At 39.1% G+C, this 122,917-nt stretch overlaps 8 protein-coding genes and 1 long non-coding RNA gene across 16 annotated transcripts; 6 read left to right on the top strand and 3 right to left on the bottom strand.

The window, feature by feature from the left end:
- Nucleotides 1–8,540: 8,540 nt before the first annotated feature.
- On the bottom strand, nucleotides 8,541–35,036 carry tep1 (telomerase-associated protein 1). 2 transcript variants are annotated; one of them, XM_081703325.1, is made up of 57 exons: nucleotides 34,596–35,036; nucleotides 34,197–34,292; nucleotides 33,643–34,076; nucleotides 33,266–33,433; nucleotides 30,383–30,532; nucleotides 29,933–30,097; nucleotides 29,406–29,543; nucleotides 28,846–28,917; nucleotides 28,555–28,676; nucleotides 28,229–28,386; nucleotides 27,765–27,874; nucleotides 27,452–27,530; nucleotides 27,139–27,331; nucleotides 26,563–26,779; nucleotides 26,230–26,382; nucleotides 25,862–25,933; nucleotides 25,632–25,753; nucleotides 24,459–24,533; nucleotides 24,208–24,360; nucleotides 22,824–23,115; nucleotides 22,597–22,718; nucleotides 22,021–22,134; nucleotides 21,712–21,829; nucleotides 21,332–21,520; nucleotides 21,026–21,213; nucleotides 20,716–20,857; nucleotides 20,340–20,519; nucleotides 20,155–20,247; nucleotides 19,635–19,821; nucleotides 19,355–19,514; nucleotides 19,133–19,266; nucleotides 18,945–19,033; nucleotides 18,749–18,863; nucleotides 18,444–18,485; nucleotides 18,043–18,250; nucleotides 17,332–17,476; nucleotides 16,629–16,753; nucleotides 16,154–16,253; nucleotides 15,900–16,055; nucleotides 15,506–15,721; nucleotides 15,250–15,306; nucleotides 15,047–15,167; nucleotides 14,352–14,582; nucleotides 14,030–14,187; nucleotides 13,724–13,831; nucleotides 13,367–13,471; nucleotides 13,049–13,175; nucleotides 12,840–12,925; nucleotides 12,476–12,638; nucleotides 11,666–11,790; nucleotides 11,349–11,470; nucleotides 10,940–11,068; nucleotides 10,720–10,822; nucleotides 10,129–10,294; nucleotides 9,564–9,646; nucleotides 9,114–9,218; nucleotides 8,541–8,997 (listed from the first exon to the last, which is right to left on the bottom strand). In XM_081703325.1, exons 3-57 carry the CDS (start codon nucleotides 33,979–33,981, stop codon nucleotides 8,878–8,880), a joined length of 7,710 nt encoding a protein of 2,569 aa, XP_081559451.1. In that variant the 5' UTR covers nucleotides 33,982–34,076; nucleotides 34,197–34,292; nucleotides 34,596–35,036; the 3' UTR covers nucleotides 8,541–8,877. The 2 variants fall into 2 exon arrangements, with proteins under 2 accessions (XP_081559451.1, XP_026876678.2); XM_027020877.3 differs by having other exon boundaries at nucleotides 19,689–19,821; nucleotides 34,596–35,034.
- Nucleotides 35,037–40,486: 5,450 nt separating this feature from the next.
- Nucleotides 40,487–43,387, top strand: LOC113584151 (mannose-binding protein A-like). Of its 2 annotated transcripts, XM_027020889.3 has the most exons (5): nucleotides 40,487–40,610; nucleotides 41,280–41,513; nucleotides 41,614–41,718; nucleotides 42,511–42,585; nucleotides 42,699–43,387. In XM_027020889.3, the coding sequence occupies exons 1-5, from the start codon at nucleotides 40,595–40,597 to the stop codon at nucleotides 43,085–43,087; spliced, it is 819 nt and encodes a 272-aa protein (XP_026876690.3). In that variant the 5' UTR covers nucleotides 40,487–40,594; the 3' UTR covers nucleotides 43,088–43,387. The 2 variants fall into 2 exon arrangements, with proteins under 2 accessions (XP_026876690.3, XP_081559987.1); XM_081703861.1 differs by lacking the exon at nucleotides 42,511–42,585.
- Nucleotides 43,388–62,247: 18,860 nt separating this feature from the next.
- On the top strand, nucleotides 62,248–67,532 carry zgc:66427 (uncharacterized). 2 transcript variants are annotated; one of them, XM_035536390.2, is made up of 5 exons: nucleotides 62,248–63,139; nucleotides 64,215–64,310; nucleotides 64,392–64,497; nucleotides 64,804–65,054; nucleotides 65,158–67,532. In XM_035536390.2, the coding sequence occupies exons 1-4, from the start codon at nucleotides 62,632–62,634 to the stop codon at nucleotides 65,009–65,011; spliced, it is 918 nt and encodes a 305-aa protein (XP_035392283.1). In that variant the 5' UTR covers nucleotides 62,248–62,631; the 3' UTR covers nucleotides 65,012–65,054; nucleotides 65,158–67,532. The 2 variants fall into 2 exon arrangements, with proteins under 2 accessions (XP_035392283.1, XP_026876698.2); XM_027020897.3 differs by having other exon boundaries at nucleotides 62,258–63,139; nucleotides 64,954–65,054.
- Nucleotides 67,533–68,747: 1,215 nt separating this feature from the next.
- si:ch211-284o19.8 (protein lifeguard 1) lies at nucleotides 68,748–74,817 on the top strand. Its single transcript, XM_027020893.3, has 7 exons — nucleotides 68,748–68,890; nucleotides 70,969–71,246; nucleotides 71,521–71,603; nucleotides 71,698–71,898; nucleotides 73,138–73,266; nucleotides 73,920–74,063; nucleotides 74,251–74,817. Exons 2-7 carry the CDS (start codon nucleotides 70,970–70,972, stop codon nucleotides 74,401–74,403), a joined length of 987 nt encoding a protein of 328 aa, XP_026876694.2. The 5' UTR covers nucleotides 68,748–68,890; nucleotide 70,969; the 3' UTR covers nucleotides 74,404–74,817.
- A 397-nt stretch (nucleotides 74,818–75,214) lies between these two features.
- On the bottom strand, nucleotides 75,215–83,440 carry parp2 (poly (ADP-ribose) polymerase 2). 2 transcript variants are annotated; one of them, XM_027020892.3, is made up of 17 exons: nucleotides 83,368–83,440; nucleotides 83,134–83,261; nucleotides 82,245–82,382; nucleotides 79,907–79,977; nucleotides 79,720–79,770; nucleotides 79,528–79,624; nucleotides 79,180–79,255; nucleotides 78,973–79,075; nucleotides 78,564–78,717; nucleotides 78,172–78,310; nucleotides 77,954–78,017; nucleotides 77,669–77,803; nucleotides 77,013–77,140; nucleotides 76,337–76,436; nucleotides 76,140–76,238; nucleotides 75,935–76,059; nucleotides 75,215–75,829 (listed from the first exon to the last, which is right to left on the bottom strand). In XM_027020892.3, the coding sequence occupies exons 2-17, from the start codon at nucleotides 83,204–83,206 to the stop codon at nucleotides 75,670–75,672; spliced, it is 1,713 nt and encodes a 570-aa protein (XP_026876693.2). In that variant the 5' UTR covers nucleotides 83,207–83,261; nucleotides 83,368–83,440; the 3' UTR covers nucleotides 75,215–75,669. The 2 variants fall into 2 exon arrangements, with proteins under 2 accessions (XP_026876693.2, XP_035392280.1); XM_035536387.2 differs by having other exon boundaries at nucleotides 83,134–83,428.
- Nucleotides 83,441–83,483: 43 nt separating this feature from the next.
- On the top strand, nucleotides 83,484–88,844 carry mettl17 (methyltransferase like 17). 2 transcript variants are annotated; one of them, XM_027020903.2, is made up of 14 exons: nucleotides 83,484–83,664; nucleotides 85,351–85,489; nucleotides 85,810–85,959; nucleotides 86,085–86,172; nucleotides 86,251–86,332; nucleotides 86,423–86,496; nucleotides 86,838–86,932; nucleotides 87,014–87,084; nucleotides 87,283–87,390; nucleotides 87,470–87,538; nucleotides 87,655–87,705; nucleotides 87,831–87,923; nucleotides 88,065–88,255; nucleotides 88,450–88,844. In XM_027020903.2, exons 1-14 carry the CDS (start codon nucleotides 83,587–83,589, stop codon nucleotides 88,571–88,573), a joined length of 1,413 nt encoding a protein of 470 aa, XP_026876704.2. In that variant the 5' UTR covers nucleotides 83,484–83,586; the 3' UTR covers nucleotides 88,574–88,844. The 2 variants fall into 2 exon arrangements, with proteins under 2 accessions (XP_026876704.2, XP_026876702.2); XM_027020901.2 differs by having other exon boundaries at nucleotides 88,062–88,255.
- Nucleotides 88,741–91,742, bottom strand: sdr39u1 (short chain dehydrogenase/reductase family 39U, member 1). Its single transcript, XM_027020905.3, has 6 exons — nucleotides 91,606–91,742; nucleotides 91,166–91,272; nucleotides 90,451–90,533; nucleotides 89,968–90,089; nucleotides 89,691–89,843; nucleotides 88,741–89,406 (listed from the first exon to the last, which is right to left on the bottom strand). Exons 1-6 carry the CDS (start codon nucleotides 91,619–91,621, stop codon nucleotides 88,979–88,981), a joined length of 909 nt encoding a protein of 302 aa, XP_026876706.2. The 5' UTR covers nucleotides 91,622–91,742; the 3' UTR covers nucleotides 88,741–88,978.
- Nucleotides 91,743–92,216: 474 nt separating this feature from the next.
- Nucleotides 92,217–93,237, top strand: LOC113584138 (uncharacterized). The gene is made up of 3 exons (XR_003411385.3): nucleotides 92,217–92,566; nucleotides 92,881–92,900; nucleotides 93,020–93,237. It is a non-coding gene; the product is annotated as an uncharacterized LOC113584138 (long non-coding RNA).
- Nucleotides 93,238–107,619: 14,382 nt separating this feature from the next.
- On the top strand, nucleotides 107,620–116,063 carry nfatc4 (nuclear factor of activated T cells 4). Of its 3 annotated transcripts, XM_027020867.3 has the most exons (14): nucleotides 107,733–108,008; nucleotides 108,351–108,529; nucleotides 109,377–109,543; nucleotides 109,825–110,334; nucleotides 110,858–111,033; nucleotides 111,635–111,797; nucleotides 112,014–112,114; nucleotides 112,290–112,391; nucleotides 112,478–112,665; nucleotides 112,974–113,114; nucleotides 113,297–113,352; nucleotides 113,547–113,673; nucleotides 114,113–114,823; nucleotides 115,730–116,063. In XM_027020867.3, exons 2-14 carry the CDS (start codon nucleotides 108,352–108,354, stop codon nucleotides 115,798–115,800), a joined length of 2,691 nt encoding a protein of 896 aa, XP_026876668.2. In that variant the 5' UTR covers nucleotides 107,733–108,008; nucleotide 108,351; the 3' UTR covers nucleotides 115,801–116,063. The 3 variants fall into 3 exon arrangements, with proteins under 3 accessions (XP_081559873.1, XP_081559872.1, XP_026876668.2); XM_081703746.1 differs by having other exon boundaries at nucleotides 107,732–108,529; XM_081703747.1 differs by lacking the exon at nucleotides 112,974–113,114 and having other exon boundaries at nucleotides 107,620–108,529.
- Nucleotides 116,064–122,917: the final 6,854 nt, after the last annotated feature.

The following is a 122,917-nucleotide window of genomic DNA, read 5'->3' as shown; positions in this document are numbered from 1 at the left end:
AGCCTCATTATTGTTGTCGTTATTACACTAGTAATGTACACTGAACTTGTAGATTTAATCACTAGAGGGTGTATAGGTGTACAGTCGTGGCCAAAAGTTTTGAGACTGACACGAATTTTGGTTTTCACAAAGTTTACCGCTCCAGTTTTTTTAGATCCTTTTGTCAAGAGGCAAGAGTCAAAATCTGTCACGATTTTGACCAGACGCTGATATCCAGCATGCTAAGGCGAATTGCAGAAGCCTTAAAAAAGAAAGGTCAATACTGTAAATATTACGTCTTTGCTTAAACTGGATGTATTTATCATGAAATGCTTATAATTGTACTTCACTATACCATATAAACATCTGACAAAAACAAACAGACAAACAAACAAAAATCCTGAGGCAGTAAACTTTGTGAAAACCAAAATTTGCGTCAGTCTGAAACGTTTGGCCGCGACTGTAGGCTAATGAATGCAAAAAAGAATCACTGTCATAAAAAATCATCATTTTGTCTAGCGTGCTTATTGCCTCACACCTGTTAGAGCTATTATAAAGTATCGTATATATGAACACTTCAACTTGGGTACAAATACATTTTTTGTGTGTGTATATATATATATATACATAAACATACATATATATATATACATACATATATACATATATATATATATAAACCCCAAAGATAGCTGTTACACCAAAAAAGAGCAAAAAATGATAGGCTATTTATTCAAATTTACCTGTATTTTTAAATACTGAAAATAGCATAAAAATAGTTAATTTACACATACAGTGTGTGAAAATATAATATTAACAGTGCTTATACCTACAGTGAATAATATTTAATCATTTTCTGATGCCAAGAACACGTGTCTGTTAGTTGGTTTTACAAAATTAAAGAATAAACAAAGACATTCTTGGTGAAACTATAGCTTTAAATTAACTATTAAATTATGGTGATGTTACGGTGCAGGCAAAAAACACTGCACCCACACCTCATTTGCGAAGTTCAAAGTCTTCTGGACTATGTAAACAGTGTTCCACTATAAATAAGGTGAAGGTGGACTTGAAGTCTCAGTCATTATCTCTAGAATCCAGTGCAGAGAGTATTAACAATGACGGTGACATTGAAGGTGGTTTTGCTGCTCTTCATGTGGAGCACACAGGCAGAGGACATCCTGACACCAAGTGTAGACATTATTGGGGAACTGCGGAAGATAAAAATTATTGAGGACAAGATGAAAAAAATGGAGAGTGAAATCAAAGACCTCAAGTTTTCAAACACAGGTAATGTGAAACAATATGAGCACTGAAATGACTTCCCAAAAGCAAGCTGCTTCCCGAAAGCAAGCTGAAATGTCATTTGTTACTGTGTATGTCATTGCAGTACTTTCCATCAAGCTAAGGGCTATTCAAGAGGATATCAAGACTGAAAATACAGTTATATGATACAAAGGACTGTTTATTTTGTCTTTATAACACTGAACAACATGAATGTTGTACACTTTAAATATTTGCAATGCTTTTCTTCAATGTTGTTTTTCTTCTTTTTTCAGAACAGCCAAAAGTTGCCTTCTCAGCCACCTTGGCAGATACTGATTTTTTTGCAGTCATGGGGCCATACCAAAAAGATACTACGCTGGTTTTTGAAAATGTTTTAACAAATATTGGCAATGCATATGACTCACAAACAGGTAACACGATAATACTGCTACTGTACACCCCAGAAATCAGTGGTGTAGGTTTCATGTCAATTTTGGGGGGATGCTGCTCACACCACCCAACCTAACAGATTATATGAGCAGTGTGAGCAGGAATTATTGGGGGGGATATGACCCCCCCCCCCCAAAAAAAAACAAACAAAACAAAACAAAACAACAACACCAAACAAACAAACAAAAAAAAACTATACCAGAACTATTGGCATCCTCAATTGAAAAAGAGATAAAATTCCATCATCAAAGTCTTATTTCATAAAATAGATGTCACCATTACTGACTTATTGTCATCCTTGAATTTAGCACATGTGTGATATCACATTATACACCAAGAACCTAGAAAGTCATGAAAAAAATTTAACTATTACATATTTTCCATGACAATTTGTTGGGGTCACAACAACATTAATGATAGTTTAAAGATTTATTCAGGATTAAAGGGTAAATTTCTAAATAATAAAATAATGTGACAATAATATAGCTAACATAAATCAATATAATAATGACCTTGTTTGCTCATTGTCAGCATAGATTTGAATCATCAGCACTATATTCTCATAAATAAGACAATAATGTACACATTTTATCTCACACTCTGGATCCTGTAAGAAATTAAATATTATTGCTGCCATCTATAGGTATTTTCACTGCACCGAAGAGAGGAGTCTATTACTTCAGCTATGTGACCTTGTGCCCAAAATCAATGCGACAGGGAACTTCAGTTTCATTGTTAAAAAATGGAGTGCCAGTGGTCTCTGCATCTGCACAATTTGATATTCCTAAATTAGAGATAGATCAATCTTCAGGTAATTCAGCTTCCCTCCTACTGGAAAAGGGAGATCTGGTCTACTTGCAACTTTCATCTGATCGTATAATCTACACAGACGTGCATAAACGAGACAGTTTCAGTGGACATCTACTGTTCACAATGTGAACTTTACTGTGACTCTACCATTGTTTAATGTTTGTGATATTGCATACATGTGTTACTAGTGTACTTTGTAAACTGTAATGTGTGTGCATAAAACTCAAATAAATGTGCATTATATTTTACACAGCTCTGTTTCCAATTTCTGCTGATAAACTGCAATAATACACTGAAAGTACAACACAAATCTTTTTTATATAGATAATCACTTTTTTAATCTGGCAAAGTTCCAGTCAGGGTACTAGGTTGTGATCATTGCACCCAGACCATGCAGTGTCAAAGGTCATGTGGACTATTTATACAGTGTTCCACTATAAATAAGGTGAAGGTGGACTTGCCATCCCAGTCATCATCTCTAGAATCCAGTGCAGAGAGTATTAACAATGACGGTGACTTATCAGAGGTAAGCGTTGAAATGAGAGACTTTTTGTTAGCAAATCACTAACACCACGTGTGTTTTGTCATATCCATGGACATCATTTCATCACTTTAGACTTTAAACAAAAATACATTTTACAATTTTCTTTTATGTATCAATTTTTTTGCTTGTTTGTTTGTTTCCTTTTACCAGATCAGCAAAGAGTGGCATTTTCATCCTCAGTTTCAACACTTGAAAATTGTTTTAAAAATATAGGACCATACCAAGAACTGGTCACTGTGGTGTATGAAAATGAGCTGAGTTTAACAGGGTAGTAAACTATGTTACATTAATTAATACAGGTATGTTCACAGCACTAGTAAGAGTAGTCTATTCAACCCATTCCACCTTTCAACTGGTTTGAATCTGATGAAGAACAAGGAATTTGTAGTCACTGTGAGTGACAACCCACCCAGAGTGGATGCAGAAGATACAGCGAGCAACTTTGCCTCTCTGCTTCTAAAGAAGGGAGACAAAGTCTACCTGCAGTTCGTAGAGAACGACAAGGTATACACAGACGAGTGGAAACGCAACACCTTCAGTGGACATCTGCTCTACACAATGTGTAGTAACTTCTCTCCCAGCTGCATAAGTCTAGTATTTGCCAAATCACTGTAGTTAAAGGATTTCCAAAATTAAAAAAACAGAAAGAATGACAATAAGACATCATTTTGTATTTTCAAGAGGCGATCTGAGATCTAATTTTGAAGCTCTCTGTAACAGGTGCAAGACTGTGTTTGAAAGCATAAAGATGAATAATGTTTCTGGGGTATCCTAAGGTCAGAGACCTTTTTGAGTCTATACATGCAGAACAGGGGCTCTGATGCAGGGGGTTTCAAGGTTTCTCTACAAGTTTAAGGCAGATTCATCTGAATTGTTTCTGTGAGATATAACTTCATTAGTGTTCGAAAAGATCTCTGTTTTTAAAAGACTTGAGTCTCTGAGAATTCTGTGGCTAAGCATGGTTCGTTATGTTACCTGTCACGATACGGCCCCCTCTTCCTAGACGTCTCCCCGCGTGTTCGTGTGTTCGTTTGTGTGGCCATGCCACTCCCCCCCATGTGTCACACCTGTTTGTAGTTATGGTCCTCATCTAAATATGTATTCGTGTCTCAATAAATGTATCATTTTGTTCTACACGACGTGTCCCCGCATCCTGCTTAGCCTAAGCGTTACATTACCACAAGAGCAGCGTGACGCTGACCTGCAACATCATCTTGCAGGTATTTGGTGGTGTGAGTTGAGATCATCTGGTTTTTTAAAAACAAAAAAGGAAAAAAAAGGAATCTTTCAATGGGTTATAATGGTGTCAAGCTTCAATTTGCATAATGATGGATCTCAATTTGAATAATGTATGTACAAAAATGTGATTGATTGTTAGACATGTATGATGGTTAGACATTTTCCAGGCAATGCATCGTTTGTCGCATTGAGCTCAGAATAAAGACAGGACTGGCTATTCTCTTCAATTAATTCCAGAGTCTGCATCTTTATTTTATATTTAAAGTGTACTTAAAACTACTGGAATGTGGGAAAAATCTAGGAACAACAGTTAAAATAAATAAATAATAAATCCTCTGGGATCAGCTTACTGTCTAATGCAAAAACCCCTTGCTATTTCAAATGACATTTTACACCACCATGCAGTTGGCAGGCAAAACATATATTTCTGTGAAGGTGGTTCACAGTGTAAAAAAAAAAAAAAAAAGCTTAAAAAGAATGGTTCCAGCAAAAGAAAATACAAAAAGTAGTCAACTAGCGTTATGCAAATAACATCATGGTCATTGGAGTCTCCTAGTTTTCAATTAGTCTCAGCTTATTCATGTCTGTATGTTCAACCCCTTAATGACCAACACAAACCTGGCTCTCCTTTCTGTCCTTTGGGTCCTGCAGGCCCCCGTTTCCCCGATGTTGCCCCGGAGTGCCTGGCACACCAGCATGGAGTGGGCAGTTTAAAGCCTGAGGGTACTGAGTCTGAGCCTTAGCTATTCTTAGCTGCTCAAAGACCTTTGGCAAAACATCCTGCTTTAGTGATGTCATCTCTCAGTCACTGTTTGGTGTAAAAAAAAGTATGTATGTTATCTGGCATAAACAAATAGAGAGGTTTCTACTGCTTACCATAATTACATGAGCAATGACCTGAGGTCATATTTACTGAATGAACTATAATGAAGTGTTCTCTCAAACCCTAAATACACTCACACTGACAAATTCCAGTTTATCAAGAGAGACGATTTCCAGGCAACATGCAACAGTATTGCACCATCAGCCTGAAATCAATTTTTGATTCAGAACAGACGTACACCTTTTTCCAGAAGTAAAACAAATTAGCACCACACTGTGACAAATCAAGATTAGCTTCTGTTCTTGTGCTGTATAGAGCAAGTTTAACTAATTACTCATTTCAGTTTTTTTTTTCCTCAATTTTGTCAGTCATACCCCTGATTAGGTGCTAGTTTCTAGTGATGTATCTTTTTCTTGACCACAGCCAAAAACATGTTAATGCATTCCTCTAAAGTACATGAAGTTATTACATCATTTGGCAACAAAACAGCATTAGGCAGTTTAAAAGGATTTGTGAAGAAATTCAACACGTGAACAAATTGAAGTTGTAAAAAGTACAGATCTGGCCTTGTTATAAAATTAATACGATTTCTGACATATTTGGTAGTTAATTTAAATAAAGGCAATTTTTAAAATATAAGCGTTATGCACAATCTGATTTAAATTACTTACCTTTTATTTACAGCTTTCAGTAAAGCAGATAACCAAACTTAGGAGATTTGTGGACAGTGCTTCTGTGTTTAAGCAAATATGATTGAATGTAGACAGTCAGATCCACTGATCAGTTACCCAGATTTTTGGTAATTTGTATGCAACCGTGCCCCATTCCTTTTTTGTAAAGGAAAAAAACTTTTCAGATCCCATCATAAAAGTTCCACAAAAACGGGCAGAACAAAACACCCATTTAAATGGGAAATAATATTTACCCTTCAATCTGGTGGAAAGTAGAATCTACTGAGAAACTAATTACCCTCTTTTTTTAATCAAGATTTCTGCCATTTTATAATAGTTCAACTTTAAAATAATACAAACTGATCAAACTTACAAACGTACTGAGCTAACTGGAGTTTATTCCATAAAGCATCTTAAACCTTTTTCTATTTAATGGCTCAAGTTTAAATAAAAGCAACAATACAATTTTAAAAGTCAGATTGGCATTACTCATAGAGTTCAGTATATGAAAGCAGTGTCTAAAGCCTGCACTCTCATGTGTAACAGCAGTAAAAAGTGGGAAATGAACAGGCCTTGTATACAAAGATGTGAACTTTGTCGAGCACTTTGAATACTTCACACCTTCCTGTTTCCCCACTGAACACAGCATAAGCCAAAGTCTTCTGCAAAGGTCAAAGCTCTCCTATTCATCAAACAGAGAGAGACTGTGTACATGTGGTAATCCTAACCCAACAGCAATAATAACTGAAGCTGGTTCTGAGCTAATTTTCGTTGCTTCTGTGGGGCAAACCAGATTCAGATATCATGCTTTCTACAATAGAAATCCTCACGGAACTAGTAAAACCACAGAGGAAAGATTAAAACAAGTGGAGGACAAAATGAGGGAATTCAAGAAAGAGTATAAAAGGTAGAATGACAGATTTAGTATCATGGTCTAAGAATGATATAAAGTCCAATGGCAAGATTTACATTTTATCCAAAGCGACTTAACACAAATTCTGACTGAACACAATTGAGGGTTAATGGCCTTGCTCAATGGCCCAACAATGACAACCAGACATTGGTATGGCTTCAACTGGCAACTTTCTGATTATGAGTCAAGTATATTAACCTCTGAGTTACCACTGCCCTCTATGTTATGGTCCACAGAATGCAAAATTGTCCCTTGACCTGATAACATGGAGTTAATAGTAGTTACTGCTGACACATCAGTACAAATTATTGGACACTGCTATAACTTTGTTGTGAATGTTTAAGATTTAAGATTTTTTATGCCTCTGACACATAGAGTTCTGGATATTTCCAGTTGCGGTTTCTAACTGTCTATCCTTTCAGAGCAGTCAGTGGTGCTGGAAGCCTTATATCATAATATGAGTGACACACTTGTCAGAATGGATTCATTGCTACAAAAGAATCAAGGTAATGTGAGTGTTATGTAATCTTATAGTCAGTCTAACATTTAGTGTCACCATGCATTTTCCTGCAAATACAATGACCATCAAATTAAGATGTCAAATTACACTTTGAAGAGGATTACCACAAACAATCTACCAGACCACTCAGATTATTGCACAAGCCAAAACTATCTGCATCATTGGACATCCACAATTACCCGTATGATGCACTGTATGTCTTAAACGTTGTAAATTAAATAATAAAAACTAAATACAAAAGCTAATAAAACTAAATCAAAAGAAAAATACAAACAAAACTACACTTGAATTATGTCTGATATAGTAAGAACTATATGTTTCAGAATTCCCAAACTGGAAAAGAGGGTTACAGCTATCTTTTTTACCCCCTTTTTAAAAATTTATTTATTTTTTATTTTTTTTTTTTTATTTATTTTTTTTTTTACATAGAGTGTTCCCCATGACTCCCGATATACACAATAAAAAGGCATAAATCTTGCTAGGAATGCCCAATCTGCGCAAAATGGTGCTTTCATTACAGAGTGCTGTATTAAAAAATAAAAAACAAAACATACATGTTTGTTTAATTGCTCATTTCCTGTTTTCATTAAAGGCTGAGGTTAACATTTTGACTAAAGTAAATGTGTTAGTATAATTTTTTTTTTTTTTTTGGCTGAAATGAACTGTAATTACTTCTAGCCAATAAGTGTGTCATTAGCAGTCACTAGCATTCTCTTCATCTCTGCTGCACACTAAAGGAGGCACAAACATTGGGCCCTTCAAAACTGGTATGATGCTAATCTTTAAACAGGTTTTCACAAACATAGGATGAGCCTACAATAAAACTACAGGTATTTATCAGATATAAAGACTTAAAAATTAATTTACAAAGGATTTGTCTGTGTAACCCAAGTGTAGGTCTTTCAGGGTTGGAAATCTTTACAGTTGATTCTCTTTACTTTGGGCAGGCTTTTTCACTTCACCTTTAAAAGGAGTCTATGTGTTAAGGGTCTTTTCCGAAGCCGTGGGATACTCTGCACAATCCCTAACTGCTGGCTTGTTTAAGAATGGTGAACATGCATTTTCCACTCATGCACACCAATCTGGCAGCTTCTACAGCACTTCCAATGGCGTGTCCCTGCAGCTAGAGACGGGAGACACCATATGCATGCACCTCTACCCTGGAACATGGATATTTCACAATGGCCAGTACCATCACAGCTCTTTCTGCAGTCAGTTGCTTTTCTCCTTGTAAAACAGCTAAGATGGACAGGAAAGGTGTTTGGAAGCCAATTTGACACATCACATATGGATATGTAAAGGAATAAGTGACGCTGAGTAAGGGATTGAAGCACAATTGAACATTTATTCAGATGTAATTCAGATTTAAATTCACTGAAAATGAAACATAATTCCCATCATTGTGTAAAAACATAGAGCCAGTTTTGTGGATTTGAATTAAGTGTAGTTTTGGACTAAAGGATGATTCAGCACTGGATATTCTTATATCTGGCCCGTAAAGTTAATTTGCTATTTCACTGCATTAAAATCCAAGTATAGCTCCCCATTTCTACTTCAGAATTACAACTTTTTAAATTGCTACAAAACAAGTACCATACAGAATGTGGTATTACAGACACATCTGTTAAATGAGATTAACACGCACTATCCATATCTAACTCATCACCCAGTCCAGGACAGGAAGTAGATCTTCCCCAGAGTGTCCCCACATACCAGCTGCCTGGGGTCATCCTGGTTCACCTCTAGGACCTGCACTGGAGCCTTGCACACAAACATTCCCACCTGGTGGAAGATAGAGGTGGTCACGGAGGGTCAGCGAGACCACTGAAATACAGGATGGATACAAACACTCAAAAACCAAATGAAAATTCAGCTAGTTGAAAGGAAAATCAAAGCACCTGTTTCTTTGTGTTTCTGTCCCACAGTTTGACAGTCTTGTCGTAAGAGGCCGAGATGATGGTGCTGTCTGTGAGGCGTAACACACTGATTCTGTCACTGTGTGCCTGTAGGGGGCAGCCCATGTTAGCTATATTCTCAAATGCTAGTTTTAATATTTTCATCTTAAAGAAGCAGAACCTACTTCCCATGCAATATCAAATTTTTTACATAGAACACTAATGAATAGAAATGAACAGGAAATGCTTATAAGAAAAAAACAGTTTTTTCTATGTTCAGGATATATACAAGTGGTCATGTTACATGCAAATTACATCCCAGGATGTAATATGAGAGAAGTAATATGAAGTTATATGAGAGAAGTAGTAGCACAGCAAATAATAAGCATAAATATTTTTGAATTTATGCTTCTTAAAATAAATAAATGAATAGCAGGGCAGTACAGAACTCACTTTTCTTTGTTCACTCCAGGCCGCCATCCTGGGTGGCTGGTTGAACCGCATGTAACCTTTGGCATCTCCACACACAATAAACCCTGTTGGCAAAGCTTGGTTTCAGAACCTCTTGGCACAGACAGTATTGGCACAGACAGTCCTACCACACATGGAGGTGCCCGACAGCACAGTTTAGAACTGTTCTTCTTATTAGAGAAAGGACTTATCAGTGGTCTAGTGCGACTTGTGAGATCAGAGAAAACACGGAACTGCAAGGTGCCGGAAAACTCCAGAACATCACAATGTCCACAATCCCATACGCAAAGCTGTTTAAAAGCTAAGTACACTATGCCACAGCCATGGAGGAGTTTTCACACTCATTCAAATGCCAAAGAAAGAGACTTTCTGACTGTGAGGTTGTACATCTGTATAAATGCAGACACAGGGTTTGAACTTCTATTGAAGTTCACACTGTCCTTTAACATTTAAACCACGTGCAGTTTGCTGTTTGTTGGGCAATTCAGCTAACTGCTTTACTGATGAAATAAAGACCATGTTAAAAGTGACCACAGCAAGAGCATACCTTTGTGCATTGCAGCAGCTGTGATGCAAGTTTTCCTTGGCTTATACTGCTCCTCAGGCGGGCTCTCAGACTGCATCTCGCTCTTCTCATTACTGGAACCTTTTCCCACAGGTAACGTAATGATTACGTTAGACGCATACCAGGATGTAACAGGATCTATAAACAGCTGCAGGAACACAGAAATGGAAAACATCACTAACCATAATGGCCAGAATGCAAAGGGGAGGCGGTGATATTCATGTGGATTATAGTGATGCTTTGCATTTGGTCTGTTCTCCCCGAGACCTGTTTATTAGTGGTCTAGTGTGACTCAACGTGATGTGAGTGGCTGATAATGAACATGTAGGAGCTGGATGCAGTGCCATTTTGCATTACGTCATGACAAACATTGAGAGATAGACTTTTTAGCTGATAGGTGCAACTTACAACAAAGATAACATTTTGTCATAAGCATACTTTTTATAAATCTTTTTACTCTTATTTTCTAACTCAGAAGAGTAAGGACCAAACTTGTTTGCTCAGTTCAGCAGAATAAATTTGGCTACTTAATTTGTGTGTTTATAGTATGTATATATGGATGAAGCTACTCACAATGAAGTACAGCTGGAGCTCACAGTCATTTTCTCCCAGAACCCAAACACTCTTCGCATCATTTTTCACAATTCCCAGAGGTTGTGTTGGTTCTAGAAATAAACTGCAACACCACCACCACCAAAACAGTCACCCACAACATATAAAAATATGCAGGAAACCATGCACATTAAGATGTGTGAGTTTATGCAGGTGTATGTGTTGGTGCCTATATACATACTCCAAATTTGTTCTGTCACTGCAGAAGACATCAGTAATTATAGAGTCAATACACAGTCCCAGGAGAAAATTACTGTAGTACATGTAAGCCACTGGAGATTCCACTGTATACGATGACACTTGGAATAGACTATGGATCACAAAATCACATTAATTCATAATTATAATCAATATTAATTCATAATAATATTGAAAACAGTGTCAAACACACACACAGACAAAAAACACTCCAATGTTGACAGCAGACCTTTGGGAGACTTCACAACCTATCCCTCTCAAACGGCACAACATATTGGTTCGCTGCTGTTTGATGTTTCAGGTGTCGGCTTCTGACAGGGAATGGGCTTAGCAGACGGAGCTGCAGGAAGGTAAAGGGAAAGGAGCTGTGGATGAGTAGCACAATGCCATACCTTGCGGTGCAATGTTGAGAGTCCCACTGCAGGTTCCACACTGTCACTGAGCAGTCACTAGATGCCAGAGCAATCTGCTGATTGGGCAGACTGGAGATCGCTCCAATGCGGTTGTTACTGACCTAGAGATCACAAACTCCCAAAATCATACACATATTCGCAGACACATGCAGCGCAGAATTCTGAAACACTGACACATTATATTCTAAGTTACTGTGACTGAATTCATACAATATCTTAGTACTGGGTTTATGAGGGGCATTGATCAGACACCGTGGTTATAATGCAGTAATAGACTGCCAGTAAGCATGTATTACCTTATTTGAGTAAACCAGTGAGTTGTGATGCCATAACTGAAGTCTGCCTGAGTGGTAACCACACGCTACCAGTTCCCCTCTTTCCAGAAAGTAGGCCACAGTAACAGACTCTCTACAGGATGTCTCTATAGACAATTACATTTTAAAGTCAAAGCCAAATTTATATACATAGTGCTTTTTACAACACAGTCACAAAGCAAGTTTACAAATGTTTTGAGTCCAGATCCCTAATGAGCAAGCCAGTGAGCAACAGTGGCAATGAAAATCTCCCTGGTTAGAATTAAGGAAGGAACCTTGAGAGCACCAAGACTCAAGAGGGAACCCACCCTCCTTGGGTGGCCCATCTACACAGTGCAGGCAAACAAAAATCAAGCTTATGAAAAAAAAAAAAAAAAAAAAAAAAAAAAAAGAAGAAGTCAATAAACCATTAATCCTGAAAATACTGGCTACTGCTTCTCTAGAAAATCACTAGATGCGTGTGTATGTATGTATGCACATGATTGGCCACTCTGACTCCTGCATAAAACTGGAAAAGCTGCAGCAACTGCACCTTGAATGCTGTGAATTGAGTGTTGTGATTTGAATATCCATGTTCCATGACAGCAATTAACTACCAGTGAATCCAAAATATATGTGATATAGTGATATATGGTGTATTCATAACAGTAACAGTATTCTGAGAATCTTTTTTCTTTCATTCTTTGAACAATGACAAAAGAAATCCTGTACTTAAACATATTTGTGTATATAAGGGAGTTGAAACATTGTTTAAGACCATTTTGGAGGTGTATAAAAATGTATAAAAAGTACCAATCTCAGCAGCGATGCCTGACTGAGGAACACAGGAACCTATAGTGAAGCTCCATGCTCGAAGCGAGAGGTCCTCAGACACTGAGAAGAACCACTGGCCATGCCCACTCACTACATCCTGAACAGCACCACTGTGATCAGAGTGAGAGTTATGATGCTGCACCTTCAAAGAGAGGGCGAGAGAGAGAGAGAGAGAGAAAAAAAATGGAAAGGAAGGATAGAAAGACAGACTGTTAATCCCCTCTCTAAGATACAGATTATTATTTTTTTTTTATTTCAGTGCATTAGGTTTGTACTTTTCCATGGTTATAGAGCCGGCTACACTGATGGTGGCGGCTGTATTCATGGTTTGAGTAATGGCTACCTGCAAAGGGTGCCAGAGTTTTACAGTTCCATCCTCAGATGCTGTGGCAACCAATAAGTCCTGTGTTTTCAAGTTCCCTTCTGGGGCTGGCCATAAAAAAACAACAACAAAGGCCAGTGGGTTTGTGCCTTTGTGGATGTTTAAAGATCACACAGGTCAAAAATGCATGTGTGTGTATGGCTATGTGTGTGCACTGTATGTAATTCCACCTGCTGTAGAGATGATGGTGGTGTTGTGGATGCATGAATGGTGGGCCTGGATCTCAGTGATCATCCCCACATCTGAATTCCACACTCTCAGAAGCCCATCAGCAGAGCCCAGGATTACATAGTCTTTCTGGATAGTTACAAAGAAAACAATACCACACTCGAAATTCTCTCTCACACACACACACACACACACACACACACACACACACACACACACACACACACACACACACACACACACACACACACACACACACACACACACACACACACACACACACACACAGCAATACCTCTCCTAAAATGTGGTGGGCTTACCCAGCAACATAGTGTGGTGAGAGAGGACATAGTCAACACTTCTCTAATACAGCTTCCTGATTGGATATCCCATAGACAGAGCCGGCAGTCATTGGAGCAGCTCAACTGTAATGGGACAGACACAGAGAGAGTTAGAATATGCACTACAATTCCCAGTGTTCTGTCATTTTCTGCTTTATTACAGATCCTTTAGTTCTGTAATGGTACATTAGTGCCTACATTAGTACTTTAGTATCAATCCTTATACACAGGCTCAAATCTTGAGCTGCTGGGACTTTTTTTTTTTTCTTTTTCTCTCACACAGAGACTTGCACCTCTGCCTCCCTCCATGCACAAATGGAGGTTTCATGTACTCACCATAGCTGACGCAGTCCAAGCACAGGCCATGATCCAGTCTCCATGGCAATCAGGTAAAGACTGGAAGAGAGATGGAGGGGAGGAGCACACCTTCCACACCATCAAAGTCTGAAACAAAGAAACCCTCTTTTCAAAGAAATTCTCTGATAATCATTTGTACATGTTTTGTATTGGATTTGATAAAGATGAGCAGATCTTTATCAAATCCACTACAAAACATGTATAAATGATTAACAGAGAATTTTAAAAACACCTAACAGATGTACATTAAACTCAACCCTGTGGGGTCCCTGTATCTGCCTGTACCTGATCCTTCCCTCCAGACAGAAGATGCTTTTCATCAGGACTGAAGGCCAGGCATGTGACCCCTCCACTATGACCTCTCAGAACCCTTGCCACACTTGGTTCAACCCAGGGTTCAGAGGTTAACTCATTCTTCCACCACAACGCAATAGTAAAGTCATCTGTTAAAAAACAAATTTGAGACCAAAAAAAACAATCATCCTGGTGTCTCTTTGTGAGTCAAACTTTGAAACTTATTTTCCCCAAATTCAACCTTCTAAACATATATCCCCAAATATTAATAGTGTATTTCAAATATAAGGATCCTTATAGGACTGGGAGTGACCAGAGGCCGATGCTACATAGGTGGCGCTTTGGGCCAGGGCAAGGATGGCTCCCTCCTGGACTCCAAAAGCCCCTCTAAGGGTGAGGCTCCCTGCAGCAGCCGCCTGTCTTCTCCAGAGCCGGAGGTGGTGGTCCAAGGAACCAGACAGCAGCAGGTCATCCGCCTCTGCCTCCAGCCACAACATGCATGACACGGATAGCCATGAGTCCTCAGTGGACCATACCCTCTCACCTGCACACAGGAGGCTGCTCTCATTCATACATTCAAGTTTCACTTGGCAAGCAGGAAAGCCACCAGGACACTGGGAAACTGAAGTTATCACTTTAAGAGAATTAGTACGTGAGTAAAATTATATTTTTGAAAAACTAACTGGAGAAAATTAGGTGTATTTGTAGGACTGGCACATAAAGCAGCTCTCAAATTTATGGACCCCTAACCACCCCATCAATTCCCTTGATATTTTGAATAAACATTAAAAATCTTTGATCTCACTCTTTGGTGCATATGTCTTAATTATGAATATACTTTTATTGTAGCTTTTTTTTTATTTATTTATGCCAATATATTTTCAGCAGAATCATATTTTCCTTCAATTTGTAATTTCATCTTCAATAAACAGAACATTTAAAAAACATTTTTTCTTTTTCTATAATAATTATGTTTGGACTTGAAGCTGTGTGTCAAAGTGTCTGCACCTGACTCCAAACTGAAAAGCTTGATGCCATCTCCATGGTAACCCACGGCTGCGTAGCCGTTAGCTACAGCCACAGAGTGCGCAACATCAGCTACTGCAGCAGGTCTGTGTACAACTCGCTTCTGCAGGAACATAGTCTGGGATTATTACTAACAATCAACAACACTGAAAGACCAATAATAAATAAAAAATTGCAGAAACTACCTTTTGCTCTCCCAGGACAGAAACGAAGCATCCAAGACTAGCTGACCACAAATGGACCTGAACCAAGCAAACAGACAGAACAGAAAAAAACATTCTACATACTTCTACACATCAAGCTAAGCGAGACCAGCAAGACTAAACTGCTTCTTAATATGAATGAAACAGCAGGAGCCTTTACAATGCCATCAAATAAAGGGTATTCAAATCTCTGCTCTTTGGCTACCAGGAACCACAGCTGGGGCTTCTGACCCCTCACCTTGCCATCATGTCCCGCGCTGAGGAGTGTGTCTCCATCAGGCAGAAAGCTGAGGGCTTCAGTGCTGCCACAGTGAGCCTGGTAGAAGCCCATGCAGGCAGCAGCAGACGTGGACCACAAGCGCACCTCTCCAGCCAGACAACCTGAACAGAGCAAAGAGGAGGAGGAGGAAGAGAATGCTACACTGCGGACAGAGCACTGGTGACCCAACAGAGTCTAGGAGAGACAGAGACAAAGGGAGAAGGAAGGAGAGACACAGAGAGAGAAAGGGCAGAGAGAAGGTGAGCAAAAGAAAGAGAGAGGGAACTCAGTTACTTTATTTGAACTCTACTGATCAAAATAAGCCCATAATTTTCTGTAACTTCTTTGATCCTGCCTCAATCATCATTCTCACCATGCGCATCTCCTGCCTAAGCCAGTCCCACACATGCACTGCTCCATCCCAGCATCCCACAGCCAGGACCATGCCTTCACGTTCAAAGGTCACACAGTTCAGAGGGGAAGGGTTTGGGAGACACACCATCTCTTTATATTTCTCGGAAGACCATACCTGTGCACAACCATGTTAAGTAGTTCATTTTAAAATGTGAAGTTAGTCTTGAGCACAAACAATTTTCAGATTTCTAAATGTATCCCAACAAATCTGACCTTTAGGTTGAAGTCTAATGAGACAGTAGCAAAGTGCTTCCTGTCTGAGCTGACATCACATCCTGTGATTTGGTTTGAGTGGGCATTCAAATAGGCAGTCCTTAAGAAAACAGGGACTTTGCATAAACATAGGGTAACACACTCAGCTTACTGTATTTAGAATTGATTCCAAGTTTCAAAATGTTTTACCAATTCCTTTAGAGAGTTCTAACATTTTATCAGCCTCATACATTTCAGTGCGTTGTACTGAAAATGTTTCAAATCAGGTTTTAAGATCATAAAGATCTCTTATTACCAAATTGTTATTCACAAAATCTGCAGGGAAACAACTTGATAATTTCATTTTATGTTTTTATTTAAGGGTTTGTGTTATTGCAGAAACTCTATAAAGCAGTATGTGCTGTAGTTTCAAAGGGGTTGAAAATCTTTGAAAAAATGCTCTAATCTTAACTGAAGTTTATACCAAGGTGATTACCTGTATCCAGAGCCAATATCCCACACCTCCACGTGCCCGTCATATGAGGTGGTGCAAACAACACCCTCATCCAGGAACTTACATCCAGACACTCCATCACAGCTGCTCGTCAGTGTTTGCACTTCCTGGTTGAGAAGGACACTGATTTCATTAATGTCAGAACCTGAACCACCCAAAGCATCCACAAAGACCACTGCAACCACTTTGGTAGCATCAACTTAAACACCTGACAACAAAATGGAATATGCAAATTGCCTGTAAAAAAATTATATAACCAATATCCTGGTTATGAATGTTGTCTTTTATAAACCATATTTTATTTTCTACACAAATAGCCCTTTTGTATAATATTTTCCCCATTTTAAATTGGTTATTCAATAAATTCTTTCCAACAATGTTCAATGGGTATCAGTTAGGTAGCCAGTGTATGGCCATATGTCCATGGATTCATAATATATATTCCAAATTCTGATCATGCCAACCCTTTTCCAGAGTAATTTACAGAATTGCTACCACTGGCATGTGACAGTAGACGTGAACATTAGATCATGTTTACATCATTCTTTAGCAAGCATGACAATCTGGGTTTAAGTGAATGTAGCACTCAACTGAGTCAGCTTTCTGCACTTTCCACTGTAGAAAGCACAGCACATATGCATTACCTCAAGCAGGTATTCCACTCAGACAACCTCTGAAAACTAACCTGAAAACTAACAGCAGGCATTACCCGGCTGGTGTCAATGTGGAAACAGTGCAGAGTTCCCCGCTGGGTGCCCACTGCTAGGACCCCTCCTGCAGGACTCAGTGCCACACAGCACGGTCCCCACTTAAAAGTGGACACCAGCTCACTATACAATACAACCAAAGCACACTGAGTTACTAGCACACAGGCAAACACAAAAGGAGAAAATAAGCACATTGCCTATTTCATAAGCACAATGCCTATTTCATATCCTCAGCTGAAAGCAAAAGTAGATTTGTACAATATCAATGATTTTCTGGAGTTATTTGTATTATAGTTCAACAATAGCCATTATAATTATAAGAAAAATTTGCAACCTAATAAAAGCAAGGTTGTGAGAATCTTGTGTTTTCAAAGGAGTTTGAAAGTCAGTTATTGAATGGACTTTGAAAGTTAGTTTTAGGTAAAATGTTTTTTTTTATAAAATAAGCATGTTTATGGATCAGAATATTCATATGCTCATTCACTAAGAAAACAAAAAATATTTATTACTATTTATCCTATTTTAGTTTTAATGACAATGATCTTTATTAAGTATAACTTATTATTATTAAGCATAACTTTATTAAGTATAACTTTTATTAAGAAAAATGCTTTTATGCCCCATTTATTATTTTAAGTTTCTTAAAATAACCCTGGCTAGACCTAACACCAACCTCAAGACAGCCCTACCTAGCTGCTTGCTTTTGGCCTCTGTTCTTGTTCAGCCACCTCACTGCATGCACTCCCCCCTGCTCAGTCATCATGTTTGCCCAGACATGTGCAGAGGACTCGTTTGGTTCATTAAGAGCTTGTTGCACAAACAGAGCTGGCCAATGGGAGAGGAGATGGGCATGGCGCTTTAGGAAACTGTGACAGTGATGAAGCTCATCCAAGTGATCTGTGAGTGAGGAGAGATAATGAGGGGTGTCATTTAAAACAGGCCTCACAGACTTGTTAGCTCTTTAATAATGGGTCTTATAAAATAATGTAAAATAACGTATATCATCGTGGCATAAAATGAAGACATTTCAGGCAATTTGTTTTCACAAAAACTAAGGTAATGTGAAAAATTAAAGATGATACTGGCTTACCTGGTGGCTCTTGGTGCTGTTGGTGAATTTCATTAGTCTTTGCTATTGAAAAGACAGACAGAGTTTAATAAACCTTGAGTGCACTGTGAATCTATTGCAGACAGAACTCTTCAGGACACATCAGGGCCTTTAAGAGAAATTTTAACTCAAAAAAGCTCAATTAGCTAACCTGGTATATGCTAACAAGCCTATTTGTTCTCATTTCATTATTAGAATTTTCAAGGGAAGTATTTCTCTGTGGACTTTACCTCTTGCTAAAAGGCTCACTTAAAATACATGAGAGCTTGTGTCTGTAAATAACTTACACAACAAAACATAATTCTCCAAGAGGGCGTGCAAAAGTCCATGTCGCACATTAGCATACAGGAAGTTGAAACTTGAAAGCAGGAAATACACAGGCTCCCACTGATGGCACTTTATCTGAGCAGTCAGACAGACAAGCAGGCTCAGTGAGTAAGTTACTATTAAACAAGATTAAAGTCAACAGAAGAACACACTAACCAGGTGGACGGGTAGGTGAGTGAGAGAATCTGCGTCACAATGAAGAAATGTATCTTTTCCCAGAGGGTCTGAATGTACCCAAAGGTGAGCTATGAACATAAAACACATACAACATAAATAGAAAGCTAAATAAAGAAATAAATAACACCAGAGTTGAAGTATTTTCATTCTACAAACTACTGCCATGCCTGCCAGTATTAGATGTGCTCTGCTTCTATCCTTCTCAGTAGACAGGTAGAGCTGCTCAAAAGCTGACCTCACGCCTGTGATGGTCAGAGTGAGAGCCTCATCCGGCCCATGTGAAAAAGATGGATGGATCAAACTGCAAAAGAAGTCCGTTACAAACTACAGAGGTTGTAGATGTTACATCATTTCTGCATGGGGGAAAAAAAACAGTTGCAATGCTATACCTTCGTAGATTCTGTGCCAGTTGTGAAAATATCAGCATTGGAACACGGCTCTTTGGCTCCCTGGCTAGCTCAAGTACTTCCTTCCAGGTGAATGGACCCTGAGTGGAGCTCAGGTCATTGCTGAGAGTCAGCAGAGAGTACAGATCTCTCTCCCTCAGAGCTGCGAGACGCAACACAAATATTTACTGACAATGTCACTGATACAATTTAAATTCAAGAGTGTGTGAACAAAGGAAGGAAAAAAACATCAGCTTGGGAGATGACCAAAGACTGAAATGACCTAAGGTTAAGTGCTTTCTGCCATGTCTTTTGGTGGTTTGTAGGGTTGTCATACCAGTGGAGCTGACAGCTAAAGCAGCCAGGGCCCATTCCAACCCTCCTCCCCCATATTGAGCCTGCAGCATACACAGGCTGTGTTGCACCAGCTCACACAGTGAGTGAGGAAGAGCCTGCAGCCTGTCCTTCATCTGCAAAACACATCACCATTCAGAAGAAGAGATGCAATTCTGCTTCTTATCTTTCCAACCAGCTAGTCCTACTAGTCTTTCAAATAGTCCATGTTTTTGCTCCATTCCAGCTCCCAACACACATGATCCAAGCCACAAAAACACCAAATACCTGGAACAAGTCTTCTGGGAGCTGGGACAGAGGAAACTGTGGACTTCAAGGGGGGGATGAGGTTGGAAAAGTCTGCCACATGCATTACTACCATTTCAATTCTATGCAACATCTCTCATATGGAACACAGTCAGACCTTCATCATTGCTAATCATCTCTTCCACCACCACTAGAGGTCTAACCTTTTCAAATGAGGTGTAGTTTCTCAGCTCTTCACATGCTAAATGGAGGTAGAGTGGACTCTCAGCTCCCTTCTTCATTAACAGTGTCTGAAGCTACAAGTAAAAACAGCAATATTCACTGCACTTGGCACTACTACTATAGTCTGATATTCTTTTGAATGGGAACATATGAACAGGGGACAGACCTGACTGTTAAATGCAAAATCGCTCAGTTTTTCCCCATACACACCAAGCTCTTTCTGAACAATTTCCTTCCTCTCTGTTAATGATAGATGTCCCAGTGGAAACAAGATAGAACCTTTCTTCTTACTTAGGGTATTCCAGAGGACGGAATCTGTGGTGACACTTAGGACCAAGCAGACACCCTATTCAGAGGATAAAGTCACCGGTATAGCGATATGTGTTTAATATTACACTTATATTTACATATCTAGTACTAAGCTTTAGTACTGTTTATATCTGTTCAAATACTGCCATGTGTGTGTGTGTGTGTGTGTGTGTGTGTGTGTGTGTGTGTGTGTGTGTGTGTGTGTGTGTGTGTGTGTGTGTGTGTGGCGTGACCTTGGGAAGGCACTCTGGTATCCATTCATAAGCCCCTTTTCCTCCATCATCATGTATAAGGTCTGCCCCATCAACAAACAGGGCCAGTGAATGTCCTTTTCCAAGCTCAGCCAGGCTTTCAAAGAACTCTGACAACAGGGATCTATAGCAATAACAGATCCAACAGGATATATTCTTATGTTTAGGTTGCTTTTCCATTAAACAATAATTATTGTGTTCCCAGATTAGATCACATGCAAAAACATCCCACTCAAATCTGTTTAGAATATATTAGTTAATTATTTTAACTACACACATATTCTTTTCTCACTTGTAAGATATGCTGGAAGCCAATTCTTCCTCCTCTTCTTTTCTCTTCTTCAACCATTGCACCAGGCAGCGTAGGAGGTGCTTGGGCATGCCAGCGGATTTGCTAGCAGCTGTGGAATAGAATATGACATCACAAAAAGGTGCTCTCTTCAACTTTTCTGGAGTCCTGAGAGCATGAGCCAAGGCAGCCTGAAGATTACAGAGAAAGAAATTGAACATAACGTGAACATGATATAATTAAATCAGTATTTTTGCACTATTTGTACCTGTTTTGTGTGTGCAGGTATTTTTGTATAAAACCCGGTACCATGAATACACTTTTGCCCTCTCCGGGAAGCCCCTCCACCAGTAGAATCCCTCCTTTTTGCTGACACTCTTGGACTTTTTCTATTGCCATGGAAACCAACTTTCCTCTGCCATGGAAGCACTGTTGCTGGGCATGCTGATATACTTCCTGTTCTTTTATTTCCGACATCAAATCTGGTTCATCTGCTTCCTGTGCACAAGCAACCAATCAAAGAGAGGAAGAGTTCAAAGAATGAAGGAATTAATTAACTAATAAACAAATTAACAGATGAATGAATAAAGCCATTACTGAAGAGCTTAAGAAAACAAGATCAAGGAGCTCAAAATAAAACAGTATACATACAATTGTGGCAATAAATCAGTTTAAATTTCAGGCCTGACCTCCACAAAGAACTTCTGTATAGTTGCCCAGAGATCATCAATCACAGCCTTCCCAAACTCTTCCAGGCCTTTCACACAGGGACGTCTATCCACGAGCCCACCCCACTCACATGGATAACTACAGAGAATGCACACAAAGGCATAGTGAGGTATTACATACTTGTATTCTACTGAACAGCACACTCACCCACATGCTCCAGAATAGCAATCACACACATGCTCCATAACAACACACATGCTCTGAAAAGCAAACCCCCACATGGTCCAAAACTGCACACACACCCAGACATTCAAGGTACATGTACTTACTTTTCCAGAACTCTATATCCATTGTTCCGGATCAATTTTTTCAGGTTGTCCATTTTGGCTGCAGTTTCCTTAGAATCAACTGCAAAATCTGCTCTCCATGCCACAGGTACCAAGCTGAACCCAGCAACATGCAGCATATCACCCAAGTTACAAGAGATATATACAAGCTATATATGTTACTCTGCTGTCAAGTGCCTTCAAAAGGTTAGTCACAATATGGAAAAAGAGTATAATGTATCTAACAAATTACAGCTAAAGATTAGCAGGGTTGTTGCTCTAATAACAGACAGGCATCATAAAACCCCTTGTGTCCCCATGACTGCAAAGTCAAAGTTCACTGGCAAGTTGTTCCTTTTTTTTTTTTTTTTTTTTTTTTTTTTTTTTAAAAACATTTGTTCCTGTAGCTTTGCTGGTGGAGCAGGCAAAGCCAAGGGGTGCTAACAACACTCAGGTCATGGGTTTGATTTCCAGGGAGCACTCATACTGCTAAAAATGTAAGTCTGTCTGGATAAGATGCTCTAATAAGATACGGCGAAATGCTGTAAATGTAAATGATTATTGTGATTGCATATATACCTGACCAGGTGGGGTGATCTGAAATAGAATAACATGCGGTTTTTAGCAGAATCAGGATACAGGTACTGAAACTGTCGAATCTCCATCTCAGTGATGGACAGCCCAGAGGGTGCAGAGTCCAGCTGGTGGAGTTGGCATGAAAAGTATGTCATGGCCACACTGCAATTATAGACCACCCATCATGTGCAAAAATCAAAACCATAAGGGGTAAGTTCAAGTGGCCCTACCCAACAGTACTGGGGCAGGTTAGGCAGTGAGGGCTGCGGTGGCATCAGCCCATATTTCTCTCCCAGAATTCCAAGCAGCAGTTGGCTGCGGCAGACCTCAGAAAGACATAGTTCCGCAGCTCGGCCCAAATCCTCTTCAGTGACACCCTGACGCAATTCCACCTCCTGCAGGTAGAGGCAGTATGGTGCTGCACGTTGACGCAGCTCTGGAAACACACTACGCACCAGCACATCTCTCTCAGAATGCATGTCCCGAAATGCTGATGAGATGAAAACATGTACCCCTCGCCACCTGAGGACAAGAAAATAAGTAGCCAGAAAAAGTTCCAGATCTTTGGATGGGTATGATGGAACTCATCAGTTCTAAATCTATTTTTAAATCTATCAATGCTCCTGTTAAACAGAATCATTAATATATGCAACATTTCTTCCCATCAGTGTGCAATGGTACATAGCTGCACGTCAATAGCTACAGACTGTCGAAGGTCTATCAGCTCCTGGTTTGATTGTCATTTGAAATTGTCTTGGATATTTCACAATTTTCTGCAGCTAATCAAAGACAAGACCAAATTCCTTGCTATTCCTTGCTAAACCTGGGTTACTTTCAACAGCGACCTTAACTTTAAGAAACATATAAGCAACATTTGAAAAAATGCATTCTGTCACATGAGAAATATATGCAAGGTCTGTGACATTCTCTCAACAGCTGAAACTGAAAAGCATATACATGTGTTCGTGTCAAATTGTTTGGACTATGGTATGGCTCTCTTTGAACTCCATACATTACATCCATCCATGCAGAGCATGCGAAATGCTGTAGTGAGGCAGAAGAATTTCCCCTGTCCTCAGAGTGCTGCACTGGCTAACTGCAGATACTCTGAATGACCTATGGACTCTCCACACAGTACCAGATTGAACTGTTTATTAGGCATTTTCCTGCAAGAGCCGTGAGACCTACCACCAGTAACATGCTAGTCACATCCTCTACCTGAGAAAAGACATGATGCAGTCTTTTCTTATAATAGCCTTAAGCCCTGGAATTCCCTTCCTAGTGACCTGAGGGCTCTTGTTGACTTAGGTGTTTTATGAAGAGAATATACACCGTTTAAATTATCTATTAATTAACCTAATTTTATACATCATGTTTTATTTTATGCTAATGCATTTCATTTTTTGTTTTTCTTTTATTTTATATAAAATATGTATGTATATCTTAGATATTATAAATTATTAAATAAATTATTTTATACCATCTCTGTGATGCACCTTATTTTAATATGCATTATACAAATTAAGCTTATTTATTGCCTGCAACATATGTCATTTTGCAGTTCTGCACTCAAATGAACTTTGAGTTTGCAGTGTTACTCTGATATGGTGGTACCTGAACTTCGGAGTGGTAGGAAGTGGCACAACACTGGTGACTCCTTCAGCCTCAGACTTAGCATCACCAACCACAGGCAGAGAGATGTTGTGCACCTTGTCAATGCACTCCACATGATCCAAGAGCCTGGAGGAACCTCTCTCTGAAACAAACCTGCAAGCATGAAGCAGTTCTGTAAATAAACTGGAGCAACAGAGACCAAACAGCCACCCCCACCCCAAGAGACCTAGAAGAATTAAATATAAACTTACTTCAGGATCTGCTCACTAAAGCCGTACAGGCACAAAATGTTTGGGTTCTGGTCCTCAATGCTAAAGTTGCCACTCCTGGAAGGAAAAATATTGCTTTTTTAAATGGTTTTTAATAAAGATATATACTATTCATCAAATAGATTTTATTAAGAGCTTATTAGAAGATAATCTGGCACTTTTGGAAGCATTAAAGTGAAGAACATGTTTGACTAATGAATGTGACAAACATGCATGTATGTTTCTGCTTTGTTAGTTGCAGATGCCAGTAGCACACGGGCCTAATAATGAAAGACTGGCTCAAGCATTACACCACTTAGCTTGCATAGTTGCAATGATAGGAAAACATTTAGTTTGCTTTTAAACAACTGAAGCAAGGAAATGACATACACTGAATTTCTATAATGGCAATATAATAATAATAATAATAATAATTATTATTATTATTATTATTATTAATTATTGACACAATCAGCACTCAGCATTTAGATCTAATAAACACCCCCCCCACACACACACACACACCCATCAATGATTATATAATCAGGTTACAAAAACAGTAATTGTATTCTGTTACAGTTACTGAAAAAAAGACAGCAATTACATTATTGGTACATTACAATACAATTTAGCAGGATGACTACATCCTTTATCATTACTTGTTTTTTTTCCCTTCTAAATGGTTCTAATCGAGTGAACAGTTCCATCACTTGTCATGGTGAACCCTTATCACCACTGAATACAGCCTGCGTGGCGTCCTCTCTCTGGCAGGATTCATCCCTTTCCGTCATGTCTTTCACACACATGAAACCGTTTCATCACTAATAGCTTTGTTTATCATGAACATGAGATTGTCTTTCCTGGATATTGTATTTTTTTATATGACTTCATATATGTTAAGTAAAAATAATCCTGATGCAATTTTCATTTGTCTTTATTTTAAGATAAAGTTTAAAAAAAATTTTTTTTTTAAATCACACAATGTAATAGCAAGCAATCAGTTACATTTCTTTAATATGGTGATGCTTTGGATCCTAAACATTATTTGCAGGTAATCAGTAATTCTATAAATAGTCTGCACTTCGTGCTGGAAAACATTCCTATTCATTTTGGTGCCAAAGGCAGCTCAAGGCAGTTTCAAAAGTCAAGAGACAAAAAAATGGCAGCAAAACTTACTGAACTTTCATGAGCAAGTTAACCATGACAACATCATTGTTGGAGGTCTTCTGGTACCTATTCATGTTATTTTCAAGGCTTGAATCCATATTATATTCATTCAGTGTGATTATGCTATCCACCTATGAAGCAGAACATTTGACTCAACAGAAAATAAATTAATGTATTCATGTTTCAGCTTTGTTTTCAAAGGAAACAAACATATGAATATGGACATTAAAGGATCAGACCTTGGTTTTCTGTTCAGTCTGCTGGGAGAAAAAGTTACTATAAGATATCCACTTAGAGTCATCGTGAGGTTCCTAAAAATAAAATCATCGTAACAGAAGAAAATAATTCATTATTCAAAATGACCTTGGTGAAACAAACATTGCTGTAAAAATCTGAACACAGCAATTTCTGCAATTTACATTGTTCTATATTAATGCAAGGAACTTTAATTATAATTACATAAAAATGAAGCCGTTTTACTGAATATGGGATTGAACTAGGAGACATTTAAAGATATCAGATACAGGTCGCCTGCAAGGTGTGCTAACTTTTCTCAATAGTTGCAATGTAGTAAAGTCCAGCAAAGTACCAGTAAGAGGAGACTCACCAAGGTCTGCTTCAGCGCATGCCTCACGCTGCCCAGAAAGTCATCAGGCTTGAGCTGGATCTCCTGGACGCCACTGTAGCACATCAAAAACACCTGAGAGTGCTCACAGCAGTAGCTAAGCATCACGGTCAACAGGAAAGCAACCTCCTTCTCCTAGAGCAAGAAAGACATGGTTGCCAGATGGCAGGTTAAGAACCCTACAAAACCAATTTCAAACTTATTAGCAAAACTACAGATACTGAAATGCAGAGCAAATGCTATAGCTGTAAAAAATAATAAATAAAATAATTTAAAAAAAAAAAAAAAAACAACAACCAAACTTTCTAGTCTCACCGAAGGTCGTTGCTTGGACTTTTCCATGCTCTCTGAAGAGTCCGGAGGCAAATATAGCCCCTTTGCTCCTTCCCAATCACTCTCCATGAAGTCCACTTCACAAAAGATCAGGGTGCGGCCAGGGATAAGGGGAACGTTGTACCTGCAGGAGATCTGCACTGCCTTATCCAGGGCCTGCCGGTAGTGATCCAGGAGGTCTTGAGTGTACATTCTCTGGCTGAGGAACCAAGCGGTATTAACCTCCACTTCTGTGCAAAGGTCCCAGGCAATCCACAAAATGTTTGATGCTATTTATCAGAGCCCATAGTATTTGTTCAAAAGCATAGCCTCAAACTCTTCCAAGCCTCCTCTTTCCACTTTGCATGCTTTTTGTTCTTTTCCCATTCCCAGGTTCTCTCACACAGATTCAGTTAACCAAGGGCTCTGCTCTGGCCAATCGCTAAGTGCTCCATCTCCAACTGTGCTTTAATGTGTTGCTACTTATGAATACTAAAAATGTTTGGGGTTTTTTTTGGAAGTTAATCCTTCAAGGGGAAGTGTAGGAACAAAACTTCCATTGCAGTGTATTAGACTCACCTTGTTTTCTGTAGGCGTCTATGTTGAACTCTCAGCAGGTGGTGAACAAACGGTACTGTCCTTGTGGCACGCAGCCTCCTATGGCTGGCTGATGCCCAGCCATCGCCTGGGAAACACCCACCTTGTGGAAATTGCATCAGAATCCTCCGCAGGATTTCCGCAGAACTGTCTGATGGTTTCACAGCACCACCGACTGGATATGCCAGTGTAACACATCAGGTAAGGTGCATATTTAAAACAATTATTGCCTACTTTGTATATTCCATCTGTGCATTGCTTAAGTAGTTCAAAAGCACACAGTAATTTAGCTTACGAGACATGCTGAGATCCATGATCACTTTATAGGCTAATAGGAACCGGAAAGGGAGCAGCCTACTCTGGATCACATCAGACTGTATGAATAAAACACAGTAAACTGTAAGAATAATACACCACAGACTGTAAGAATAATGCAAACCTTTATATGTGCATTTGGGCAAGTAGGTGAGTGGGTGAACGGTCACATTTTCACAACACATTTGCTTAATGCCAGTTCGACTATAAAGAGATAACAGAAAGACAAAGAGCAGAGAGCAAGACAGAGAGAGTAAAGTGAACTAAATTGAGTAATGAGGTGGTGAGGTTACCTTTGATGAGAGTATTTTCAGAATTCTCTCATGGTGCTTGGCACTGATGCCCTGGGTGATCATGTTCCTCAGGTTCCTCAGCATGGCCGTGAAGGGCAAAGAGTTACTGTCTACAATAAAACAGCAAAAGCACAAAGCACAGCTCAGCAACTCAATGCTGCATATTAACTTAGTCCCTAGATATCCTAATGTTGCATATTTAGCAGTTCAAGGTTACTCAAGGAGGACAGTGTGTGTGTGTGTGTCAGACCAAGTGAGAGAAAAATTATATGCCACTAGGTCTTAGTCCCAGTCCTGGAGATACATATATATTTATGTTTTCTGCTCAGATAGACATGGCTTCATTAAGTCATTGGTCTGGGTCTGGATTAAGTCATGATGGTCTGGATCATTTTACAGAAATGTGGCTTTTTGGAATGTGCTTGGATGGGCCTAAGAAATACTGAGGTCTGCATTATTCAGACCTATGAGCTTTTCCCATGTGGCAGCTGTGTTTCCCTCCTGACTCAGTCTGGTCTTCCATGTGTCTGGCTGCCTGAGCTTCATGCGCTGGCCTGCTCTCTCACTTTGCCACACCCCACTCAGACCACTGCGTGCAAAGGTCTTCGGATCAGCTGGGTACCTGCACACAGAAAGACACACACAAAGAGAAACACACAAAGACAACACATGTTAATCAGCTCCAGAACAACACTAATATATGCAAACACATGGTTACACACAGAAGAGCTTTACTGGTGTCCACATAAGAAGTTATAAGAGCACAGGATTATGGGATTGTAGGCCATACCTCTTCCCCAAGACACTCATGACAAACTCAGCAGGCTCTTTGATATGTAAACGCTGTATTAGATTCTTTACATTGAGCTCCCTCCGTTTCTTAGCCACTGCAGGACACTGGCCTTTCAAAAGCTGAACCGCAACATACACATACCACACACAAAAACCCACGCACAGACACACCATCAGTGATCAGTCAGTCATATCTGATACTCAAAGCAGCAAGCAAAAAAAGTGTTATCTCTGAATTTGTGATCAACTGTGAAAATAAGAAGTAGCTCGGGTGGGAGGGAATACTCACATATTTCTGAAGGGTTGAAACATTTACTCTAAGAAGGTTAGACCACCTTTTCCACTGTTCAGGTGAAGCATCCTGTCCAGAGCAGGGGAGAAGTTCACATCAGATATAAAAATTAAAAAAAAAAAAACCAGTCAAAGACCACACTTTAGTTAAAATTTCAATAGTGTTTATATTCACATGAGAAGAACTGAAATATACACGCAAATAACATTTGTTATAACCTTTAAGGGACACCACTACAGAGCTCAGTGCTTCATAAGCTGCATCAGGTGTGCTAGAGCAGAGAAAATTCTATATTGCAATCTGTGTACCCCTCCACCCCACACAGATAAACACATATGATAAGAATTCTCTTTGAAAGAGTAGGTCATTTTGAGTATTATTTAAAGAATGGGCAGCCATATTAGCACAGATCTACACAGGAGTTTTCAGATGCTAATTTTCAGCAAGTGTATTGTCCAGTTTTGCACATTGTTTATCTAGTAACACTGTGCTAATTGCACTTTTAGTTGTCTCTGACTATACCACTATAAGGTTCTGAGACAATCAGTGTACCATACCAGGGTTTTGCCTTTTTTCTGGCTATATTTGCCTTGGTGTTTGTGTGTAGTGTATTTTGCTAGTTGATACTCGCTGAACTGCTTGAATTTGTCCACAAGGGCTTTTTTCAGACAGGTGGGTAGAGACGGGCTGAAACACTGAAAATAAAAAATATGCATTTTAATTACAGTATTTTGTGAGAATGCTATGGACATAGACAAAACACAAAAAGAAAAGATTTATAGAAATTCTGATGCTGGAAACAGAAACTGAAATATTGTCTGAGTTGTTTTATGTGAAGACATCAACTTGACGTAAAGCATATCAACTTTTTATTCAAAGACAGGCTCATTTAGGGGTGTGGGCCATTGATGTTTACTGAAAATATAGGTATGAAATAAAAATTGTCCTTATGTGTAAACAAAAACCTATACAAACTTTCACATCACAGTCTGAGACAATGGCTCAAAGATATGTAATAGGTGGTGATGACAGTTGACAGTGTTTAGGAATGGAATTGCTCAACCAAAAACTTCCCTCAACATACCGTGCTATAGAGCCTTGACACTTCCAGCCAATCAGATGGAAGCTGCACTATTGTGCAGAAGTACCTCCGCAGGTGGGGCTTAGAAGTGCGCAGGTGTGCTGCCAGGGCAAGCAGGAAGTTTGCTTGTGTGCAAATGTTCAGATCCTTCCTGGTATAGAGAGCCACCTGGTGGAGGATATAAAAATGACAAAGAATAAAATCACTGTACAAGAAAAAAAAGAAAAAAAGAAAAAAAGACCTCAGATACAAACTTCAGTTGGATCTGCACAATGTGCAAGCAACTAAATGCGGAGAGCTGTAGAACATGAAACATGAGACAGAACGAAAGAGTAAAATTCTCAACAGGAGCACACTCACAGAGCCCCTTTCACTCATACAGACTGTGTTATAGCAGAGAAAATTAAAAACTGCAAGACTGTGCCCCCCTTCCCCCCACACCCCCAAACACACCTTGAGGATAAACTCTGGATCAATGTTAGTTATATCCGCAGCCAACGTCTTCATCTTGCTCCACTGACTTTTCTTGTTGTCCCAATCTTTCTTTCCAGGAGAAGGCTCTTTAGTCAACAAAGAGCAGGCCACCATACTTAACAATTCATACTGATGAAAGACAAGAGAAGGACAAAGTTAAACATGGGAAAACATTAAATATCAAATTTTTAAATTAAAAAAAAAAAAGGTGGCAGAGAGGTTTCATAAAACCTTTACAAAAGCTGCTAGGAGATTGGATGATAAGTTACCCAGTAGGATAGGAATTATGGAGAGATATTTTTTTGAACAATTATAAGCAACAAGGGTTTGAGGTAGATAGTTTTTCTTTTAAGTATGTGACTGAGAAAGTTGTGTTAGAAAGGCTTATGGACATAAATTGCTCAAAGCTACAGGTATAGATACCAGCTAGATTTTTAGAAGAGGTCATTTCCCCTAGAATTTTCCTACACAGTTTAAAGTTGCTAGTGTGATTCCTCTGTACAAAAAAATGCAGTTTATTAAATTAAAAGAAAACAATTATAGGCCTGTATCTATTTTGAATATTTTATCCAAGATAATTTAAAAAGTTTTTTAAAACTTTTTAAAACAGATTTTTATTTAGTTGGTCAAAATATTATTTATGAATTTCAATCTGGTTTTATGAAAACTCACTACTGATACATGCTTAATTTATTTAACTTATTTTACTAGGAGAGAGGTAGATAAAATGGAATTTGTGTGGTATGATAATGCTAGATCTGCAGAATGTTTTTGATACTGCTGACATGATATTTTATTACTCAAGTTAAAAGCTATGGGTTTTAGTGATTTGCTAGTTAAGTGAGTTCCTTCTTACCTTGCAGAAAGAAAACAACAGGTTGATGAAAGCACATTATCCTTGCCTAGAACTATTAATTGTGGAGTTCCCCAAGGACGTATTGTATCTTTTCTTTTATATATTAAAGATTTGATTATTTAAAATGTGCATGTTCCTTAAAGTTACTTTTGTATGCAGATGAATCTGCATTTCTATTTTCTCATAAAGAGAAGAGTGTTGTAGAACGCACATTAAGTGAAGAGCTTCTAAGCATCTGTAGGTGGGTGTCTGAGAATAGATTATCACTTCATTTAGGGAAAATTTAAACAATTTTGTTTGCAACAAAGAAAGTTAAAAGATTCATTGGGTGTTATTGTGGTAGTTGGAGATATGGTGGAAGCTAAGAATACGGTTAATTAATTAGGATGTAGGTTAGATAATTATATGTCAGGTAAGGGTAGGCAGACAGGGTTTTGTTCATGGTATGATGGTATTCCAAAGTACATTAAAAACAAATTTCAAATCTCTCAGAATAGATTGGTTAAGGTTATTTTAAATCTCCCAATGAGAACACATTTGGAATTGTTTCATTATAAAATTGTGTTTTGGCTAAAAATGCAGGACAGAGTTGTTTTAACAGTTATGTAAGGTATGTAAAATTTTGCAAGGGGTTGTTCCACAGTATCTGAACAATTATTTTGTGCAGGTGCAAGAAGGTAGTTATTTTACTAGAAGAAGAACCACAGATTTGGTTCCACCTACTTTTAAAAGTAGAGTGGGTAGGGACTCCTTTATATATGTAGCTGCGACACTGTGGAATTGGTTGCTAAAGTGTTTTAAAATGATTAATAGTATGCAAGGTTTTAAATACACTGTTAGGAAACAGATAAAAGTGCAGGGTATGGATAATAATTAGATGAACACATTATGCATGTTTTAGGTACAATTGTATTGTGGTAATTTATTTATTATGCCACATTTTCTAGATTTTCATCTGCTGCCTAATATGGGATTTGGTATGAGCGACCACAATGGAAATAAGTCTTTGGACTTTTCTGTGTTATCCCAGACTGCTTCTGTTTTTATTATAGGCACTGCATGATATGTCAGTGTGGATATTGTTTGTGTAAAATATGAAATGGTCTAATAAAATCAACTCAATCAAATCAAAACCAGATCAGAGGAAATGTCACACTCATAGGCTGTTTGCCACTCTTTAAAAAGATTAATGCTTTTTTCATTCATTTTGGGTGACTGAAAAATACTCATTATGACATAGGACATAGTACATGTTAAATGCATTCCCCAGCAGCATAATGAGCTGATCTAACATTGGAACTTGAATCATGTATATCATGTACTGATTAAGTAGCATACCCCTCAAGATCAGAAATTTCCAATGGATAGGATTTTGGGATGGGGGAGTGCAAGGAGGGAGGTGCTAATCTAACCATCAGTGTATCTCATTCGCTGATCTAAATTGTGGGTCAGGGGGTCAGACATTTAGATTTCAGCTTGTATTATTGTAAAAAATCAAAGCAATGAACTCAACTCAATTATATGAGCTATTGTCAGTGATAAACAGCAGAGCTTTTTGTGACGCAAGATTTGATCGGTTGGGCATAAAGCATGAGATCTGTCCCAAATGCATGAGTCTCATAGGCAATGCGTGAGACTTGAGGGGTTTGAAGTATAAACAGCCAAAGCCTTACTTCACTAATGCAAAGTATCACACTACCTAATTGCTAAATAATATAATGCATGTAGATCAAAAAGAATTTGGCAGGCTTCTTCCTCCAAACATGTAATTAGTAATGATAGACAAGAGATCTACATTACTCCAGAGGTGAATAGATCAGGTTCAGAATATTAAAATCCACCCCAGGATTTTGTTCCAACTGCCTGAACTAGCTAAACAGGACATACAAAATAACAGATCATTGTAGCATACAAAAATCATAGTAGCACTTTTACTTTCTGAACATAAACTTTGACGTGTCTGCATTTTAACCAGATGACTTCAAAACAACTCTTTTTTTTTTTACCTTTTTAGCTTTTAATACTTCTGCTTGTTCAGCTGAGCTTGTTTCAAACAACCCATACTCTTCCTTGAGATCCACTTTCTGCCTCCATTCTTCCTCAGCCAGTTTATGTTCCACGACAGGCATCTCTGAGGGCAGCCCCTGCTCCTTGAGGTCCTCATGTTCCATATCCTTTTGATTTATACAAATTTGCAGAACATTTACCAAAAAATACAAATGCAAATGTAGTAAAATTAACTGAAGGCATAACTTTACCATGGGTCATGTCACTGTAGATTTTTTTAGATAAGCCACAAGTAAACACCACCTGGATTTGTGGAAAACATATTTGAAATAAGACATTTCCTAGTCCTGTGAGGAGAGAGGGCACATCCACATACCTGATCTAGCTCTGCACTATATGTGGATGGGATGTCTTCAGCACAGCTTCGAATGACTGGATCAGTGTTTGCCTTTTTATGTGCCACACTTGTTTGCTCTTCTGAAGAACCAGGAACAAAGGCAGAAGAAAGTCCACCAGCAAGGGACGGAGTGCTTCGGAGCACAGGGCCAAGGGAGTGGGGAGAGCAGACAGTGGAGGAGAGGGTGGGGAAAAGGAGATGGTTCTGCTTCAGCTGGGTATTTTCAGTGCTGAGCAGAGAGGACGGGTGCAGCAGGGTGGAGGTTGCGGAGAGAAAAGGAGAGGACATGGCCGTGGAGGATAGGGTAGAGGGCTGCATAGTCAGGCAGGAGGCAACAGACGCAGTCAGAGTTGCCCAGGAAAGAGGCTGTAATGGAGGTGAGAAGGTCTGGAGGAAAGGCTGAAGATGGGCTCCTGCATGAGGGAGAAATAGTCAAGACTAATCAAGACACTAAAAGGACTGGGTGTGTCGTGATTACACAAAGCCCTTTGATAAAGAACAGCAAAATGAAAGTGGGGTGGAGATCTTTGTACCTTGACACTGTGCCTGGCTTAATTATTTGTAAATCAGCATCAGAAATGTTTCAGTACGTTTCTGCCAACAGGTGTGATTCCTTACCCTCATAGTGTCTGGTTATTGCATCAGATAAAACAACCAGATCGATAGTACGAAAGAAAAAGGGAAGAAAGAAAGAAAACTCTAAACAGTGCAATACACTTTCAACATTCCAAAATCTTACCAACTGATTTCACGAACAGACGATATTTGGTTAACTAGGTTATACTATATATGTCTGTCGTGGTGTTCCAGTAATTTGCTTTGTAAATATGCCCGCAGAAACGCCTGAAACAACCCAATGCATACGTTTTTGTGTCTTCGAATTTTAAAAATAAGGATGGGAGAATCAAACTTTGCCTTTTCATCAAACTTACGCTTTTTAGCTTGCTTCTAAGCTTGTACTGGATCCGAAGATTACCAAGCCATTGACAACCTCCTGACACGATTGCGTTGCAACAGTTTTTGTTTTCACCGTGCCTTACCGTAATAAAGGATATATACGCGCCGCCTAATTGAAGCCTAATACTGTAAATTGGGCATGGATGATAATACCAGGCTAATATTGCGATATTTTTATAAGTAATCCAAGAGCTCATAAAAATCGGGAGCTTGAAGGCCCTGCATAGTATCTTAGCTGTTCCCAGGTCTGCACTCTTCTGGACCGAGATCTTGGATGTTGTTCCTGGGATCTGTTGGAGCCATTCTTCCATTTTGGTGGTCACATCCCACTGTTGCCACTGTTGCCCTCACCCCACACATCTTTTCTATCTCTTCCTTCAGCCCTTGGTATTTCTTGGTAAAGTGTCTTGTTTCTTGATGTTGCTATCACTTGGGATTGCCAGATCTATGACTACCGCCCTCTTCTGCTGTTTGTCCACCATTACCATGTCCTTTGGCCAATCATTACCGTCTTGTCTGTCTGTATCTCGAAGTCCCACAGGATCTTAGCATGGTCATTTTCCACCACCTTTGTGGGTATATATAGACCTTGGAACTTCCAGCCCATACTCAGTACAGCTGTTTCTGTACACTATACCAGCCACTTGCCTATGGTGTTCCATGTATGCCTTGCCTCCTAGCATCTTGCATCTCACTGTTATATGCTGGATTGTCTCAGAGGCATTTTAAGGTTTTAGGCAAGCATAGGTTCTCTAAGATATTTATTCACGTAAGTGCTAACGATATATGCCTTCGTTAATCAGAGATTACTAAAAAATAATATCGAAGAGGTGTATCAATTAGGCAATAGCGAAGGCAATGTCTGGTGCTGTAGTATGCTCTATTGCCATCGCAATGCAGCGTGGCGATATAATGCCGGTTATCTTCGCTGAACTGCTGGATGTCCAAGTGGTGCTCACAAAACAATGCTGGGTTTATAGATAACTGGAACACATTCAAGGACAAGCCTGACCTTTTAGGGTGGGATGGTATCCTGCTCTCCTTTCCTGTAACATAAGCCATTGTCTTATGACAGACCTAGTTAATTTATGACAATCCAGAGTGCTGGACAGGCAGCAGGCAAAGAGGCTAAACCAACCGACTGCTGTTCACTATGACATCACCTGAGTTTCATCATACTGATACTGTGTCTGTTCCACAAGCTAAGCAGAAATACAGAAAACAAAGAAAAACATGTCTTAATAATATAATTAGGATTAAAGTAACTGATTCACAGAACACTGCCTGTATAGTTTATCTAAAGCTGGGCTTACTAAATTCGTAACATCTAAAGTGCTCATGATAAATGAAATCAAATGAAATTTGTCTAACAGAAACCTGGATCAAGCCAAATGAGTACATAGCTTTAAACAAAGTGTGTTCTTTTGGCTACAGATATCTATACCGTCCTCATCTAACTGGCCATAGAGGCAGAATTGCAGTTATTTATACTGACACATTACGTATAAACCAGAAAGCTGGTTATGAGTTTGAGTGCTTTGAAATTATTTTTACTAGCATAAATTATGTAGCCAGCAATAAGATGCCCACCCAGCCTCTTCCACTAATTGGCGTCTACAGGCAACCATGACCCTACTCAAAATTTACTAAGGAATTTGCAGATTTCCACACTAATCTAGTCACTGTAGTAGAAGGAGCCATTATTGCTGGTGATTTCAATATTCATTTTTAATAGTGTCCAAGACCCTCAGGGATTGGTATTTAGTTCTATATTAGAATCAATTGGTTTTACCCAATGTATAAGAGAACACACACACACTATGGTGGACATACGCTTGACTTAGTACTGACAGACTGTGTAGACATAGAGAACTTAGTTATACTACTACAGTCAGATGCAATCTCAGACCATTCCCTAATTTCATTTGAACTAAGTATGAGCCACAATATTATAGCCTTGCCTCACTGTCATACCAGATGCACAAGCACGTCAGCACGTCAAAAAAATAGATTTATTGTGAATCTCTCAGACTGATCATTTGCCACTAAGATACCCTCAAACCCCACGGAACTTGATCAAATAACTGAATGCTTAGAATAAGTATTTCACTACACACTCAATAATATTGCTCCACATAAGAATAAAAAATTAGTGACAAAAAAATAGTACTTTGGTATAATGATCACATTCACAATTTAAAACAAAACACTTGAAAAATAGAACGTAAATGGCACCACACTAAGCTTATTGTCTTCCATCTTTTATGGAAGAAGAGCCCTCTCAAGTATACAATAGCACTAATTACCGCTCAAACAACTTATCTCTTGACCCTAATAGAAAATAACAACAATAATCCTAGATTCCTATTTAGTATAATTGCACATCTAACTAGGAATAAAACTGACACCAGTGCTCAGATTACATCACGTATACATCACAGTAATGAGTTCATGCGTTTTTTTAATGAGAAAATTAAACACACTAGAGATAACATTAAGAGTATTAAAATGACATCATAACAATCAGGCCAAAAAAAGACTCTAGAATCCTTTACACCTATACAAGAGCCAGAACTTATGTCTTTGATGTCACTCTCAAAATCCTCCACTTGCTTACTAGATTCACTGCCCACACACTTTCTTAAGGAAATCCTACCTGAAGTAATTGAACATTAACTAAATTTAATAAACTCCTCCTTGAACCTTGGTTAAGTCCCTAAATCATTCAAATTAGCGGTAATCAGACAACTTTTCAAAAATTCTAATCTAGACCCATGTCAGCTGTCAAACTACAGGCTGATCTCAAACCATCCATTTATTTCCAAGATCCTAGAAAAAAACTGTAGCGCAGCAGCTAAACTCATATCAGAATCAGAACTAGATACATGAAGTCTTCAGTCATGGTTTAGCCCTAAACATAGTACGGAGACAGCACTACTTAAAGTAGTTAAGGACCTGTTGTTGGCTTCTGACCAGGGTTATGTCTCTTTGCTTATATTGCTTGATCTGAGTGCAGCATTTGACACTACAGAACTCAACATTTTACTAGATAGACTCAAAAAAGTTGTTGGGATTAGGGGAATAGGCCTCTCCTGGTTTGTTCTTTTCTTTATATATGCTACCTTTAGGTGACATATGTAAAAACTGTGCTAGTTTCCACTGCTACACTGATGATACTCAGCTATATGTCCTAGCCAAACCAGAGGACATAGCTTAGTATTATTGACAAATGCATAAAGGACACCAGACACTGGATGTTGAGGAACTTTCTCTCACTTAATCCTGACAAAACAGAGCTGCTACTATTAAACCCAGAGACAGCTAGGGCCTCACTCTTTAATTATTCAATGAACCTCAATGATATTCCAGTCACATCTTCTCTAACAGTTAGAGATGTTGGAGTTATTATGAATTCCAGTCTCTCATTCGAAGCTCAGGTAAAGAGCCTTTTCCTATAAAGCTCTCACACTATGGAATAACCTTCCTGTAAATGGTCAAGACTCAGACAGTCTCAATATTTAAGGCTAGGCTGAAAACCTATCTGTACAGTCAGGCATTTTATTAACTACTTCCCATCTTAAGTAAAGATGTAGATCTGGGGGTCCGTGGGCATTGAGAGTTATGGTAAACTCGGATGTTATGATGCTGTCACTTCACCTCTCGTTTGTCACTCAAGTTTGTTGACTGAGAGAGGCAGATTACCCTCTGGGTGCCCTCGTGCCTGTGTTTCCTTCTGGCTCTATCCTGTTAGCTGTGCTGCCATAGCTAGATCTGCCGGAGTACATCTTTGCACATTACAGTTCCCTAATTTACACACCCTCGTACCTGGACATGCATAATAATCTAGTCTCTCTTTCTGCCACGGTACACCTACCCTTGATGTCATGACTGTTACTGAGCCTCAACCCATCTCAGCTGCCATGGCTACTCCCACCACCCCCTGATGTCCCCTGCTGTAGCCCACCTCACCTCCACCCCAGCCAACTACTTCTCCATTGCACTTAATGGACATTCTCTTGCGGGATGTCATGATGTTACTGAGCCTCTACCTGTCTCAGCTGCCATGGCTACTCCCCACACCCCCTGATGTCCCCTGCTGTAGCCCATCACACCTCTACCCTAACCAACTACTTCTCTGTTGCCCTTAATGGACTTTCTAGGACAAGACTAGGACCTCTAAAAAATTGAACTAGACATTAATTGCTTGTTTTTTCATTATATATTTATTTTTCTACCATGACAGTTAATCTTTGCTTGGCAGTCTCCAAGGCCTCAGATATGGACAGCTTGTTGTACTTCTGTTATGTGCCCATCTGTAGGCTCTGGTCTAGATGAGAAGGTGGGAACGTGAACAACTAGTACACTAACCAAGAACCTAGTACACCCACAAAGATCATTCCGAATAAAGATTTATTTATTGGGACACCAGTAATACCAATGTATTTAATGGGACACCAATAATAACAGTAACAATCCAACTTGATAAAGACAAACATGTGCATACAAACACAGGTGCTAGCTAGGAGAGAGAACCTGGATGGTGCCAAAGATAATTACAATAATAAAAAAGTACCTTACTACACTATAACCAGTCTAAACAGAGTACAGGGGGTGGTACCCGGCCTCTTACATGGGGTGTCTATACACAGCGTCTACCTTCGTGAGGCACAATGTAGGTCCATGCACTTCCTAACCTGTTCTCAGTCCCAGTAGACACAACAGTAAGCAAACAATACAAAACACATGTGACTGTACACTCTGCTGACATATCTAAAATCTAAAAATCATTATCTAAGGCAATCCAAAACACGGTCAAACCACAGGTCACACGAAACACACAATAACCACGAGTTCAGGAAGCAAAAACACAGGGGAATCCCTGGAGCGATAACACTCCCTTCCAAGTCTCACAGAGGCACTTATAAATACAAGGTCCCGCCCACCGGTCCTCGCGATTGGTAGATCAGTGTAGGGTGATGCTGATTCCCGGGACACAACCTGCAGTAAGTGACAGTAGAAATGACAGAAAAGATAGAACATGAACAACTCCCAACCCCTGAAACAATACAAAAATGTATTTCAGGTGCCTTATGCACCTGATTTCTCTCCATGTGGCCTTTATCTTGGCTTCCAGCCTCCTTCTCCATGGAGGATACTGCTCCTTGATGATGTTCATCTTGTAGTCAAGCATCTCATGTATCAGAGCTGCTGTGGCATATACTAGCTTGTTCGTTTCATTGATGGTCACAGTAGGGATTGTCTTTAGGGTTACATTCACATCTTCTAGCAGCCTTTGAGGTACTTCACTTGGTCTTGGTAGTCTGTCCATCTTAGCCATGATTTTCAATCTCAGATCAGCAACTCAATAGTTTAACTGCAGTTATTTTTATTCCTTCTTCAGACCCTACCACACACTCCAAAAACCCACCAGTCACATATATCAAGTTTGGACTCTCTGGGTATAAAATCATATAGAAATATAATGAACAATGCTTTATACGATTATAACAGCAGGATCATTAGAATTATTGTCATGTTATACATCATTTAAAAGCATTTTAATTTACAATTTACCTAACATTCCACATCAATTTAATTTCAAGCCATGTGTTAAGGTCACTAAAATTTGTAATTACTCAGGCACAACCATGAAATATTCATAGTTATTTAACCGGAACTTTCTGCACTTCAGCAGCTCATTTCAAGAAGTGAAATACCATATTAAAAAGTGCATTATCTGAATATACTCTATGCTTGCATATAGTTATCACAAGTATATAAAATATGACTTCCCCATAGTGAAAAAAAGTTTTTTTATTTTAGGTCAGTGAAGTACTGAGTGAGAAGACCACACCCTCCAACCTCCCAGGACTGAAGGAAGGAAATATTACTTACATCCCATGTGAATGTTTTAGGAAACAGACCTGACTAACTGCATTGTTATTGTCTGCTGAAATCGCAGATCATCCTGTTGATGATTCACATCCTCGGTAAGACTTTATTTTGTGCAAATGTATAGTTTTTATAGTGTTTAAAAAGATTTCACCTTTGATCATCAAATCTTAAAACTGATTTTCAACATCTTAGATGTTACATTTATATGAGGTTTCATAATCAGGTATGAAGGAATACAGTGAGATTACTTTGCATTTATTTCTAATTGATGGGTATTATTTTCAGGTACTTTCTATTTGAAAGACACCATATATTGGCATAAAAACATAAATTCATAAGTAAATATAGAAACACCACCCACTGCTCAGGGTCTTTCAGTGAAGGATGATTTGGTCTTTTGCTTTTTTTTTTGGATAAAATCAGATATTGTCATGGCTAAGAGAGAAGTCAACTACAGAAGTGCTCATTGAAACTGGATAAGATTCAAATTCTAATAGCTGTGCTCTAGGAACTGTTCATTGTCATCCCAATATATTCAAAGATAACCAAATAATGAAACTCAGAACAATTAGGCAAAGCAATAACTGAAATAAAAAAAGAAGTTAAATCAATTTTCAGAGCATACTGAATCTAGGATTTTAGAACAAACTTAAATATATGAATGGAAAGAATGGTTAGAACATTGCTGGAACATTGAACAACATATATTGTTTGCAGAATTTTACAAAAGTGTGATTAAAGATTAAAGACAAATTATTCTGCAGTTTTTCAGACTGAAAACAAGATGGCACTGTTAAGTCATCTTTTTCCAGCTCTGCTGCTGCTGCAGTCTGAGTTGCAGCTGATTTGTGGAGCTGAGACTGCAGGTCTTCAAACTCTCAACTGTCCTGCTCCTCCTGGGGTTCCAGGCACTCCTGGTCACAGCGGCGTTCCTGGCAGGGATGGGAGGGATGGGAAAGATGGAGCTGTTGGACCCAAAGGAGAGAAGGGAGAACCAGGTTTGAGGAAATGAATGAGTGAGTGAATAAGTGATTAAGTAAGGGAAGGTGGAAATGAATAGTCAAGTTTCTGATCAGTGACTGTCTGCTCTAATTACAGGACTGAGTGTCCAGGGACCTCCTGGTAAAGCAGGACCAGCAGGTCAAATAGGTCGAGAAGGTTCTACTGGACCAAAAGGACAGAAGGGAGACCCAGGTCCACCAGGTAAAGAGAGACACATTCCAAACACAAAATATTAAATGCCACTCCATAGATTGTAAGAGGACAGGCAGACTGATGTGACAATGGGACTCTAGGAGGAAAGAATCAAGAGAAAAAAAGAAAACTGCATAAGTGCAAAACCAAGCCAACTTCCACCTAATTCATTTATCCAGTTTTCTCATGTTCCAATGTTATGATACTTGGCAACAGTATTTGGCAAATGTTCACAAACTGAGACTGAGACTTGTTGCTATTCCTAGTACAGGTGCACCATAATGCCAATGAAGACTAAAAAGAGTACATTCAATTGCAAGAGGAATTTATGAAGTTTTGGAATAGGATGGAGAAAAACCAGTCATCGTATTCAATGTTCAGAATGATCAGGTGTTGCTTGGCATGGGCATATCTATAATCGAAGTCAGTCCAGTCCAGGGTCGGAAACCAGACGCAGAATTCAGGCAGTGATTGAGGGTCAGGCAGAGTTTGGTAATCAAAAAAAAGCTAGGAGATAATAGGACGGCTTGGTACACAACATGACAGAGGTAATACTTCATAAAGTGGATATGCAAAGGAGGGGATATTAAATAGGGAGCCCTGAGTAGGAAAGGGAATGAGAATCAGGTGTGCCTCATTAGTATACAAGTGAACATGATTGAATGTGATGGTAGAGAGAAGAGGTGTGCATGGCAGCACTGGCAGAGTCAGTGGAATCTGTAACATACACAGAGCATTCTGTAGTGTTTGTGAATGATGTTGCTGATCTGTCACTGTTGCATCTTTGATCAAAATTCACAGGGACTGATTACTTGATCAGATCCCTTCAGTCTGAACTTCAACATCTCAAAGCCAGGCTCACTACAATAGAGAAGGGTAGGTGACCCTTAAAAAGCAATGAAAGAAAGCACATAATGAAATGCACTTGACTTGTGTTAATGCTTTCATCTGTCCCTTGCAATAATCCTGTATGTCTAATTTATTTTTAGCTACAAGTTTTGACACTATTAAAAAAGTTGGACAGAAATACTATGTGTCCAATGGACAGAAGGCAAAGTTCGATGAAGGTCTGAAGTTCTGCACTGATGCTGGTGGGAAGCTAGTTTTGCCAAGAAACGAAGCTGAAAATAAAGTCCTGGCTGCAATGCATGCAGGTCTTGGTTCAGTTTATTTCCTACTTGGTTCATCAGATAAAGAACATGAAGGTCAGTTTGTAGATCTAAACAACACCCCTCTGGTGTTTAGCAACTGGGCACCAAATGAGCCCAATGACCATCAAGGAAAAGAGGACTGTGCTGCTATGCAGAGTAATGCCCTGTGGAATGATGTACCATGTGACATCTCTCTCCATGTTGTCTGTGAAATAGAGATAGAATGACATACATATAAAATGATAATCACGATGCCATAGACTAGTATTCATGCTTTTCTGAGAGATGTTAAACTCATTTTATTCATCACAAAAGAGATTCAGATACACAACTTTGAATATTGTCCCTAACAGTTTGTTATGTAAAACTGTTAGGTTTCATTTCATTACTATACCTACTAATACTTAGTACTAAATAACTTTAATGACTAATACTAATCAGAAAATGTGGATGAGTAATCTGTTGGTTTTTTTACATAAAATTTGTAATGGTCAGTTCATGTTTTCATAAATAAAATCATACCTGTCCGATTTCTAATTTGTCTATTCATTTTAATTTTCAATTATTATAAGAATCTCAATTATGACTTCACCTCAGAGATGATGTGTAGAGTCACCATAGTTCTTAATGGAGTTGAAATTAAATAATGAATATGAAATCAAATTGCAGATGTTCAGCTTTAAAATTGAAAGCATGTACATTCTAGTTTGGTGAACAATGTAGGAAATATTTCAAACATTCCCTTATTAGTTCGCTGTTCCTAAATTCCTCTATATGCTGGCATAATCATTTCTATTCATTCAATAATTAAAATACAGACATGAGAATTAGTTGAAGAGAATAGAATAGATGGTCCTGTTCTTTATTGCAGGTCAATGTTAACAAGCATTATTAAGGCATGCTCCAGAGAAGAGTCTGACAATCACAGAAAAAACCCAAATTTTTCCTAAAGTTTTCAGGAGTGGTTATGTAATCACCTGTTGTTCCTAAATCCCCAGTTAGCTAGTTGTTAAGTTAAACATTGAAATATAAAATGAAGATGCAGACTTCAGAAATAGTAAAAGAGAATAGCTGGTCCCGACCTTAATTGCAGGTTAACATTAACAAGAATTATTGAGGCACCCTCCAGAGAATGGCTAACAATCAAACAAAGAACCCACATTTTTATACATTTATCAGAAGTGATTATGTATTCACCCCAACTTTTTTACATACTAGTGTTTGCATTCGCCACCATTACATCCAAACCATGCAATAGTCAACATATGCAAACTGATTTTCAACACCCACACCATTTGGAACCCGTTACAACCACATTCCAAGAGAAGACTTCTGTTAACCTTGACCTAAAGAAGACTGTTTTCCTGAGACTGGTGGAGAAGTCATAAATCTTAACTTGAGGTCCACCAAAGCCTACCCAGGATCCTTTGCTGAAGCCTGCAGAGACCCTGTATGCAAATCATTCTGAAAGGACAAAGACTCTCTATACTCCCTCGTGTTTTATGTTATTAATCTGTTTAATTCACTGTTAGGCCTCTTGTCCCTATTAATACTCTTCTTATTTCCTCACACCCCACTTTTGTTTATACACTAGTGTTTGAAATCTCCTCTATTATATCCAGGCCATACATTAGTCAATATATGCAAATTGATATTCAATACTTGTACCAGTTGGATCTTAGTACCATTACAGTCAAAGAGAAGACTTCTTTTTAAAAAAAAAAACCAATGACTTCGTCTTAAGTAAGGTTGTTTTTCTGTACCTAGTGGAGAGATGATGTGCTTTACACAGAGGTCTGCAGAAGCCTACCCAGAATCATTTACAGAAGCCTCCCTACTCTGTACACAGATAAGGATATAGAATCTCTATGATCTTATGTTTTATGTTATTAATATTTCTAATTCAATGTTTAAACCTCATTTTCCTTTTTTTATTACGTCAATTACAATTAAAAGTATGACTTTGCATTTGGAATCTGTTGCTGATAATTTCTAATATTAAGTCCAAAAAGCTGCCACTGCCAGTGAAGCAAGCCAACATTAGGCTGGAAAATTAAATCAAACCAATAACAGAGATAAACACATCAACTATTTGATACATTATCTACATGGAAACACATGGGCTGAAAGACTATAAAAAGAACTGTGGAGTATTGTGCAAGAATTCAAACCCCTGCAAAACTGGTGGCCAGATCAAGAATGACCTATGTAAAAACTGCTTTCTGTAATCAGATCAATAATCATCTTAGAACTTGACTTTATGCGTTATCTGTAAGGTGGGCTCAAACCCAGGTCAGCTAAGTGACAACACCAATAGCCTACTGGATGAGCAACCACGCTCTAACAATGGTGGGCCCATGTGCGGAAAAGTTAGATCTTGGATCAGGTAAAACAAAAGGAAAAAAACTAAACCACACTGAGCACGGAAAAGCTGAGAATGAAGGACGCCACGGGAAGAAATGGCAACCCCGATGCACTGGGGAAAACCAAACTAAAACTTCCCAAACAAAACCAGAAAATGGGGAGGAACTTGAATGGCTAAGGGAAGCCTCGGCAGAGAGACAGACTTGAGAGGGAAAACTAGACAGGGGAGGGAATGTTTAAAAGCACAAACACCCTCGCAGACAAGAAGTGAGGTGTAGTACAAGGGCTCACAGACCTCAATACCTGAAGTTACGGGGTAGGCACTTGTCTCAAAACTTTAGCAAAGACCCAGCACTGAATGATTGGGTCACTAGGCTTTTATAAGGTCTAACCCAGCTTTTGGGTGTTAAGCCTAATTAGTGGTGTGGTTGACTCAAGGCCTTCCTCTGGTGGTCGGAGGGGGCCTTGGCCTGGTGCCAACCCTTACAGTTATCTATTTTGGAAACTTGCAATCTGGGCTGAAAAACAGGATAGGTATTATTGTCAAAGCCAAAACCCAAAAGATTTTGCCAAAGTAAATAATCACAAGATGTTAATCACTGGTTAGCCTCAAAACAAGATTAAACTTTGCCAGAAACATCTTTACAAAGTCTGTACAATTCTGGAACAGCAGCTTATAGACAGATAAGATAAAGATTAACTTGTACTAGATTGATGGGGAGGAAATAGAATGTAGAAGGGAAGGAAGTCCTTATGATCCGAAGCATACTGTAACAGAGAAATGCCACCTCTGGCCTCTAGTTTGGTCTCCCCAGAATTCTAGCTCTTTTCCCTCGTCTGCATTCCAATTCAAAATCAAATTTAATTATATAGCATTTTCTTTACAATAGCCATTGTTACAAAGCAACTTTATAGATGATAGAGTCAAAGACATCAGTGATCAAGCCAAAGACAACAGCAGCACGGAAAAACTCCCTAAGAGCATAAAGAAGAAACCTTGTGAGGAATCAAGACTCAAAGGGGGTTGCCATTGGACACCACAAAAGCAAAAATATTAACAGTAAGCAACAAAATAAATAATGATAACAAATAAGCATTGAACTTCTGTTCTGGTTTTCTAGATGTCCTAGTCTGGGTTCAATAAATGTATGTGTGTCTCAAACCCATCTGAGACAAGAATGTCTGCCCAGAATGATGGAGAAGTGGATGTCACAGCAATGGGGAAACAGGGGTTGTGGGAGAAGCACAGAAGCTGAGACACGTTGAGCAACAGCATGATACTAGGAGTAGATGTGCCTTGGCAGAAAAAAAGGTTATTAGGCATATTCAAATGTTAATTTTTCAAGGAATATGGCAGGGCACACAAGTGAACTGGCTTTTTGCTCTCTAACTTTGTTGCCTTTCTGTATATTTTTTGTATGTTTTTGTCTTGTGTTTGTGACAGTGTAGAGCAGTACATGTATATAGTCAACAAGACCTGATCAGCATCGAACTACGTTGTAAGTCTGCCATTACAAATGGCTTCACCGGCGTCACAATGGATGACTAGCTGGCCTGGTAGACAGAGATTGCTTAGAAAGCATAAACAAAAGCATTGATGCTGAGCAGGCCTACTGGCTAGACTAAAGAAGCGGCCATGCAAACCTTTGCTTCGGAGTATCTTTTTTACTAATGCAAGATTGGAACTGAAGCAGCTAATTGCTTCCAACCACTGCATCCCGTGTGTTGGTTATAATCAAAAGATGGTTACAACCACTTATCCCAGACAACACAGCTAGTGGACTGCATTAGCCACCAGCAGGACAGAGGCGAGGAGTAAGAGCAGAAGTGGGGGTTTCTGTATCTACCTCTACAATGACTGGTCTACAAATAGGTAGGATTGTGGCTTGTCATACTTGTTCTTACTTAGAAGCTCTCACAGTTTTATGTAAACCCTTCTATTTACCTTGTGAGCTAAGTGTGGTAATCACAGCGGTCTACATTCCTCCCAAAGCTAACATAAGCATCACCCTCAGCAATTTACTGGCTATTGTAAATAAACAACAAAGTATCCTGACAGAGTACACATCATATCATGGGATTTTAACCACACATGTTTGAAAAATGTACTCCCCAGTTTTTATGTGAATTTCACTGTGAATGGAGACACCTCTTTAGCTGAGGAGCTGAACTGTTTCTTAGCCCAATTTGACACTAACAGGGAAATGATAGCTGCATTGCCCAAACTCACCTGTACTTCCCACACACTGATACTGCAGGAACAAGATGTGAGGTGTATGTTGAGGTCAGTAAATCCAAGAAATGCAACAAGCCCAGATGCTGAGCAAAGTACTTCAGGCGTGTGCTGAACAGCTTGCAGGGGTCTTTACCAAGATCTTTAATGTCTCCTTGTCACAAACCATTATACCATCTTGTTTAAAGATACCATTTTCCCTTTTCCCAAAAAGCCAGTTCCAGAGAATCTGAATGACTATAGACCAGTAGCATTTACACCAGTGGTCATGAAGTGTTTGGAGCTACTGCTCTTGTGCCACATCAATGCCAGCCTATCCCCTTCCTTCAAACCACATTAAAGAATCAATAGGTCCACTGAGGATGCCATCTCCACTACAAATAATATTGCACCGAGTCACTTGGAACACCATGGAAGCTACATAAGAATGTTCTTTATAGACTATAGATCTTATCAGTCATTCTAGTAAGCAAACAGCTTGATCTGGGCCTCCCAACAAATATGTACATGGATTAATACATTTTTCACAGACTGCTCACAGAGGATTAAGCTTGGTCCACATCTCTTCTGCTCCACCTCAGTAAGCATTGTGGCAGATTTTGTCACAAAGCAGCTTTACAAATGTCCAAATCCAAGCCTCCAGTGAGCAAGCCAAGGGGGACAAAGGCAAGGAAAAACTCCCTAGAGCATGAGGAAGAAACCTTGTGAGGAACCATGACTCAAAGGGGTGGGGAGGCTCATCCTCCTCTGGCCAACAATGGTCACTGCAATAGTAAAACTTTTAAGAGAAAAATAAATAAATAAATAAAAATAAAATGAAAAAATAAGCAATAATTTCTAGTCCAATTTTCTAGAGGTCCTAGTCTTGTCTCAATGGTGTGCACATGTCCAAAACCCATCCCACAAGAGAACGCCCATCAAGGGCATCAAAGAAGCATTTGGTTATGGTGGACATCAGGGGGTGGTGGGAGTGGCCATGGCAGCTAAGATGGTTTGAGGCTCAGTAATATCATGACATCAGTGGTAGGTGTACTACGACAAAAGAGAGACTAGATTATTAGGCATGTCCAGGAATGTGGGTGTGTAAATTATGGAGCTATAATGTGCAAAGATGGACTCCGGCAGATCTAGCTATGGCAGCACACCTAAAAGGATAGAACGAGAAGCAAACACAGGCATGAGGGTACCCTGGAACATCAGTACTCCACCGATCTCAGTCAACAAACCTGAGTGACAAAAGAGAGTTGAAGTGCCAGCATCAAAACATCCCAGTTTACCACAACTCTCAGTGCCCGTGGATCCCTAGATCTACACCTTGACTAAGATGCCTGTCTGTACAGATTTTCAGGTTTTTAGCATAGCCTTAAATATTAAAACTGTGTGTGAATCTCGAATATTTACAGGCAGGATATTCCATAGTCTGGGAGCTTTATAGGAAAAGGCTCTGCCCCCTGTGTAGATTTTCTTATTCTTGGTGCTAGTAAAGAGCCTGTATCTTTTGATCTAAGCAGACGTGGTGGATTGTAATGCACTAAGAGTTATCTAAGGTACTGTGGGGCAAGACCATTTGGTCCTTTGTTGGTTATTAGAAGTATTTTATAATCAATACGAAATTTTACTGGGAACCAATGTAAAGTAACTAAGATAGGAGTGATGTGATCAAATTTTCTAGTTCTAGTAATAACTCTGGCTACTGCATTTTGAACTAGCTGGAGCTTCTTTAGGCACTTAATGGTACAGCCAGATAGTAAGGCATTACAGTAGTCCAATCTTCAAGTAATAAATGCATGGACTAGCTTTTCTGCATCATGTGAGGAGAGTATGTTACTAATCTTTGAAATGTTCCCAAGGTAGATAAAGGGGGTCCTAGAAATATTATTTACAATGAGACACTGGGATCCATAATAACGCCAAGATCTTTAACTGTTAGAGAGGATGTTGGGAGACCATTAAGGTTCATTGAATAATTAGAGAGGGAGGACCTAGCTGTCTCTGGGCCTAATAGAAGCAGCTCTGTTTTGTCTGGATAAAGTGAGAGAAAGCTCTTCAACATCCAGTGTCCAATATCCTTTATGAATTCATCAATAATACTAAACTGATATATGTCCTCTTGGTTGAGACATATAGCTGAGTATCATCAGCGTAACAGTGGAAACTAGCACAGTGTTTATATATAATGTCACCTAGAGGTAGCGTATATAAAGAAAAAAGCAAAGGCCCTAAAACAGGTCCTTGTGGGACACCATAGCTAACCTTGTATGCTGAGAAGTCTCCATTTATGTTAACAAACTGGTAGCAACCGACTAGATAAGATTTAAAGCAGGAAAGGGCTATTCCCCTAATCCCAACAACATTTTTGAGTCTATCTAGTAAAATGTTGAGATCTATAGTGTCAAATGCTGCACTCAAGCAATATAAGCAAACAGACATAACCCTGGTCAGAAGCCAACAACAGATCATTAACTACTTTAACTAGTGTTGTCTCCCTACTACATTTAGGGCTAAACTATGACTAAAAGACTTCATGTATCTGGTTCTGATTCAGATATATGCTTAGCTGCTGAGCTACAGCTTTTTTTAGGATCTTGGATATATATGAAAGGTTTGGGATTGGCCTGAAGTTTGACAGCTGACTCGGGTTGAGGTTCGATTTTTTTAAATAAATTATCTGATTACTGCTAATTTGATTGTTTTATGTACATGGCCAAAGTTCAGGGAGGAATTCGTTACATTTAGTAAAGGTTAAATTACTTGAGATAAGATTTCCTTAAGAAAGTGTGTGGGCAGTGAATCTAGTAAGCAAGTTGTGGATTTTGAGTGCGAGATCAGAGATGTAAATTCTGGCTCTTAGATAGGTGTAAAGGATTCTAGTCATTTTTGGTTTGGTTGTTATGATTTCTAAGTAGCTGCCTGATGTCATGTAAATACTGTGAATGTGAATGTTCTTAATTTTCTCATTAAAGAAATTCATGAACTCGTGTGATGTTGTGTGATGTTGTAATCTGAGCATTGGTGTTTTATTCTTAGTTAGATGTGCAATTGTATAAATGGAAATCTGGGAATATTTTTGTTATTTTCAGTTAGCATTGAGAGATAAGATGTTCAAGCTGTAATAAATGCTTTTCTATACTTGAGAAGGCTCTCCTTCCATGCAAGCTGGAAGACTACAAGCTTTGTGTGGCACCCTTTATGTTCTATTTTTCCAGTGTTTTCTTTTAAATTGTGAATGTGATCATTATACCAAAGTACAAATTTTTTGTCACTAATTGTTTATGCTAAAATGGAGCAACATCATTGAGTGTGCAGCAGAACACTGATTCTAAGAATTCAGTTATTTGATCAAGTTCAATGGGGTTTGAGGGTATCCTAGTCATAAATGATAAGTCTGGGAGATTCACAATAAATCTAGGTGCAGTGGCTGATGTGCTTATGCATCTGCTATGACAACGAGGCAAGGTTGCTATATTGTGGCTCATACTTAGTTCAAATGAAATTAGGGAATGGTCTGAGATGGCATCCAACTGGAATAGTATAACTACATTCTCTATGTCTACACCGTATGTCAGTAATAAGTCAAGCGTATGTCCACCAGAGTGTGTGGGTTCTCTTATACAATGGGTGAAACCAACTGATTCTAATACAGAACTAAAGGAGGTTCTCAGAGGGTCTTAGGCACTTTTAAAGTGAATCTTGAAATCACCATCAATAATGGCTCTTTCTACTAGAGTGACTAGATTAGAGAGGAAATCTGCAAATTTGTTAATAAATTCTGAATAGGGTCCTGGTGGCCTGTAGATACTAATTAGTGGAAGAGGTTGCGTGGGCTTCTTATCGCAGGCTTCATAATTTATGCTAATAAAAATAATTTCAAAGGACTCAAAATCATATCCAGCTTTCTTGTTTATGCCTAATGTCTCAGTATAAATAACTGCAATGCTGCCTCCATGGCCAGTTAGACAAAGGCAGTGTACATTTCTGTAGTCAGAAGGACATTCATTTAAAGCTATGTACTCATTTGGCTTGATCCAGGTTTCTGTTAGACATTAAATCTAAGATCTGTTAGGATTTCACTTATCATGAGTGCTTTAGATGTTAGGTATCTAGCATTTAATAAACTCAGCTTTAGATGAAAGGTGCGGACAGTGTTCTGTGAATCAGTTACTTTATACTAATTGTGTTATTAAGATATGTTTTTCTTTGTTTTCTGTATTTCTGCTTAGCTCGGGGAACAGACACAGTGTCAATTTGATGGACTGAAGGAGATGAGTCAGTATATATAGAGTGGTGTTTAGTGAATAACCTGACACTGAACACCACAATGACAAAAGAAATCATACTTGATTTCAGAAGAAGAAGGTGTGACGGAGAACTGGCTCCACTCTGTATAAATGGGGTTGGCATGAAGAGTGTGCAATCTCCAATTCTTGGGAGTCCTCATTTCTGAGAGCACAGCAGAGACTCCATTTTCTGAGAGTCTTCAAAAAGAACAACATGGAGAGGAAGCTGCTGGCGGCCTTCTACAAAGCCACCAGTGAGAGCATTCTGCCGTATTGCATCTCAGTGTGGTATGAAGGCTGCTCGGCTATGGGAAAGAAGAAATTGCAGAGGGTGGTAAAAATGGCAGAAAAAATCACTGGCTGCTCGTTGACTTCCTTGGATGACACTGCTACCTCACACTATACCCTACTCCTCCCCAATCACCACCTATCTGAACTATTGCACTGTGACAGATGCTATAGGTTGACCAAACTCCGCAGTTGGTTCTTCCCGTTCCTATCTGGTCTCCTCCTCATTTCACAAACCACCTCACCTGTTCAGCAAGGTGGAGTTTGAATTATGGCATGGGCTTGCATGGATGTCAATGGAACTGTTTTTTTTTGTTTGTTTTTTTTTTTATTTAATGATGATGTAATTACTGAAAAAAGCAGTAGAAAGAATTCTTAAGCATACAAGACTATATTATTTGTTAGATTTCATTATATAATTTTTCCCAATGCAGATGGACCCTGGAGTGATGCATGTTGTGGAAGCAATGCAAGTCTTTTTATGAAAAGAAATGGAACTGTTCTGCAATGGCCAAGTTCTGAATTCAGTCAAGCAGGTAATTTATTTACTAAGGCAGAGCTGTGTATGAAACTGTGTATGTGCTTCCTGTGATAACCCTGACATCTGCTTCTTGATTTATCTGTTTTATTGTTTGTTTCTGTTTGTCATTTAAAGTTTAACCAAAAAAAAAAAAGTAAGAAAAATCAAGCTGAAGATCTGTACTTTGAGCTCATGTTCATTATTTAATTTCAACTCCAATATGCTGTGGTAGACAGCTAAAATAGTAATCTTTGTCCAAATGTCCAAATATGGGCCTGACTGTATATCATGGTTGACAGCAGACAAAGAACATTTTTACTTAAAGCCCATGTGGCTGGATTTAGGACAGACCTGTCTTCCCAGGGCCTTCTGTTTGGCCAACACCAGAGGGCAATTGAAGGTTTTATGCAGTCATTGAATTTTCTGACTCAACAACTAGAACAAAACCAGATGAGTCAACTTTGTACTGACAATGCAAAAATTGTATTTCATGCCTTACCAACAAAGCGTTAGCTTGGGCCAGTGCAATCTGGTCAAGCATTCAGGCAAATACATATGAACAAGTCACTTCTGAGCTTAGTGCACTATTTGACCATGCTTGTGGAAGCAGAGCATGTGGGGAATTGCTGCTGAAATTATGTCAAGGCAATTGTCCAGTGTCTGAATATGCCATAGAATTTTGTACTCTGGAAGCAGGTAGTGGCTGAAATGAGCTGCTCGTTGCCTTCAGTAACAGTCTTCAGGGAGATGTTATGGCAGAATTTGTCGACAAGGATGAGTGTCTTAATCTCGATGAATTGATTACCCTGGCTATATGCTTGGACCAGTTATTGAAGGACCATAAATCCAGGAGATCCGATCACAACTATCACTCCTGATTGAGAGTGGGTTCAACAAGATGAAAAGGAGGTGCAATGTGATACTTCAAGTGTCTGCCCAGCTGAGAAACAGAGAAGACATGAGGGTCTCTCTGTCTTTACTGAGGTCATCAATGGCACCTTGTGCAGTGCTGCCATTTCTGTAGTCATAGATCTGCACCTTACCTTGGACAGCAGCAACAAGTTTCACATGTTGACATGGTATAGTGTATGAGTATAACGTCATATAACATAGCGTAGATGAGTATAACATCTGCGAGATTGATGTCCAAGTCTTTCTACTTACCTGTAACTTTATACTGTTACCTGGATTTCTCTTTAATTTCAGCCCTGATTGATTTAAGCATGTAAGGGGAACTTCATCCATGCACACCTATTGAGGGATTATATATTCTCATGGTGATATTGGAGGTTCCTCTTCCAATTGCTACACTGGATGGGAGACCTGTAGGAATGGGTTTGATTTTGAGACGCATTAATCCTGTTTGGATCTACACCAGCACCCTTCAAAATTAACTTTTGGAGTTTCTAATGTGAGATCAGTCATAAGATTCATTAATTTGTGAAATGCCATGGTTAGAGAGATATAACCCCATCATATTTTAGCCAGATCAGGAAATATTTGTGTGGTCACCATACTGCTTTCAGCTCTATTTGCAACAACCAATGTTATCCATGTGTACTACATCTATTGAGAGTCCTGATTGTAATAAAGAACTTAACATACCCCCTGAGTACAATGATGTCCAAGACGTTTTTTAGAGGGCAATCAACCTTTCCCCACAACATTCATACAATGGGGCCATTAAATTACAGGAAGGTGCCACATACTCTAAGGCTCGTTCATACCCTTTGACATGAGGAGGATAGGGCTATGGAAACATAAAAACAAGAGGCACTGGACCAGGGCTTCATTCAACCCTCTATTTCACCTATAGCATCAAAAAAGGGATGGTGGCCTTCATCCATGCATTGACTATAGGGCCATTTATTACATTTTTTTTAAAAATACACATACCTTCTACCTCTGATCCCAATGGCTCTAGAGCAATATTGGGAACCCAAGATTTTCACCAAATTAGATTTGCTAAATGCATATAATCTGATTAGGCTAAAACCTGGAAATGAGTGGAAGACTGCTTTCATGACCACAAGGGGGCACTTTGAGAAAATGGTGATGCCTTGTTCTAATTAGTGTATTTAAACAGGTGTCCTGTTCATTATGAGGTATTGCCATGTTTTCATTGCATACTAAGTGTTGGTTTTGGATAGGCTTTTTTTTTGTGTTAAAAACACAGCCTGTATCTTGTGCTTGTTTTAGTCCCTCTGTACCTTTGCTAAAAAGCAGTGTAAGATAAAAAACATAATAAAAGGCACTTGACTTGTATTAATAATCCTGCATGTCTTATTTATTTTTAGCTACAAACTTCAACACTTTTTTAAAAATTGGACAAAATTACTATGTAATTTTCATCAAAGTTTGATGAAGGTCTGAAGTTCTGCATTGATGCTGGTAGGAAGATGTTTTTTCCAAGTAATTAAAATGAAAATGCATGCAATGCATGCACTCCTTGGTTCTACTTGTATTCTACTTGGTACATTAGATAAAGAACATGAAGGCCAGTTTGTAGATATAAACAAAGCTGGTTTAGTCTTTAGCAAAAGACCAAAAGAGCCCAATGACCATAAAGGACAAGAGGGCTGTACTTGTATTCTAATTACTGGGCAGTGGAAGGATGTAATTGCACACTGGTGAATCATCTTTTTATGTTGTAAGTGATATAGAGATAGAATTACATGAACAAAATGATCATGTTCCAGCACAATGCCATAAAGACTAAAATTCATGCTTTTCTGAGAGATGTTAAACTCATTTTGATCATCACAGAAGAGATTCAGTTACACCGCGTTTCCCTAACATTTTGTTCTGTAAAATTATGTTTTATTTTATTACTATACTTAATAGTTTTTTAGTATTAAATGAATACAATTATTAATACTAATCAGAAACTCTGGATGAATTACCTGGGTCTTTGCAGAAATTTTCATGTATTGGTCAGTTTATGTTTTGGTAAATAAAATCATTCTTGTCTGAGTCTTCATTTATATCCATTCATTTTATAAGATTGATTTCACATTAGTGATGCTGTGTAGGGTCAACAAAGTTCTTATTGGAGTTGAAAATAAATAATAAATATGAACTCAAAGTGCAGACATCCAGCTTTTAATTTGAGGGCATGTACATTCTACTTGGGTGAACTTACAACCAAATTCAAACACTTCATCCCATTTTTAGGGACCATTAGTTATTTAGCTATTCTATGGCCAGGCGTGTGTCAATCCCTTATTATTGCATTTAAAAGTACAAAAAAGCTTTCCTTTAAAATTGGAGAGAGAGAGTCCTAAAATTCTGAGAGAGAGAGAGTCCTCTTTCCTTCTGTATAGCAGTACATGAGCAAAGAAGGCCTATGACAGTGAGAGGACCAGGATTCTTGGACCAACTAATTAGAATCCCTGGATTAATGACTTGGGTCTTTGCAGAAAATTATTTCATGTATTAGTAAATAAAATAATTTAACAGACAATTATAGAAATAGTACACATGGACTGTTGTTCCTAAATCCCCAGTTAGCTGGCATTAAAATAGTAAATTCAAATAGAAAATAAAGGTGCAGTCTCAATTAGTTGAAGAGAATAGCTGGTCTTGTCTTTTATTGCAAGTGGATTTGAGGCACCCTCTGGAAAACGTCTGATGGGTACTCAAGAGTACTTACAGCCCATGTGACAGACCTGCCTATCAGTGCATCACTGCATTGTCTGCATAACTCTGGTAAGACTTTATTTTGTGCAGATTTACAGTTTTTATATATTTTAAAGTTTTCGGTTTTCTGGCACTGATTTTCAATGTGTGACGTTACATTTGCCTGTAGATTCATAATTGCTAACATTAAAGATTTATACAGTGTCATTACTTGTCATTTATTTTTATGCAAGGGACATGATTTTCTGTTACTTTATTTGTGTCACGGTGGGCCGGTCATCCAGCAGGAGGGACAGACCCAGTCCTGCTCTGGATCACAGCACACACCTGCCCAACTCCCAATCAACTTCATATAAATCCTGCTCAGCTGTTCCTTGTTTCATTACTATTTAAACCCGCAGGTTCCTGAACTTAGCGCTTCACATCACTGGACTTAGTAACCGAGTGTTACGACAGCGTTTAACGCTGCGTCAAGAAGTCTTTATTTTTTTCCTTTTGTCTCTGCTTTGCAGTTGTTTAATTATAGACAATAAAGAACACTTCTTTTCAGCCTCGTCTCTCGCTCTCTCTGTGTCGCCACCGTCACAATTTGAAGGATACAATATACTGACTATGAGATTTCGATTTATAAGTAGATATAGAAACACTGATATTTTTATCTATTTACTATAACTAATTTTATTAATCTATTTAATAGTTTTTTTTTCACTTATCTATTAAACAAGTATTAAATTAATTAGATATAAAAACTATGCTATAATTATTTTACTATAATTTTACTATCATTTACTAATCAAATTAATCCTTCACTTACATCACTTTTAAAATAAAAATATTTTACAGTAACCTTTTCTTTATTTTCAAGGTCCTACAATGAAGGATAGTTTGTTCTTTTTGTCACGGAACGCTCGCCTCCCACGAGTCACGTGGTTTGGCCCTCCGCGTTCAGTGGGAGGGTCTTGCTTGTTTATCGTGTTTGAACCACGCCAACTGCACCTGGTTTAGTCTCGTTATGTCAATGTACTTAAACCCAGGCTGGTGTGTGCACTCTTGTCGGTTATTGTTCATAGCGTTAATGTTAAACGTATTTATGTCCGTTTTCACTTTGTTCGTGTTCATCGATTACGTTAAATGTGTGCCGTTATCTTCCTGCAATCCTTCAAGGAGCTGTCAAAGTTCTTCCCCAGACTGACTGGACTGGATCATAAAAAAATAGATTATTCTGGATGCTGAAAATGTTCTTTGTGAGTTTCCCATTTTGGATACATAAACGTCTTGATATTCTATGGTTTATTTCATCCTTGTACAATTGGCCATGCTCTCCAGGGCACTTCAGTGGGTACTTCGGGTCCCTACGATGGGTGAGTTCATCACTGTCACATCGTCCATGAAGGCCCTAAATTGCCTTATGCCATCCTCAGCTTTTTGGCACCTATATTCCATTGCCCCCAATTTCACAAATATATTCATGGCAGGAGTAAAATGGAAGACCGATATTATGCATCTAGGCATTATGCTTTTTTCCAACCTCTGCCATCTTGTGTTGAAGTTTTAACTGTAAAATGCATCTTTAGCATCTCCCATATGGCACATTACTGGGTTCACTACATGCTTTGGCACTTGATGATGAGGAACACTTGGATAAGCCTTGGTGAGGTCCACTGAGACTACTGATAGTGAGTTGTTATTCTTACTGGCTTCTGTAATCAGCTGGCTCATCACTGCTCTGTGTTCTAAGTGGCGAGAACACCCAGGAATTCTGCCTTTTTTGAATGCCGGGGTCAATAAACTTGTTGGTAAGCAGTTAAGATGTTAATCTTCTGGCAATAATAGCCCAATATATTTTTCCTTCAGCATCCAGGAGAGACATTTTTCTGAACTGATTGAGGGCTCTAGCATTCTGTTCTTGTGGGACAAAACAGCCCTCTGCCAGAGCCCAGTATTGAGGTTCTTTGTTCTTCTTCTGTAGCACATGAAAGTGCCAGGCCAAGCTTCAGATTAGTAATGGGCAGTTCTTTGAGATGTTATATGTTATGAGAGCCAAACCTGCCTGAAAATTATACCAGTGTTCAGTGCTGCCTCCTTATTTATGATAGCAGAACAATTGTTTTTATATCATTTTCTAAAATAGAAAAAAAATCTAAAAATAATTGTATAAATAAAAAATGGCTTGCATTGCTGCATTTCAAATTATACAATCATCTTTCCTTTAAAGCTTCAAGTTTTCCAACATTTAGAAGAGCTAGACAAAAGTACTATGTGACTCATGGTACAACAGCAAATTTTGACAAAGCACTGAAATTCTGCAGTGATGCTGGAGGAACAGTGGTGTTACCAAGAAGTGAAGAACAAAACCAAGCTTTAGCTCAGCTCCTCGTTTCCTGTATGCCTCGGGGCAACACACAGACAGGAAAAAGACCAGTTTGTAGATGCTGAAGGAAATTCTTTCACCTTTACAAAATGGAGAAGTGTTCAGCCTGATAATTATAATAATAAATAGGACTGCACCATAAAGGCATTTGGGATGATAATGAGTGTGAAACACTTAGATGTACTGTGTGTAATATATAACAAACAGGATATGGAAATCTCACAGTAAATTGCCAAATCTACCCTAACCTAGTCATTCATTTTTATGTTCCTAAATATTTTCCTAAATATCCCCAGTGCACCACCACCTTAACCTTTCAATATTATTAATGTATCCTTAATTAATTTTAACAGCTGTGTACTTTTCCATCAATTTCTTGATTGTCTGTGGTTCGTGTAACAGCATTCTAATAACAGTCACCTATGAGGCTGTTTATTGGTGTTTGCACATTATTTACACAAAGGGATTAAATGTCCAAGTGGGATTGCTTCATTGTACCTTTGTGCTACTGTAGGTATTAATGTTGATTATCACTGATCACAACTATTATTTTACAGAAGTCTAGAAAGGCCATGAGTTATTTATTTATATATATTATCTTGTGATCATAACATATCTAAAGATAGTGTAAGTTTTCTCAAGATCACAACTTAATTTTTCTCTTGATGTCAGAATGCATGCAATGCATGATTTGGTTAACATGGGCTTCTGTAGATCATGGATCAGTACATTCATGTTTACTTTTATCAGAGACTGAAACAAGGAAATAACTGTGCGTTTATCTGTTAGATCATTTCCAAATTAGTGTGAATCACCTGAGAAGATGTGTAATTGTACCATCGTGGACACTATAATCATTCTGAAAATGTGTTTTATTTCATCGATTATCAAGGAAATTATTATAAAGTATTACCGTTGATTATCAAGCCAACTTGAAGGATGTTTACAAGAAAAACTTTGTACAAATCAGAGAACTGAAAGTTGGTAGCCCTCTTACATGTCAACAAAATGCTGACTATGGGACAGATGTCTTTAAGGAACTGCATTCAGCTGATACATTTGTAGGTGATGCCATTGACAAATGTCTCATAGAACTCTGCTTTAATTAATTAAAACCTCTCATTAATTGAGGTAATGTACACCACTCGCATATACGGTTAATCCATGCACTGGTCTTATCTTTAATTCATATAATTTTGTCTCATATACTAGTCCACATTGTATTCATGTACAGACTTTTATTATGGCTGCTATTGTTATAAGCACCTTTCTTACACTTATTTAATAAGTATATGTAGAATAACTTTTGTACATGTCAAGGGAGCAAGTGAGTGAAAGTGGAGAGAATCTTTATTCTCCATAACAGCTTGACTACAGCAAACTCAAAACAAAATGTTGACAATGCAATGGTAATAGCTCTGTGTGCAGAATAAATGCAGTAAAAAAAAGGGTGCTCAAGAACATGTACAGGCGTCGTCTCCAGGTGCAGGACTACACACAATGTGCAGCACGTGGGGGGGGGGGGGGGGACATGTCTCTTCTGCGGGGTGCCCAAAGCACTGTGACAACATTTAGTTGGGGACTAAGAACGTGGAAAAGAAATTTGGAAGAGAGAGGTTTACAGTTGTTTTTTTGAATGAATAAAAGAATGTGTGAGAGCAGACGTGTAAAGGGATAGTGTTCCAGGGTTAGGGTCTGCTATACTGAAAGCCCCATCTCCAAAACTATGTAGTCTTGGGCATGTGATATAAAGCAAGTGAGTATCGTGAGGACCAAAGGGAAGGAGAACATGACTATGTATGAATGAGAGCAGAAAGGTAAGGAGGTGCCACACAATGCAAGGATTTAAAAACCATAAAATGGATTGGGTAAGCCTTGTTGTATGCAAAAGTGGACAAGAAGCCAGAGTTGGTGACTATGAGGAGGAGTAATATGTTCCCACAATCTGGTATGGATGAGAACCCTAGTAGCCAAGTCCTGGACATACTGCAGCTTCTTGAGACCACAGGCAGGAAGCCTGAAGAGAACAGCATCACAGTAGTCAAGTGTAGATGAAATAAAAGCATAAATCAGTGTCTCAGCTACAGAATGAGAGAGAGGATAAAATCTAGCAATGTTCTTGAGTTACAAATATGCCAATTTATTAATGTTTTTAATATGACCTTCAAATGAAAATATAGAGACAAAAATGACATCATGATTCCTTACCTCGATGACCGAGGACATAAAATGTGGTATAAGCAGTGTGGAGTGTCCTATTTTATTAAAAGCGGCTGGAGATACAATTAGTATGACCTCAGATTTTTCATTAATTGTTAGCCAATTAAATAGGTTTTAGTCATCCAGCTCCATAATAACCAACTCCATAATAATGCCTATGGATTTAGGATTAGATATCATAAAAGCGCCTGTGGGTGTCCCAATACTTTTGTCCATGTAATGTATGTGGTTAAGAAGGCATTTATGGGAATGTGTGATGAATATTTCAGTAAAAAGCTGGAAACAATATAAGTAAATACAATTCAAAATCATTTACAGATATTTATTTGACAGCAACTATAAGCCTAACTAAGAAAGATAAATTGAGATTTAACAATATAAATATATAACTTACAGGTAGTACAATCAATGTAATTTGATCTACGAAACCCAGTGACAGTTCATCTTGCAGTTAAGATCAGTAGCAGGCAAACAGACTTTTTGAGCACAGGTGCTTTTATGACATCCCATTCTAAATCCATAGGCATTATTACAGACTTGGTTCCCCCTCTTTTGCAGCTATAACCATTTCCACTCTTCTAGAAGATTTTGTCTGTGCCTTTTTGCTCATTCAGCCAGAAGAGCAATTGTGAGGTCAGACACCAACGCTGAAAAAGAGGGTCTGGCTCACAATCTCCATTCTGGTTCATCCCAAAGGTGTTTGATTGAGGATTGGGGTCATGGCTCTGTGCAAGCAAGTCAAGTCAACCATGCCTTTGTGGACCTTGCTTTGTGCACTGGGACAAAGTCACTTTGCTGGATCTAAGGGGCCCTAAGCTAAATGCTGTAAACACCTCCATAGCATTATCCCTCCAACATCAAACTTTACGGCCAACACAATGCAGTAGGGCAGGTAACATTCTCCTGGCATTCACCAAACCCAGAATCATCCATCAGCTTGCCAGATAGAAAAGTGTAGTGTCACTCCAAAGAACATATTTCTACTGCTCCAGAGTCAAGTGGTGACATGCTTTACACCACTCCATCTGATGCTTGGCATTGTGCTTGATGATGTAAGGCTTGCATGCATCTGCATGGCCATGGAAACCCCTGCCATGAAGCTCCCAGTGCACAGTTTGTGCTGATGTCAATGCCAGAGGAGGTTTGGAACGCTGCAGTTACTGAGTCAGCAGAGCATTGGCAACTTTTATGCACTGTACATCTGAGCACTTGACGACCCCGCTCTGTAATTTTATGAGAACTGCTATGTTGTTGCTGTGGTTCCTAGAGACTTTTCAATAACACCAATCACAGTGGATCGTGAAAATCTAGAAGGGAATACATTTCACTAACTGGTATGCAACAGTGGCATCCTATTATAGTACCACGCTCGATTTCGGTGAGCTTTTTAAAACGATTCTTTCACAAAGACAGACTGCATGGGTAGGTGCTTTATTTTATACACATGTGGCATAAAACACCTGAATTAAATTACTAATAGGCGTGTCCTAATACTTTTGTCCACACAGTGTACAATACGTTTTTTCAATGATTCGATGAAGAGGTCAGCGGGCATATGAACGTCATTACCTCCCCTACGCACAGAATGAAGCAGGCATACTTCCGCTACTGCAGATATACAGGACGATAGGGAATAACCAGACGAAAAAAAAAGAAAAATAAAAGCTCTGCATTCTTAGTGATATTTTATACACACTTAAACCAATGGGTTGTTTTAAGTAGATGCTCTGTTACGCGGTATACGAAATCGCATTACTAGGTTAACTAGCTAGCTGTGCGTTGTATTAAAGTCAGGGTTAGTTAGCGCTTGTTAAGATAGCACATCTTTGTCGCTTTAGCTAACGCTAAGTTAGTTGAATATGGGGACGCGATCAAGTCGTTTGCAAGAGGAATCTGTTTCAACACCTTTCGAGAAGGATGGTATTAAGCGAGAGTCTTGCCGACGAATTCGAAACACCAGGCCAACAAGTCTTGTGGTTGATTTCGCCAGTAGTTTTGACCATGATTCAGAGGCTAACCGAAGCCGTTCTGAAGAGGGTAGCGATTCGGACACCGGACAGCAAGTAAGCGCTGATGGAAGTCCTGGTGAGCTCCACATCTCTCCGTCTCTTACCAGCGAGTCTTCGCCGACAGATGAGAACGACACCGTTGGCAAACATGAGGACGACGACATTCCCGGAAGCCCCGTTAATAGCGCCCGTTTGTCGGGGGAGGAAACGGGCCGCGTCAATCACCGCACTCTAGCTGAACGTTTACCCGGAGGTAGAGTCTCCTCCGGGCGTAGCGTCACCGCAAGGCCCACGAGGGTGAGGAACACTCGGCCAGTGTCGGATGCTTGGATCGGCGTATACAGAGTCCGCCACGGCAGTAAGTCAAACGTCTATTTATGAATCAACCACAGTACGGAACGTATTACAAATAGACATCCAGTGTTTATACAACCGTATTATTCTATGTACTTACATTCAGGAAAAGTCGTGATTCAGTAAACAGTCCCTAATAAACTTATTCGCAAGCTAACTAGAAAGATCGCAGTGCAGCTATTATGTTTGTTTCTATAGTACTGATTGACACCTCTCTTCACTTGGCTGTTTTTTGTGTGCGTCCATCAGATCTTAACACGAGACCAGAATGCAGCCTTAGTTATGTTATCTGTGTTTGAGCTAACTTAAGTGTATATTTATGGGAATATTTCCAGTTCGGAATAATTTTAAAGTGCATAAATATTTGTTAAGACAGCGGACTTGTTTATGGATTTAATAGTAAGTAACATTGTCGTTGTCATAATTTTAATGTGGATTAAACACTAATTGCAAAAAAACAGATACATGTGGGTAACACGTTTATGTGTAATTAGGCGAAATGTTTGACGACATTTCCAATATATTTTACGAAATGATCTCAGGTACTAAGAAGAACGATTCAAATGTGAACCATAGCGTTTTTATCCGTGGTTTAGTTCCGCCTACCCGCTGCCTGCTGGTTTGGCCAAAAATGTTGCCTTGTTTTGTTGCTATGTAACTTGAAAGTGCTCTGTATGGCCAGATATGTTCGAGTTGAAATATGACATTTCATCGTTCTTCCATTGGGAAGTGAGTCAGATATAAGATGTCGAGAGATTACCACTAATCTAAGTAGAATTAAGTAATTGGCAAGAAATTGGTCAAACGCTACCGGCGGAAGTGATCCAGTAAGACTGAAAGTAGGCCATGAGGGTCAGCAGACACCCAGCGTCTCCCAGTCCAATGGCTGCACCTAGGTGTCAGTCAGAAAATTATGACTAACCTTCGGGTGTTAAGGTCATTGTGCTATTGATTTGCTCCAGGAAAGATGTATGGTTAATGGTCAAGCGTGCCCCCCGCCCCCCAATACAAGCTGTGAAGATTTGTGAACTTGAACTGTTAACTGATAATGGATTTGATTTATTAATTTTTCCCCCTAGCAATTCGCTGTCCTTTCTGCACCAAACTGTTCCCAGGAGGTCGGATTGAAGAACACTTGTTAAGTTGTCTTACCTCTCCACCTCTGCCTTACAATAGTGAGTCATATTTTTTCTCTCTATCTCTCTATCTAAGCCCTACTCTCAGACTAAAACATCTTACTTTCTCCTCCCATTCAGCGGATGTTCTCAGTAAAGACAGTGGGGAGTGCTCCATATGCCTTGAAGACCTTTTTCAGGGAGACACCATCGCCCGACTGGCTTGCCTATGTGTCTACCACAAAAAGTAGCTATGCTCTCTCTACTTGCACAATGGGTCCAAAGTTAACACTGGCCGGATTTGTCTAATAGGGTTAAAATCACTTTGTGGAAAAAATAAGAAGTTTAGTTTCTTTCAGATTTAACATGCTCAATGCAAGGCTTAAATTTCTAAGAGCTATGTATGAAGTCTGATCTGATCTGATTGTAGGGCTATGTTTGAACTGCTAAACTTCTTGCAATTACTTATATAGCAGAAATACATGGTGTGGTTTTATGGATAGTAAAAAGTCCATTTTTTGTTTTTGTTTTTTTGTTTGTTTTTTTTGGCCAGTAACTTTTTCTATTTACCTGCCTTTGGCAGAAGGGTCAGAAATGTAACTTTAATAACAGGTAAGCAGGGTCCAAACAGACCATGTTTGTTTTATAAGCAGTGTAAAGCAATGTCAAGCAGTACTGAGTTTTCTGTTGCTGTTCTATACAGATGCATTGACTCATGGAGTATGGTGAAGCCTTGTTGTCCAGAACATCCTTTTGATTGACTTTGGTTCACCTCCCCCAAAACTCCTCAACTGCTTGACTCAGGTGAGCTTGTGCCAAATGAACCACAAGCAGCTTGGAGCATATTCCTCCACTTTTCAGATCTTGTCTTACATTCCACTCTTTATTGTTTTTGTTCATCGTTCAGGAGACCCTGCCTTTGCCAGCCACATCAACCATAACAAAGAGAAGACTGAGGAAAATAAAACGAATGAGAAATCATAAACATGAGCTTTAGGGATGGAGCAGGAGGCCACACCCCTAAATAGTTAGCCTAGAACCTGCCCACCTAGGACCCACCCACTGGGCGGAGATTCATGTGACGCCACTCTCCACTGTTTGCATTTCTCTACTGTAAATTGCTTGCTCAGATTAGGGATCTACTATACTTGCTTTCCTTGTTCGCTCGGAGACATCAGCGAATGGAATCTCCAAAAAAAAAAAAAAAACTAAAGCAAAATGACAAAAAATGGAGCAAAAAAGTTATCGATAGTATTGTGTGTTCCAGTGGACACTGTTAACCCCCAGCATATGAGGGCTAAGGGGGAGAGGCTTGTTTTCAGGTGGAGATTCTGGCTTTGTGTGTTAAGTTAGAAGACCTCTGCTGATGTGAGAAGTCCAGTATGTGTATGCGTATATATTGCACAGGATGCCTTACAAGGCATGGTGTTTGACATTTTTATGATGTCTTGGTGATTTTTGCCCATGAAAACGGAGTGTTGCTGTGTGTCAGTCCCCTTTTGAGATATTTTACATTTCATATGCAGTGATGTTGATTAATTCACTGTTTGTATTAGTTCAGAATTTTTGGCTGAGGCCATTGACTGAAGATGCTGAGTTGAGGCTCAGGCCAAACTGTGGCAGCCTTTTCTGATCCTAGAGTCCAGATTACGCAGTCTGCTCAGTTGGGCCATGCTCGCTATCAGAGAGCAGTGATTTGCTGAAGATTCCTGAGTGACTGCATCAAGGGTTGTGGCAGGGCTATCTGTCTGTGTGTGGAAAGCTGCAGATGAATGGGACCTTGGAAGTCCTGATGACTGCTTGACTTCAGGGAGAAGGTGTCTAAGTGCACGTTTGGCTTGATGTAAATGTACAGGAGTGGAAAACGGTCTGAAGGTGATGTGCTTAAGAAAGTTCATGTTCTTGTGTGGATCAGATGTGCCCTCCTTCCCTCCAGCCCAGCCTTGTGTTACACAACACGGATGTTTTCTTGGTCAGTCACATACATTTATTTAGCTTTTTTTGCAAGATGCTTGGAATATAGATATTTCAGAGGATGTAAAATGCATTACGGAGTACATAGATTTTCAGCGCCAGTCACAGCCATGAATGTTCTGATGTTTGGTTGGCTGCTGTATTGTTACCACATGAATTGCACCTAATTTCGCCAGTACTTGTGGTGTTTTCAGAATACATTTATTCAGAATGCATATTTATTTAGACAGTTTCACATTGAAAAAAGTTATGAAAATAAGTACATTGTTAAAATGGTGAACTATAGACGTAGCCTAAAAAGGTCCATGCTGAATAGAGGAATTGCAAGTATGGGAGCTTGTGTGCTTGAAAGAAGAGCAGGCTTTCTCACCAAAAATCTGGTGTGTAAAGGAGCAGAAAGTGAAAATGGATTTCCTCAGCTTTTCTTTTACTGCCTAAAATTGAAAAGTCAGACCCGTTATTGTTGTTACCCTTTGTCACTCTTCAATATTGAGTTTGTTTTTAATTGCTTTAGCTGTGCTGTTGGAATCGTGAATGGACATAACTTTGGGATGTTAGATGTGATGCTCCAGCACTTCTCCCTCACCTCAGCACTCTGTGCCCAACTCTGTTCATGCCTCAAAGTGCTGTGACGTGTTTGTCTTCCAGGACAATGCAACATATGTCTCTGTTCCACTAAAGAACATTGGGGTTTGCTGTGTGTATCTGTAGCTCATTCTCATCAGACTGACAAAGATCAGATTTTACTTTTTTTTTTTTTTTTCTCTCTCTCCTCTCTCATCAGTAGTGTAGTATACTATGGGTCTGTGCCTCAGTATACTACACTATCAGGTGTGCATATCTTGACAATCAGTGTTGGCTTATGGCCTTGGTTTGGCTTGTGTGATACCTTTTAGTATCCTGACTGAGTTACTCTTCTAACTCAAAAGGAGGTATTTGGATTTTTTTCCCTTTATTTTGTGTGTACTCTATAAATATTACAAATTTAAATGTCATGTTGATGTTCCTTGATGCCGGATATTTTCTTTGTTGAATCTGTGCTTTCTAACTGTTTCATTTTTTTCTTGGAGCGTATAATATACATTGGCAATGTTAAGGTGAGTATGGTGTTATTTGCACCCACCCTGACACAGACAATCTGCCTTTACTCTGCTACAGAACATGAGTATTTATTTATTAAAATGTATATATGCATCACATTTCAATATGGCCTGGTCTTTTATTTGTTCATGACATTGTATCTATGCCCAGATCTTTTGTATGTCAGTTTTTTTATATGTATTTTTTACAATAAATGTTTGTGTGAGAGATCTTGTCCCTGTTGCTGTTTTGGGGTACATTGCTCTTTTTCACCTATATTTAAGTGCCATATCAAATCCTTGAACCAATTGCTACCAGAATAAACTATTAGGAAGCTCCTTAGTTATTGACTCCTTCACTTTGGTGTGAGGCGGTAGATATGCCTTAAATCCCGGCCTCAATGCTCATTTCCAAATGCAATTTTAGACAAAAAATTAAGATTTTTATTGCTTGTTTCATTTTGCCCTCTGTATGATGTCTTCACCATTATATCTTAGTTCCTCATACTTTTTTTTTTTTTAAGATTTGAAATGCAGGGCAGTCTGGTTTTTCAATTTCCACATGAAGGTTGAGTAAAAAGGGAAGTTGGGCTGCTTTTAGGCTCTGTTTTAACACAAGGTGACAAAATGAAGTACATTATGTTTTGCCACCACATATGTTGTACTTCAGTATCTAATTGTATTTAAGCATCTGCCTTCATTCTGCAGGAAACTTGCTTGTGTTAATACTGGGAAACAATTAGAGATCACAGACAATGAGAAATGTACTAGTAACACTAGTGTACTTGGATGTTATGTTAAAATGTGATGGAAATTCTATTTTTGTTAATTTTATTAAGTTAATTAAGCACCGACATGTTCAGAAATAAATGTTATTAACTAATGATTCAGTAGCGTCAGCTAAGATCTTACTTTACCCGTATCTTATATCTTATATATCTTTACCTGTTCTGTGGACAAAAAGTTAATCAAAGATGTGACCTCTAAATGTATAAGTAAATAGAAGAAAGCTTTTTTGCCATATTTTCTCCTCCTGTTAGTTATACGTTTATTAATCTGTTAGTGGCAAAAATCACTGTTTTAGTTAAACCAAACTAGAGCAATAAAATATGGCAATGCCATGCATGTTAAGTAAGTCTGCATTATGACATAAATGAAGATTAGATTTTAGGAACAATTCATGCTGTAATTCACATAATTCCAGAAAGATCAAAAAAAGTCTTTGAATATTTAAGACATATCTGTTATTGTTAGGAATACTTCCCAATACATATACATATTTTAGTTTTTCTAACAACTCTTTTTATCTGGAGAAAAAAAAAAACATTTGTTAAATTTTCAATTGTTTGTATGCTTAAGATATTTGGCAAATAGAAGAACATGGCAGTTTGAATTACCCCATCAGCCTCTGAGAAGCTTGGTGAAATACTGTTGTTTCCCACACATGGGGTTTTATCAGTAGCGCAACAGGAAGTGTGCTGCTTTAGCCTGTGCTTGCTAAAAGGTGACATTAAAGCTGAACTTCATTTGTAAGAGCAAAAGGGTGTGCTCATACCAGTGCTGCCTCAAATACACAAGGTTCATAAGGTAAGGGGCATTTTCATTGTTAAAACTTTTCAAGTTTGGACTCAGTAATAAAAGTACACAGAAATGAAATGACAGCAGAAGTTTCAGTATAACATTAATTTCAAAGACTTCCTGGGTGTTAGATCAGTTCCACTGCCCAGTCAATCCAGGGTGATTTTAATTAGCCCAGTGAACACTTAATTAGCCTAATTAGATAATTAATTAATTGCCCTGTGACTGTCTTTGCATCTTGTGTTACTGAGAAAATCTCTAGGGCTGTGACCTACTTTGGTCTGAACAGTAACTGAACCTATTTAAATACAAATATTGTGCAGTTTTCTCAGATCACATGATCTGTATTAAATATTGTTTTGAGGTTGTTCTTCCAGTAGTACAACAGAAATGAAATGCAAACACAAAATGTGCTTTCTCCAAAATTATATTTTTATATTTTCAAAAGTCATATACAGTAGTTTAAAAATGATTTTTAAAATGTACTTATTAATTATCTGTCATGAGCCAGTAAATAAACATTATGGGCCAGTTTCTCAGATTAAGCCTAAAACCTAATTATTTCTAAATCTTATTAACAGTGGCAGTTTAGTTCAAAAGTAGGCTTAGCCCATATCCAGATGGTCAGGGCCAAACAAAATAGTTCATACCATGCATTTAACTACTTTCATTACATTTTCCTTTAAATGTCTATCTTCAAATCAACAACCAATTTTTCATTTTTATTTTTGTTTTTTTGCCCAGCCCCCCTAACCCCCCACCCCCTCATCGGAGGACTCATTATTTATTTTTTATTTACAATTTCTCACTGTGTCCAACTCTAAAGGGGTATAAAATGTCATTAACAGTGTGGATAATACAGGGCATAAAGGAGAAAGAGAAGGAAAGCCAAACAAATATACTTTCAGAAATAAACAGATGAACAGGGAATGTATGTATATAAAATATTAGCCACCTGCACCATTTTGAAAAGGATGTTTATGTAAATGTGAGTGAGTGTGTGTGTGTGTGTGTGTGTGTGTGTGTGTGTGTGTGTTTGGGTATATGGATATGTGCGAATGTATGTATGTCTGACTGTATATGCACATGTACTAGAGAAGTATATTTCTAGTTTATGGATTAGCTCTGTATGGTATTTATCAAAGGCAACCGGTCTAGGTTAGTAGTTTTGTTACTGATTAATTCAGTAATAATGATCAGATCAATATATCTTTCCATTGATACATAGTTTATTAATTTTTTTATTTTTTATTTTTCCAGTTGGTAATGATATTTTTTGTTTTACAATTTTTAAGTATTTTTTTTGGCAATTATTAATACAATATGTAGTATCCTGTTTTTACCTATTGTAATATTGGTTGACGATGTGTCTCCTAGGAGACATAAAGATGGTGTTGGGTGGATATTGTTATTTAAGGCATGGGATAGGTGGGTGATGAATTCTTGCCAAAACTGATTAATAGGTGTGCACTGCCACATGGCATGAATGTAACTGTCAGTTGTGTTTTGAGTACACTATGTACAGGTTGTTGAGCTTGTGAATCCCATTTTAAACATCTTATCTGTAATTTACTCTATGTATTATTTTGTACTGAACACATTGTAATCTGCTGATGATGTGGTAATTATTATTACCCACCAAAACCCTGCATCAGTAATAAATCTCCCTCCCATTGTCTCGATGGGAGTGTAAATTGTGCAGTCTGATTTAGATCTACTTTGATTTAGATTTCATTTAGATTTAAAATAAGTATAAGGTACCAGTTCTTGTGAATGTGCCTGTGGATAACCATGTAGGTAAATGCCATGCCATATCTGCAGTGAACTAATATGTTGCTTTGATAATACATAGTTCAAACCGGGAATGTCTATATCACAGTCCTCAACAGTCCTTGAGACCTTGGTTGTTCCGATTTTCTTCCCTGCCATGACAAAATGGACAATCAGTTACATTGAATGTTTAGTTAATTACCATTGATTATAACATTCATGACTGGAAACTGAATTTGAGATACATATTTTAGTATCACTAAGTGCTCAGTTCTGCTTCCTTTATTCCTGTACTATAACTCAACTTTTCTCTGCAGGATGACGGATGTACAGAAACAGCCGACTTCTGAGGAAATGAAGAGTGACCCAAGCATGTATGCCCCACCTCCCTACCCTTTGGGAGACACCCAGACAGAGCCCCCTCCTCTGGTCATGCCCCCACCTTACCCCTATGGCCCTATATCCCAGCCCCCTTACCCTCCTGTACAGGGAGAAAATTACTCTGGAAACCCTCCACCCCCCACATACCCCATGTCCCAGGGTGGCTACTTAACTGACAACCTGCCCCCAGAGTGCACACCAGTGGAGAGCACAGGTAGAAGCTTTTTCCTTGCACAGGAAAGGAAATTAAGAAATCCCGGAAAAGAAGGATAACTTCCTAACTTTTTCCAACCTTTTAGTTTTTAGAACTTCTCATTCGTCACATCTTAAACATTCAAAACTTTAGCAATACTACATAATATGGTAATACAGTTGGGGAAATGCCAATTATACTGGACATTTACTTTTCCACAAAAGATATGTAGTAAATATACTGCATTAATGCTCTGTATCCAGAATTAATGGTATTTAACTTCACTCTCAAACAGGAATTACAAATCCAGTGGCTGGGACCTTTCTTAAAGCATCATCATTTGACAATGACACTGTGCGAAGGGCGTTCATCAGAAAGGTGCCCACTCAAGAGCCAGTCTGCCCACTCCAGCACTAGTGTGAGTCCTCCATGGCTCACTTGAACAGGTTTTTCTCTCTGTGTGCCCTTGCAGGTGTTCAGCGTGGTCACAATGCAGTTACTATTCACCTTCTCTGTTGTGTGTGTGTTCACCTTCTCGGAAGTGGTGAAAAGTGCAGTGCAGAAGAACATCTGGATATACATCAGCTCCTACATTGTCTTTGTAGTGGTGGCCATGTGCCTGAGTCTCTGCTCCTCCTTCAGTCGGACACACCCCTGGAACATGATAGGGCTGGTATGTATGTGTGTCTGTATACACTGTGTTCACAATTATTAGGCAAGAGAGTATTTTGACCATGTCATCCTTTTTATGCTTATTTTCCAACTCCATGCTGAATAAACTTGAATGCTTATTGGATTTAAGCATATCACGTGATCAACACCCTATATCAAGGTGATCTTAATTGTTAGGCAGCTTCTTTTCCTCAGGCAAAATGGGCCAAAAAAGAAATGTAACTGACTCTGAAAAGTACAAAATTCTAAAGAGTCTTTCAGATGGGTGCAGCACTCTTAAAATTGCTAAGATATTGGGTCGTAATCACAGAACCATCAAACGTTTTGTTGCAAATGGTAAACAGGGTCGCAAGAAACGTGTTGAGAAAAAAAGACAAATTAACTGCCAAAGATTTGAGCAGAATCAAACATGAAACGACCAGGAATCTATTATCCTCCAGTGCTGTCATATTCCAGAACTGCAACCTACATGGAGTACAAGGTGATCACTCCTCAGAGACATGGCTAAGGTTAGGAAGGCTGAAACCCAACCACCACTGAACAAGACACATAAGGTGAAACATCAAGACTGGGCCAAGAAATATCCGAAGACAGATTTTTAAAAGGTTTTATGAACTGAGTAGATGAGAGCAACTAGATGGCTGGATCAGTAACAGGCACAGAGCTTCACTTCGACTCAGACGCCAGCAAGGAGGTGGGGTACTGCTATGGGCTGGTATTATTAAAGATGAGCTAGTTGGGCTTTTTCAGGTTGAAGATGGACTCAAAATCAACTCCCAAACCTACTGCCAGTTTTTACAAGAGACTGTCTTCAATCAGTGGCACAGGAAAAAGTCTGCATCGTTCATGATTTTTATGCAGGACAATGCTCCATTGCATGCATCGAAGTACTCCACTGCGTAGCTAGCCAGTGAAGGCCTTAAAGTTGTACATGCAACTGTCTCTGGGGTGGCATTTCTTCTTTCATTACTGGGTTGTTTTGTTTTGGGGGTTTTGGTGGTCATTCAGCACTTCCTGTAGCTGCACAATGACATTTATGCCCTCAGTTTGCCCTGGTCTCTGCCTAACTCTCCTCACACAAGTCACGGCACTATTAATATCTTTTGATTATAAGTGTCGGTTAAGGCATGGCTACACATCATTTCAGGTTCTGGGTCTTTTAAGTGATGCATTTGTGTGTGCGTGTATGATGCTATTATGACTAGTATGTTTAGGTGTGGTAGTGTTTGTGTGTGCGCAGTCTGTGGTGACTGTGAGCCTGTCATACGTGGTTGGGACCGTGGCTTCCTTCCACAACACCACTGCCGTTGTCATTGCTATGGGCGCAACCCTCACCATCTCTTTTACCATCATCCTCTTCTCTGCTCAGGTAAGAGTCACCATCTTAGAAAACTTATTTTGGCCACATACCTGCTGTGTGACATCACAGTAACCTTCGTTTTATTCTACACTAGTGTATAGGGGTCTCTACAGTTAAGCTGGTGTTCTAACTAGGAGAAGGGAAACAGGGAATCAACATATTACCCCAGTCTTATAAAGATTAGACTGCTTAGCTATTACTTGGTTACCAACACATCTAATTTGCAACACATCTAATTTGGTAGAAAATACCTCTTTTTCAACCCCAGCTCCAAAACTCTGGAAGAATGTTACAAAGGGTACTAGAAATGCAGGCTTTTAAAACATGTTTAAATTAAATATAAAAACATGTCATTTATTAGGTATTTTTATTTTATTCTGTATCTAACAATGTGTAGAGTTATTTCATAATTGTACTTTATTCTTATTGCCATATAAATTTTGTTTAATCTTTCTTTCATCTGTTTTTACTAATCCTTTAAGTAATGTTAGGAGTTTGGATTCAAATGTAACGTGTTACATGAATAATAATTATTATAGTTACTATATGACATGATGACGATAAATATGAACGTATGTACATGGGAGATCTACAGTATATGTGGAGGTCAGCAGCAGAGATCTCAATGATGTACGGTTCTTGTGTTGCCACTGTGATTTCAGACTCGTGTGGACTTCACCATATGTAACGGCATTCTGTTCATTCTGGCAGCGGACCTGCTTATGTTTGGCTTCTTCAGCATATTCTACTATTCCCAGGCCCTGCAGATTTTGTATGGATGTCTGGGAGCCTTGGTCTTTGCACTGGTATAAAGTTCATATCAATTAATTTAATCAAGTGACCCCTTCCCCAACCTACCTTTAGTAGACAGTCTTCCCAGTGACTCCCCTAAATGCCACATTAGATTTGTGCCTTGGGCAATGTCCTAACACCCCTCCACACACACGTGCACACTCACTTACACACCTCTTGCACTCTCTTCCTCTGCTGCAGTTTCTGGCAGTGGACTGCCAGCTAGTGATGGGAAGGGAGAAGTACGGCCTGAGTCCTGAGGAATATGTCTTTGCAGCCTTAGTCATCTACCTGGACATCATCACCATCTTCCTGTACATCCTCATCCTTCTTGGAGGCAGCTCCAACAGCTAGCCAAAGCTACACACAGCCTATTAAAAATGCAGTAAGAGTGAATCACCTGGTGTTACATGAATTTTCAGAAACGTGCTTAAAAGGCGTCAAGAAAGGTTCATAAAGGTATGTCATCTAGTATTTTGCAGATAATAAATTAACATTTTACTACTGATTGAATTTTCTGTTTCTGCTTTTAGGTAATTCTGTATGATAGCGAATTTTATATTTTCCTGTAAGACAGTCAAGCTGATGGAAATATGAGAGATGGTAGTGTTAACCTGTTGCCAATTTGTTGCTTCTACAACTGTGCAGTGCATGTTTGTTTTTTTTTGTTTTTTTTACTAGAATAGGATCAACTAGCTACAACTATATTTAATGGTATTGTTAATAGATGAACAATAATAATAAACCCCTTGTATGATTATTTACAAACCCAGAATGAGACCTTATCTTTGATATGCTTATGTTGCATTACATTTAGCTATAATACTGGGCAGCTTATCAACCTTATACCTTGGGTGACAAGATTTGTCTTAATGCATTCCAACATTACAAAATTTTAACAAATTGCAAATATGCTACAGAGATATTATCCAGTTCGCAATTATTAATCAGGATGAGGTGCCCAGAGGCTTGACCTAAAATCTAAAACCAAAGTAAATTGCATGTGGACTTTTATTAGCTCATTTTTGATTAATAAAAATCTTTAAAAAATATTCTTTTTCAGTAATTTTTCTGTATATTTATCTACTGTATGCACTGAAAGTCACTCATAAAATGAAACGTCCAATCTTTCAAAAAGACAAATTATTTTAAGAGTTTACAGATATGAGACTGCAAATATCTGGTACATTTAATATACAATGGAAATTTTTTCTTGACATTGTCTGTTATATACCACAGTGTTTTAGGGCCACTGTTAAAAAAAAAAAAGGTTTTGAGAAGAAAGTCATGATATAATAATTATTGTGGTATGGATTTTTGTCTATATGCCTTTTTCTCTGTCTTTAGGCTTTTTCTCTGACTCAAAGCACAAAATCGTGTTTTGCTAACAATTATTAAAGTTGCAAAACATACTTCGAGGTACCCACACAGACACACACAAACAAAAACTACACCTGACAAAAAGTGAATATTGAATAAACTTTCTTTTCCAAAAACATTTGTCTCAAAGGGCCAACAAACAAGTTTGTTCATTCTTTAGTATAGTATAGTCATTTCATACAGCTATACCTTCATATACAAATACCTGTTCCTACAGGCTTTTCCAGTGTCAAAACAGCTTCACCACATTGAGGAGTAGTTGAACTGGACTCGAAGGAGGTATCTCATGTATGTTTGAGCTGGATTGTACACGACATATTCATTGTAGAGGAGTGAGTATCCTTGCCCCTGGTTCACTCTGATCTTTATGCAAGGACCCACAGGCACAGTGGCACCATTCCTGACGATTGGCACAGAAAGAGAACCAGGGTCAACCGCAATTGAAACCATACATGCAAAGTACTCCTTAAGAAATTAAAGACTAAGCTTACAATGGAAAACTTACAATGTGACAGAGTTCTTTGGGTCAGGGACAGTCTGTCCTAGGCCTTTGGTGCTCTTTTTCCCAGAGGGAAGTTTATCGGCATTGTAATTGGCATCAAGCAGCTCGTTGGAGTCACCCAGAGCAACCTGTGAGCACAGAAGTGGTTTTAGACACCCCCAGGAACACATCAGGTTTAAGCTGCGCTCAACGACCTTGACCAACATACCTCAGTTAGTAAGAGGAGCCCAACATTGTTCTTCTGATTCGTGAAGCAGTAATTGGCACTCTTAGATGACATGTCGGCAAAATAAATGCCCTTACCAAACTACAGAGAGAGAATAGCAATACGTACATGATGAAAGCCAATCCAGGCTAACAGCGCAGTAGGTATCATGGGGTTTATATGTTTGTATCTCCACTTACCATATAGCCAGTGACAGGAGCCTCAGGTGGAGCCACTCTAAGACCATGGCTCAGGATCCCCACCCAGTTAGACAGGCGAGATCCATGCCATAACAATGTCCTCCAATCAACACACACACACCATTTTTTCTCATAGATGACATTGGAGCGTCTCTATAACTACTGCAATTGCACCAACATTTCAGCTATTTGTAATGCTCAAAATGCTCTCCTATGTAGGCCAGGAGTCCCCATTTGTGCACCTAGAGTACCACTGCCCTGCAGAATTCAGTTACAACCATAATCTATTGCACATGATCCAGTTAATCAAGGTTTCAGAAAAATAGAACCAGGAGTGTTGGAACTAAAATTTGTCAGGTGGAAGAACTCCAGCATGGGAGTTGGACAGCCCTGATGTATTTAATCCACACCATCCCAATATAGCATTAAGCTTCATGATAATTATTAGAATACATTTTCCCACCAAATAATTACACTGAATAACTCCAAAGAAAGAACATGCATTTTCATATTTAAATATAAGTAAAATGGCAAAAACAAAATGCACATAGGTCAATACCAAAGTTATTTTTGTCATCTAATTTTATTCATCTGATAACACAATGGCACTTAAAACAGTATTATGTTGTGAGGTCTAATAGAATGAAACTGCTGGACATGTTTAAGGACCTGGTACCTGTTGTGCAAGTTAGAGCAGAAGTTGGCCCTCTCTCCCTCTCTTTCTACTGAAAAGATGTCCAGAACTGTCATGGTGTAGTCACTGTGGGTGGGGGCATGAGTGGACTGCAGGTACTTTTCAATCAGCTAACCAGAGACAGGCAATGAGGAAGAAAGCTTCACATGGGTTCAGTAACACAGATAGTCTATGTTGAACTGCATCATCACAGCATAGCTACCAAAACAAGATTTGACCTAACACACAGCCTCACTTTACACACAGGTTCAGAATCATTTTCCTTTGTTAGTGGATTTCAAACACAAGCAAGTCATTTTCTCCTAGCGACTGTAATACCTTCAAAAGTACAACCAAACAATATTTACTGGGTATTCCCTTCACATGTGATGCACATGACTGCTGAATCTTGAGAAGGCAGACACCAGTGCAGAAATGCAGACAGCTGAGGACTTGTTGCATATGAATCACAAGCACCAGAGCTCAGTCTGAACTACGACCTACATGGTGCCACTCCTACATGTGAAATTCAGTCTTACATATAAGTATGCTCTCTGTCTTAGTGCGGTTTTATGAGTCCACTAGATCAAATTCCTAAGAAATATTAAAGTACTGAATCTTGAATCTTGAGCAGTAAAACTCAAGAGTACTGTGTGTACCTGGAACTCATGGCTATCAGATGCCAGAGGCTGTAGTTGACACTTCAGAGAACAGTACTGTCTGTCCAAAGGGTGTTCATCACTTTGAGAGCTGGATTCAGCAATCTTCACTGCTATACGTATGTCACTCAGAGCCTGGGAAGCAGACAGAGTAAAAGAGAGAGCGAGAGAAACTAAATCATCAATCCAAACACCAAAAAACACAAGTTATCTGTAATTCCAAAAGGCAATGTGACCAACTGTACTTCTAAGTCAGCATTTGGCTGAATGCTTGTATTACTTTACCTCCAAGAGTGCTATTTTCTCCTTCAGCTCCTGCTCTGTGCGGATAACAGGGGGTGTTCGCAAACTAGAGAGAAAGAGAGCCCATTACAGAAAACAAATCTATGTCTGTAAATTTTGGCTGAGTGTAACCAAAAGCCATGTCCATATGATATCCATTACTATTTGATAGATATAGTAAATAATGTGTGGTCTGACAGGGACTACATGTCTCTGTGTACCCAAAGTCATGAGGGATGCGAGTGTAGAACTGGTTGCAGGCATCCAGGAGCTCCTTGTTGCTGCCTTTCCTCTTCACACACTCCTCAATCCTCTTCAGAGAGGCATAGCCTGCTCGGATCTGCTCTGCTGTCAGCTTACCTGTCAGACATGGTATGCCACTTACACAACTCTGCCAGTTTAACTAAAGAGTTGAAAGGATATTTCACAGTTAAGACCAAATGCTTTCACTCAGCACTGTTTGGTTGAACTATCCATTTCTGGTTTAGAGTTGTTGCAATTTTAATTTAAGAGCAATTTTATTAACCTGGCTAATGATCATTCTAAATTATTATGCGCCACTATATACCAATTCTGGGTGGGCTCTTGGCTACGCACACATACACACACTAACCAAGAGGGGCTTTTTTGATGTCAAACTTCATCTCAAGCACACATTCCTCCATAGCTTTGATGTTGCAGATGAACTCCAGCAGAGACTGCACCTTGGCATCCAGCTGGGATGGCTTCCACTGGCCAGGAGTAGACAGCTCATCTGCCTCCCCCTTCTGCCAGAAAAAACAACAAATAAAGAAAGATTTACTACTGCGCAGTAAGTGTTACATATAGCATTCAAATTTGCCACTACGTCATTCTGTGTACTACTGAAAGTAAGCACCTTCTACTGAAAACAGACAGTAATGTCGACACATACCAATAGCCAGAAGTGTGACTAGTGAAGACAAAAATATATTTAAAAAATCATTGCAACCAAAAAAAAAAAAAAAAGACCAAAAAGGTTCAAACAGCTATTGCTTTCTTACTTTGTCATCAGTGTTGTAGTCCATGAACAACATATCATATTTTCCAGGAACTTTCTCAAAGTTTGCACGTCCTGCCCACGCATTCTTGGTCTTATCCAAGAACCTAAGTAACAAGAAGCTGAAAATTAGTGCAGACTCTCACTTAGCAAACCACAGTCTCCATAGTATAGCATTTATTTTTGATAGAATCCTTTTAAAAGGCCTCACTTTTTTTCAAAGACTGCTTTGGCTTGACAAAGGTCCTCTCCACAAGATACCAGGCTGCTCTGCCCTACCTTACCCACTGAGGAGAAAGAGAATATCACCATGTTATAAGTCTGACAAGATCATTCACATGTCATACATGCACCCTGGAGGAGTTTAGAGTTTATGACAGCCCAGTGTTGGTGCCAGTGTTTATGACAGCCCAGCCTTGGTGCCAACACAGAGGTGGCAAACTCATTTGAGATTGGGTTTGCACAAAGATTTGTTTATTTAAAGTGTTTAATGGCACTCATGATCAAAGCCACCTGGTTCAGAGCAAGATCCCCATGGCCCCTGAGCTCCTGTGCTTACCTCTCCCCCACCTCATCCACACACTGTAGGCTTTTGCTCCATCATCCTGGAGAAGCTGGATCAGGTAGTACTTGTTGTTATTGAACTGCAGATTTGTCTGGAACACAGCATAAATTAGTAGAATTTAGCAGTTCCCTCAACTCTGCAACTCACGAGCAGCTGATATTAGAGCCTTCAGTACTCCAGAGTCACCTGGCTCAGCATGACGTCGTAAGTGTCATTTCCCTCAGTGTAGACGTGGGCCTGGGGAAGAAAGTCGGAAGGAGTCAGAGCATCAGGGAAAGTTAAGAAAAGAGAAAGTTGGGGGGTTAGGTGGGGTTAAGAGTGAAGATGCTTCTCTTATTTGTACTTATTAACTTGTATCTGTGGTTTGAGTTACCTTTCCCAATTTGGCCTTGCATTCTGTATCTACTGGTACCTTTCCCTTCATGACCACTGTCTTCACAACTTCTGCATGACAAAAACAGGAACTATGAGCACTTATATCCTCTGATGAAGGATGCATCTCTTCTTATTTAAATCTTAGTGCTGCATTCAAAACCAAAGACCACAACATCTTACAGGACAGGTTTGAAACACTCACTGGCATTAGCGGATAAGACAGAGGTGCTATTACTTGGACCCCAACCGGCAAGAAGCAATTTAATATTCTACTAATATTCTAGTAGTACTTATTAAATCTAATATTTTACTAATATTCTTCTACTACTACTAAACAAATCTAATATTCTACTAAATCTTAATAGCTCTTCAGTAACACCCAAAACTGTTATTATTGACTTTTTCCATTTTCATAAAACTAAACTTTCCTCATAAGATGCAGAAAAACTGGCTCCGACACTTTTATCTCATCAAGATTGAATTATTGTAATGATCTTCTAACTGTATGCTTTAAAAAGCTATTAAATGAACTCCAACTTGTACAGAATGCAGCAACCAGATTCCTTACAAGGGCTAGAATAAAATTTATTATTGACTTTAAAATACGCCCCACAAGTGATCTTACTGTATACTATAACACACCTTCCCTACTGCATTCTCAAAATACAGGGTTTCTCTTAGTTAGAATTATCAACAATTACAGCTGGGTGGTACAGCCTTCTCCTATAAAATTCCAGTTATGGAAACAGCCAACCAATTTTAATTCAGGTCTCAGACACACTCCCAATTTTGAAATTGACATTTATGATATTTAGCTGACACTTCTATCCAAATAGACTTACAATCATCAATTCTGAGCAATTTAGGGTTAAGGGCATTGCTCAGAGGCCCAACAGTAACTTGGCAGTGGTGATTTTACTGGCAACCTAAAAAAAACATTGGCCAACATAATCATCCTAAGTGTATAAAACTGCAGATAAGGCACACTATCTAGGTTACAGACCTATTTACTCACCTATTGGTTAGTTTCCTGTATAAGGTGCCTGGGGGCCCAGTCATAGCATTTTCTGGTAATCAGAGCTATTGACATTGTCATCCAACCACTTTATGTGTTCACTTGTGTTTGTGTTGATAATGTGGGTGCAATGCCATGTCTCTCAGCTCTCATGACAGTTGTCACCCTCTGGCCCTCCCTTCTAGTTATGCAGCTACAAATGAACATGCCGGAGCTGCATGCCAATCACTGCACATACACTGTGTATGGACTGGTCATGTAATGCTAATCTTTACAGACCTAACTACATCTTTCTTATATGCATGTTGCTGTGGAGATTATGCCAACACTGGACTCAAACTTGCTCATCACTGACAAAGCACGACAGCAGAAAAAGTCCCAGTGCGGCCAGTAGATGAACTGATACTAGGATCTCTAGATATCTTTCCAGCCGTTCCATCTACTCCAGTGGACGCAGAAACAGCTTGCCTACCATAGGCCCAGTGGAGTAGCTGAAACTCCCACATCTACACTGAAGTGGCTATTTGGTTAAACATAATGTAATAAAATCTGTTTTTTATTGTATAATGTATAAAATCTGTTTCTTATTGCCTTCTTGCTCCCATGGTTTCTTCCTTAATTCTGACCAGGGAGTTTTTCCTTGCCACTGTTTTCCTGACACTAGCTTGCTCATTAGGGATCTGGACACATACATTTGTAAAGCTGCATTGTGACAACTCGTGTTATAAAATCTGATTGTGTTGTAAAATTTTGATTTGTTCTCCTGGAACACTCATCATTCAGAATCCACCTAACATTTCTTGGGCAAAGACATTTATCAACACATAGTGCTAGCCTGTGTGGACACCTGGGAAACTGTGCCAAACTATGGCAAAATAGGACCTCTAATGAATAAACTAGTAACTACATCGAGTGTCATTAAAAGACAGAAGTTAAATCAGCAACTGAACATTAAGGTTTTGTCCCTTCCTGTGGGCTGGACCAAGCCATCAGGGAGACTGGGGCTCAGGGGCAATGTTTTTCACCCATTCTAGGTAACCAGGGACAAGAACAGACAAATTCAATGAGTCTTCCATAATGTTCCCTTTGAAAATTGGCTCAGATTTAGCTAGGGATGAAAAAAATATCACTGCATGATGAGATAATTAAGGCATCAGCACATCTATATGTTGATGAAATGTTAATGTTGTATTGTAATATGTAGGAATACATAGTATTAATAATGTTAATACTAAATCAGTACTCATATTATTATTTTAAATAATTATCTACTGAGTACTAGCACGGTCATATTATGGTTCGTATCCTTGTAAAGAATCACCTTTACTGTCCATGACAGTCTTGTATTCCCTTTGGCTGCGCCTTTCACCACGCCTCTTCTTGGCAGCTGAAACCTCCCCTTCCTCTTCTTTTTTAACCTCAGCAGTATTAGTCGACCCGACATCTGCTTTTAGAACCTCTGTGAGGAGAAAGGCCAATTTGTATATATTATATGTATATGTTTACCCATAACTGAAACTGATGTGTAAAGTAAGGCTTATATATGAGACACATGCTTATATTACTTTAGTGATGCTGTGGCCTGAAAAAGCTCTGCTATTGCAGTGCAAATTGGAATTTTAAATAAAAAGAGTATGAATTTGTGTAAGTTATGTTACTGCTACAGCAAACAACTTCAACAACAGCCAAACAGATAATTACATATTTTTACAGGAGCTCAAATTCAAAATTGTTAAAATTGTTTGTAAAGTTCCACACCCAAAAGTGGCTCTGTTAACCAGAGAAAGGGCCATTCTAGGCTTCTTGCTCAGCACATTTGTCAGAGTTTGAGCTCTGCTGTGGGGTCAGTTTTATTTCATTATGAATACATTTGGAATTCATTTGGACACAGAGCTTTGTACAGCTCTGATTGCTGCATGGATAGCTGGTCACCGACCACAGGTGGGTAAGGTACCCACTGGACATCATCCCCCTCCCACTGCCAGACTAAAAACAGAGAACGTGCAGTCACAAAGGTTAAACTCATTAGCCAAAATGATTTAGTTACTTATAAAATACGACTTCTTTAAACAGTTATCTTTAACCAATGAAGAGAAACCATCCAGGCTAGTTAGCTAGCTACATACATAAGTGTTATGAGGGAGCCAGCTATGCCTATCCTAGGTTAGATAATCTAGGTTACCTAACCTAAATTCGCTAGCTAGCATTACCTGTTTTCAACTCTGCGTCTCCACTAAATGAATTTCCTTCGGATTTAATTCGAGTGCTCCTTGTTCGTCGCATGACGTAATAAAAATTGCCCCTGTTCGTATTTCAATATAATTGTTGTTTCTTTGACCTGTAATCGAAGAACATATAATAACAATATAGATAGCCAACAACGTAGTTAAAGCTAGATAGATAGCTAGGTAAATATTTCCTGTTTTGTTGTTACACCAGACTACCAGAATTGAGGCATCAATACTCCGTTTGGCGCCAGATCGCCCAAGATGGGCAAAACCTTTCCCAAAGTGTTTCAAGTCGGATTTATTTTGATGACGTACCTTATAATTGTACAGATGAACATGTGACCATAACCAGGCACATAGTATAGCTTTAGCTCTCCTTCCTGCTTTTGTGCAACAATTAGCTCGCTAGCGTTTATATGAATTGCGATTACAAGCATGTCTTATGTTCATAATCGTTTATATGATGTTTGTTCAAGGTGCCGTGCTGGTTTTCCACTAAGAGTGACACGATGGGTGAGTGGTCTCATAAATCTATGGATGCCTATGTGGATAGCTACTAGCTGACTACTCATATCTAGAAGAATGACGAAAATACTGTGCATGTTCATATTTATTTATAGAGGACATTCGCGTAAATGCTCTTCATCGAAAAGAGTGGGGGGAGAGTAGTCTGAATTGGGTTCTGGTCCCATGTACCAGCTCACACATCGCACTCAGCTTGCTAGCCGCGAGTGGTTCCAAGCCAGCAGGGTTCGCATCAGTTAGCATGCTGAATTGTGCAGTCACCAACGTCTCATGCGTGAACGCCATGCGTTGGCCCAAGTTTTCTGTGCGCTCGCTCATCTGAGTCAGATGATGTCCTGTGAGGGCAGCAATTGGCTCTTGTCTCAGACCTTCCCCGAGATGATTGGGTGAGTGACGAGCACTCTGCATGTGATCTCTACAGTGAGCTTCCTCCCGCTCCGGAAAAGGTTACGTTCACAGCCATCATATATAGAGTTGCCAATATCAAAGTTATTTCGATCATGGTAGTTTTGTAAGTCTAGTCATATTTCATATATTCATAACTTTTTACAAAATAAATAATTCATACATTTATTTTATTTCTTTCATATAATGATTATATAGGATAAAATACTTTAAAGGGGTTTGCCCTCACGCAGACATGGGAAATATGTAAATTGTTGATCAGCGATTGGTTTAACGTAAACATTACTCCACAGGGATTTTGAAAGTTGTTAAAGAACGCGTTCGAGTGATAACCCTTCAAGAGGAATTTCCATTTCGAATCTGTATCAATGAACAAAAAGGAACATAGTGGACTTATTTTTTTAAATTCACAACACTAAAAATATCTTCAAAATTAATTACCTAGAACATTTCATGGATTTCCAATTCTATTTGGAATGCGTTTCCCTGCTGTGTTTCCTATTGGGGCTTAAGATTCCTATCAAAAATCCCAGTCAAACTGTCAAGGTTTAACCAGCAGATGTTACTTTCATGGTCTCTCATTTTAAGCATAAATTCTCATCCACATATCTCATATGAAATAACAGGAATATTGTTTTCAAAACAATCAAAAATCTTTTTGATATTTCCATTTCTATTCCTCCTATTTTCTCTTGTGTCAGCTGTGGAAAAATATGCTTCTTTGTAGACCATTACAATAATAAAAATATTAGAGCACTTTTTTTCAAAATAGCTCATTGCCGTATATTATCTTACTTGAATGGTCTGGTGGAAAACATACCCTGGAAAAACTATTTCAAAAGCTTTGCCTTTTAAATGTATGTTAAAAATCATGTTTACATTACTTAATAGGATCTGTCCAGTTAAAGTGTTTGCTAAATTTGCTAAGGATTTTGATACCAGTTGCTCCTTTTGTGAAGCAAAATATGAAGCATTTGTGCATTTACTTTGACCTTGTACACATGCAGGTAATGCTTCTCTGTTGTGCTTCATTTAATTCAAATTTATATAATGCAACTTTCCTCTCGCCTTTTTATTGGCATTTTAGTTAAAAGATAACATTATGTACTTTTTAGTTAATCTAACTTTCCTAATTTTACATTTATTTCATATTGTCAATATATATGCTATGAAATATGTAAACAATAGTGGTAGCCAATTTTTGCCTTTGGCAGTTATTATAGTTTTAATTCTAAGCAGCACATCCTGAGTTGGTTTTGTTCCTCCCAGTGCGCAAGTACTGCATCAGATGTAGCCCTGCCTGACTTCCTGAAAGGCGCACCACACCGCAAACACCCTGGGGTGACTCACCTCAAAACTCTATGTCTACCTGAGGGGCTCCAGAGAGGAGCTCTGTCTCTCATACACAGTGAGTTAAATTCTAGTTAAATAGGAGTACAAGCCTTCGATGCCCTTTCATTTATTTATTGGTTTGTTTTCTTTTTGTTACATATACTGTCTTAACCTTGTATGTATGGGACTAAACTGAAAGAAAGGAACCATATCTTTAAAGCTCCAGCTTGGATACCATCAATATATGTCATAGGTGGTTCAACAAATGGTTACATAGATTCCCCTGCTGCATTTCAAATAGTTAGCATGGCTTTGAGTAACAGAAAGCATAAACATAAGCATCTGACAGAATATGGCTCACTAATACATGGTTGTTTGCTGTGTTAAAATTTGTAGAATCTGAAGTGAAGGATTTGACTGAACGGGCTGGTAGGCTTACTAATTTCCTGTGGAGTAGGAAGCGTGCAGCTGAAGCCTCTCAGCTGAGGGAGAGAGCCATTGCTCTAGAGAAGAAATGGATGTGGAATGAAAAGGAGCAACAGAGGGGTGAGCTATAGATGGACTAGAGAAAAAAAACTGGTTTTAACAAAGAGGTAAAAAAAAAAAAGAATGATTTCAAGACCACATAGTAAGGATTTTTGAGTGAGGTTTATTGTGTTCATGCTATTCAGATACAGATAAGCACTCCTTTGAAGCTCAAATCAGAAAAAAGGTTTTGACTGAAATGAGGAGGACGACATATCACTGGACACCTCTGAGGTAAAGATGTTGTTCACATTGAGCTCTTGTACTTATTAAGATTTGTGCAATCTGATGTGTAAGATGCCCAACTCATAGGTATGATGAAGAGCTGGGTGTGGTATACATGGCTGCAAGATTAGCAGGTGGCTATGCTGCTGTCCTGAGAGCATTAAATGAGGTAGCACAAATACACCTTTGCTTTTTGGGAGCCAATGATAAAAGTTACTTTAGGTCATCTGTAATGGAGACTTACTTTCACCCATTCTAGATAAAGAAAAGAGATCTTGCATTTACACCATATTCTCTGCTGGACTTTGGCTCAGGGCTTGGAACAGCTCTCTGGTGAGAAAGAAGGCTGATTCATATATATCTTTTTTAATTTTAGTTCTGGATTTCTCATTGAAGTAGCCTTGTAGCCTAGGATTAAACAAGTTTTAGTTATTTTAAATAGGTACTAACAAAGACCCTATCAAATGACTGCCCTTGACAGTACGAAGTTTGTCAGTGTAGATTTTAGTGAATATTTGAATAAATGCTGTAATGACACACCAAATCAGAAAATACATTCAGTCACGAGTAGTAATAACTGTACTGCATGAGGATGAATGATCGGAGACTGAGGTAATTTTCTTTTGACTATCTAATATTAGTCTGTATTTTTTCAAATGAACTGTGTTCCCCAGGGCTTCACACACACTCTGGGGAGTCTCATTGAAGGAGTATGTGTGTGTAGATTCCTGTGGAGCTATGAACACCTTGGCAGAACAGCTTCTTACTGGTAGAGAAAATTCACACATTGAAAAACAGTCTAGACACCAACAGTGTTGACGAGATGTTGACTGTATTTGTGGTTCATCAGGGGGCATTGAGGCAGGTGAACCACTTATCAAACACGTCTACTTCCGTCAGTTCTTTCCTGTCTCCCCAAAGGTGAGTTCAGAGGCTCTCTATGAATATACATGCATGTGGAAAGTCAAATATTCAACAACCATTTGTGCATGCTATAAAGGTTTGAGCTAAGTGAAAATATTATTCTGGGTTCAGCTCAGCAAGATGTTTACCTGGACCAGTCGCTATAATGAAACTAGATCCCTCAGATTTCAGACATTAGTGTTGTTTCCCATGCAGGTCCAGGCCGACCTGGTGGTGGCAGCATTCTCTTTATCAGAGATGGCCACCCAGCATGATCGACAAGAAACAGTTCTTACACTCTGGAGGAAAACCAGCTCCTATCTTGTTAGTGACCATTGCTAACTTTTATCCACATGTAGAGTTCATATATTTTTCCCATAATAAACATCTGGTTAAATTTGAGGTACTGGTGGAAAATGGAACGAAAGAAGGACACCAGATCTTAATGGAAGCCAGAGATGTATTACTTAAGGTACGTATAATTGTGTTCTACTTAATTAGCAGCAAGGCATGTTCTGGGGCTAAAAATATGAACTATATACTTACATGATGTGGTAGTTTTTGTGATTTCTTTATCTGCACATTTAGAGTGAAGAGAAGGTGACTCCTGACTCTAGGAGATCAAGGACGTTTGCACCTGTGTGTTTGGTTTGACTCCTGCTACCTATCATTTACCACTCATGATCACTTTGCTCTTTTCAGTGTTTTGTGCCTCAGTATGCACTTACTCTACTGTGGTGTCTCTGATTTCGGTCTGTTTGCAGTGCACTCATGAAATGCCTTGTCCTAAGCTGCTTAGCCAGAAAGTAGTTCCCTGCAACTTTATCCAGTCCTACTACCCTCTGCCCTTACGAGGGGTAAGTTATCTGTACCACAGAGGTCCCAGTTCAGAAAAAGAAGGGGGGAAAAAAAAAAAAAACAAAAAAAAAAACACACACTGCTTTAAACACTTCAGCTGGTCCCCATATTTCCTTTCTGACTGATTTCTTAACCAGAAGAATCCGGAGAGGGAGCAGGAGAAGTTCAGTTACCTTATCATGTCCAGGGTGAAGCAGAAAAGCGTAGGACAGGTGGACTGGGCTCGGCTGACCGGCCCGGTTCATCGCAGGTCCAGGCATGTGCAGTGCCAGGTCTGCTGCTCCAATGGAGAACTCAGACAGTTCGCTGTCACTAAACGCCGCCATGGACGGTACCTTATGTTCTCTGACATACACTACTATTAATTTTATGTTTGCACAGAGTTTCATTTACAACCCAATACATCATTTACTGTGCAAAGCTCTTTTAAATAGTGATGTGTAATATTGCAACTTACAAGTTAAACATTTGGCAAATGATGGATTTTGGTGTGGTCTCCTAATACCAATTTCCCCACCCCTACAGACATATGTACCGATGTGCGCGGAGTTGTGACTGGGGAGACCAGCTGCCAGTAATCCAAGCAGAGGAAAACAATCCTACAGACGAAACACATGACTCATACGCTGGTACAGACACCATGGTCTGAACAGCTAACACTGATGAAGACCCTTCCCATGTTACTGGTTATTTTTGCAGTAGAGAATGTGGGGAAAGACTGAATGCAATTCTGAAGTATTGCAGGAAGGATCACTGCAGTGATCAAACAGTTTCCCTGTCGAAGCTCAGAAATATAAATTAATTGAAGCAATATGGTGTCTGTACAAATTATTTTATACCTCGGAAAACGTAGATGACCATCCATTCACAGAGTATTTACAATGCAATTTCGTTTGGGATCAATAAAGTCTTATCTTCAACATTGTTCATTGACTATATATTTAGATCATTATAGTGTTATTATACATGGACTGCCATGGTATCATTTCTGCATCAATTAGCCATGGCATATCTGTACAGGAACTACATTTCATAACCACTATTTTGGGAACAATCAGTTTCGAACAATTTCTTGTAAGGCCGACCTTAGATCTTGGTACTGAAACTTGTAACCAGACTCCAGTGTTCGCTTTGGTATAACTCTTTGTCCTTGAGTGAGGATAACCGCTCTCTCTGAGCCCAGCACGGTGTCCAGGAAGAAGCCCGGCACAGGAAACATGGTTGGCCATTTCAGGAGGTGCCCCAACTCCTTGGTGAATTCAAAGTTGGTTTTGAGTGATGGAGCAACTCCATTAAACACTTCTGGGTGTGGAGAAAGGGGAGATCTTGAGGGTTCAAGACTCTGCGCGATTATCCCAGCCAGGTCTGAGACGTGGATCCAAGGGAAGGGCTGTCGCCCGGAGCCCAGGGGTCCTCCAAGTCCCAGCCGGAACGGGGTCAGCATCTGCTTCATTGCCCCACCATCTCGTCCCAACACAGCCCCTGAGAAAGAGGCCACTCATGTTCCTCCAACAGCAGATCATATTACATTTTGGCAATCAACTGTTATTGTTAACCATTAATCTTTGTATTTTCATCATCACAGCTCTCATCAAGTAGTCCAGTGTTTTTCACTCCTGGTTCTGGAGGGTCACGGACCTGAGTGAGCTAAAATAAGGTCATTATTGGGCCTTTTAAGATGAGACAAGTGTGCCAGAGCAAAGTGTAGGGGCCCTCTAGGATCAGAAGTAAAGAACACTGAAGTCCTTAAAAGACATGTAGGATACCTGGTCTAATCACCACCTGTCTGGTATTCTTGGCAGCATTCTCAGGGAGATGAGCTGCCTCTTCCCACTCTTTCACCAGTTGAGACAGGAAGTCAAAAGGCACCCACTCGCTGTCCTCTGTGTATTGTGTCTGAAGACAGGGCTTGTAACATGCTGCCAGCCAAGAATGGTAATGAACACAAACATGATCAAGGCCAAGAATTACATAATGTATGATCTACTAAGATCCATTATTTAATTTTCACATAACTTGCAGGGAGGTCTAAATTATGCTCACCCACACCAGTGATCAGGACCCATGAATGCGGAGGAGTAGTGGAGGCAGCGATAGCATGAGCTAAAGCTCTCGTAGTGTCTACTCGACTGGAAACCAGATCCTTCTTGTAATGGTTATTCCACCTATGTGATTAAAGTAAATTAGCCAGAGATGGTGTGTAAATAACCTACAGATTATAGACATAAAATGGTTATGTAATGGAAAGTGATACCACACATTTTATCGCCATGGAGAGAGTGGATATTCTGTTTGTTCTAACTATTACAACATTACTGAATGAGGATAGGAAATGATAATTTATTAGGAAAAAACAGGAGATGTTCAAAGTCTAAAAAAACCCATTCCCAACCACTGCATAGAAGGAAATCCAATGCAAGCAAGGACACTAGCAACACTTACACATATCTACTTTTTGACACATCTACATTGGCATTACAGGCCTAAATCAGTCCACAAGAAAAGGTTATTTGTATAAGGACTGACCATCTCATTGGGTTCATGATGTTCTCACCAGCAAGATTCACCACACCTTCACAATGTGGCAGGCCACCAGATTCCAGAGCAGCCTTTAGAGCAAACACATGTGGGGAAAAAGGGCAACAGACAGATAATCTGAGTTTTTTTGTAGGTTGTCATGCAGAGATTCCCAATCCTGTCCTTACGGACCTCAAATAGTCCACGTTTTAGTTTTAGTCCATCACTAAGGTAAGCCAGTCAGATAAAATAGAACTATACACGAATGTCTACATTGTTTTACACACTCATTAAAGTACACTTCTTCAGAAGCTAGCAAGTGTGCACTTATTTCCTAGGAAATGTGTCTTCGAAATGTCTATATTTCTATACTTTATTGTGGTTTTGACTGGTGTGTGACTGGACTGCATGTGATATATAAAAAAAACAAAAAAAACAAAAACCCAGCACTAGAGGAGGAATGGGGCAACAACTTATATAGTAGCCCTGCCACACTGCTGAAGGGCTTTATTTAATCAAATATGCTCATTATTTGCATATCAACATACACTCAATTACACACCATAAAAAAAGACATACAGGACTGTTCAACAGTCAAGGCTAACGTTCATTCACACTACCCACAGAAAACAGATTAGGTTTGTAACTGAAACAGTATTGTGGAACTCTGCTGGTGTTTGAGAACTGAATAGAATATCAATGGTAAACACCATGAGCATCATACCCATGTAATTCTTCCTGGGCCAGGCTGTCTGGAAATGATGGTGACCTCATGACCTTTGCCCCTTAGCATTTGGATGAGTTCACGCCCGACAAAACCTGACCCTCCACCTGAAAAGGTGGGCATGAGGAAAATTGTAAGAAAATTTAAAATCACCAGGAATGCTCAGCAACCTATATTTTTGCGTAGCTCTACAGAACTGCACTCACTGGACTTACAAAAAGGTTCACCTTAGAAACTTAATAAGACAAAGGTATTACTTTTTTTAACGCTAGTTCTTAAAAATACTGTTAAAATCCAAGTAGGGTTACAGGTCGATGTTACCTAATGGAGTAGAACAACGTAAAAAAAATACCAATGTCTGCACTACTAAGAGTACAACGCGTGTTTTCATGAGCCAAAAATATAAAACACGTTCAAAGAGATTCCACAAAATAACTTACCAATCAATACTCTCATTTTGTTGCCTGGTGACAGAAAATTTTCTTTGCTTGTTTAGCTAGTCAGCCTGCGATAAGCAAATATTTTTAACACTATTGACCTCAGCAGCGCTTTATGCACTTCCCATGTGACGAATGACGGAACGATGAGGTAGCCATATTGGTAAGGGAAATGGCGTGCCATAAAGTCAAGAGATCCTGGGAAGTATTAATATTGATTCTTCTATTTGATCAGGTTTAATTAAAGCCTTAATTTATCTGCCTTTCACACAAAACATATTAGTTACGCTTATGTACAATAAGTGTTGTGGCAAAAGTGAAAACGACAACATATTTAAAAATGACATTTTTCCGATATTTTCTCCTTTTAGCTACCATTATTACCATTATTTTAGCTATCATTATTGATAGCCTGTATAAGCAAAGATATAAAAGACGGTATTATGACATAAAGACATGCACATGAAACGTATTGAATGTAAAATGAATACTTTATTTTAAAATATGTTTAATGGGTTTTGTTCACGCTGATTAGGTGAGCAGCCGGAAGTGTGATGATTTCTCGAAACAAACACGTGGTTGGTGAGCAGATAAATACGACCACATGGGAGCGTTTCGTTCTTTCCTATTTAAGATGAGCACGCTTAAGCTAGTTTAAGTGTTGCGTTTACAAGGGTGTTTGTGGGTCTTTTTTTATTGTATTTTTGAAAACTTTCTTCAACGGGCGTTATTTCAGTCAAGGACTAAGATGGCTGCAAAAAATGAGTTTGCAGTTAATCCTTTTATTAGATAAATTACCGTCAAGATCTACTTAGCTGTGTTGACTTATGTGTTTAAACAAACAACTAGCTAGACAATTGCTTAGACGTGTGTTTTAATAGCAAACATTGTTTATTAAAACGCTTCTGCAGATTGATCAGTGTTTCTTCTTTGTGTGAGGCCCTGTGAAGCATGCAATATAAAGGTAAGATCGAGTACATTAGTGTTCAGAGTTCTCTTTCTGTTTTGCTATTACCGAATCGGCAGGTACACGCATCCATCCAAACTAGCAGGCTATACTGCTAGATGTCGCAATTTGTTATATTTGTGCCGGCTTGATGGGTCTCGATACAGCTTTGTCCTGATTTGATGATTTTTGCAGTCCGTGTTTCACCTGAGTAATAATGATTACACAATTAACTGCACTGATCAGGATTAACTAGTTAATGAAAGTGATGTGGGGTGGCGTGAAGGTGAATCCTTCATTCGTTGACGTTCTTTCCGTTTCATTCGTTACAGGCAACCGTTTCTCATCATGGGTATGTTTGTCAATTATTTCTATTACAGCGAGTCCATCACCTTTAATGTAGTGATTACTTGCGTTCTGTGTACCTTACATATTTGGTACCATGAACATCTTATTTCTCCTTTTTAACAGGTCTCCGCTACGTGACTTGACGGTTGGCCGGTATGACATTTGTACACAAGAATGCATGTAATGTACATGCAATCCTTAAGCAGTGTCGGTGAGATCTTGTAATGACCCGTAACCACTGTGTACTTTTGCCTAAAGGCTGGGGGTCTCGGTTTACAATTTTTTTTTTCCATTTGTCACAATTGTTTAATCTATTTAAATAAAGTATGGTTAAAATCCCAGTGTTGGAATTGAAAATTGGTACTTTATCTTGGGGGTGGTAGTGGAGTTGCTTCAGAAATGTTACAAAAAAGTTGCAAATGCTGTTCCTAAATTCTGAAATGGTTTTGGAGACCACGTGAAGGCTGGCTTAAAAAAAAGTCTTGTTCCCCCATGTAGGAGGGTATCATTTAGTGACAGACAAATTAAAAGTGCAGCCACATGCTGTTGCTGTATGTAGGGTAAGTGGGAGTATTGTGCATCATACAAGTGGGCAAGTGTCATCCCCTTAGTATTGCCATGGCCATAATGACAATTCCACAAAATGGTACAACGAAATGTCTCTGATCCAGTTTGGAGTTCAGTTCCAGATGTCAGTGAGCGACATGTAGGGCAACAGCAGATGTTCATCCCATTTGCAACCTGGGCAGTGCTTCAGGAAAGTCTTGATTTTGGATGTTAAGACACTGAAGTGTTCCTTTCAGCCTAGAACAGGCAGGTTCTATGGGCTGCTTTAACAAAAGAAACTACACCCTACCTTTTTAATATTTAATCAGAAAATGGTAAGTGCCACTAAGGGTGAGGATGAGCTTCCTGTGGACTTTTCCTTTGAAATTGCTCTTTGGTGATGGAGGATGCTCACATAGCTGCTTACTATTTTTCCATGTGGAAGCAGGAATTTCCACTAGTGTCTGAACTGAAATGCCTCCTGTTCATGTTGAAAGCCAAACACTTGGGCACAATGCCTGACCAGCTTTAAACATCTATAAAAACTTAAGGTACAGAAGTGACTTCTTCAAATGTGTTGACCTTGATGCCTAGTTCTACAGCTATATTCCCATTCCTCAATTTAAAAATGAAATGATGTAACTTTTGTTGAGTGTGAGACTTATTCTGGTTGGCTTTACATTATCATGGTGATCATTTGGTAGGTTCAGTACTGCAATGTTGGTCCAATCCCTTTGTTATACAGGCAATCCTACTACATAGGTTGGTATGTGCCGTAGTAAACCACTGCATGCTGTGAACAATCCATGAACACTGGTGCACTCTGGGTAACTGCACTACTATATGGGGGAGATGATGTCCCATGACACTAGGACAATGTTAAAAAGGTCTAACTCAAATCTAATTTTATATAGCCCCTATTGTGCCAGCCAAAGAGAACAGTAGTGAAGAAATGGGTACCAAAACTCAAAGGGGGCATCCTCCTCCAACAGACACAATTGCAATACTAAACGATAGAGTGCACAATAAGTAGTGAGGGGGGGAAGTGTCTGCTTTGGTTTTCTAGAAGTCCTAGTCTAAACATTACAGTGCCAATGCAGACACATGTAGAAAAATCCCACACTGATAATTGTCTAAATATCACTTAACATTGTATAGCATGAAATATCTGAAAAATAAGGAGGGAATAAACTCATTCTAAACACAAAAAATGCATTGTTACATAATTGGAGGAGCCTTGAAAGGGTCAGTCTGCCTCAGCCGTGGAAAGTGCTGTAAAGTAAGGAAAATGCACCCAATTAAGCCAGCTAAAGGCAAATCTGGCGTATGGCAGTAGTTTTCAGTTGTAACTAATGCAGATAGACATCAGCTTCAATTTGCTTGCTCTGACAAATATAAAGTACTGGTGAACAGCAGCCACACATGGGTACCTCTGGCTTGAAGTGTCCTGTTTGCAGAGTTCAAAAGGCACAAACATTAGTTGACTTGGTGGGGTGAATATCAAAGTGCCAAATATTTTAAAGAAGGAATAACAGGAAAATGTGCTGAATTCATCTGCATGGACATAGGAGTATTTCACAGTCTTTGGTTAAGGCTTGTTCAAACTACATTCTTATTTTTCTAAGATACCTTAATCTAATCTAGCCTCCTTGCCATTTTTATATGTATTTTTATTTTTATGGAGGCCATTTAATTTTGTATTTTATGTTGTTTGAATCAATGTATAGCCTATAAATGTTCTGTATTTAATTTTTTGGCTTGTGTTTACTCAGAATAAACAGCGTATGCTTCAGTGGATAATATCCTACATGTTTCTTTTATATTACATTATTCCTTGATGTCCATTTACAGGATTTGTGTGGGTCTGTTACAAAAAACTCATAATTTAACAAATTTTATAGAAACAATTTCCAACTTCTCTTTATCCCTTAGAATTAAACAAGGGATTTTTTGTTACTGTGCATTTTTGATAAATAAATGAGACAAATGAGCTCAAATGTTCTGTTTGGCTGACCCTGTATTGTGCCTCATTCAAAAAGCACACAGCTGAAACATGCCTGAGAACTGCAATGTAAGTGGGTGGGGCTAAACTGCTCTAGGATGAATAGATGAATAAATTAATTTGTTCTTGTAATTTCAAAACAAACTGATTTTACATCTTGTATTTCATGAATTGTATGGACTGGGGGAATTAAAGGTGTGTTTTGAAACTTGTAAACAATATTTAGATACTATTTCAAAATTATTTCAAAAAAGCAAGGGAAATTCAGTTTTACATAATAGGGAACCTTTTAACAGTAAAATTAAATCAGACAGCTGTCCATTAGCTATATTATTTCAGGGGAAAGAGAATGTTAAACACTGGATGATGTTTACACTCTTACAAGACTGCAGGAAAAAGCAGGCAGGAGCAGGACGAATGTTGCAGATTTTTGACAGATGGGAGTGGGATGAGTAATAGTCGGAGCTGGCAGGAGTGGTAATTAAAGAATCAGTCCCATACAGAACTCTAGTGTTGAGGAAATTCACAGAACATTTATACTAAACATTAAATGGAAATTGAAGTTGTTGAATATTCAGTTAATTATGAAAATGTCATTAAGAAAATAAATATGTCATCAAGAAAAATATTGGCATTCAGGCTGGTAACATTATTTGTAGCCTAAAGAATATTACCATTAGGGATACAGATTAGTTAAATCAGCAGTATGGCTTACGTAAAATGGTAGTTTAACTATCAAAGGTCTTTTGTGCTCATTGATGAATTTAGGTCACAAAGTTTATCACCAATCTGTCTTGTCCTTTGTGCATTGGCAAGAAATTCAGCACTCAGCTTCAAAAACATCTGCTAAAATCTCAAGATTTATTCATTTTTATAAAACAGAGTAACAAAAATCTTCTAATTTCTTCTATATAACCTGAATGTCTTTGAGACAGTTCCATCCCCTTTATCTGCAGGCTTCACAATCAATGCTCCATTTTGACTTGACTCACAATGTAATTTTGAAGAGCTTCATTCTCATTTTAGAAATATTGTGTCTGGTCTTAGGCTGTCAAAAAAGCGTTTCAACATCCCTATCAACCATGTGACAAAATATATTGATAAAAGCACTTTAATCATCTTTAAACACTTAAGAGATTAACCAGCTACGGGTAACTGTATTTGTGTATTCTCAGGAAAATATTTTGTAGAGATATAATTTGCATTGAATTTTTCAGTATTTTCTTAAGATGTTTTTTTTTCTCAAGTTGTGGCACTGTCCATGCAGAGCAAAGCCTGTTCCGCATAATATTAATAGTAAAATGAAAACATGTACGTGCACATTATGCTAGATATTCTATGTTAGAGGGAATATTAGTGTATTAGGCCAAGCACTTCTAATTTAACATTCCAAGGTTAAGGTTAAAAGATGTTAAAGAGGTTAAAACTAAAAATGCACTTGTTTCCCTACACTTGAATTAACTAGATATTGGTTAAAAATTGACTGTATTTCTTATCCATATTTTTATCTTATCCATATGGTAAAAACACGGTAACATTCAGATAATTCTCCAAAAATATTCCATACTGTTTTCTAGTAGTACTTTATGGAATAATAGGGGGTACATACATATTTGCACTCAGTATGATTGAGTACACACACACAGTTCCTTGGCATTCCTATGCTCCCTGGAGATAAAAGCTGGGAGAGCCAGAATGAAGAGGACCCAGAGGGCTTCGAGCACAGAGTATAATTCTCCAATGGGCGAGGACGTACATGCGAGGCTACTGCACAGCCACCAGCCTGTGGACAATAGTGGTATAATAGAGGCATACATAATAGTGTTGCACAGGTAGAAAAGCCAAACACCTGACCAAACACCCACAAATGCTTGGCTAGGTACTCCACAAAGAATAGTGTGAGACACATGATGCCACCATCTGCGAATGCTAGGTTTAGGATGAGGAGGGTGGTGACAGCTGCATGTTACAAGAAGGTTTTCCCCCTATGTCTTGGAAAGCAGGACATCAGATGATGAAGTGTTGCGGCCCAACAGATTGGAGAGTAACACTGCACTGTAATTGTAACACTGCATATCTTTTGTTTTTTAAAGATTATGCATGTTTTTGTTTTCATTACTATTGCCAGACAGATATGAATACTATAATGATTTTTTTTATTTCCATATTTGTATGGGAGAGAATAGGAAAATCTTTAGTTATGGTCAACAACACTATGCAGTCAGTCCAATCCTGATATATGTATTTAGTATTCATTATGTAAGTATTTGCACAATGATCAAAAATGCTTTGGTGATTGTGACCTTTTGTGTTTTGAAGTAGAAAGCTAAGGTTTGGAGTGTTGCAGAAAATTGCATTTAAAGCACTGAGAATGGGATTAATGTTTAACTAAATGCAATGTCATTAAGAAAAACTAACATGTTTTTGAGCCAACTGTTTGCTTTTTCCCAAAGATGCATTTAGGTGAATTGAGATTTTTATTTATATTTAAAGGTTTTTAAAAAATGTGATATAATTTTGGAAAGTTTTACCTGATGTAAAAACTGTAATATCTCATCGGTGCATAATGTATCGACATATTACAATCCATAACAAAAATAAAAGTCCTGGATTTGTTATGCATGCATAATGTCCTACACATTAAGCCCTAATTTCACTAATATGCTTAAACAGTTAATGTTCTGAATTTTCATCTTAAACTTCACGCTGTGTTCACATGTGCTTAGTGAGTGTATGCAATCTTGAATTTCCTACAGAAGCATTGCAAGTTTATTCACTTTCTGTCATTTATTCTGGAATCATTGCTATTTTTAGCAGATATCCCTTCCCCATGGTATACAACCATCTGGAGGCCATAAACACTGAGATATTTGTGTTTGTTAGTTGTAAGTTAACACAAGTTGGGGGAAGGTTGTTAAAACTTGCCAGGTAGACAGAATACACTTTACTAAGCATGCCACTCTGATACATTCATGTCCACTGATGTAACATTACTCATCTATCAGAGACAGGCTGTGAAAATTAATTTAAAGAGGTAGTGCTATGTATTCAGAGAGAGAGAATACGTCTCCAATAAGAACTGAAGAGCAAGAAGAGCTAAACAACCAAGTCCTTTTTTAGGCTGTGTGAGAAAATGAATTAAGGTCTACCATCACAACTACTTTTGTTTACTCCATCAACTGACCTCAGGCCTGTGACTAGAGGGTCAAGCCAAAGATTGTAAACATACCCCAACACAAAGCTGGAATCACATTCAAACCACTGGCCAAAATGGGAAGAGCCTGGAAAGAATTTAGGAAACAAAGGAGGGTTGCCATATTGATTACTCACTACTGTGATGGCCCTGAATTCAGAAGAAATGTAGACAGCAGAACTGAAGGATGCAAGCTAAGTTGATGTCTGTTGAACTTTCTCTCTACTTGTCTCTTGTTCTTTCTCTCTCTTTCTAGTCACCAGTGGATAATTCCATTCCCCTGATCTCTGATTTCAGACTTTTTCCTCCTCTTATAAAAGGAAAGGCTTACTATACACAGGCTGCAGCATGCTCAGAGAGAGGGAAAGACGTGTCACACTGTTCCTCACCACCAAACCTTCTGGATTCTCTCATCGGGCACTCTCTCATAATGCCATCCTGTTGGTTTGATGGAAGATGGACACTCTGTCAGTGTCCAGGCACTAAACTCTAAGGTGGCCAGATATGACTGAAAAAATACCTCACATCATTAGAGAATACTGGCTATTCTGAGATTAATTCACATTCTTATTTGGTAGATATCGATGGTTCTATTTTCTGCCATAACAGAGAGGACCTCATGGTGGCTGAGCCAAATGAGGGCAGATAATTGATAAATGAAGATACAAAGATATGTTTTAATATCATGTGGTTTCACAATCATTATAACTGAAATCAACAGCAACAACAGCATCCTTCTTTCTTCATCCTATTGGTCAAAGACAAGGAACATGTCATAGAAAGTGCCAGACTACATGAGCAAATAAAAATTCTGATATGCTAAATATTTTTGTCAGGATGCCATAGGGTGTCCCAGATACCATATTGCTGTTCTTCAATTATGTCACACTACAAGACCCAATCCTTGATTGTGAAGTTTATAATCAGGTGTACCTCACATTTCCAATACTAATTATACAACATCACAACACCCAGCACAAATCAAAGTTGCACCCATGATAATCAGAGTATTATAGATTAGCAAATCTATTAGCAATCCATTAGCCCAGTTTTCTGACTGTTTTTAAGTAGTAGAAAGGGTGAAGAGCATTTCCTTTTGTGCTGGGAGTATGCTGGTTGCTACTATGCTGCTCTGATATTTTAGTTGTCCCTTGTTTTGCTGAAAGTTGGCTAGTAGCTGCAATGATGCTTTGACCTTTTAGACAGTTGTCCCAGTTTTCTAGAGTTGCTGTGAAGCCCATCTATGGAGATGAGACTCTGCTGTTGAAGTGAGACTATGCATGTACTGGGGGTTAGATTAGTCTACCCTCAGGACGCTGGTGTGGTGTTTAGTGGAGGGTAAATTGGAGTGGTTCTGAGGTTATTGCAGGAAGAAATATAGTTGATTAGGCCAACATAGTGTGGACGTGAGACACCGTTAGGTTGGATTCTAAATTAAATATAGCATACATAGCTATAATTAATCTATGCATAGCTTCATCTATGCATAGCTTGGCTTGGTACTGGCACAATTTCCTTGAGTGTGCTCTTTAGGATTGCAGATACCCAGTTTTAGACTACCCAGTCCTGTGACCCATGTAAATCAAAAGGGCTTGTAGGTGTGGCTCTAAGATATATTTGACTTGGAATCCGTGTTCCAGAACCAATCCTATTAGATTCTTATATCTTTCACTGCATTTTTAATTGGGTTCTTTTTGTATTATTATGGGGGTTTTTTCTGAAATAATAATGAATGTAGATTTTGGGAAATTGTCAACATGGTCATGCAGTTCCTAGTGCACATAAAAGAACCTGAGCTGCCTTTTTATGTTAGTAGATTCCTAATTAGTGTCACGGAACGCTCGCCTCCTGTGAGTCACGTGGTTTGGCCCACCACGTGCAGTGGGAGGGCTGTGTTTGCAATCACACCTGCACTTTGTTTGTCTCAATGTAGATAAACCCGTGTTAAAGGGTGCAGGGTGCGGGTTATTGTCGACATAACGTGCAGATGTAACATAGTCAATGTTCATTGTATTAGTGTTCACCGTATGTGTTTAATGTTAATTGTTTCTTGTTTGTATCAATCATGAGTGATTCTTGTGAGTGCCATTAGTGTTTCATGTTAAATGTGAATAAAAGTTCGTCCCAGTCGGAGGAGTCTGTGCGTCCTGCCCCTCGCCCTACGGCACTCGGGCCACTGCATGTTACAATTAGCCAATGGGTGGCATAATCAGTTACATTCATTATAAATCTGGTCCACATTCCTCATTCCCAAGTTCATTGTTAGTTTCAATTATTAAATATTTTTCTCATTACACCTTGCACCACATCTTTCCTACCCACCACACCCTAATAGACAGGTTTATAGTTACAGTAATTACTGCCTCTACTGTGCTTAGCAGGAAATATCCTTGAGCATAAAAAACATTCTTTTGGATGGCACTGCTGTATGTAACTAAACAGGCCCATTTATTGTTGAAACCTTTTATTATAAAGTTCTTTGAAAGAACTTTAAAATACGAAACAGTTACACGAACAGTGTTGCCTGGCAAATGTAACCATTAATGAAGTTAAAAGTGGCTGTCTCAGTAGAAATAATAATGTCAAATAGATTTTCATAATGTTTTTGTGTTTTATCTGAACAGTGAAAAATAAGAGACTGTGCCTATCATGTAGAGTGTAGTACAGTACCGGTACAGTAGAGTGTAGTACAGTACTGTACCTGTGCATTAGAGGATAGTACAGTACCTGCACTGTAGAGTGAAGCACAGTACCTGAAGTGTAGAGTTTCACTGTAGAGTGAAAAATACTTTAAAGAGTAAAACCAGTGAAGACTACTTTTGCAAGTGGTATACATGTAAACATAATTGGTCTCAGAATGTGACTGGTTGCCAAAGGGCAAAAAAACATGACAACTGGATTGGCATTGTACCCTCTGACACACATCTGGTTTTAGACAGGACTGACCTTAAGTTGGTCTATACATTGGTTCTTCAAGAGTGCTATATAATAATGATAATAATAAACTTTATTTGTATAGCACTTTCTTATAAACAGTTTACAAAGTGCTTTACAAAAAATAGAATACGTAATTAAGCTTATTACTTCCTGAGATCTATGAACTCAAGAAGGTATTTACCATAATGAAAAAGAACATGAAAATAAAATGAAATAATTTAACAATACAGTGAAAAATTATGATACATTAAAGGAATTAATCATTTAAAATTAAACAAAAAATTTAAAGAGAATTTAAAATAATGATAACTTAAAAACAAAATAAAGACAATTTAAATGATTAATTTATGAATACATTTAAATAACTTTTAGAATAGTATTTCTGCCCATCAATAAAGTATAAGTGCAGCTGCATTGAAAACCAAAGTGAGCATGGTAGAAGAGTTGAGGCAGAACTAAGTCCTTATGAAATAGAAACTTTCTTCCTGAAAGTATTAAATTGTTGAGGGCCATCAGGTCATCTGGGAGATATTTCCAAAGTTTTTGGCCATGGTAACAGCCTCTAGCAGGAGGCAGCCTCTGAATTTTAGTAAGGTGGTGGACAACACCAGCATGTTTTTATCAGTTGATCTGAGGGCTCTTGAGGGTGTATGCTTCATGATCATACTGCTGAGGTAAAGAGGGGCAAGACCATGAAAACACTTGAAAGTAAATAGCATTTCAGTGTCAATTCTGGATGGCATAGTTACTCAGTGCAACTCTTTAAAGATTGGTGTAATATTATCTGTCATCTTTGTGCATGCTAGCACTCTGGCCTCTAGTTCACAGTCAGTTGCTGTGAGGATACTTCTGTGAGGATACTTCTGATACTTCTGACAGTGGCTGTGAGGATACTTGGTTATGTTACAAAGATGCTAGACCGCTGTTCTGGAGGCATTGCTAACATGGCATTTAAGGTTTAGGTCATAGTCAAATGTAACACATGGATTTTTGATGCAGTGTTGGGCATTTGCTGTTAGGCACTCCAGAACCCCAGTGGTCAGTGCCTAGGGACATATATAATTGTGTATAGTCTGCATACTGGTGGAATGAAATGTTATATTTGCTAACTGGCCAACATAAGAATATGAAGATTGAAGAGGGCTGGCACCAACATTGAGCCATGGGGGACACCATAGGATAGCACATTGTGTTTAGAGGTACTTTCACTGAGAGTGACAGTAGTCATGACTAGTCAGAGCAATACCAGTTAGGCCAACCCAGTCTATTAGATGTCTTAGTAGTATACAGTGGTTTACTGTGTCAAAGATTTCCTTTGGTCTCACCAGTCTGTTTGATCTTGTTTGTTGCTTTTCTTCATATTCACTATTTTGTATTCCTTCTTTGAGGTGACATCCGTGCTTCAACTGTTGCAAGTATTTCAGTGGCAACTTCCTCTGGGACATGCTCTTCAGTTTTTTTTATTGCATTCTGGCATATGTTGTGGTACTGTTATTATAGTCATGTAACACTGTTTGACTGTTACCCTTAGATCAGGATTAGGTTCTTGCCAAAGTCTTTGACTTCCAGGATGGTTCTCAGTCACTGGAAATCTGGGCTTGTTAAAGAATGGTACCATGCCGTTTCATCTGCACTATCAATACTCAGTTCTACACAGCCCTCAATATTTGTGGTGTTCATCAGAATTTGAAGGTAGTAGGAGAATTTTAGTGTCTATGACCATAACTCTCTTTACTCCATCTCATTTCTCCTCCCTGGGATACACATACCTCAGTTTCCCAGCAGCACCCAAAGGTGGATCAGCTTATGTAAGACCTGATAAAACATACAAAACACAATAGTGTTCCTGCTCTATTGTCCTCTCCTGGGAATCTTCTAGTCAAAAGATAGAAGATAGCAAGAGATTCTGATGTAGCACTCTAATTGTCTTGTTACCAGTTTCAGTTTGAATCTTACACACTTGTCCATCTCTGACTGTCTCTATGGCACAGTGAACCTCTTTCTTCCAATATGCTATGAGTTTTCCTGGACCAACTTTCTCCAACAGATTTCCCAACAGAACTGTCCCCTGGATGCAGAGTTATTCCTGTCACATGTTGATCAAAATATGTTTTCTCCTTTGCCAAATATTTGCTTTTTCTCCCTGTTTTGGGTGTTTCTTCTTTATGCAGGAACATTTGTTAGTTACATAATCTTCCACTTCATACTGCATATAAAACCAATAGAACCTTTCACAAGTCAAGTGAATAATTGTGTCACAACCCAGTTTGTCATGGAGGTTCTTCAGGACAATTGATTTTAGTTAGTCAGGTAAAACCAGCTGTTTCCATTGGTTATTCTGTCTGTACAGACTTACCTCTTCTAATGTCAGTTTGTTCTACTCATGAACAAGCATTCTTGTCCCTTGTCCCAGGGGAGTCTGATGTTTTTCATTATGGATCCACCCATTTTCCTTCGGCATGATTTCTTTGAGGACAGGATCACTCATCATGTTTTGACAAAACAAGCACCATATGGTCAATATTTATTTCATCAATAATTTCAAATGTATTAAACTTCAGTGAAGCCAGCCATGACATGGTATCATCTCTGAAAGATTTCTGGCCCCATCGAACAGCAGAAATAACATCAGGTGGTAGAAATTCTGTGTACATATTCCTGTGGTCTGGGAAAGTGACTGAATATTTGGAAATTATTTTGTCATTTGCATTTGTCTGGCCAGGCCTGTACTATCTATCTGTAATATCTAAGTGGAAATCCACCAGCTCACCTATGCATCATTGTGGCATTAAGCCTGGCTGAACTTAACACATATGTGAGCAGATTGTTTTCTGTATATACACTAAAGGTCAGTGAGAATTAGAAATAGTCGCTTAACCTGTCATAACTAAGTTGAAGGCTAGAAACAAAGGTTTACCTTAATATAAATGGTATTTGCATTCTGCTGGACTTAGAGTAGGGTTTTCATTTTACTCCTGCGAATGGAGCTGAGCTTAATTGGATGCACACAGATCAACACTCATTCTCTGTATTTTATCTCTTTCTAGGTCAGCAGGGCTCATTTCAGCTATGTGTCATATGATGTTCAATTCTGAATAGGAATTTTCATAACCTTTAAAGAACACTTGAATCTTCAAAAAAGAGTGGAATGTGATGGAACTACCCTCCACCACAGTCTACATGCATGGACATTTGAATTAATATGGACATTTAAACATACAAATTAACATACACATACTTAGGCTTTATTAATTGATTGTGTGTTTAACTTAGAAAATGTCACTGTTAACCAGAGGGAGATTAAAAACTGCAGGGAAAAAAACCTTAATTTTGAACAGGACCTGTTTTAATTCAAAGGGTTAATGTTTGCTTTAACATATAGCTATACAGCTTAGGGGTTTTATGTCTGGATAGGAATGATGGTAGTCAAAACTTTTATCTAAGTAAATTGAACTCAAATAAGAAAAGGAAAAGTACTTACCTAGACTAGATTCATGGCTAACATAGCATTGACACATGAATGGCAATATTCCCTATCTGATTTTCAGTTCTAAAAGTACCTCTACTAGTCCTCTGTCTATTAGCTGCAGTCATTTGAAGCTTGCAGTCAGTAAATAAGCTTTCTGTCAGTTGAATTTGAATATTTGGTAATTCATTTTCCACCCATGTTCTTCCCATAATACTGACCTGGGTTCTAGGTCTTGAATTTTGCTTTTATATTTTATCTTGATATCCACTTACTATAACATTTGTGGACATCATTTATGTTTCAAAAATCCCAATTTATTTTTATGTGACCATTTTCTAGCCTCTTCATCTCTTGGAATTAAACAGGCTGTTTCTGTTACTGTGCCTTTAAGATGGATATGAGATAAATGAGCTCTGTTCTGATTGGCTGCCCTGTATTGCGCATCATTCAAAAAGCATATGGAGTTGAAACATGCCTGAGAACTGCAATGTAAGTGGGTTTAACTGAATTTGTTCTTGATGATATCAAAGAAACTGATTTCAAAACAGGCTGATTTGGCTACTTTGATTTGTTATATTTACTGTATGGACCTGGGGAGTGAATGATGTGTTTAGAAACTTTAATAATATTTACATACTAGTTCAAAATTCTTTATTTCATTAAAGCAAGGGAATTTTCTCAGCCTTTCTTTCGCTGAGATCCAGTGCTTCACAACATGGAATGAATGTTCTTAAGATTTGCTGGTATATTTCTCTTTATAGTAGTCTTATTATGCCTACTATTCTTCATTTTGTTGTCCCAAAGTGGAAAATGAATTTTTCTTAGTAACTGAAGTAATTCTTAGTAATTCTTCAATGATTCACTACTGTGAATTTCTGCTTGAGTTTCATGGATGTATGTATATTGTTACAGTGCTTTCTTTCCCTTGATTACTCTTCCCAGTTTCCTCATTATAAATATTTAACTTTTGCCATATTCAGTGCATATCTTATATTCAACACATCAGTATTAAGAAAGAGGGCAGCTGAACTCCCACAGTCTGCCCTGATGGGAATTAGAAAACACTGAGGATTGTGTGTTGTCTCTCCATTTCCTCACTTGTGACCTCCAGGTCACCATGTACAGATCCCTTTCCTGAGTGTAATTTCTCTTCTTCTACACTAACATTTTACAGATTTATGGAATAATGCTTTAACCCTAGTTTTGTGAATAGAATTAAAGCCAGCTGCATTTCCCAACCTCGTGTCTTGAGAGGACTTTGTGGGAAAGTCGACCTCTCTGTCTGTTGGCCACACGGGGTCGATATTTAACCAAAATGGGGCAAGATGAATATCATTCCATTAGCACTTACAGTGAGGCTTCACTGTTCCACGTAGAAAATGTTAGGTGTCTGTAATTACATTCCGTCTATCCAAATAAAACCCGATTCTAAAGGGGTTTTACATGTGATAATCATAGTATCAAAGGCATGGTTACATTTCTACAATACAATTTGCACATAGCTTTTGACCATAAAATAATGTCAACAGTATAAAAAGTATTAACAATAGCATTAATCTCTATATACCTTTTCATACAGCATGGAAATAGTACAAAATAATAGATGGAAAGCTTCATTACAATATATTTTATAAGGTAAAATACAATGTATGCCAAGCAGTACAGCTGTTATCAGAATGACACATCTGACAGTATACTGACAGTATATTATTACAGCTAGCACAATATATAACAGACAGCATAGCTTTCATTCACTAATTTTAGTTAACTACCAGTATAAGATTTGTGTCTGAATCTTGAGGTGCAAGATGTTACGCTTCCTTTGCCTAACAACGGCCCTTACAGCGGAACAGAATTCTAAACTATTCAGTTTGAAATTAAACTGTATAAATAAAGCGCCATCAAAAACCATGATGAAAAATCAAGGAAAAAGCAGTATGCAGAGCATGAATCCTCTTGACGATGTGTATATGTGTGTATGTGTGAAAATCCAGTGATAGTTTTAGTATCCAGTGATAGTTTTACAGAGAGAGGCATTAAGATAATGTAAGAAATGAGAGGTGGGAAGAGAGAGAGATCAAGAGAGCATGAATTAAAGAGAGCTAGAAAGGTTGAGCAACAGAGAGAGAGAGAGAACATGTTTATTTAAGTTTTTCGTCTCCCGTCTCAGACAGAGTGCAGACTACAGAGGATAATGAGAAACAGATTGGGGGGGGGGGGGGGGGGGGTCAAAGGAGAGAGAAAGGATACAGTTGATGGGAGGGCCAAAAAGGGCAAAATATGAGGGAAAGGAGAGAATGACACTGGCTTTGGTGTGTCGTGGCCATGAGAATTGTTTCTCATGTCCAGAGGCAGCATCAATGCCCACACCAAGCAGGCTAGGGGGAAGGGAGGTACCAGGATATGCAATACGTTATAAATATTACACAAGCCTGGACAAAGTCTGAAATACTTTTCCTCACACTGCTGCTTTCCAGGCACAGCTTCAGTTGTTGACATTTGTCCAGGGAATTCTATATCAGCCAGAGGAGAATGCATTTCTCTCCTTTGATGGATGCGTGTTGGACAGATTCTTGTGGTTATCATGAAGTTATAATTCTCCCCAAAGATGTGGTTTTCCATGCGGGCCAATCAAAGCTCATGAAGCGTGCGCGGCGAGAATGGGCATAGGAAACTGGGGGAAAGGGGGTCTTTTGATTGACAAATGAAATATCCAATGAGAGAAAGAGTAACGCAGTAAACGCGTCTAAGGAATCCACCCAAAGGCAATTAAGGGTAAAGAACGAAAAAACTTGATAAAACTTTTTTGCTCTTTACACTAAGCGGAAAGATAACGTGAGTTGAAATTAAAGGAATTAATTTAGATAATGCGAATACATGTGGAGATACAGTTCAAGCGAACATGGTTGGTCACTTTATTTTGAACGATCCAAGTTCGTGAGAAGAAGTTCTAATAGCGACTGGGGTAAGAATCTTCGTTAAAGAGAAATCGAGAGCGACGCTGTTTAAACAAAAGGTTATTTAAAGGAGTACGTGTTGAATAAACTACGAGAACGACGCGCACGATGAAAAAATGCTTATGTAAATCTACTATTGCACACACCGTCTTCTGGATTGAGGATAACCTAAAATTAATGCAAAAGTACAAGGCAGCCCAGGAAACTGTATCTTTGTGAAAATTGGAGACAACTCAAGTTTCAAAGTTTAAGAAAGGGTTTCTGGTTCTTTTGGTTTGTGTTCGTCAGTACTGGGTAACAGAAGTGGATTGCGCTCTATCGTTACTGTCTGATTGTTTTTTGGGGGTGAGGATGGGGGCCGCGCCGGGCTCGGGCTGGGAGGAGGGGGAGTTCGAGTTCAAGTTGGTGTTCGAGGAGGATCCGCCGAGCCAGCTCCGCGGCCCATCCGCTCTGCACAGCACCGATCAACAACACAGCTCAGCGGAGAAAACAGAGGGAGTGCGGGATGAACATCATGAGTCCATCACTGGTAAGTACCTTTCTTTGAATGATGATAAACTGAGAAGTTGTGTAGTGGGTCTTGTATAGAAATTCACTATCTCAGTGTAATGTTAAAAAAAAAAAAAACTTGTTATACAATATTATGTGTGTTGAAATTGTGTATGTGTGTGAGAGAAAGAAATGGGTAGAGCACAATGTGGCTTTAATCAGCTGTGCGTGTGAGTAACGTTAACAGCTGCCATCTGGAGAGAACCTCCTGTCTCTGTTTACTGAGCGCACACACACACACACACACACACACACACACACACACACATACATCTCCTTCGTTTTCCCCTCTTTTTTCTACCCCTTTTCCTCTCATGGCATCCACTTGGGCACACACCCATCCTCTCCCTCTAAACTGGCATGAAGCTAGCTGCACTAACTAACTCCAGCTTTCCACTACATCTCTTGGCTTCCTCTTCTCCTAGCCATTTCTACTGATTTCTGAATGAACGAACCTAGACCTGGGTCACTCCGGCCACTGCCTTCTGCATGCTGGCAACAGGGAATGGAGGATCAACCTTTTGGTCATACAGACAGCAGATACATTTTTCGGTCTTTACTCCTGTTATCTCCTCAGACAAATGTTATTCTTTAATGATGCCTTAGCAAAGAGCAACAAAGTAGGGGAATCTCATTCAGTATACAAACCCTCTGGAACTTCTTGTGGGTAGCGCTTTTATGTGGAGTGTTATAATAGGGATCACACTCTCAGTTTTCCTGTGTGAGTCCACTCATATGCTTCATTATCATTTGTTATTTCTAAAGCTAAGTCTTTGTCACACTGCAATGGTTGTTCTCTAATAAAAATCACTTTCTTTAACATCCAGTCTCTGATACCCACCTGACCTCCATGCACATTGGCCAGTCAATGGGAATCCCATCCCCTTCATCATCAGCCAGTAACAGGGCTGGGATGCATTCCCCGCCTCCCAGACGGGCACTGGTGCGGGAGTTCAGTGGGACATATGAGAGTCTCCCTGCTCGCTCAGTCCAGGTGATGGAACCCTACTTTGAATGTTTGCATCTGGACTACTGAGTCAATGTGTTTGGAATGTGTTTGGTGTTTTAGAATTGGAACTGTGAAGCTTTAAGAGGTTCTTTGGTATTTTGTGATGGACAATCAGGAAATATTATTGACACTGCTTGTGTGCAACTTTTGATATGTTCTAATACTCTCTGTACATATGAACAGTAGTTCCCAGGAGCTCGTCTTTATCAACCCCCCTCTATCTCTCTCTGTCTCTCTCTCTCTCTCTCTCTCTCTCTCTCTCTCAGGTTTCAGAGTCTAGGGTTTTGGAGTGCCCCAGTATTCAGATCACAACAATCTCTCCAGAGGATGATTCTGGTGTACTAGGAGGCAGCTACTGGGATACCAGCAGTGGCTGGGACAGAGAGCGACTTTATTTGCCCCTGCTCGACCCCTTCTGCTATCGAGACAGCATGACAGGGGCAGGTTCCCTCAGCCCTAGCCCTGCCTCCAGTCCCTCCTCCCGTGGCTGGTTGAGTCCTGCATCCAGCTGTGATTCACTACTGGTGGAGGAGGAAGATCTTAGCGAAGCTGCTGCCCACTTCTGCCTCTCACCCTCCTCACGCCCCACCTCTCCTGGGGCCAAGAAGCGAAGGAACTCTCCACTGGCCTCCCCCAGCTCATCCCGCAGGAGTAGCTACTCTGAGGAGCACCCCTCCCTCCTGGAGACAGGCGAGAGTGCTTCGCATTGTCTGGGGCCAACCAGCAGCTGTGAGCTCAACATACCACAGAAGACCAGGAAGACATCTTTAGAGCAGGTGAGCTGCAGGTGTGATGTCCATGCTGTGATAGGGTACAGTGCATCCTAATCCTTTTCCTAAACTTCTCACACTCACTGCTCATTTTATTCTTATTCTTCTCTAACAGTCTTGATGCAACTAATCAGGTAACTGTGAAGCTCTTCATGTGCTGGGCCCGATGTGTTAGAGCAGGAAAACAAATTAACACTTTCAAGAAGAAAGTTAAGACTTTTCTATTTCATAAGGCCTTTAATTAAGATTTTCTGCCTCGACTGTGCTCATTTTAACTATGCACTCTGGTTTTCAGTGCAGATAAATCTTTATTTCCTTGATGGACAGAAATACAGTTTTAAATTGTCTTTAAATTAACTTTATCCATAAATGAATCATTTAGTTTTTATTTTAAACTATTAATTCCTTTAATGTTTCTTTTAATTTTTCACTGTTTTCTTTTAATTATTTAATTTTCTTTTTTCTTTTTTCTTATACATGCCCATGTGTAAATATGGGTTCTCATGTATTTATATGGTTACCAACGTAGGTCTCCTCCAGGGAGGTGGAATCGGATCAGAATACAGTTCCCACCAACCCCTGCCCCATCTCAGAGCCAGCACAACTTAGGAGGGAGCCACCAGCACTGAGCATGGACTACCTGTCTGTGCCACCTGCCCTGGGCTGGGGTAGGACCCGTGCCAGTGCCCACAGTCCAATATTCAGGTTTGAGTCCAGTGTGCATCCTTCTCGTCCTCAGTGTTGTATATTACAGCAGAGATGCTGTCACTTTTTAAATAGTTTTGAAGTTAAATTGCTTTAATGAGGTCATGCATTGATGCTTACTTGGCTAAAAGATTAAGATTCACTAATATGTCACATACCCTTGTGTGGACAAAAGGAATGACAAACGTGTCAGAAAAAAAAGTTCTTATTTCAATTTGTAGACTAAAATATACATTGTTCCAAAACCTTTTGTTACATTTTTTTCAAAATTAGAGAATTGTTTAATACCAGCATAAGGCGCTTTCATATACACTACAGAATTCAAAAGCCTAGTTAATCAACAGCTAGCTTGCTAATTAACATAGATTGCCAAAGTGTCACAAAGGCCTACTTTAAAAAAAAACAGGTTACATAAAATATACATATTTCTCTTTGTTTGTTATGCTGGTTACCTTACATTTGCCAGTGTTATTTTGCAACATAAAGACTGGACTGGCCACTTTCCTGGTTAAAACACTAAACAAACCCACACAGTCCCTCAATGTCTAAGTACTGTGTACTCGATGGCAAATCTTATGTTTTCTGCTGCATGCTACCTCAGGTCTAATGCGTTACCGCCTCTCGACTGGCCCCTGCCCTGCCAGTTTGACCAGTATGAGCTGCGGATTGAGGTGCAGCCACGCCCTCACCACCGTGCCCACTACGAAACTGAGGGAAGTCGAGGGGCAGTGAAGGCATCGCCGGGAGGACATCCTGTAGTGAAGGTGGTTCTGCTGAACCTTGAGTTACTGAGTATGGTGCAAGTGTGTGTCTAACAAAGAATGAAAGCTGATGATAGAAAAGAGCATTCTGCAAATGTGTTTATGCGAACTAGTCCTGATTAACTATCTTTCACTGTTAGTCACCTAGGTATTTCTGGATGTTTTGAGACATGGGACAGTATATGTTTTGTCAGGCGATCATTTTTCTGTTTCCTGTAGCTGGTAGGGTATGGAGAGCGACAACCTCTCTCCTTACAGGTGTTTGTGGGAACTGCAGATGACAGATCAATTCGGCCTCATCCATTCTATCAAATACACAGGTACTGTTGTTCTTCCAATATTCCCAGCTTTCAGATTCTTAAAATATTTGTCAGACATAAAAAATTAGTCATTTTGTCATAAAACTGTGTGAAAAGCATTTTGAAGCATCCCTAAATAGAGTCCCTTACTGGATGAATACTTCAGGTGAATGTGAGATGTTCTGTGTTTTCCCAGGGTGACAGGGAAGACCGTGGGAACAATTAGTCAAGAAAGCATGCAGGCTGGCACTAAACTCCTGGAGATCCCCATGAACCCTGAGACTAACATGACTGCACTGTGAGCAACAAATACACCTTCAGTTAAGTGCCTAAAATCTCGCTCCTGCATGTGTAAGTGTGTAATTATCTCTCTGTTCCTCTCAGCATTGATTGTGCTGGGATCCTGAAGTTGAGAAACTCAGATATTGAGCTGAGGAAAGGAGAGACAGATGTTGGGAGGAAGAACACACGTGTGCGTTTGGTCTTTCGCACGCACCTTCCTTTGGCCCCGCCTCTCGCCCCATCAGGGCGGGTCTTAGCTCTGCAGGTGGCATCCCTACCGATCGAGTGTTGTGAGTACAGCTTATCAGCTTTCCCCACTTTTAACAGTCAACAGCCGTGCATCTCAGTCATGTTTCTGTTTTCTTATGTATAATGGGGAGGGCTATGTACTGCAGTGCAGCACATCAGTTAAGAGATATTTTTAACTTGTTCTGATAATGCTATTGCAGTCACACTCAGCTGAACTGCTTATTCTGAGATACCAAATAAACAAATTCATTAAACCTATACTTAAAGCATGCAGAAAACAGTTTTATGCAGAAAACAGCAGGAGACAATTTTGGAGTCACCTAGCATGACTTCCACTTCCTGTATTCAGCCCAGCGCTCTGCTCAGGAGTTGCCTATTGTGGAGTCCATTAGTCTGACTTCCTGCTCTGTGGATGGAGGGGAGGAGCTTCTGGTGGGAGGGACCAACTTCCTCCCTACATCGAGAGTGTTCTTCATGGAGAGAGGCTCTGGTCTGTAGCATCAGGGTCCTACTGCTGTTTATGCAAGTTTATAATGATGTATTTGGAGTAGCAGTATACATTATAGATATGACAGTGACACATCTAGACTTGCAGAATAGCTTACATAAAAGCCAAAGTGATGTCATTGTGTCTTCCACACTGTATTCAGATGAGTATGCTTTGAATCTTAGATGGTAAACTCCAATGGGAAGAGGAAGCGCACGTGGACCAGGACAAAAGCAGTGAGGTAAAGACACCAGACTCTTATACACCAAAGAGCTTTATGCAACCTCCCCTGCTGCTACTGAGGCTTAATGCAGTTTAATGCAGTGTGTGTTTCTCTATTCTCTGTGAATTTAATATTGAATTTTGGATATATCTAATGCCTATGTGTTTGTGTGTATAAAATTTATGTAGTAATATGTATTTGAAATACTTTAGGGTGTGCTGTGTGTGCGAGTGCCCACATACAGTGATGCATCTGTGAGTCAGCCTGTTGCTGTTTGCCTGTATGTGTCTAATGGGAAGAGGAAGAGGAGCAGCACACACTGCTTCAAATACCTCCCCAGTGAGTGTGACAGTGGTTTATACATGCGCGCATGCACACACACGCACACACACACACACACACACACATGTGCGCGCGCGCGCACACACACATACACACACACAGACACACACAGCTTGAAAAACCTCTCCATTGAGTGGGACAATGGTTTATACACACACACACACACACACACACACATGTGAGTAGACACACGCGCAGTTACTAAATACATGAATGCAAGACTTGGCAATAATCTGATGGTTTTTTGCCTCAGTGAAATTTTTTAGAAAATTTAAATCAGAATAAAGTAAACTAGATTCTCCATATATAGAAAAACATGCATTTTTTGTTTATTGTCCCAGTCCTATAGCTATAGCACTTACATTCCTTTTGCTCTTGCTGTCTCCCATTTGTCTGATTCTTTTTTTAATTTCCCTCCCTTCCCCTTGTCCCTCAGTCATGTTTAAAGAAGAGGATCCTTTGTTGTCTCATCCATCTCTGTTGCCCCTGGAGGGGGTAACTCTTTGTCCTGCTAGGGGCATCGGTGTCGCAGATAGGGCTCTGCATCTGGGATCTGATCCAACCACTGATGAGAGAGGCATGTCCATTCACCTGCCTCCCTATCAGAGCGAATTCCCCTACCCCTCACAGGGCTACCAGGAGGAGTATGGCACCAAGCATGAGGCGCCAGATAACAGTGGGAGCCGGGGGCCACTGAATGAGCGAAACCCCAGCTTCGAGAGCCTGGAGCTAGGCTTCACTGAGCTCCTTCCTCCCCTATATGCTCATGCCCCACAGCCACCTTCGCCTGCCCCGTCTCCATCTCCATGGCTGGACTCTCCCTACCTCTCCTCCTCCCCCTCTCCCTCCCACTCCTCCTCTCTGAGCCCGTTCCCTGCCAGCAGCCCCATTTCCTCCTCCCCCCTGCCTCCTCTGTCTCACTCGCCGTACCCCCAATGCCCCTATCCACAGGAGATGTGTTCCTCCCCTCCATCCAAGCCTAGGCACTATCAGGAGTTAGGCGCTCCTCCCTACGTGTCATACGACGGCTGGGAGCAGCAGCGTCCAGCTGCCAAGGACGATGAGGCTGCTGACACGCTGGAGCTACAGGAGGGTCCTCTGGGTTTCACCAGCCCTCCACCAATGCAGCACATCACACTGGAGGAAGGCGAGTATCACACAGGGACTGGTACACAGATTAGTGACAAGTCTAGACACGGGCATTATAAAACAGTGACTGGACACTGCATTAGATACACAGCTATGGGACTAGACTGGATATGGGCATTAGTACACCTTTTTGTGTCTAGCTTTTGGATGTGGGCATTATCAAACAGCATAGCCACTAGAGTGGACACAGGCACTAGCATAAAGCTAAGTTACTGGACAAAGGCATTAGTACACAACTTAGTGACTAGTCTGGACATAGGCATTAGTAAACAACTTAGCAACTAGTCAGGACACAGGCATTAGCAAACAGCAGAGTTACTGAACACATACATTTGTACATAGTGCAGTGGCTAGACCGGACACAGATATTCGTGCACAGTGTAGCGTCTAGTCTGGACACCGGCATTAGTGCCGAAGTTACATTTAAATGTGCTGTACTGTGTTTTTTTTCATTTGTCGCATGGGCAATACTTCCTTCATCACTCTGTATTTTCATGCTCAAGGTGCAGACCTAGCCTGTTGACCAACTGGTGAAGAATAGATAGATCATTATACTGCTGGGTGTTGATGTTGAAGGATCTGTTATTGCTGACTTCTAGTTGGAATGACCCTTTCACAGCAAAACCCCAATGTTGAATTAAGAGCTAATTTATGTCCAGCTTGACATAATGATGAACACCATAGGTGTTACTTCAACACTGGACAATTTTATGCGCACAAATGGCATGTAGTATCTAGTTGTGGTGTGTAGATTTTGTCAGTTCAGCTACTATGACTTACTGAGAGAAAAAATAATTATAAACAATTCCTTTATAGATTACTCATTTAGTTATTTGCATGGAATATGGTTTAATGATTTAATGGATGAATGTTAAATGGATTACATCATCCTCCTCTCCTGCAGTGAATGAGTTCATTGGTGAAGACATCAGGGCTTTTCAGACCGGGCCTCACATAGACAGCAGACCTGGATAACAACATTCTGCCTCTCATAAGCCAAAATGTTCTGCCATAATAAGTGCATTATTAATATCATATCACTCCTTTATGTACAAGTTTATATTTGTTTATATATTGGTCAAATAATGCGATATGCAGTACTGGCTGTGTGCTAAGTCAGAACACAAGGGTACAACTGTAATTATGTTTATAGATACCTGTTACTTCATTGCAACTGCAACTCTGAACAGAACTAATGTTTTTAATCTGTTTTCAAAATAAATTATCTTTGCAGTGTCTGTCCCCTCATATGTATTTCTTATTTATTATTTTTTTCCTTTGATTCGCATCACAGTTTAACATTATCTGTTATAAACACTGCTTAGTGACTCTTCAATTTGGTAATAGTGAGGTCGTGTACTCCTATGTGCTGTCGTCTGGCTTCATGTGCTGGGTAAACCGCAGCCTATAGTCTGTGAAAGAGATTCACAGTATCAGTGTCTGAAAACCGCCTGTCCAGGCACACTTGCATAAAGCTTGATTAGTAAAGTCACTGAAGGACACTCAGAAGTAAAATACAGACTTCAGGAGTGTCAGTGAGGCCACAATGCCTTTCCACAAGTTTCTAATGGCCTGAAGATCAGTGCCACAGTCCACCCTACTCCCACTCCACTCAAGTCTTAAGGAAAAGCAACTGTAGGTTATGTGCCCCTAGTAGGGTTTTGGCACAGTCTAGAACCTCTCTGGGTGGTTTTGCGGTGCCAGTGGTACCCTCTCAGTCACCATTACTGTCTGCGTCACACAGTTAGGGTTTAAGTTAAAAATATTACTTTGGAAGTCACGCCAAAACACTGGCAGTCAGCTAAAGAAAATAATTAAAGACTATAGAGTCAATAAAAAGAAGATGATACTGCCTGATTTAAAAAAAAAATAAATTAAATTAAAAAAAAAGATATTTGTCGGCCATCTATACATTCTTTGGGGTTTACAGAAATTTACTGTGTGTATGGGTTTTGTTAGCTAAAACCTTCATTTATATTTTACAGGAAGTACTTCAATGACTAAAAGTGAGGGACAATGCCCTCTAGTGGAGATAAACTAAACTAAGAGGTGTGCCCACCATTTCAGCACCTGTTACAACCCTTATATTTTCAAATCCAGAAAAATAAAAAATAAAAAAGAATAATAATAATAAGCACACATATGTATGCTCTGAAGGAAAATAAAATTTGAAACTTACACCTTAAAAAAAGTCTGTCCTAGCCTTAAGATCAAGAATCCTATTAATCCCTGTGGTGTTATCTGTGAATAAAAATGATTTTTATTAGAAAATGAATTAGGATATCACAATATATAAAGGGATCTGTTTGAAAAATAATCTTAAGATATTAGAAACAAAGGTATGCATACTTTATTGAAGAAAAAAAACACAATTATTCCTTCTCTGCCAATGTGTAGTACAATTTAGTACAACTTCCTCCTGCACCTACCACCAGCCCAAACAGGCCATTATGAGCTAGAGTGGTGCTGTATTAGTGCTGCTTCACACACTGCTTCACACAGCTCCTAGAATATATGAGCTGCCTTCAACAGCAAATAAGATTTTATGGCTCTAGATTTAATAAAACAGAATTGTTGATCTGGTAAATGTTTCTTTTATCTGCAAATGACAACTGATATTATTCATATTATTCTGGCCCCAGCAGGTATATGAACTCCTGCCTCTTTGTGGCAAAAACAGTTATGTTGTAGAGTAGCAGTTCTGTTTAAAGCTTTTGTATTGTTACATTCATACTTTGTGTGTTCACCTTTGATAAAGCATAATCTGTAAATTATAGCCATCACTTGTATTTTATGGGATTTTGAGTATATCTGGGAGTATTATGGTTGTTTAAAAAAGTTTATTATTTCCCACCTAGCTAAGATTTGAAGCTGGTTCTAAGATGAATTATGCTGTAACACCTTTATTTTATCTAGTCAGACTCTAAGGACCTGTAAAAGAAAAATAATCTCAGGTTGCTCTAGCTATATTGTAATGTCATCCAACTCTTCTACTTGCTGATTAATACCAAGTGAGAATTTGTTTAACTATTGTAGCTTTACAAAATGGCTTTCAGTAAAACACCTCAAATCTGTATGCTGTCTGGAGAACTGTCTAGGCAATGTCCAAGTACACATGCTGAGGGCAGAAGACATGTATACAGAGAATCCAGGTCTAGGACCCTAATGAGAAAGGCAACTGACAATGGCAAGAAAAAAAAATTCCCAGAGCACAAAAGGATGAAACCTTATTATTATATAGGATGAGAGGAGCCAAGATAGACAAGGAGAACCCATCCTCCTCTTGTCAACACTGGATGGAAAACTAACACCACCATTACACTTCTAATTTCTTTTAATTTCTCTCTCTGAGGATTTCCCTGTAAGTAATCATTAATATTTTTTCATAAATCCTTTTCTGCTGTCTGATCCCAAAGCACAAAGGAGCACCAGGCCTACATACTGCCTGCTTCTGTTGTGTTTCAATGGATAACAGTTTATCTTATCTCTGCCCAAGAACAACCTGGACTTCCACTGGACCAGAGAGAACCAATAACAATCCCGCACAACATGTACTGTTGCTCATGTTCTTTTGCGTGGACAGACTTATTTAAACAACATTACCCGTGATGTTACTCATCATTTATACATTCCACATGTATCTAAAATCAAATTACTCTTTGAACTTACTGAAAAAAAGAGCAATATTAATTTCTTCATAAAGACTTTCATTTTGTATTGAAAAGTATTTTTTTCCATAACAGATTACCTTCGCTCCACTTTTCAAGTCAGCTCCACCCTACAGGAATACCATTTACCGTCTGACCTCCACTCTTTCCTCACCCTTGCATTTATCTCGCACATTGAAGAGACCAGCTGAGCCATATGGCTGTACCTTTCTGTGGGGTCTTCAAGGTGCCTGATTTTCAACATTTGGTAGATGCTCCTTAGCCAGAGTGACTTACATATATTTATCAGTATGACATCATGTATGCCTCCAGCGAATTGACCCTATGACCTAGATGTTGCCAGCACCTTGTGCTACCTGCACAATAGGTGTTACCTGCACCAACTGTATCTTTTCAGTAGATGGGCATTCCAAACGAGACAGAAGATGTTATTTGCAGTAAGATCTCGTACACCAGGTGTCATAGCTCAGCACTTCCTCCAAGCCACAAATTATACCCCCCCCCCATCTTCAAGTTCAAGTTCAAGTTCAAGTTCAAGTTCGGTTTATTCGTCACATACATAGTCATACACAGTATAACGCGCAGTGAAATGGTGGAGAGTGCTCTGTCCAAACTGAGGAAGAGAAACAGGGGTGCATAGAGAAAAATATATATATGCAGATAAATATATATATTCTATGTATGTACAAAAATATATTAACAATGTATGTACAATATATGTATATTATGATTATATACACAATGTACAATGTATATGGTTGGGTATATATGTACACAATCTACAGAATGTACAGATCCATTTTGTATAATAACATATCTACAGTTGTTGTGTAACAGGGTAATTGAGTATAAATCTATATATACAGATGTACAGACATACAGTCATGTTACATGGTGGTGGTGGTGGTCCCCACAGTTTATCAGTTTCCCTGATTCAGGGCCCGAATGGCCTGTGGGAAGAAGCTCCTCTTCAGCCTCTCTGTCTTGGTCTTCAGGGAGCGGAAGCGCCTCCCTGACCTCAACAGAGAGAAGAGTCTATTGTTGGGATGGGTGGGGTCCTTCACAATTTTCCTGGCCTTGGTCTGGCACCGCTTGTAGTAGATGGTCTGCAGGTCAGGAAGTTCCATGTGAGTGATGCGCTCTGCTGAACGCACTACCCTTTGGAGTGCTTGTCGGTCCTGCTTGGTGCTATTCCCAAACCAGACTGTGATGTTCCCCGTGAGGATGCTCTCGATAGTGCAGGTGTAGAAGTTCCGCAGTACTTTGGAGGGCAGTCTGAAGTCCCTTAGGCGTCTGAGGTGGTAAAGACGCTGACGAGCCTTCTTTGCCAGGGAGTTGGTATGGCGGGACCAGGACAGGTCCTGCGAGATGTGAACTCCAAGGTACCTGAAACTATCTACTGTCTCCACCGTGGTTCCACTGATCCTCACAGGTTGGTAGTGCCGCTCCTGCTTCTTGCTGCAATCCACGATCAGCTCCTTTGTCTTACTGACGTTTAGGAGGAGATTATTTTCCTGGCACCAGTTTTCCAGGTGTTTAATCTCCTCCAGGTAGGCCCTCTCATCGTTGTCCGAGATCAGACCCACGACAACGGTGTCGTCAGCAAACTTGACAATGATGTTAGAGCTGGAAGTGGCTGTGCAGTCGTAGGTGTACAGTGAGTAGAGCAGGGGGCTTAGGACACAACCCTGAGGAGCTCCAGTGCTGAGGGTGAGGGTGGATGAGGCGCAGTTGCCCACCCGTACTGATTGTGGTCTGTCTGTTAGGAAGTTGGAGATCCAGTCGCACAGTGATGTAAGTTAACACTGACATCTGTAAAAAGACAAAGGAACAAATGCTGGTTCAATCAAAACATCTACTGTTATCTACTATTACTATTTGGTATATGTAGCCAATACTTGATGTCTTATACTTGATGTCTTACTTCTTTTCTCAGTGGGACTTGCAATTTTTAATTATACGCCACTAGGGGGCATTGCTTCTTTCCTTTTATTTTTAGACCTGCCCTTTCCTTAGCTTGCTGCCTTTCGACAAAGTGCACTATTGCAAGTGACAAAAGATTCCAGTTTTACCATTACAGTACAATACAACAGCCAAATTCTTATTTCCTTCAATAAATAAACAAATATTTAATCTATACAATCTTTATTTTTAGGTTGATCATGATTTAGCAGCACATATTGCTTTACAGGGTATTTAAAAAAAAAACACACACACTCACGAAAGATTAATCTTTTCACTTAAAACGTCAAATGAGAATGACTTAATAATAATAATAAATAATAATAATAATAATAATAATAATAATAATAAGTAGCATTATAATGACATAACATTTAAAAACATAAGTTATACATAATGAAGAAATGTATTACAATTAAAGAAATATATGATTAAGTAAAGCATGACTGCAAAGTGCTTATTTTAGTCTACTTGAAAGGGCTGTATATTGTCCTTTATCAGCATGTTGTAAATGTAGAGGCACCATCAGGGAGGTTAAGAGGAGGCCAGCTGCTTTTCTAATGGGTCTAAACAGAGAGCACATGAATAAATGCATAACAGACATAAACAGACAGTGCTTCCCTTGGGGGACATTCCAGTGACAGGAATAGCAGAGGCAGCAGAACATGGCAAGAGGAAGGCATGAACATGTTACAACTTATTCATGTAATAACAGAATATTAAACTCGACTAATTTCACACAACATAGCAGAGACTGTAACATGTCAGTTCAAATCAGCATGGAGGGGTTGAGTGAAGAGGCTGGGTGGAGGGGCTGGATGGATATGGCATAGACTTTGTTGAGGAGACTCCATGGGTCCAGCAATACAGCATGTTGTGCATATACACCCAGCCTGATCAAGCTTGGTCCAAGGAGCCTAAATACAATACTGTTTTGCCTGCCACAATGCATAACCCTTTGGACATGACAGCCATGTTCATGGCCATATACCTCCACTGAGTCTACCATCATGTTGTCGGAGCCCAGCAGTTGTTACCAGTAATGGAAATACTTCAAGTAGTCAATAGTGGAGTACTCTGTTATTGTCCTGTACTGTGGAGACACATTAAGGTCTCTCATCACGTTTTCACCAGAAAAGCACTAGCGCTTGAGCTGGTTCCTAGGAACTAGTGAAACTTGCTTGTAAAGATTTATATTTCCATTGATTTGAAAGCTGAACAATTACGTGGCCATTCCCTAGCTTGGAAACAGGACTCAACTGATATCATAAAATAGTCATATGGATTATTATATATAAAATTATTATATATAATATAATCATTATATATAATAATTATTATTATATATAAAATGGATCATATCTGTTTACTCTTGCTTTGGGAGCATATCTGACAATAGAGAACGGATCCTTTCAATGTCTCTATGTGGCGCAGTGGGATTGGAATAAATAAATGCTGACAACTGCTTTGATTATTTTAAAGTTATGCATGTGTACAGTTCTCTGAAAATTTTAATTTACAATTACATGACACATTATGAGTTTATGTCCAGAATGACACTGATTTTGCCAGCCAAAATGGCACAGATTTGTTTTTTTTTTGTTTTGTTTGTTTTTTGCAGTGGAAAAGCATTGAACAGTTTGACATTTTCGCACCAGCACCATGTCAATGGAAAAGTTTCAGGGACTTATATAGGCAACAGGGTTAACAACTGGGAGTTTGGTTAACATGGGGAGGAAGACAGAAAGAGATGGAAAAAGAGAAGCATGTGGTTCAATAAGCATGAAAAGGTTGCATAACAGTTTGACATGGTTTTCAACTGTGTAAACCAAGAACAGTACAAGTTGTTGAACTTAATTTTATATACATGTATACAACCAGTGTAGTCACTGTTTATCTGTTTAGAAGCCAATACACCACAGAATTAACCTTTAAACCTGCAAATTACCTTAGTTTCAGCTGACAGTCTTTTCAAAATCAGTGTACATTTAAGACTAATTAATATTTAGTAGATTCCTGTAGTTTATATCGTTATTATTGCATTGTTTTGATCTTCAGTAACACAACGGTTTGATTCTGGACTTTAGTGGATTCTCTCAGTTCCACTGTAAGTCATTATGCTGCACCAAGTGGGAAAATGAACCAGAACTCTGGACTAGCAAATCTTCCCAGGTACAACTTGTGCTACCTTCTTCTAGTTTATATATCTACAGAAAGATTCCACTCTCCTTCAGTCTTAGTAAGCCTATGCTCAACTTTTCAAAGATTATTTAGGACACTTTCCTCTGAGGCCTGCAGAGTGTGACACAGTGCTGGATGCTACTGACAGTCACTCTCCATGTGGCTATTGGTAGCAGTGTGAGCACATGCTGGTCCTTAAGGCTCAGTTCCTTTGTGGTGTGACCTGCAGGTACTCGCTTAGGTTTAGATAATGAAAGAAGACAGAAGCACCCATAAGCTGT

This window comes from Electrophorus electricus, chromosome 20 (assembly GCF_041902795.1).
Source record: "Electrophorus electricus isolate QZ-2024a chromosome 20, ASM4190279v1, whole genome shotgun sequence".
NCBI classification, from domain to species: domain Eukaryota; kingdom Metazoa; phylum Chordata; class Actinopteri; order Gymnotiformes; family Gymnotidae; genus Electrophorus; species Electrophorus electricus.
This window is presented reverse-complemented; position numbering and strand designations above follow the sequence as displayed.

What these genes read in the sequence shown, in the direction of transcription:
- parp2 (XM_027020892.3), bottom strand. Translation starts at nt 83,206, where the DNA reads ATGCGACGAACAAGGAGCACTCGAATTAAATCCGAAGGAAATTCATTT. An exon ending in GCAAGGCCAAATTGGGAAAG is followed by an intron (nt 79,771 to 79,906) that starts GTAACTCAAACC and finishes TTTCTTCCCCAG; the next exon opens with GCCCACGTCTACACTGAGGG. An exon ending in ACTACAACACTGATGACAAA is followed by an intron (nt 78,718 to 78,972) that starts GTAAGAAAGCAA and finishes TTTTTCTGGCAG; the next exon opens with AAGGGGGAGGCAGATGAGCT.
- LOC113584151 (XM_027020889.3), top strand. An exon ending in AGGAGAGAAGGGAGAACCAG is followed by an intron (nt 41,514 to 41,613) that starts GTTTGAGGAAAT and finishes CTCTAATTACAG; the next exon opens with GACTGAGTGTCCAGGGACCT. An exon ending in GGGAGACCCAGGTCCACCAG is followed by an intron (nt 41,719 to 42,510) that starts GTAAAGAGAGAC and finishes CAAAATTCACAG; the next exon opens with GGACTGATTACTTGATCAGA.
- zgc:66427 (XM_035536390.2), top strand. Translation starts at nt 62,632, where the DNA reads ATGGGGACGCGATCAAGTCGTTTGCAAGAGGAATCTGTTTCAACACCT. An exon ending in ATACAGAGTCCGCCACGGCA is followed by an intron (nt 63,140 to 64,214) that starts GTAAGTCAAACG and finishes TTTTCCCCCTAG; the next exon opens with CAATTCGCTGTCCTTTCTGC. An exon ending in CTATGTGTCTACCACAAAAA is followed by an intron (nt 64,498 to 64,803) that starts GTAGCTATGCTC and finishes TTTTTTGGCCAG; the next exon opens with TAACTTTTTCTATTTACCTG.
- sdr39u1 (XM_027020905.3), bottom strand. An exon ending in GCCCAGGAAGAATTACATGG is followed by an intron (nt 90,534 to 91,165) that starts GTATGATGCTCA and finishes TTTGCTCTAAAG; the next exon opens with GCTGCTCTGGAATCTGGTGG. An exon ending in ATCATGAACCCAATGAGATG is followed by an intron (nt 90,090 to 90,450) that starts GTCAGTCCTTAT and finishes TTAATCACATAG; the next exon opens with GTGGAATAACCATTACAAGA.
- tep1 (XM_081703325.1), bottom strand. Translation starts at nt 33,981, where the DNA reads ATGCAGCCCTCTACCCTATCCTCCACGGCCATGTCCTCTCCTTTTCTC. An exon ending in TGAAAATACTCTCATCAAAG is followed by an intron (nt 27,531 to 27,764) that starts GTAACCTCACCA and finishes TTATTCATACAG; the next exon opens with TCTGATGTGATCCAGAGTAG. An exon ending in TCACCACACTATGTTGCTGG is followed by an intron (nt 13,176 to 13,366) that starts GTAAGCCCACCA and finishes GTAACTATCCAG; the next exon opens with AAAGACTATGTAATCCTGGG.
- mettl17 (XM_027020901.2), top strand. Translation starts at nt 83,587, where the DNA reads ATGTCTTATGTTCATAATCGTTTATATGATGTTTGTTCAAGGTGCCGT. An exon ending in GGAAAACCAGCTCCTATCTT is followed by an intron (nt 87,391 to 87,469) that starts GTTAGTGACCAT and finishes GTTAAATTTGAG; the next exon opens with GTACTGGTGGAAAATGGAAC. An exon ending in CCAGAGATGTATTACTTAAG is followed by an intron (nt 87,539 to 87,654) that starts GTACGTATAATT and finishes CTGCACATTTAG; the next exon opens with AGTGAAGAGAAGGTGACTCC.
- nfatc4 (XM_081703746.1), top strand. Translation starts at nt 108,352, where the DNA reads ATGGGGGCCGCGCCGGGCTCGGGCTGGGAGGAGGGGGAGTTCGAGTTC. An exon ending in ATCCCTACCGATCGAGTGTT is followed by an intron (nt 112,666 to 112,973) that starts GTGAGTACAGCT and finishes TCCTGTATTCAG; the next exon opens with CCCAGCGCTCTGCTCAGGAG. An exon ending in CTGCTTCAAATACCTCCCCA is followed by an intron (nt 113,674 to 114,112) that starts GTGAGTGTGACA and finishes CTTGTCCCTCAG; the next exon opens with TCATGTTTAAAGAAGAGGAT.
- si:ch211-284o19.8 (XM_027020893.3), top strand. Translation starts at nt 70,970, where the DNA reads ATGACGGATGTACAGAAACAGCCGACTTCTGAGGAAATGAAGAGTGAC. An exon ending in CACACCAGTGGAGAGCACAG is followed by an intron (nt 71,247 to 71,520) that starts GTAGAAGCTTTT and finishes ACTCTCAAACAG; the next exon opens with GAATTACAAATCCAGTGGCT. An exon ending in GAGCCTTGGTCTTTGCACTG is followed by an intron (nt 74,064 to 74,250) that starts GTATAAAGTTCA and finishes CCTCTGCTGCAG; the next exon opens with TTTCTGGCAGTGGACTGCCA.